The following is a 135862-nucleotide window of genomic DNA, read 5'->3' as shown; positions in this document are numbered from 1 at the left end:
AGGGAGCTGCCTTGGGGACATGGGGACTCAGGGAGCTACCCTAGGGACACACAGAGCTGCTGTGGGGACATGCGTGGGGCTGGCTGGGACCCATGGGGCTGCCGTGGGGACACAGGGAGCTGCTGTGGGGACACAGGGAGCTGCCCTGGGGACACAGGGACCTGCCATGGGGACACAGGGACTTGCTGTGGAAATTCAGGGAACAGCCGCAGGGACACAGGGAGATGCCCTGGGGACACACGGAGTGGCCGTGGGGACACAGGGAGCTGCCATGGGGATGCAGGGAGCTGCCCTGGGGACACGCGGAGCGGCCGTGGGGACGTGTGGGGCAGGCTGGGGTTTGGGCGCAGGGCGCTGGCACGCGGGCAGTGCAGGAGCATCGGGAAGGGGGGATGCGGATCCACAGGGATGCAGGAGCATCGGGAAGGGCGGATGCGGATCCGCGGGGATGCAGGAGCATCGGGAAGGGGGGATTGCAGCCGTGCCGGGGGGGATGCAGATCCGCAGGGATGCAGGAGCATCGGGAAGGGCGATGCGGATCCGCGGGGGCGCGCGGGCGCGTCGGGATGGGCCCCGCGTTGTCACCGCTGTATCCGCCCGCCTCTATTTATTGCAATAAAAGCCGCAGCTCCGCAGCATCCTGCCTGTCGCAGCGGGGGACGGGACGGGACAGGCGGTGACAAATACCCCCTCGGGGGTGACACTCGTCACCCGGAGCCGGAGCTGGCAGCGAAGGAGCCCGCTGCAGCCGGAGCGGGCGCTGCGCTTCCCGCCTGGAATCCCTCTTCCCAGGGGTTGCTTCCCAAGGAGCAGGGGCGGGAGGTTTCACCCTTGGGTGCAGCGTGTGGTGGCACCGGGCGCCCTGTGACACGATGGCCGCGTGGGGCCCGTGCTGCATTGCAGCGTGGTGCGCTGCATGGCGCTGTGCCGCGCTGCAGCGTGCCAGGTGCATGGGGCCGTGCTGCATTGCAGCGTGCAGCGATGCACCGGGCCATGCTGCATTGCACCGTGCCAGGGTGCACCGGGCCATGTCGCATTGCAGCGTGCAGCAATGCACCGGGCCATGCTGCATTGCAGCGTGCAGCAATGCACCGGGCCATGCTGCATTGCACCGTGCCAGAGTGCACCAGGCCATGCCGCATTGCAGCGCGCCGCGATGCACCGCGCTGTGCTGCATTGCACCGTGCCAGGGTGCACCAGGCCATGCCGCATTGCAGCGTGCCGCAATGCACCGGACCAGCTTGCACCATGCCACACTGCACCATGCCAGGTTGCACAGGGCCATGCCACGTTGCACCATGCCAGGTTGCACCGTGCCACATTGCACCGTGCCACATTGCACCGTGACACTTTGCACCGTGACACTTTGCACCGTGACACTTTGCACCGTGCCGTTCCATGCCATATTGCACCATCGTGTGTTGCACCGTGCTGTGTCGCATTGCACTGTGCCGTGTCATGCCGTGTCACATTGCACCGTGACATGTCGTGATGTGACACATTGTGCTGTGGCACATTGCACCATGCCCAATTGCACCATGCTGCGTTGCACCATGCTGTGCCATGCCATATTGCAGCACGCTGCATTGCACCGTGCTGTGCCACATTGCTCTGTGCTGTGCCATACCACATTGCACCATGTTGTGCCATGCCACACTGCACCGTGCCACATTGCACCATGCCATGCCATGTGGCATGATGTCACATTGCACCGTGCCACATTGCACTATGCCACATTGCACGGTGTCACATTGTATGGTGCCACGTTGCACCGTGCCACATTGCACCATGCCATGCCACGTGGCATGATGTCACATTGCACTGTGCCACATTGCACTATGCCACATTGCACGGTGTCACATTGCATGGTGCCACGTTGCACCGTGCCACATTGCACCATGCCATGCCATGTGGCATGATGTCACATTGCACCGTGCCACATTGCACCATGCCGTGCCACATTGCATGGTGCCACGTTGCACTGTGCCACATTGCACTGTGCCACATTGCACGGTGTCACATTGCATGGTGCCACGTTGCACTGTGCCATGCCACATTGCACCGTGCCACATTGCATGGTGTCACGTTGCACCATGCCACTTTGCACCATGCCGTGCCACATTGCATGGTGCCACGTTGCACTGTGCCACATTGCACTGTGCCACATTGCACGGTGTCATATTGCATGGTGCCACGTTGCACTGTGCCACATTGCACCGTGCCACATTGCACCATGCCATGCCGCATTGCACAGTGCCACATTGCATGGCGTCACGTTGCACCATGCCACATTGCACCATGCCGTGTCACATTGCACTGTGCCACATTGCGTGGTGTCACATTGCACCATGCCGTGCCACATTGCATGGTGCCACATTGCACCGTGTCACATTTCACTGTGCCACTTTGCAGCATGCCACGTTGCACAATGCCACATTGCACCATGCCGTGCCGCATTGCATAGTGCCACATTGCACCATACCACATTGCACCATGCCACATTGCACAATGCCACATTGCCCCATGCCATGCCACATTGCATGGTGTCATGTTGCATGGTGTCACGTTGCACCGTGCCACATTGCACCGTGCCACATTGCACCATGCCGTGCCACATTGCACTGTGCCACATTGCACAATGCCATGTTGCACTGTGCCACATTGCATGGTGTCACGTTGCATGGTGTCACGTTGCACCGTGCCGTGCCACACCGCAGGTGCCACATTGCATGGTGCCACATTGCACTGTGTCACATTTCACTGTGCCACATTGCACCATGCCACATTGCACAATGCCACGTTGCACAATGCCACATTGCACAATGCCACATTGCACAATGCCACATTGCACAATGCCGTGCCACACTGCACGGTGTCACGTTGCACGGTGTCACGTTGCACCGTGCCACATTGCATGGTGTCACGTTGCACGGTGTCACGTTGCACCGTGCCGTGCCACACTGCACGCTGCCACCGCCCCAAAGAGCAGCGACACAAGGGCCTGGGCTGGCAGGAGCACCCGCAGCCGGGTCTGTGTCCCCGTCCCCTGTCCCCGTCCCCCCCAGGTTTATTTGTTTTTAATTGTGCGGGCGGAGGGAGGCGGCCGCCGCTGAGCAAACAGCAGCGGGTTAAAGGGCTCCCTGTGACAGATCAAATAAATGCGGCGCTGCAGCCGGGCCCAGAAACAATAAAACCCCGGCAAGATCCGGAGGGGAGAAACATCAGGCTGTGACGGGGGAAATTCAATTACCGGCAGCCCTCAGCCCCGTGCCGGGCTCCTAATTCGATTAGGGGCGGGCGAGCGGCAGCGAGCGCGGGGCCGCCCCGCTCCGCGCTTTGTCCCGGGAACAAAAGCGGCGGCGGAGCCGGAACCGGAGCCGGAGCCGGGACGGCCGCGCGCGGGGCCCGCGGGCCGGAGCGGAGCCCCCGGCCGGGCCGAGGCCTGGGGAAACTCGTGGCACGGGGCAGATCGGGGCTGTGTGCAGCGCTGCTGCGCCCTGTGCTGCCCCATTGCATCCTGTCCTGCCCCATGGAGCCCTGTCCTGCCCCACTGCAGCCTGTCCTGCCCCATGGCACCCTGTGCTGCCCCATGGTACCCTGTCCTGCCCCATTGCAGCCTGTCCTGCCCCATGGAACCCTGTTCTGCCCCACTGCACCTTGTCCTGCCCCATGGAGCCCTGTCCTGCCCCACTGCAGCCTGTCCTGCCCCATTGCATCCTGTCCTGCCCCATGGAAACCTGTCCTGCCCCACTGCAGCCTGTCCTGCCCCATGGAACCCTGTGCTGCCCCATGGTACCCTGTCCTGCCCCACTGCAGCCTGTCCTGCCCCATTGCAGCCTGTCCTGCCCCATGGTCCCCTGTCCTGCCCCATTGCAGCCTGTCCTGCCCCACTGCACCTTGTCCTGCCCCATGGAGCCCTGTCCTGCCCCATTGCAACCTGTCCTGCCCCACTGCACCTTGTCCTGCCCCATTGCAGCCTGTCCTGCCCCATGGAACCCTGTTCTGCCCCACTGCACCTTGTCCTGCCCCATTGCATCCTGTGCTGCCCCATGGTCCCCTGTCCTGCCCCACTGCAGCCTGTCCTGCCCCATGGAACCCTGTTCTGCCCCACTGCAGCCTGTCCTGCCCCATGGAACCCTGTTCTGCCCCATGGAGCCCTGTCCTGCCCCACTGCAGCCTGTCCTGCCCCATGGAACCCTGTCCTGCCCCACTGCACCTTGTCCTGCCCCATGGCACCCTGTCCTTCCCCACTGCACCTTGTCCTGCCCCACTGCAGCCTGTCCTGCCCCATGGAACCCTGTTCTGCCCCACTGCACCTTGTCCTGCCCCATGGAGCCCTGTCCTGCCCCACTGCAGCCTGTCCTGCCCCATTGCATCCTGTCCTGCCCCATGGCACCTTGTCCTGCCCCATGGAGCCTCGTCCTGCCCCACTGTGCCCTGTCCTGCCCCACGGTGCCCTCTGCAGGTCAGTGGGACCCTCCGAAATGTCCCTGCTGCCTCCAGCACCCACTGGCAAGGGGGGCTGCCCACAGGACCAGGCAGAGCCCGTGCCCACAGCCAGGGATCCTGAGCCCAGGGATCATCCCGGCACCCACAGCATCATCCCTGCACCTGGGGCATCATCCGTGTGCCCACAGCCCTGTCCCTGCGCCCGGGACATCGTCCCTGTGCCCGGGGATCATCCCGGCACCCACAGCATCGTCCCTGCACCCACAGCATCATCTCTGTGCCCAAAGCACCATCCTTGTTCCCACAGGATCAATCCTGCACCCAGGGCATCATCCTCGTGCCCAGGAAATCATCCCTGTGTCCAGGGCATCAGCCCGTGCCCGGAGCATCGTCCCTGTGTCCACAGCATCGTCCCCGTGTCCACAGCATCATCCCTTACCCAGAGCGTTGTCACCACTCCTAGGGCATCAGCCACCAACCAGGGCATCATCCTTGTGCCCAGGGCATCATCCTTGTGCGCAAGGGATCATCTTTGTGCTGAGGAAACCATCCCTGTGCCCACAGCATCATCCCGGTGCCCACAGCATCATCCCTCACCAAGAGCATCGTCCTTGTGCCCAGGGCATCGTCCCTGCCCCAGGGGCACCATTCCCGCACCCGGAGCATCATCCCTGCCCCAAGGGCACCATTTCTGCACCCCGGGCATCACATCGTGCCCAGGGGATCATCCTTGTGCCCAGGAAACCATCCCTGTGCCCACAGCATCATCCCTGTGCCCAGAGCATCATCCCTGTGTCCAGAGCATCATCCCTCACCAAGAGCATCATCCTTGTGCCCAGGGCATCGTCCTTGTGCCCAGGGCATCGTCCCTGCCCCAGGGGCACCATTCCTGCACCCAGAGCATCGTCCCTGCCCCTAGGGCACCATTCCCGCACCCCGGGCATCACCTCGTGCCCAGGGTCCCTGCCCCACAGCCCAGACACCCCCCGGCCCGGTGCCCCCCTCCATCCACCCCCTTTGTCCTTAGCTCTCCCTGCCGCCTTCCTCCCTCCCTCCTCACCCTCCTCGCCCCCTCCCCGGCCTGCCCTGGCTCCGGGCAGCAGGCGCAGCCGCTCCTTGCCTGGCAGATTGCGGCCTAATTAGTTTAGAGGGAAAACTTAATCGAATTAACTTTTTTCACAACTCCAGCAGCCTGACAGTTGGGGCTCGCTCTCCCCAGCAGCCCCCAGCGCCGTGATCTAATTAACTTGTTTAGCAACCTGCCGAGCAGCTGCGGGTGGGGGGGGGGGTGCCCCTCACCGCAGCCTCGGGCCGCCCCGAGCCCCCCGCGGGGGGCACCGGGCGCTGGGATGAGCCCTGCGGTGAAAGCGCCCGCGTTGGGGACGCGGGGTCCCTGCGGTGACACTGGGGACCCGCGTGGCCCGATGGGTCCCGCTCCTTCCCGTTCCAAAGAGCTGCAGTGTCGGGGGGGAGCCTGGGATATGGGGGGGACACAACGGGAAGGGGGTGGGATGGAGAGGGAAAGGGGACAGGGATAACGGGGATGGAGAGGGAAGGGGGACAGGGATAACGGGGATGCAGAGGGAAGGGGGACAGGGATAACGGGGATGCAGAGGGAAGGGGGACAGGGATAACGGGGATGGAGAGGGAAGGGGGACAGGGATAACGGGGATGGAGAGCGAAGGGGGACAGGGATAACGGGGATGGAGAGGGAAGGGGGACAGGGATAACGGGGATGCAGAGGGAAGGAGGACAGGGATAACGGGGATGGAGAGGGAAGGGGGACAGGGATAACGGGGATGCAGAGGGAAGGGGGAGCGGGATAACGGGGATGGAAAGGGAAGGGGGACAGGGATAACGGGGATGGAGAGGGAAGGGGGACAGGAATAACGGGGATGGAGAGGGAAGGGGGACAGAAATAACGGGGATGGAGAGGGAAGGGGGACAGGAATAACGGGGATGCAGAGGGAAGGGGGACAGGGATAACGGGGATGGAGAGGGAAGGGGGATAGGGATAACGGGGATGGAGAGGGAAGGGGGACAGGGATAACGGGGATGGAGAGGGAAGGGGGATAGGAATAACGGGGATGCAGAGGGAAGGGGGACAGGGATAACGGGGATGGAGACGGCACGATGAGTGGAAAAGGGATGCAGGGGAGATGGAGATGGGGAAAAGCACCGGGATGATTCAGGTGGAGATGGGGACAGGGACGGGGTGAGGCTGGAGACGGGGAGGACGGGAATGGGGATGTGGAAGAGGCTGGAGAAGGGATGGGAACGGAGGAGGAGAGGGCGACGGGGACAGGGACGGGGCCCCCCGCGCCGATCCCGATCCCGATCCCCATCCCGATCCCGATCCCGGCGCCTCCCGTGTCCCCGCGGCCGTCGGGGCTCGGTGGGCGCCCACGAAGGGTTAAGGGCGGGGGGCGGCGGCGGGAAGGGGGGGGTGGGTTTGGGCTCCGCCCGCTCCGGCTGCGCCCGCGGTCCCCGGGCGATATTGTCATGCAAAAGCCCCCGGCGCCCCGCGCCATTGTCCGCCCGGCGCCCCGCTATATTAACGGCGCGGAGCGGCCCGGGCGGCGGCGCATGGCGAAGCGGCCGGGGCCGCGGCCGAGCTAGCGGGGCCGGGGCCGGGCCGGGCCGGGCCGGGCCGGGCTAGCCCCGCCAGGCGCCGCTCCATGTTCGCCATGGACTACTCCTACCTCAACTCGTACGACTCGTGCGTGGCCGCCATGGAGGCGTCCGCCTACGACTTCAGCTCCTGCAGCCAGGCCAACACGTTCCAGTACAGCCCCATGCGCGGCGGCTTCGGCGCCGGGGCCGCCTGTCCCCCGCTGGCCACCGCCAACTGCGCCCTGGGCGCCCTGCGCGACCACCAGCCCTCGCCCTACTCGGCAGGTAACGGCACGCGCGGGCCGCGATGCCCCACGGAGCCGCCGCTGGCACCGGAGCGGCCGCTGGCACCGGAGCGGCCGCTGCCCCCCGACGCCGGTGCCCCCGAAACGGCCGCTGGCCCCGGAGTCACCGCTGGCCACGGAGCCGCCGCTGGCCACGGAGCCGCCGCTGGCCCCGGAGCTGTCGCTGGCCCCGGAGTCGCCGCTGGCACCGGAGTCACCGCTGGCCCCGGAGCCGCCGCTGCCTCCGGAGCCGCCGCTGCCCCCCGACGCCGGTGGCCCCGGAGCCGTCGCTGGCACCGGAGTCGCCGCTGCCCCCGGAGTCACCGCTGGCCCCGGAGCCGTCGCTGGCCCCGGAGCTGTCGCTGGCACCGGAGCCATCGCTGGCCCCGGAGCCGTCGCTGGCCCCGGAGCCGTCGCTGGCCACGGAGCCGCCGCTGGCCCCGGAGCGGCCGCTGGCACCGGAGCGGCCGCTGCCCCCAAACGCCGCTGCCCCCCGACGCCGGTGCCCCCGGAGCCGCCGCGGTCCCCGGAGCCGTCGCTGGCACCGGAGCCGCCGGTGGCCCCGGAGCCGTCGCTGCCCGGAGCCGTCGCTGGCACCGGAGTCGCCGGTGGCCCCGGAGCCGCCGCTGGCCCCGGAGCCGTCGCTGGCACCGGAGTCGCCGGTGGCCCCGGAGCGGCCGCTGGCCCCGGAGTCACCGCTGGCCCCGGAGCCGCCGCTGGCCCCGGAGCCGCCGCTTCCCGGCCCGCGCCGCAGCCCCAGTCGCTTCCGACGGGGCGGCCCCGGCAGCGGCTCCGGGCGCGGCGGCTCCGGGCTCGGCGGCTCCGGGGGCTCCGGGGGCAGCGGGAGCTCCCGTCGGAGCGGGGCGGGCGCCGCCGCCGCCGCAGCCCCCGTCCCGGCCCCGCTTTCGTTGGCGCCGCGGGCCGGGCGCGCCCGCAACGAAGGGGCCGCGAAGCTGCCGCCGCCACCCGCCCCGGTAACGGCCCCGGCAGCGGCCCCGGTGCCGCGAGCGGCTCCCGCCCGCCCCGATCCCGCCGCCCGTCCCGGCCGCCTCCAGAGCCGCGTCCCGTCGCGGGCGGCGGCGGCAACGAACGGGCGCGAACGGGAATGCGGGGAGGCAGCGACCGGCGCCGGGGAGCCCTATCCGGGATATCCCTGCTCAGCCCGCCCGGTCCATCCCGCCCGGTCCATCCCTGCTCATCCCGCCCGGTCCATCCCGCCCGGTCCATCCCTGCTCATCCCGCCCGGTCCATCCCTGCTCATCCCGCCCGGTCCATCCCGCCCGGTCCATCCCTGCTCATCCCGCCCGGTCCATCCCTCCCGGTCCATCCCTGCTCATCCCGCCCGGTCCATCCCTGCTCATCCCGCCCGGTCCATCCCGCCCGGTCCATCCCTGCTCATCCCGCCCGGTCCATCCCTGCTCATCCCGCCCGGTCCATCCCGCCCGGTCCATCCCTGCTCATCCCGTCAGGGACATCCCTGCCCGTCCCGACCAGTGAATCCCTGCCCGGGTCCTCCCTGCTCATCCCGTCTGGTTCATCCCTCCCGGTCCATCCCTGTCCGTTCCGTCCAGTGAATCCCTGCCCAGTGCATCCCTGCTGGGGGATTCCCTGCTCATTCTGTCCGGTTCCATCCAACCCGGTTCATCCCTGCTCAGCCCGCCCGGGATATCCCTGCTCAACCTGCCCAGTTAGTTAATTCCTGCCTGGTGAATCCCTGCCCAGTTCCTTCCTGCCCGGTTCATCCCTGCTCAGCCCGCCCGGGACATCCCTGCTCATCCTGCCTGATGCAGCCCTGCCCGGTTCATCCCTGCTCATTCCTCCCGGTTCATCCCTGCCTGTCCCACCCGGTGCATCCCTGCTCATCCCGCCCGGTGCTTTCTGTCCTGTGCATCCCTGCTCATCCATGTCCGTTGTGTTCTGCCCAGGACATCCCTGCTCATCCCACCCAGTGCATCCCTGCCCAATGCACTCTGCCTGATTCATCCCAAGCACTGCATCCCTGTTGGATCTGCCCGGTGCATCCCCACCCGGTGCACGCTTCCCAGTGCATCCCTGCTCATCCCACCCCGTGCATCCTTGCTGGGAGCATCCCTGCCCGGAGCATCCCACCCGATGCATCCCCGTCCAGTACATCCCTGCTCATCCCGCCCCACGTATCCCTGTTGGATCTGCCCGGAGCATCCCACACGATGCATCCCTGTCTAGCGCATCCCTGCTCATCCCGCCCCGTGCATCCCTGCCCGGTGCATCCCCAGCCGGTGCAGTCTGCCCAGTGCATCCCTGCTCATCCCACCCGGTGCATCCCTGCCCGGAGCATCCCACCCGATGCATCCCTGTCTAGCGCATCCCTGCTCATCCCACCCTGTGCATCCCTGCCCGGAGCATCCCTGTCCAGTGCATCCCTGCTCATCCCGCCCCGTGCATCCCTGCCCGGAGCATCCCACCCGATGCATCCCCATCCAGTGCATTCCTGCTCATCCCACCCCGTGCATCCCTGCCCGGAGCATCCCACCGGATGCATCCCTGTCTAGCGCATCCCTGCCCATCCCACCCCATGCATCCCTGCCCGGTGCATCCCCAGCCGGTGCAGTCTGCTCGGTGCATCCCTGCTCATCCCGCCCCGTGCATCCCTTCCCGGATCATCCCACCCGATGCATCCCCGTCCCGTGCATCCCTGCTCATCCCGCCCCATGGATCCCTGTAGGATCTGCCCGATGCATCCCCGTCCAGTGCATCCCTGCTCATCCCGCCCCATGTATCCCTGTAGGATCTGCCCGATGCATCCCTGTCCAGTGCATCCCTGCTCATCCCGCCCCATGGATCCCTGTAGGATCCCCCCGGTGCGCTCTGCCCGGTCCCTAGTGCGTCCCTGCAGCCCGGTCTGCGCCGCCGGTCCCGCTCACACCCCCGTCTCCTTCCCCAGTGCCCTACAAATTCTTCTCGGACCCGTCGGGCATCAACGAGAAGCGGAAGCAGCGGCGGATCCGCACCACGTTCACGAGCTCCCAGCTCAAGGAGCTGGAGCGGGTCTTCGCCGAGACCCACTACCCCGACATCTACACGCGCGAGGAGCTGGCCCTCAAAATCGACCTCACCGAAGCCCGCGTGCAGGTGAGCGGGGATGCTCTGCTGCTTTGCTCCCCACGGAATGGGGATGTTTTGGGTGGAGGGATGGGGATCCTGTGCCCAAAACTGTCCCCATGTCCCCCCTTCCCGGCAGGTTAATCCGCGTCCCCCACCCCTCCGTGCCGGGGGGGGCTCCAATGTGGGGTGTCCCCTGCATGCTGATCCAAAGGTTCCGCTGGCTCCGGGCAGCCGGAGCCGGGATATGGGGAGGGAGGAGAGCGGGTCCCTGAGAGGACGGGGCGATTCCAAAGGGAAAGGGAGCCAGGGGAGCACGATGGGGTGCTGATCCGGGGAGCGAGGGGTGCACGGGGCTGAGTCGGGGTGCCCAGGGCCATGCCAGGATGGTGAGGATGTGCTTGGGGTTGTGCCGCGGTGCATGGCTCCAAGTTGGGGTGCACGGGGATATGCGGGGTGCACAGGGCTCTGTCCGGGTGCACGGGGATGTGCGGGGTGCATGGGGATGTGTCGGGGTGCACGGGGATGTGCTGGGGTGCATGAGGTTGTGTTGGGGTGCATGGGGATGTCCTGGGGTGCACAGGGATGTCCTTGAGTACATGGGAATGGGCTGAGGTGCATGGGGATGTGTCGGGGTGCACGAGGATGTCCTGGGGTGCATGGGGATGTGCTGGGGTGCACGGGGAATGTGTTGGGGTACACGGGGATGTTCTGGGGTGTGTGGGGATGTGTCGGGTGCATGGGACTGTGTTGGGGGTGCAAAGGGATGTACGGGGTGCACGGGGATGTGCTGGGGTGCACGGGGCTGTGTCGGGGTGCAAGGAGACGTGCCAGGGTGCATGGGGATGTGTCAGGGTGCATGGGGATGTGTCAGGGTGCACAGGGCTGTACTGGGGTGCAGGGGTCTTTCTGGGGTGCAGGGGACTGTGCAAGGGCTGTGTCACGATGCACGGGGCTGTGCCAGAGTGCATGGATCCATTCAGGGGTGCACAGGCTGTGTTGGGGTGCACGGGACTATGCCAGGATGCACGGGTCCGTGCTGGGGTGCACGGGGCTCTACTGGGGTGCATGGAGCTCTCCCGGGGTGCACGGAGCTCTGCCGGGGTGCACGGGGCTCTACTGGGGTGCACGGGGCTCTACTGGGGTGCATGGAGCTCTCCCGGCGTGCACGGGTCCGTTCTGGGGGGCACGGGGCTCTACTGGGGTGCACGGGGCTCTACTGGGGTGCATGGAGCTCTCCCGGGGTGCACGGGTCCGTTCTGGGGGGCACGGGGCTCTACTGGGGTGCATGGAGCTCTCCCGGGGTGCACGGGTCCGTTCTGGGGTGCACGGGGCTCTACTGGGGTGCATGGAGCTCTCCCGGGGTGCACGGGTCCGTTCTGGGGGGCACGGGGCTCTACTGGGGTGCATGGAGCTCTACTGGGGTGCACGGGGCTCTGCCGGGGTGCACGGGTCCGTTCTGGGGTGCACGGGGCTCTACTGGGGTGCACGGGGCTCTACTGGGGTGCATGGAGCTCTCCCGGGGTGCACGGGTCCGTTCTGGGGGGCACGGGGCTCTACTGGGGTGCATGGAGCTCTCCCGGGGTGCACGGGTCCGTTCTGGGGGGCACGGGGCTCTACTGGGGTGCATGGAGCTCTCCCGGGGTGCACGGGTCCGTTCTGGGGTGCACGGGGCTCTACTGGGGTGCATGGAGCTCTCCCGGGGTGCACGGGTCCGTTCTGGGGGACACGGGGCTCTGCCGGGGTGCATGGAGCAATGCCGGGGTGCACAGGTCTGTGCTGGGGTGCATGGAGCAATGCCGGGGTGCACGGGTCCATGCTGGGGTGCACGGGTCCATGCTGGGGTGCATGGGTCTGTGCTGGGGTGCACGGGGCTCTGCTGGGGTGCACGGGTCCGTGCCGGGCTGCACGGGCTGCACCTGGGTTCGGAGCAGCAGCTGCAGCCCGGGAATGGTCTGGGAGCAGCGCAGGGCACCGGGAAGCGCTGGGTGCAGGAGCAGCCCCCGGGGCGGGATGTTCCACGTCGGGCGCTCCCCGCACCGGAGCTGCCTGCGGTTCTCCGGCGGCTCCCGGCTGGATCCCAGCCCGGTGCCGGGACCCCGAGCGCGGGGCTGACCCGCTTCCCCCCGCCGCAGGTCTGGTTCCAGAACCGGCGCGCCAAGTTCCGCAAGCAGGAGCGCGCGGCCAACGCCAAGGGCACCGGCACCGGCACCGGCGGCACCGGCAAGAAGGCAGAGCCGCGCTCCTCGTCGGAGGACGACGAGTCCAAGGAGTCGAATTGCAGCGCGACGCCGGACAGCACGGCCTCGCTGCCGCCCGCCGGTGGCCTCGGCAGCCCCGGCGGCAGCCTGAGCCCCAGCCCGGGCGCGGGGCCGCCGCTGCCGCCCGGTCACCCCGCGCCGCCGCTCAAGGCGCCCGCCTGGCCCGGCGCGAGCAGCAGCGGCTCCGCCAACCCCGCCGAGCTGCTCAAGGCCTGGCAGCCGGCGGAGCCCGTGGCCGGGCCCTTCTCGGGCGTCCTGTCCTCCTTCCACCGCAAGCCCAACGGCCTCAAGGGCAACCTCTTCTGATGCGGCGGCGCCGGCCGCGCGTCCCCGCGGCTCCCCCGGGAGCTGGCACCGGTGCCGGACACTGCAGCGAGCGCCGGTGCTGCCCCGAGCGCGGGCGCTGCACCCAGTGCGGGCGCTGCACCCGTTGCGCTGGGTGCAGGCGTTGTGCCAAGCTGGGAAGTGCGTTGGTCCCGGGAAGTGCGCTAATCCTGGACGTGATGCTGAGTGTGGGCATGGCACTGAGAGCAAGCATTGCATCGATCCTGGGCTTTGCGCCAAACCCGGGCATTGCATCGATCCCGGGCATTGCATCTATCCCGGGCATTGCATCGATTCCAGGCATTGCACCAAACCTGGGCATTGCGTCGATCCCGGGCTTTGCGCCAAACCTGGGCATTGCACCAAACCTGGGCACTCCATTGATCACAGGCATTGCACCAAACTCGGGCACTGCATCGATCCCGGGCATTGCGTCGATCCTCGGCATTGCATCGATCCCGCGCATTGCATCGATTCCGGGCATTGCACCAAACCTGGGCTTTGCACCAAACCTGGGCATTGCACCAAACCCGGGCATTGCATCGATCCCGGGCATTGCGTCGATCCTGGGCGTTGCACCAAACCTGGGCATTGCATCGATCCCGGGCATTGCATCGATTCCAGGCATTGCAACAAACCCGGCCATTGCACCAAACCTGGGCATTGCATCGATCCCGGGCATTGCATTGATTCCAAGCATTGCGTCGATCCTGGGCATTGCACCAATCCTGGGCATTGCACCAACTGCGGGCATTGCACCAACTGCGGGCACTGCATCAATCCTGGGCATTAAACTGAGTTCAGGCGTTGCACCGATCCCAGGTTTTGCACCAATCCTGGGTATTGCATCGATCCCAGCATTGAACTGAGTGCAGGCGTTGCACCGATCCCGGGCTTTGCACCAATCCCGGGTTTTGCATCGATCCCGGGCATCGCACCGATCCCAGCATTGAACCGAGTTTAGGCATTGCACCGATCCCGGGCATTGCACCGATCCCGGGCATTGCACCGATCCTGGGCATTGCACCAAGTGCAGGCATTGCACCAATCCCGGGTATTGCATCGATCCCGGGCATTGCATCGATCCTGGGCATCGCACCGATCCCAGCATTGAACCGAGTTTAGGCATTGCACCGATCCCGGGCATTGCACCAATCCTTGGCATTGCAGTGATTCCAGGCATTGCACCGATTCCAGGCATTGCACCGATCCCGGGCATTGCACCAATCCTTGGCACTGCAGCGATCCCGGGCATTGCACCGATCCCGGGCATTGCACCGATCCCGGGCACTGCACCGAGCAGACATTGTCCCCGTCCCCGGCGTTGAACGGATCCCGCTCCCTGCACCGAGTGCCGCCGCTCCGGTGCATCCCGGCGGATCCCCATGGATGGCAGCAGCCCCGGTTCCCTCGGGATGCAGGCGGCAGGACGGGACGCGGTGACACAGGGACACCCCGGACACGGCGCGGGGCCGTGCGTGCGGGGGCCCAGGCGTCCGGGCCGTGTGTGTGTGCGTGTGTTCGTGTAGCTCCCCGCGCCCCGGAGGAGCCGGGATTCTTCTTCTTTTCTTTTGTTTTTCCCTTTTTTTGGTTTCGTTTTTAACCGTTCTGTAATTTATTGAACCCGTTTGCAAATGATACTAATCCAAATAAACCTTAATTTATTGAAGGAGCCGCTGGGGGGGCTGCGGGGGGGTCGGGATCCCGCTCCAGGGCGCAGCCCGGGGCCGGCTCCGACGGCAGCGGCTGGAAGCGCCGGGAAGCAGCGGGGCCGGGATGGACCCGCGTGGGTGCAATGGACACGGGGGGACACGATGGAGCCAGGGGGGACGCAAAGGAGCCGGGGGGGGGACACGATGGACCGGGGGGGACACGATGGAGCCATGGGGGGACACGATGGAGCTGGGGGGACACGATGGAGCTGGGGGGGACACGATGGAGCTGGGGGGGACACGATGGAGCAGGGGGGACACGATGGAGCGAGGGGGACACGATGGAGCCGGGGGGGGACACGATGGAGCTGGGGGGACACGATGGAGTGGGGGGGACACAATGGAGCAGGGGGGACACGATGGAGTGGGGGGGACACAATGGAGCCAGGGGGGGACACGATGGAGCCAGGGGGGACACGATGGAGCGGGGGGGACACGATGGAGCGAGGGGGACACGATGGAGCCGGGGGGGGACACGATGGAGCTGGGGGGACACGATGGAGTGGGGGGGACACAATGGAGCAGGGGGGACACGATGGAGTGGGGGGGACACGATGGACCCAGGGGACACGATGGACCCAGGGGGACACGATGGAGCTGGGGGACACGATGGACCCAGGGGAACACAATGGAGCCAGGGGGACACGATGGAGCCAGGGGGACACAATGGAGCCAGGGGGACACGATGGAGCCAGGGGACACGATGGAGCTGGGGGCACTGACTGGGGGTGTGATGGACCCCAGGGAACCGGGATCACAGCCCCACGATGGACCGGGGGGCACGAGGGAGGGTGGGGGGTTCTGATGGGCCATGGGGTGCAAGGGACCACGACGGGGGTGATGGAGCACGGGGGGGTGACAAACTGCAGGGGGTGGCAATGGGGCACGGAGGGGCAATGGACCATGAGGACGTGATGGAGAGCGCGGAGGTGACGGTCTGTGGGGAAGATGAAGGCCCACGGGGAAGATGAAGGCCCACGGGGGAGATGATGGCCCATGAGGGACATGAGGGGCCATGAGGGAGATGTTGACCCACGGTGAAGACGATGGCCCATGGAGGAGCTGATGGTTCACTGGAGAGATGAGGGCCCACGCGGAACATGATGACACGAGGGATATGGTGACCCATGGTGGAGATGATGGGCCATGGGGGAGATGAAGGCCCACGAGGGAGATGATGGCCCATGGGAGAGAGGATGGCCCAGGTGGAACATGGTGGCCCATGAAGGACATGAGGGCCCATGGGGAAGATGTTGACCCATGGTGAAGACGATGGCCCATAGAGGAGATGATGGTCCATGGGAGAGATGAGGGCCCATGTGGAACATGATGACACGAGGGACATGACAGTCTGGCTCATGAGGGACATGATGGCCCATGGTGAAGATGAGGACCCACATGGAACATGATGGTGAAGCTGATGGCCTATGGTGGGGATGAAGGCCCATGCGGAACATGATGGCTCATGAGGGAGATGGGGGCCCATGAGGGACATGATGATAGAAGGAACATGATGGCCCACAAGGGACATGACGGCCCATGATGAAGCTGATGGCCCTTGGGGTGATGAAGGCCCATGTAGGACATGTTGACCCATGAGGGAGATGGGGACCCATGGTGAAGCTGATGGCCCTCGGGGTGATGAAGGCCCATGTGGGACATGTTGACCCATGAGGGAGATGGGGACCCATGGTGAAGCTGATGGCCCTCGGGGTGATGAAGGCCCATGTGGGACATGTTGACCCATGAGGGACACGACGGTCCATGGTGAAGCTGATGGCCCTTGGGGTGATGAAGGCCCATGTGGGACATGTTGACCCATGGGGGAGATGGGGGCCCATGGTGAAGCTGATGGCCCTCGGGGTGATGAAGGCCCATGGGGAACATGTTGACCCATGAGGGACACGACGGCCCATGGGGAACATGTTGACCCATGAGGGACACGACGGCCCATGGTGAAGCTGATGGCCCTTGGGGTGATGAAGGCCATGAGGAACATGTTGACCCATGGGGAGATGGGGCCCACGGGGAACACGGGGACCCGTCGCGGCTCCGGCCGCAGCCACAGGCTCCACTCGAGCTGCTCTCCAAGCAAACGGGACCTTTTATTGCTTCAGGACGGGTCGGGGTGGAACAGGTGGCCGGTGGGGAAGGCTCCTCATCCCGGCGCTCCCGCGGGACGGAGCGCGCGGGGGCTCCGGACAATTCAATTAAACGTTACAAAAAAAAACCAGCTCCTGATTCAAGAAACAGAGACGGAAACGGAGACGCGGAGCGGGCGCCGCGAGCGGGATGGAACCGTCGCATCCTCCACGGAGCGGCGTCCGGAGCGAGCGGGACCGGCCGGGAGGGCGGGATAAGGCACAGGGACCCCCCGGGGGACATGGTGGGGGGGTTGAGGTCTGGCTGGGCACGGGGGGCACTTGGGGGGCAGCCCCATAGGGAGCCCGGGCTGGGCCGGGGGGTCAAGGCACTGCTGGTGCTTTGGGGGCGCCGGGGGGACCCGTCCCCGTCCCGCGCGCGGCACCGAGGCCCGGGATCCGCAGGGAGCCTCCTCATCCTCATCATCCTCATCATCCTCCTCCTCATCCTCCTCCTCATCCTTCTCCTTCTCCTCCTCTTCCTCCCTGGCGCCGAAGGGCAGCGACAGCCCCGGGGGGCACCCGGGGGGCGCTCGGAGACCCCCCTCCGGACGGCGGCCGCCCCGGCCCGGAGCGAAGCGCAGCGGGACGAAGGCTCTTCCCTTCTCTCAATAAATAAGAAATAACTTAACAAGGGGGAGGCCCTGGGGCCACCCCGTGAAATTATCTGACCAGGTCCCCGCTGTCCCCTCCCAGGCTCCGCGCGGTCCCCGGTCCCCCGGTGACAGCATCGGTGACAGCGGGGGGACCGGGGCGCCGGGAGCTACTTGCTGAGCCGCAGGCTCTCGAGCAGGACGCGCTGGTGGCCGGGGTCGCGCACGCCGGCCTCCTCCAGGTCCTCCTCCGTGATGTCGCTGCGGGGCCGGCAGCGCCGTCGGCACCGCGCCGGGAAGGGATCGGGAAGGGCCCGGGAAGGGCCCGGGGGGCCGGGAAAGGGTCTGGGTGTCCGGGAAGGGCCCGGGGGAGCGGGAAGGGTCCAGGGGGGCAGGAAAGGGTCCAGGGGAGCGGGAAGGGTCTAGGTGTCCGGGAAGGGTCCAGGCGTCCGGGAAGGGTCCAGGGGGCCAGGAAGGGTCCGGGTGTCTGGGAAGGGCCCAGGTGTCCGGGAAGGGCCTAGGTGTCCGGGAAGGGCCCAGGCGTCCGGGAAGGGTCCGGGGGGCCAGGAAGGGTCCGGGCGTCCGGGAAGGGTCCAGGGGCCAGGAAGGGTCCGGGTGTCTGGGAAGGGCCCAGGCGTCCGGGAAGGGCCTGGGCGTCCGGGAGGGGCCCAGGCGTCCGGGAAGGGTCCGGGGGGGTCCGGGAAGGATCCGGGTGTCTGGGAAGAGCCTGGGCATCCAGGAAGGGCCCAGGCGTCCGGGAAAGGTCCAGGTGTCCAGGAAGGGCCCCGGCGTCCGGGAAGGGTCCAGGGGGCCGGGAAGGGTCCGGGCGTCCGGGAAGGGTCCAGGGGGCCAGGAAGGGTCCAAGGGGCCAGGAAGGGTCCGGGTGTCTGGGAAGGACCCAGGCGTCCGGGAAGGGCCCAGGCGTCCGGGAAGGGCCCCGGCGTCCGGGCGCGCCTCACCTGAGGAACTCCAGGTCGTCCCAGCCGTTGTGCAGCAGCCCCTGCTCGTACCGCTCCAGCCCCAGCGCCCGCAGCCACTCGCCCACGCCGGAGTCGCCGGCGCCGCGGCCGGCCTGGCCCAGCGCCTGCGGGACCCGGCGTCACCGGTGTCACCGGTCACGGTCCCCGCGAGGTCCCCCCCCCGCCGTGTCCCCGCAATGTCACCTCCTCGGCCAGGTCCTCCTGGATGCTCTCGCGGATGGGGTGCGCGGGGAAGGCGAGCGGGCGCAGGCAGCGCGGCGGCGGCGCGGGCGGCCGGCTGCGCCCGCCGTACTCCGCCTCGCTCAGCGTCTTGGCCATCTGCAGCACCGAGCACGAGCGGTCGTCCAGCAGCGCCCCGGACGCCGGGGCCCCCGCGGGCGCCTCCGGCGCGAAGCCGGCGGCGGCGGCGGGAGGCGGCGGAGGCCGCGGATGCGGCTTGGGAGCCTCCGCGAAGGCCGCCCGCGGCTTGGCCTCCGCCGCCACCTCCTTGGGGCTCTCGGGCGGCTCGCGCGGCAGCGGCGGCGGGGGGAAGTCGGGGGGCGGCAGCTCCGGGGCGGCCGCGTCGTCGTCCGAGGAGGCGGCGGCGGCGTCGGCGCGGGGCGGCGCGGGCCGCGGGCGCTCGGGCGCCAGCAGCTGGTGCGGGACGCCCTCGAGGACGTAGTACGCGGGGTTGTTGAAGCTGTTCTTGGCCGGGCCGCCCGGAGCCTCCGGAGACGCCTCCGCCTTGGGGCTGCGGGCGGAGAGCGGCGTCGCGGGAGGCCCGGGCACGGCGGCCTCCCCGTGCGCGGCCTCTTGTGCCATGCGCGGCCTCCTGCACCATGCACGGCCCCTCCTGGGCCATGCACGGCCCTTCCTGCACCATGTACAGCCCCTCCTGCACCGTGAACGGCCTCCTGCACCGTGTACGGCCTCCTGCACCTTGCACAGCCCCTCCTGCACCATGCACGGCCTCCTGCACCATGTACAGCCCCTCCTGCACCATGCATGGCCTCCTGCACCACGCACAACCTCCTGCACCGTGCACAGCCCCTCCTGCGCCGTGCACGGCCTCTTGCACCATGCATGGCCTCCTGCACCGTGCATGGCCTCCTGCACCGTGCATGGCCTCTTGAACCGTGTCTGGTCTCCTGCACTGTGCACGGCCCCTCCTGCACCATGTACGGCCTCCTGCGCCATGCACGGCCTCCTGCACCATGCACGGCCTCCTGCACCGTGTATGGCCTCCTGCACCGTGCACAGCCCCTTCTGCACCGTGCACGGCCCCTCCTGTACCATGTATGGCCTCCTGCACCGTGAACGGCCTCCTGCACCGTGCACAGCCTCCTGCACCATGCACGCCCCCTCCTGCACCATGCACGGCCCCTCCTGCACTGTGCAAGGCCTCCTTCACTGTGCAGGGCGTTCTGCCCCGTGCACGGCCTCCTCCCCCTGCACGGCGTCCTGCCCTGTGCACAGCCTCCTGTGCAATGCACGGCCTCCTACAACATGCATAGCCTCCCTGCTGTGCACAGCCTCCCTGCCGTGCACGGCCTCCCCTCCATGCACAGCCTCCTGCCCCATGCAGGCCATCCTGTGCCATGCACAGCCTCCTGCAACACGCACGACCTCCCCCCATGCACGGCCTCCCCCTGTGCTCAGCCTCCCCGCTGTGCACAGCCTCCCCTCCATGCACAGCCTCCTGCCCCATGCAGGGCGTCCTGTGCAATGCACGGCCTCCTGCAACATGCATGGCCTCCCCCCGTGCACGGCCTCCCACCGTGCCCAGCCTCCCTGCCGTGCACGACCTCCCCTTCATGAACGGCCTCCTCCCCACGCACAGCCTCCCTCTGTGGACAGCCTCCCCTCCATGCACAGCCTCCTGCCCCATGCAGGGCATCCTGTGCCTTGCACGGCCCCCCTGCAACACGCACGGCCTCCCCACCGTGCGCGGCCTCCTGCCCCATGCAGGGCGTCCTGTGCCATGCACGGCCTCCTGCAATATGCACAACCTCCCCCCGTGCACGGCCTCCCGCCGTGCACAGCCTCCTGCCCCATGCAGGGCATCCTGTGCCATGCACAGCCTCCTGCAACATGCACAGCCTCCCCTCCACGCCCGGCCTCCTGCAACATGCACAGCCTCCCCTCCATGCATGGCCTCTCCTCCATGCATGGCCTCCCCTCCATGCCCGGCCTCCTGCAACATGCACAGCCTCCCCTCCATACATGGCCTCCCCTCCATACATGGCCTCCCCTCCATGCATGGCCTCCTGCAACATGCACAGCCTCCCCTCCATGCCCGGCCTCCTGCAACATGCATGGCCTCTCCTCCATGCATGGCCTCCCCTCCATGCATGGCCTCTCCTCCATGCCCGGCCTCCTGCAACATGCACAGCCTCCCCTTCATGCATGGCCTCTCCTCCATGCCCGGCCTCCCCTCCATGCCCGGCCTCCTGCAACATGCACAGCCTCCCCTCCATGCACGGCCTCCCCTCCATGCATGGCCTCTCCTCCATGCATGGCCTCCCTTCCATGCACGGTCTCCCCTCCATGCCCGGCCTCCCTTCCATGCATGGCCTCCCCTCCATCCACAGCCTCTCCTCCATGCCCGGTCTCCTGCAACATGCACGGCCTCCCCTCCATGCACGGCCTCCCCTCCATGCATGGCCTCTCCTCCATGCACGGCCTCCCCTCCATGCCCAGCCTCCCCTCCATGCCCAGCCTCCCCCCATCCACAGCCTCCCCTCCATGTCCGGCCTCCCCTCCATGCCCGGCCTCCTCCCCGCGCGCGCCACCTCGCCGTGCCAGCCCTCCCCGTCCCGTCCCGCCGCGCTCACCGGCCCTGGGCGCCCTCGTCCTTGCCGGTGCCGCGGTGCGGGGCGGCCGGGCGGCCTCGCTCGGCCTCATCCAAGACCTTGGCCGGTGCCTCCGTTGCAGATTTCCTCCCCGTGGACCTGGAGGAGCAGCGGGATCCAGGGCGGATCCGCACCCCGTCCCCTCGGGACGCATCCCGGCGCCCCCGCGCCGGCCCCTCCGTACTTGGCGAGCTCGGGGTGTCCTCGCGCGCCCGCCGGCACCTTCCCCTTCCCGGCGCCGCTCTCGTCCTGGTCCACGCTGATCCACTCTGCATTGGGGACACGGGGCTGAGCGCGGAGCCGCGGCGGCGCCCGGTCCGGCACCGCTCCGGACTCACCGTAGAGGCGCTCGCGGGTGCCCAGGCGCTCGGCGGGCACGCGCACCCGCATGCAGCCGCGGATGTTGCCCGTCTCCTCGCCGCGGTGCGACAGGTAGGTGAGGAACTGCTGCGCCGTGCTGCCGATCATGGACTTGAGCGCGATGACGCACTCGCCTGAGGGCAGCGGCATCAGCGACGGGGACGACGGGCGCCCGCCGGCACCGCGGGGGTCCCGGGGGGCTCAGGGGGTCTCTGGGGAGCTCAGGGGCCCCTGAGGGGCTCAGGGGTCCCCTGGGAGGCTCATGGGGTCTGTGGGGGGTTCACAGGGTCTCTGGGGGGCTCCAGGGTCCCTGTGGGGCTCACAGGGTCCCCGGCGGGATCATGGGGTCTCTGGGGGACTCAGGGGACCCTGGGGGGCTCACGAGGTCTGTGGGGGGTTCACAGGGTCTCTGGGGGGCTCTGGGGTCCCCAGGGGGCTCAGGGGTCCCCAGGAGGCTCAGGGGTCCCCAGGGGGCTCATGGGGTCTGTGGGGGGCTCGCGGGGTCTCTGGGGTATTCCGGGGTCCCTGGGGGGCTCATGGGGCCCCCAGGGGGATCATGGGGTCTCTGGGAGGCTCAGGGAGTCTCTGCGGAGCTTGGGGGTCCCCCGAGGGGATCATGGGGGTCCCTGAGGGGCTCAAGGGTCCCCTGGGAGGCTCATGGGGTATTTGGGGGGCTCAGAGGGTCTCTGGGGGGCTCTGGGGTACCCAGGGGCTCGGGGGAACTCGGGGGAGCTCAGGGTTACCTGGGGGCTTGGGGGCGTCTCTGGGGAGCTGAGGGGTCCCTGAGGGGCTCATGGGGTCTCTGAGGGGCTCAGGGGTCCCTGGGGGGCTCATGGGGTCACCGGAGGGATCATGGTGTCTCTGGGGGGCTCACAGGGTCTCTGCGGAGCTCGGGGGTCCCTGGGGGGCTCAGGAGTCCCTAAAGGGGTTCACAGGGTCCCTGGGGGGCTCATGGGGTCGCCGGAGGGATCATGGTGTCTCTGGGGGGCTCACAGGGTCTCTGGGGAGCTCGGGGGTCCCTGGGGGGCTCACAGAGTATCTGTGGAGTTCAGGGATCCCTGGCGGGGCTCAGGTGTCTCTGGGGGGCTCACGGGATCTCTAAGGAGCTTGGAGGTCCCCAGGGGGCTCACGGATCCCCGGGGCACTCAGGGGGTCTCTGGGGAGCTCAAGGGTCCTTGGGGGGCTCATGGGGTCTCTGGGGAGCTCGGAGGTCCCCAGGGGGCTCAGGGGTCCCCAGGGACCTCACAGGGTCCCTCGGGAGCTCGGGACATCTCTGGGGAGCTCAGGGGTCCCTGGGGGGCTCACGGGGTCCCCAAGGGGATCACAGGGTCCCTGGGGGTCTCACAGGGTCCCCAATGGGCTCACAGGGTCCCCCGGGGGCTGGCGGCAGCCCCGCGCTCACCGTACGACTCGTAGCCGTCCAGCGACTTGACGGTGAGCAGCTTGGGGGTCTGTGGGGGGCTCGGGGCGGGTCCCTGGGGGACTCATGGGGTCTGTGGGAGGCTCATGGGGTCCCTGCGGGGCTCAGGGTGTCCTTGGGGCACTCAGGGGTCTCTGGAGGTCTCACAGAGTCCCCAACAGGCTCACAGGGTCCCCCGGGGGCTGGCGGCAGCCCCGCGCTCACTGTACGACTCGTAGCCATCCAGCGACTTGACTGTGAGCAGCTCGGGGGGCTATGGGGGGCTCAGGGGTCCGTGGGGGGCTCACAGGGTCCCTGTGGGTCTCCGGGTGTCCCTGGGGGACTCAGGGGTCCCCAGGGGGCTCACAGGGTCTGTGGGGAGCTCGGGGGTCTGTGGGGGGCTCAGGGATCCCTGGGGGGCTCACGGGGTCTCTGGGGAGCTTGGGGGTCCCCAAGGGGCTCCGGAGTCCCCGAGGGGCTCATGGGGTCCCTGCAGGTCTCAGGGTGTCCCTGGGGGACTCAGGGGTCTCTGAGGGACTCAGGGGTCTCCAGGGGGGCTCATGGGGTCCCTGCAGGTCTCAGGGGTCCCCAAGGGGCTCACAGTGTCCCCGAGGGGCTCACGGGGTCCCTGTGGGTCTCACAGGGTCCCCAACGGGCTCACGGGGTCCCCGGGGGCTGGCGGCAGCCCCGCGCTCACCGTATGACTCGTAGCCGTCCAGCGACTTGACGGTGAGCAGCTTGGGAGTCTGTGGGGGGCTCGGGGGTCCCTGGGGGACTCATGGGGTCCCTAGGGGACTCAGGGGTCTCTAGGGGGGCTCACAGGGTCCCTGGGGGGCTCATGGAGTCTCTGGGGAGCTTGGGGGCCCGTGGGGGGCTCAGGGATCCCTGGGGGGCTCAGGGGGTCTCTGAGGAGCTCGGGAGTCTCCGAGGGCCTCACGGGGTCCCTGGAGGTCTCAGGGGTCCCCAAGGGGCTCACGGGGTCCCTGCGGGTCTCAGGGGTCCCTGAGGGTCTCATGGGGTCCCCAAGGGGCTCACGGGGTCCCTGGGGGGCTCATGGGGTCCCTGCAGGGCTCTGAGGTCCCTGAGGGGCTCACGGGGTCCCTGCAGGTCTCACAGGGTCCCCAGGGGACTCAGGGGTCTCTGGGGGACTCAGGGATCTCTGGGGGGTCTCATGGGGTCCCCGGGGGCTCAGGGGTCCCTGAGGGGCTCAGGGTGTCCCTGGGGGACTCAGGGGTCTCTGGGGGGCTCACGGGGTCTCTGGGGAGCTCGCGAGACTCCAAGGGGCTCACGGGGTCCCCGGGGGGCTCAGGGGGTCTCTGGGGAGCTCAGAGGTCCCCGAGGGGCTCGCGGGGTCCCTGCAGGTCTCAGGGGTCCCTAAGGGGCTCACAGGGTCCCCGAGGGGCTCACGGGGTCCCTGTGGGTCTCAGGGTGTCTCTGGGGGGCTCACGGGGCCTCTGCGGAGCTTGGGGGTCCCCGAGGGGCTCACGGGGTCCCTGTGGGTCTCAGGGTGTCCCTGCAGGTCTCAGGGGTCCCCAAGGCGCTCACAGGGTCCCCAAGCGGCTCACGGGGTCCCTGTGGGTCTCAGGGGTCCCTGAGGGTCTCATGGGGTCCCCAAGGGGCTCCGGGGTCCCCGAGGGGCTCACAGGGTTCCCTGTGGGTCTCAGGGTGTCCCTGGGGGACTCAGGGGTCTCTGGGGGTCTCAGGGTGTCCCTGTGGGGCTCACGGGGTCCCCAAGGGGCTCCGGGGTCCCCAAGGGGCTCACAGGGTTCCCTGTGGGTCTCAGGGTGTCCCTGGGGGACTCAGGGGTTTCTGTGGGTCTCAGGGTGTCCCTGGGGGGCTCACAGGGTCCCCAGGGGCTCGCGGCAGCCCCGCGCTCACCGTACGACTCGTATCCATCCAGCGACTTGACCGTGAGCAGCAGGTGCTGGTCCTGCAGGTACTCGATGTCGGACAGGATGGGCCGCAGCTGCGGGCGAGGGCGGCGGGCGCTGGCGGGCGGCCCCGGGAGCCCCGGGACCCCCGCGCGGCGCCGCGCGCCGGCGCTCACCGTGGGCAGCTGCCGCGACGACCACTGCACCTTGAGGAAGTTGATGTTGTCGCTGCTCTGGCTGTCGTTCTCGGAGCTCTTCTTGAACTCTGCAACGGCCGCGGTCAGGCACAAGGACCCCCCGAGACCCCCGGGGACCCTGCGGGTCACCCCGGGGACCCCCAAGACCCCAGAGATCTCGTGAACCCCCCGGGGACCCTCCGAGTCACCCCAGGGACCCCCAAGACCCCAGAGATCTCGTGAGCTCCCCAGGGACCCTCCGAGTCACCCCAGGGACCCCCAAGGACCATGAGACCCCAGAGATTCCATGAGCCCCCTGGGTCCCTCCGAGTCACCCTGGGGACCCCCGAGATCCCAGAGATCTCGTGAGCCCCCTGGGGACCCTCCAAGTCACCCTGGGGACCCCCGAGACCCCAGAGATTCCATGAGCCCCCTGGGGACCCTCTGAGTCACCCCGGGGACCCCCAAGGAGCCCTGAGCCCCGTGGGGACCCCCCGAGTCACCCTGGGGACCCCCAAGACCCCAGAGAACCCGTGAACCCCCCGGGGACCCTCCGAGTCACCCTGGGGACCCCCAAGACCCCAGAGACCCCGTGAACCCCCCGGGGACCCTCCGAGTCACCCTGGGGACCCCTGAGACCCCAGAGACCCTGTGAGCCGCCAGGGACCCTTTGAATCACCCCAAGGACCCCTGAGCTGCCCCAGTGACCCTCGAGCCCCCCAAGCACCCAGGAACCCTCCAAGTCACCCTGGGTACCCCCGAGGGCTCCCAAACTCCCCAGAGACCCCGTGAGCCCCCCAAGGACCCAGGGACCCTCCAAGTCACCCTTGGGCCCCCCAAGGACTTCTGAGTCCCCAGAGATCCTGTGAGTCCCTCGAGCCCCCAGGGACCCTCCAAGCCACCCAAGGGACCCCCAAGCCACCCAAGGGACCCCTGAGCTGCCCCAGGGACCCTCCAAGCTGTCCTGGGGACCTCCAAGCCCCCCAAAGAGCTTCCAAGTCATCCCGGGGGCCCCTGAGTTGCCCGAGGAACCCCCAAGTCCCCCAGGGACATCCAAGACCCCTTGAACCCTCCAAGCTGCCCTGGGGACCCCCAAGTCCCCCAAGGACCCCTGGGGACCCCCAAATCCCCCAGGGACCCCCAATATGTCCCAGGGACCCTCCAAGCTGTCCTGGGGACCCCCAAGTCTCCCAAGGACCCCTGAGCTGCCCCAGGGACCCGCTGAGTCCCCCAGGGACCCCCAATATGTCCCAGGGACCCTCCAAGCTGCTCTGGGGAGCCCCAAGTCTCCCAAGGACTCCTGAGCCATCCTGGGGACCCCCAAGCCACCCCAGGGACCCTCCGAGGTGCCCCAGGGCCCCCGAGATCCGCCCCGGCGCCCCCCGATCCGCGCGGCGCCCACCTTCCAGGCACGCGGAGTAGAACTCGATGAAGAACTTGGTGCGGCTGGCGGTCTTGACGATGGCCTCGACGCTCTCGAACTCGATGTACGCCTGGTCCGAGGACTTGGAGAGCCCTGCGGGGCGGCGGGAGCCGTGGGGTCCCGCGGAGCGGCGGGACGCGGCGCTCCCGGCGGCCCCGGCGCGGAGCCGGAGCCGGAGCCGGAGCCGGAGCCGGCACCTTTCTTGGAGACGAACTGGGACGTCACCCCGACCTCGAAGGAGGCGAACACGGGCGAGTGGTCGCTGCTGGTGATGTCGTCCGTGCAGCCTGCCGAGGCGGGGACGGGGCTTGGAGGGCGCCCGGCGCCTCCCATCCCATCCCATCCTGGCACCCCTGTCCCATCCCGTCACCTTGTCCCATCCCGTCATCTCCCATCCCGTCCCATCACCTCCTGTCCCATCCCGTTCCATCCCGGCACCCCTGTCCCATCCTGTCCCGTTCCATCTCATCATCTCCCATCCCATCCCATCACCCCTGTCCCATCCCATTCTGCTCTGTCCCGTCCCCCCTGTTCCGTCCCATCCCGTCCCATCACCCCCGTCCCATCCCGTCACCTCCCACCCTATTTCATCACCCCATCCCATCACATCCTGCTCCATCCCGTCACCCTTGTCCCATCCCGTCCCGTCCCGTCCCATTCCGTCCTGTCACCTCCGTCCCATCCCATCCCCCTCCATCCTGTCCCGTCCCCCCTGTCCCATGCCATCCTGCTCCATCCCGTCACCCCCATCCCGTCCCATCCCCCATGTCCCATCCCATCCCCCGTCCCATCCCATCCCGCTCCATCCCATCACCCCTGTCCCGTCCCATCCCATCTCGTCACCTCCTATCCCATCCCGTCACCCTTGTCCTGTCCCATCCCATCCCCCCTGTCCCCATCCCATCCCGCTCTGTCCCGTCACCCCTGTCCCGTCCCGTCCCATCCCGTCACCTCTCATTGCATCTCATCACCCCTGTCCTGTCACCCCCCGTCCTATCCCGTCACCTCCCATACCATCCCATCATCCCTGTCCCGTCCCATCCGACCCATCCTGCTCCATCCCGTCATTCCTGTCCCATCCCATCCCGCCCATCTCATCACCTCCTATCCCGTCCCATCACCCCTGTCCCGTCCCATCCTGTCCGGTCCTGTCCCATCCCATCCTGCTCCATCCCATCACCCCTCGTTCCATCTCGTCACCTCCTATCCTGTCCCGTCACCCCTGTCTGGTCCCATCTCGTCCCGTCCCCCCTGTCCCATCCCATCCTGCTCTGTCCCGTCACCCCTCGTCCCATCTCGTCACCTCCCATCCCGTCCCATCCCGCTCTGTCCCATCCACCTCCCCGTCCCATCTCGTCCCATCCCATCCCATCCTGTCCCCCCTGTCCCATGCCATCCTGCTCTGTCCCATCACCCCTCGTCCCAGCTCATCACCTCCCATCCTGTCCTGTCACCCCTGTCTCATCACCCTCCGTCCCATCCCGTCACATTCCATCCCATCCCATCACCCCTGTCCCATCCCATCCCGCTCCATCCCGTCACCCCCCCATCCCATCCCATCCCCGCTGTCCCATCCTGCTCCATTCCATCCCCGCTGTCCCATCCCATCCCGCTCCATCCCATCACTCCCGTCCCATCCCATCCCGCTCCATCCTGTCCCTCTGTCCAATCCCATCCCGCTCCATCCCGTCCCCCTGTCCTATCCCATCCTGTCCCATCCCATCCCGCTCCATCCCGTCACCCCCCATCCCATCCCATCCCCGCTGTCCCATCCTGCTCCATCCTGTCCCATCCCATCCCGCTCCATCCCGTCCCGCTCCGCGCGCCCAGCCTCACCATACGAGTTGCAGTTGACGTGTGTCTCCGGGTAGGACTTCCACAGGATGCGGTCGCACCAGGACGGCACGTTGGTGCGAACCTACCGGAGTGGGGACACAACGGAGGGCTCGGGGACCGGCTCGGGGACCCCCGCGTGCCCCCACGTGCCACCACCTACCCCCGTGGGCTTCTGCTTGTGCCACACGTAGGTGTCGCGGGAGCCGCGCTCGTAGCGGTACGTGGGCGGGAAGGTGATCTCCTCCTCGCCTACGGACGCACCCGGAGCGCGTCAGGACGGCGCCGCGGCCGCGCGTCCCCGCCGCGCCGCGCGGCCCTCACCGAAGCGCAGGAACACCTTGTGCTTCTCCTTCTCCAGGTTGAGCTGGTCCACCTTGAGCAGCGGCTCGAACTCCTTGCGGCTGATGAAGTTGAGGATCTCCTGCGGGGCGCGGGCGCTGGCACGCGGTGGGGACACGCGGGTGGGTCCCCGTCCCTGCCCGCCCGTCCCCGGCACCTGGATGTCCATGTCGAGGCGGTAGTTGAGGTCCCCGAACCAGAAGAGGTGGGTGAAGCGCAGGGAGATGTCGAAGGAGCTCAGCTGCTTGTCGCCCAGCGAGAGCAGCCGCAGGATGTCCAGGTAGTTCTGGTTCCTCCTGCGCATGGGGGACGGAGATGTGGGAATCCCAGAATCATGGAATGCTCAAGGTTGGCAGGGACCTCTAGGGATCATCCAGTCCAACCCCTGCACACGCAGGGTCACCTAGAGCACGTGGCACAGGGCTGTGTCCAAGCAGGTTTTGAAGATCTCCAGAGAAGGAGACTCCACAACCTCTCTGGGCAGCCTGTTCCAGTGCTCTGGCACCCTCACTGGGAAGGAATTTTTCCTTAAGTTCCTGTGGAACTTTTGGTGTTTCAGTTTGTGGCCATTTCCTCTAGTTCTGTCGGTGGCCACCACTGAAAAGAGGCCGCCCCATCCTCCTCACTGCCTCCCTTGAGGTACTTCTAGACACTGCTCAGGTCCCCTCTCAGCCTTCTCTTCTCCAGCTGAACAGGCCCAGCTCCCTCAGCCTCTCCTCACAGGGCAGATGTTCCAGGCCCCTGATCATCCTTGTGGCCCTGCGCTGGACTCTCTCCAGCAGCTCCACATCCCTCTTGTCCTGTGGAGCCCAGAACTGGACACAATCCTCCAGATGTGGACACAATACTCCAGATGTGGCCTCACCAGAGCTGAGTAGAGGGGCAGGATCCCCTCGACCTGCTGGAGATGCTCTTCTCAATGCACCCCAGGATCCCATTGGCCTTGGCCACGGGGACACCCTGCTGCCTCATGGTCACCTTGTCACCCACCAGGTCCCTCTAGAGTACCCAGGATCCCATTGGCCTTCTTGGTCAACTCATGGCCACCTTGTTGTCCCCCATGACACCCAGGTCCCTCTAGAGCACCCATTGCGCTCACCTGGCCGTCTTCTCATTGCCCGACGTGAGGTGGCAGTTGACGAAGCCGAAGGAGGTGCCGTTGAACATGAAGGAGACGCCCACGGCGCCCTTGTTCCCTGCGCGGGCGCGGGACGGCGCCGGTTGAGCCCGCGGCGCCGCGCGCTCCGCGTCCGTCCCGCTTTGCCCGCGCCGCCTACCCAACGTGTTGGCGATGCCCGTCTTGACGCTGGACGTGCTCACGTGGCTGATGCGGTTCTCGTGCTCCGGCTTCACCAGCACGGCCACTTTGATGTTCCACAGCGACTGCATGGCCACCTGGGCGGCACCGCGGGCGCCCTGAGCGTCCCCGCGTCACCGGGGCCGCCGCGGGCGCTCGCGGCGCCGCCGAACCCCTACCGGGCGGTAGTCGGTGTCGGTGCCGTCCTTGAGCGCGGCGCGCAGGAAGTCCACCCACTCCTTGTCGCCCATGGAGTTCTCCTGCGTGCCGAACACGTAGATGTCGTGCGGGATGGTGACCGTCATCTCGTCCAGCGTCTTGCCCAGCCCCTTGGAGGCCACCCACGAGGCGACGCTCTTGGGGGGCGGCACGCCGCCTGCCGTGGGGCGCGCCGTGAGCGCGGTGAGCGCGGGGACCCGCGCGGCGCCGGGGGACCCGAATGGTGCTGGGGGGACCCACATGGCACCGGGGGACCCGCATGGCACCCGGGGGACCCGAATGGTGCTGGGGGACCCGAATTGCACCAGGGGGACCCACGTGGCACCGGGGGACCCGAATGGTGCCGGGGGACCCACATGGCACCGGCGGGACCCACATGGCACCCGGGGGGACCCGCGCGGTGCCGGGGGACCCGAATGGTGCCGGGGGACCCACATGGCACCGGGGGGACCCGAATGGTGCTGGGGGACCCGAATTGCACCAGGGGACCCACGTGGCACCGGGGGACCCGAATGGTGCCGGGGGACCCACATGGCACCGGGGGGACCCGCATGGCACCGGGGGGACCCGCGCGGCGCCGGGGGACCCAAATGGTGCTGGGGGGACCCACATGGCACCGGGGGGACCCGCATGGCACCGGGGGGACCCGCGCGGCGCCGGGGGACCCAAATGGTGCTGGGGGGACCCACATGGCACCGGGGGGACCCGCATGGCACCCGGGGGGACCCGCACGGTGCCGGGGGACCCGAATGGTGCCGGGGGACCCACATGGCACCAGGAGGACCCGCATGGCACCCGGGGGGACCCGCGCGGTGCCGGGGGACCCGAATGGTGCCGGGGGGACCCACATGGCACCGGGGGACCCGCATGGCACCCAGGGGACCCGAATGGTGCTGGGGGACCCGAATTGCACCAGGGGGACCCGCATGGCACCAGGGGGACCCACGCGGCACCGGGGGACCCGAATGGTGCCGGGGGACCCGCATGGCACCGGGGGGACCCGCATGGCACCCGGGGGGACCCGCGCGGTGCTGGGGGACCCGAATGGTGCCGGGGGACCCACATGGCGCCGGGGGGACCCGAATGGTGCCGGGGGGACCCGAATTGCACCAGGGGACCCACGTGGCACCGGGGGACCCGAATGGTGCCGGGGGACCCTCATGGCACCGGGGGGACCCGCATGGCACCAGGGGGACCCGCGCGGTGCCGGGGGACCCGAATGGTGCCGGGGGGACCCACATGGCGCCGGGGGACCCGAATGGTGCCGGGGGGACCCGAATTGCACCAGGGGGACCCGCATGGCACCAGGGGGACCCACGTGGCACCAGGGGGACCCGAATGGTGCTGGGGGACCCGAATTGCACCAGGGGGACCCGCATGGCACCAGGGGGACCCACGTGGCACCAGGGGGACCCGAATGGTGCCGGGGGACCCGCATGGCACCGGGGGGACCCGCATGGCACCCGGGGGGACCCACGCGGCACCAGGGGACCCGAATGGTGCCGGGGGACCCACATGGCACCGGGGGACCCGCATGGCACCCGGAGGACCCGAATGGTGCCAGGGGGACCCACGTGGCACTGGGGGGACCCAAATGGTGCCGGGGGGACCCGAATTGCACCAGGGGACCCACGTGGCACCGGGGGACCCGAATGGTGCCGGGGGACCCGCATGGCACTGGGGGGACCCGCATGGCACCCGGGGGACCCGAATGGTGCCGGGGGACCCGAATGGTGCCGGGGGGACCCACATGGCACCAGGGGGGACCCGCGCGGTGCCGGGGGACCCGAATGGTGCCGGGGGGACCCACATGGCACTGGGGGACCCGAGTGGCACCGGGGGGACCCGCGCGGCGCCGGCTCCCGCTCACCCATGTTCCAGGTGCCGATGAACACGGAGATCATGTCGGGCTCGTCCTGCCGCGAGTGCCGGTTCTTCATGAGCTGCAGCAGCTGGCAGAACGCCTCGCGCTTCTGCGGGACCGGGAGCACCGGGATGTGCGGAGCGACCGGGAACACCGGGAACACCGGGAGCACCGGGATGTGCGGAGCGACCGCGACCGGGAGCACCGGGATGTGCGGAGCGACCGGGAACACCGGGATGTGCAGAGCGACCGGGAGCACCGGGATGTGCGGGAGCACCGCGACCGGGAGCACCGGGATGTGCGGAGCGACCGGGAACACCGGGATGTGCGGAGCAACCGCGAACGGGAACACCGGGATGTGTGGAACCACCGCGACCGGGAGCACCGGGATGTGTGGAACCACCGCGACCAGGAGCACCGGGATGTGTGGAGCGACCGGGAACACCGGGATGTGTGGAGCGACCGCGACCGGGAACACTGGGATGTGCGGAGCGACCGGCAACACCGGGATGTGTGGAACCACCGTGACCGGGAACACCAGGATGTGTGGAACCGCCACGGTGCGACCGGGAACACCGGGATGTGTGGAGCGACCGGGAGCACTGGGATGTGTAGAGTGACCGGGAACACCGGGATGTGTGCAACCACCACGGCGCAACCGGGAACACCGGGATATGCGGAGCACCGCGACCGGGAACACCGGGATGTGCAGAGCGACCGGGAGCACCGGGATGTGTGGAGCGACCGGGAACACCAGGATGTGTGGAGCGACCGGGAACACCGGGATGTGCGGGAGCACCGCGACCGGGAGCACCGGGATGTGCGGAGCCACCACGGAGCAACCGGGAACACCGGGATGTGCAGAACCGCCGCAACTGGCAACACCGGGATGTGGGGAACCACCGCGACCGGGAACACCGGGATGTGCGGAACCATCGCAACCGGCAGCACCGGGATATGTGGAATCACCGCATCCCGCAGCACCGGGACGTGGATCCGCCGCATCCCACGGGACCGGGACACGGATCCGCCGCATCCCACGGGCCCGGGACGCGTCGCCGCGGCCGCTCACCCGCGCGCTGGCGAACACGAAGTCCTTGCGCTGCGTCTTGTCCTTCTCCTTCTCGAACACGATGCCCAGTTTGTTCGGCACCCGCTGGGACTTGATCAGCTGCCGGACTGGGAAGAGGGAGCGGGAAAAGCGGAGCGGGGAAAAATGGAGCGGGGAAAAACAGAACGGGGAAAAACGGAGCAGGAAAAAGTGGAGCGAGGAAAAGTGGAGTGGGGAAAACGGAGGGGGAAAAGTGGAGCAGGGGAAAAGTGGAGCAGGGAAAAGTGGAGTGGGGAAGAGTGGAGGAGGGAAAATCAGAGCGGGGAAAATTGGAGCGGGAAAAGCAGAGTGGGGAAGAGCGGAGCAGGGAGAAGCGGAGCGGGAAAAGCGGAGCGGGGAAAAGTGGAATGAGGAAAAGCGGAACGAGGAAAAGCAGAGCCGCGCTGAGCTCCGGCACAGCCTGATCCCCGTGCGCTGGGGAGACCCCAAACTGCGGGATTTCCCCCCGATCCCGGGATTCCCCCCGATCCCGGGATTCCCCCTGCTCCCGGGATTCCCCCCGATCCCGGGATTTCCCCCGATCCTGGGATTTCCCCCCAATCCCGAGATCCCCCCCGCTCCCGGGATTCCCCCCGCTCCCAGGATTCCCCCCAATTCCCGGGATTCCCCCCACTCACTGCGCTCGTGCGGGAAGGTGCTCCAGTCCTCCGCAGGGAGCCCCCGCTCCCGGGATTCCCCCCGATCCCAGGATTCCCCCCAATTCCCAGGATTCCCCCCAATTCCCGGGATTCCCCCCGCTCACTGCGCTCGTGCGGGAAGGTGCTCCAGTCCTCCGCGGGGAGCCCCCGCTCCCGGGATTCCCCCCAATTCCCGGGATTCCCCCCAATTCCCGGGATTCCCCCCGCTCACTGCGCTCGTGCGGGAAGGTGCTCCAGTCCTCCTGCGCGTCGCGCTGCCTCCGCAGCACCACGAGGCGCCCGCGCTCCACGTCCACGCTCAGCGAGTGCTTCTGCGACTTGCCGATCTTGGTGAGGTCGCCCAGCGTCACGTCCAGCTTCACCTGCCGGACGGAGCGCCGGGATCACCGCACGGAGCCGGGAATGTCGCCGGCGTTCCCGAGGGAATGGTCGGAATCACCGGACGGAGCCGGGAATGGCGCCGGCGTTCCCGAGGGAGCTCACCTCGAAGGTCTGCACCGGGATGCTCCGGGCCTTGCGCGCCGCGGGCTGCGCCGGGGCGGCCGGCGCCGGGGAGCTCAGGTCCTGCAGGGCCTTCAGGGCCTGGCGGGAGCGGCGGGAGGGTGAGCGGGAACGCCGGGAATGCCGGGGGCGCCGGGAGCACCGGGAGCGCTGGGGGCACCAGGAGCACCAGGAACGCCGGGAATGCCGGGGGCACCGGGAGCGCCGGGGGCACCAGGAACGCCAGGAGCGCCAGGAGCACCGGGGGCGCCGGGAGCACCAGGAACGCCGGGAGTGCAGGAAGCACCGGGAGCACCAGGAGCACCGGGGGCGCCGGGAACGCCAGGGGCACCAGGAGCACCGGGAGCACAGGGAACACTGGGAACGCCGGGAGTGCAGGGAATGCCGGGGGCACCAGGAGCGCCGGGAGCACAGGGAACACTGGGAACACCGGGAGTGCAGGGAGCACCGGGAGCACCGGGAACGCCGGGGGCACCAGGAACGCCGGGAGCACCAGGAGCACCGGGAGCGCCAGGGGCACCAGGAGCGCCGGGAGCACAGGGAACACCGGGAGCGCCGGGAATGCTGGGGGCACCGGGAGCGCCGGGAGCACAGGGAACACCGGGAGCGCCGGGAACACCGGGAGCACAGGGAGCGCCGGGGGCACTGGGAGCACCGGGAGTGCGGGGAGCACCGGGAACGTCCGGAGCACCAGGAGCACCGGGGGTACCGGGAACACCAGGAGTGCCGGGAGCACCGGGAGCATCAGGAGCGGGGCGGCAGCATGAGGATGAGCGGGAACGTTGGGGGTGCCGGGAGCACCGGGAGTGTCCGGAGCACTGGGAGCAACAGGGCCACTGGGAACACCAGGAGTGCCGGGAGCGTCCGGAGCGCCGGGAGCACCGGGAACGCCGGGAGCACCAGGGGCACCGAGGGCACCAGGAGCGCAGCGGCAGCGTGAGGATGAGCGGGAGCGCCGGGAGCACCGGGAGCGTCGCGAGTGCTGGGAGCGCCGGGAGCATCGGGAGGACCGGGAGCACCAGGAGCGCCGGGGGCACCGGGAACGCCGGGAGCGGGGCGGCAGCGTGAGGGTGAGCGGGAATGCCGGGAGCGCCGGGGGCACCGGGAGCGCCGGTAGCACCCAGAGTGTTGGGAGCACCGGGAGCACCGCAAGTGCCAGGAGCACCACAAGTGCCGAGAGCACCGGGAGCACAGGGAGCGCTGCAAGCACTGGGAGCATTGGGAGCACCGGGAGCACCGGGTGCACTGGGAGTGCCAGGAGCGCTGGGAGCACCGGGAGCGCCAGGAGCACCGGGAGCACCAGGAGCACTGGGAGTGCTGGGAGCACCGCGAGCACCGGGAGCACCAGGAGCACCGGGAGCGCTGGGAGCGCTGCAAGCACTGGGAGCACCGGGAGTGTTGGGAGCACTGGGAGCACTGGGAGCACCGGGTGCACTGGGAGCACCAGGAGCGCCGGGAGCACCGCGGCCCCTCGGCTCCCTCCCGCTGCCCCTCATCCCGGAATTCCAGCCCCACGGCAGCGCAGATTCCATCCGGCCCCATCCGCCTCCCTCCGGCGCCGCGTTGGGAATCCCGCGTTGGGAATCCCGCGTTGGGAATCCCGCGTTGGGAATCCCGTGTTGGGAATCCCGCGTCGGGAATCCCGGCCGCCCCTCACCTTCTTCTCGATGCCGGCGAGGAAATCCCTGAGCACGGCCAGCTTGAGCACCAGGCTCTCCAGCTCCTGCTCCGCTCCGGGCGCCGGCTGCGTCGGCGGTGCCGTTAGCGCCGGACGCGCCGGACGCGCCGCGTCCCGCCGCCCGCGCGCCCCCCTCACCTGCGCCAGCGCCTTGGCCGCCGCGGGCGACCCCGGCTGCTCGAACACCTTGGCCAGGAGCTCCAGCCCGGCCAGGACCTTGTCCACCTCGCTGCGGGGGACAGAGCGGGCGGCGCTGGCATCGTCACCATCGCGGTGCCGCCGCGCGCGCCCCGGGCGCCGCCGCTACCTGTGCAGCCGCTTGCAGGAGGCCACGAGGGTCCGGTGGAGATGGGGGAGGCTCCCGGCGCCGGCGCGAACGGCCTCCAGGTCCAGCGCGTAGCTGCTCTTGAGGTACTCGTGGGCGACGGCGCCGAGGCCGTTGGGGCTGCGGGGAGGGAGGGGATCAGCCCCGCGGAACGGGCACACGTGGGTCCTGCCCCTGGGGAGGCCACATCTGGAGTATTGTGTCCACATCTGGAGGATTGTGTCCACATCTGGAGTATTGTGTCCAGTTCTGGGCTCCACAGGACAAGAGGGATGTGGAGCTGCTGGAGAGAGTCCAGCGCAGGGCCACAAGGATGATCAGGGGCCTGGAACATCTGCCCTATGAGGAGAGGCTGAGGGAGCTGGGCCTGTTCAGCTGGAGAAGAGAAGGCTGAGAGGGGACCTGAGCAGTGTCTAGAAGTACCTCAAGGGAGGCAGTGAGGAGGATGGGGCGGCCTCTTTTCACTGGTGGCCACTGACAGAACTAGAGGAAACGGCCGGAAACTGAAACACCAAAAGTTCCACAGGAACTTAAGGAAAAATTTCTTCCCAGTGAGGGTGCCAGAGCCCTGGAACAGGCTGCCCAGAGAGGTTGTGGAGTCTCCTTCTCTGGAGATCTTCAAACCCACTTGGACGCAGCCCTGTGCCACGTGCTCTAGGTGACCCTGCGTGTGCAGGGGTTGGACTGGATGATCCCTAGAGGTCCCTTCCAACCTTCAGCATTCCATCATTCCACGATTCCATGGGGGCCGCTCACCTCTCGGCTGCTCCCTCCGGTCCCATCGCCGTGGGGCTGAGCGCGGCGGACCCCGCGCGCGGCGGCAGCGGCGGCTTCTCGTCCTCCCCATCTGCAAACGCGGAGCCGGGGATGCACCGAGGACACCGCGTGGAGAGGGGACCCGCGTCCCCGAGCGCTCCCGCTCCTCGTACCCGAGCAATCCCGCTCCTCGGCGCCCTCCTTCTCCTTGTCCCGCTCCACCGGGAAGAGCAGGGTGCAGACGAGGCCCTGGTTGGGCTGCAGGTAGAGCGCCACGAGCTCGCCCAGCGTGCGGAAGCGCCGCGCCGGGACGCCCTGCGAGGTCTGCGGGGGCCGCGTCAGCGTCGGCTCCGTCCGCCGGCGCCGCGCGGAGCGGCTCCCGCTGCTCCACAAACACCCGAGCGCGACAGCGGCACCGGCGGCTCCGGATGCGGCCGCGAGCGGGAGCCTCCTGGTGCCGCAAACGGCCCTCGGTGCCGGCGCCGACTGCGCGTTATGGGCCGGAGCGGGCGCCGGTGCCGCTCCACGGGGACAGCACCGCGGTTGATCCGTGTGCGGTGCCCGGCGCTGCTCCCGGATCCGTGTGCTGGTGCCCGGTGCGGTGCCGTGGGCACCAGCTCCGTGCGCAGCCCGTGCGGAGGGGTGCGCGTCCCAGTACGGAGGTGTGTGCATCCCGGTGTGCATCCCGGTATGGAGGTGTGTGCATTCCCATGCGCATCCTGGTACGGAGGTGTGTGCATCCCGGTGCACATTCCGGTATGGAGGTGTGTGCATCCCCATGTGCATCCCGGTATGGAGATGTGTGCATTCCCGTGTGCATTCCGGTATGGAGGTGTGTGCATCCCGGTGCACATCCCGGTATGGAGGTGTGTGCATTCCTGTGTGCATTCCGGTATGGAGGTGTGTGCATCCCGGTGCACATTCCGGTATGGAGGTGTGTGCATCCCCATGTGCATCCCGGTACGGAGGTGTGTGCATTCCGGTGTGTATCCCGGTACGGAGGTGTGTGCATTCCGGTGGGTATCCCGGTATGGAGGTGGGTGCATTCCGGTGTGTATCCTGGTACGGAGGTGTGTGCATTCCCATGCGCATCCTGGTATGGAGGTGTGTGCATCCCGATGCGCATCCCGGTATGGAGGTGTGTGCATCCCGGTGCACATTCCGGTACGGAGGTGTGTGCATTCCCATGTGCATCCCGGTACGGAGGTGCGTGCACCCCGGTGTGCATCCCGGTACGTAGATGTGTGCATCCCGGTGCGCATTCCGGTATGGAGGTGTGTGCATCCCGATGCGCATCCCGGTACGGAGGTGCGTGCATTCCCGTGTGCATCCCGGTATGGAGGTGTATGCATCCCAATGCGCATTCCGGTATGGAGGTGTGTGCATCCCGGTATGGAGGTGTGTGCATCCCGGTGTGCATCCCGGTACGTAGGTGTATGCATCCTGGTGCGCATTCCGGTATGGAGGTGCGTGCACCCCGCGCGGAGCTGCGCGCATCCCGTACACATCCCTGTGCGCATCCCGGTGCAGAGATCCACACGCTCTGCGCTCATCCCAGCGCAGGGACCCCCGTGCTCCGTGCTCATCCCGGCGCAGCCCCCCGCATTCCCGCTCATCCCGGTGCAGCCCCCCGCATTCCCGCTCCTCCCGGGGTCCCTACCTGCACGGCCAGGCACTCGTCCTCATCCGGCAGGATGCGGTAGGTGTGCACGTGCTTCTGGAACCTGCGCGGAGAGAGCGGCCGCGCCGTGAGCGCCGTGAGCGCCACCGGAGCCGCAGCCGGAGCCGCGGCCGGAGCCGGCGCCAGGCCAGGAAGCGCTTTGTTTTCCCATGGAAGCTCACGGGAAGCGGGGACGCGCTCCGGGCGCAGGGGTGAGCGGCGGCGATGAGCGACGGCGGCGCCGGTGCCAGCGCCGCGCGGGAGCCCCGGGGCCACCGCGAAGCCACCGCGGTCCCCGGGGGCGCCCTGTGGGACCCCCCTTTGGGATTCTCCATTGGGACCCTCTCCTTGGGGTTCCCTGTGGGACCCCCCTTTGGGATTCTCCATAGGGACCCCCTCCTTGGGGTTCCCTGTGGGATCCCCCTTTGGGATTCTCCCTAGGGACCCTCTCCTTGGCGTTCCCTATGGGATCCCCCTTTGGGATTCTCCCTAGGGACCCTCTCCTTGGCGTTCCCTATGGGATCCCCCTTTGGGATTCTCCATAGGGACCCCCTCATTGGGGTTCCCTGTGGGACCCCCCTTTGGGATTCTCCATAGGGACCCTCTCCTTGGGGTTCCCTATGGGACCCCCCTTTGGGATTCTCCATAGGGACCCCCTCCTTGGGGTTCCCTGTGGGATCCCCCTTTGGGATTCTCCATAGGGACCCCCTCCTTGGGGTTCCCTGTGGGATCCCCCTTTGGGATTCTCCATAGGGACCCCCTCGTTGGGGTTCCCTATGGGACCCCCCTTTGGGATTCTCCATAGGGACCCCCTCATTGGGGTTCCCTATGGGATCCCCCTTTGGGATTCTCCATAGGGACCCCCTCATTGGGGTTCCCTATGGGATCCCCCTTTGGGATTCTCCATAGGGACCCCCTCATTGGGGTTCCCTGTGGGATCCCCCTTTGGGATTCTCCATAGGGACCCCCCCATTGGGGTTCCCTGTGGGATCCCCCTTTGGGATTCTCCATAGGGACCCCCCCATTGGGGTTCCCTGTGGGACCTCCCAATGTGGGGCTCTGGGGGAACCCCGGCATGGGGAGACCCTATGGGAAACCCCACAGGGACCCCCCAAGCAGGGGGTCGTGGGGGGCTATAGGGCACTGCAAGGGGCTTCCATAGGGGCCCCCGATGCGAGGGGGGTCCCTTCCATAGGGAAGGGGAGGGACATGGGGGTCCATAGGGAAACCGCAGCTTGGGGGGGTCACTGGGGGTCCCCATGGGGAACCCCGAACCGCAGTTGGGGGGGGTCTGCAATGAGGGACCCCCCAACCGAGAGGCACTGGGGGGTCCCTATGGGAAAGCCCCAAACACGGAGAGGGGGATTTAACGGGGGGAGCCCTATGGGGAACCCCAGTTGGGGGGGGACATATAGGGAACCGCATTGGGGGGGCTCCATATAGGGAACCCCGTTGGGGGTCCCTATGGGGAACCCCAATTCGGGGGTCTCTGTGGGGAACTCAGCGGCCGGGGGTCCCTCTGGGAACCCATCATGGAACCGCAACAGGGGGGTCTCTATGGGGAACCCCAATTGGGGGGTCCCTGGGGGAACCCCAATGTGGGGCTCCCTATGGGGAACCCCAGCATGGAGGGGTCCCTATGGGGAACCCCAATTCGGGGGTCCCTATGCAGAACGCCAACGGGGGGGTCCCTGGGGAACCCCAATGTGGGGCTCCCTATGGGGAACCCCAGCATGGAGGGGTCCCTATGGGGAACCCCAATTCGGGGGTCCCTATGCAGAACCCCAACGGGGGGGTCCCTGGGGAACCCCAATGTGGGGCTCCCTATGGGGAACCCATCATGGAACCACAATTGGGGGGTCTCTATAGGGAACCCCAACGGGGGGGTCCCTATGGGGAACCCCAATTGGGGGGTCCCTATGGAGCATCCCAACACGGGGGTCCCTATGGGGAACCCATCACGGAACCACAACTGGGGGGTCTCTATGGGGAACCCCAACTGGGGGGTCCCTATGCAGAACCCCAATTGAGGGGCCCTGTGGGGACCCCAACTGGGGGGTCCCTATGGAGCATCCCAACAGGGGGGTCCCTATGGGGAACCCATCACGGAACCACAATTGGGGGGTCCCTATGGAGAACCCCAATCGGGGGGTCCCTCTGGGAAGCCCTCGGGGGTCCCCATGGGTTCCCGGTCGGGGTTTCCGTGCAGGGAATCCCCCTTCCCCCATTCCCGTCCCGATCCCACCCCCTCCCGGCGGCTGCTCCTTTGGTGACTAATCCCGGAGCACAAAGAGCCCCTTGTCCGGAGCCGGAGCCGGGAACGGAGCCGGAGCCGGGAACGCCGCGGGCACCGGGGCCGCCCGGGGTCACCGAGGGGGACGGGAACGACGGGGGGACACGGGGCCTTCCCGGGGTCACCGAGGGGGACGGGAATGACGGGGGGGGGGGACACGGGGCCTTCCCGGGGTCACCGAGGGGGACGGGAATGACAGGGGGGGGGACACGGGGCCTTCCCGGCACCCCGCGCCAAGGGGGACGCGCTCGGGATGGGGACGGGGACCCCTGCACCCCGGGGAGGCCACGGACACCACGAGGGACGGAGGGATGGACGGACACCACGAGATGGACGGACACCATGAGATGGATGGACACCATGAGATGGATGGAGGGACGGACACCACGAGATGGACAGACACCCACAGCCATACGGACGCCCACCACGAGATGGATGGACACCATGAGATGGACGGACACCCATACGGACGCCCACCACGAGATGGTTGGAGACCACAAGATGGACGGACATCACAAGATGGATGGAGGTATGGACACCACGAGATGGACGGACACCACGAGATGGAGGGAGGGATGGACACCACGAGATGGACGGACACCCACAGCCATACGGACGCCCACCACGAGATGGACGGACACCATGAGATGGACGGACACCCATACAGACGCCCACCACGAGATGGTTGGAGACCACAAGATGGACGGACATCACAAGATGGATGGAGGTATGGAGACCACGAGATGGACGGACACCACGAGATGGAGGGAGGGACGGACACCACAGGGTGGACAGACACCACAAGATGGATGGACACCACAAGATGGACGGACACCCACAGCCATACGGACGCCCACCACGAGATGAATGTAGAGCATGAGGGACGGAGGGACGGACACCACGAGATAGATGGACACCACAACATGGATGGAGGGATGGACACCACGAGATGGACGCCCACCACGAGATGGACGGACACCATGAGATGGACGGAGGGATGGACACCACAGGGTGGACAGACACCACAAGATGGATGGACACCACAAGATGGACGGACACCCACAGCCATATGGACGCCCACCACGAGATGAATGGAGACCACGAGGGACAGAGGGATGGACACCATGAGATGGACGGACACCATGAGATGGATGGACACCAATGACCATATGGACGCCCACCACAAGACGGACAGACACCACGAGACGGATGGACACTGTCAGCAAGATGGATGCCCACCATGAAGGTCACCCATCATGAGAGGCAGATGGGCACCACGACATGGATGGACACCACGAGATGGATGGACACCAAAACATGGATGGAGGGACGGACACCACGAGATGGATGGACACCCACAGCCACATGGACGCCCACAGCAAGAAGGTCACCCATCTGGAGGGACAGATGCCCACCATGAGATGGACAGACACCACAGGAGACGGATGGACACCGTGAGACAGATGCCCACAACAAGATGGACGCCCATGAGAAGGTCACCAACCACGAGAGACAGACGGACACCAGGAGATGGACGGACACCACGAGATGAATGGACACGAGATGGATGGACACGAGAGACAGATGGACACTAGGAGATGGATGGACACCATGAGAAGGTCACCCACCACAAGAGACAGACACCAGGAGATGGATGGACACCATAAGATGGACGGACACCATGAGATGGATGGACACCAGGAGAGACAGATGCACATGAGATGGACGTCCACCACAAGTTGGCCACCACCATGGACAACAGACACCCGCCAACAGGCGCTGCCCACCGCGACATGGACACCCCCATGACGATGGACGTCCAACCCACGCAACAGCCGCCCCCACGGGTGACGGACACCGTGACAGGCGGACGCCCAGCCCAGGGGACAGGCGCCCAGCGCGGACGGGGACCCGTCACCCGCGAGCGCCTGTGGTGGGAGCCGGACACGCAGCGAGCGCCGCATCCGACCCATGGCCACCGCGGCCGGTGGCACCGGAGGAGCCGGAGGAGCCGGAGGAACCCGGAGGAACCTGGAGGAACCCGGAGGAGCCAGAGGAACCCAGAGGAGCCGGAGGAACCCGGAGGAACCTGGAGGAACCCGGAGGAGCCCGAGGAACCGGAGGAACCCGGAGGAGCTGGAGGAACCCGGAGGAACCGGAGGAACCCGGAGGAACCGGAGGAGCCCGAGGAACCCGGAGGAACCTGGAGGAACCCGGAGGAGCCAGAGGAACCCAGAGGAGCCGGAGGAACCCGGAGGAGCCGGAGGAACCCGGAGGAACCCGGAGGAGCCAGAGGAACCCAGAGGAACCAGAGGAACCGGAGGAACCCGGAGGAACCCGGAGGAGCCAGAGGAACCCAGAGGAACCGGAGGAACCCGGAGGAGCCCGGAGGAGCCAGAGGAACCCGGAGGAACCCGGAGGAACCCGGAGGAGCTGGAGGAACCCAGAGGAACCCGGAGGAACCCGGAGGAACCGGAGGAACCCAGAGGAGCCGGAGGAACCCGGAGGAGCCGGAGGAACCCAGAGGAACCCGGAGGAGCCGGAGGAACCCGGAGGAGCCGGAGGAACCCAGAGGAACCCAGAGGAGCCGGAGGAACCCGGAGGAGCCGGAGGAACCCAGAGGAACCCGGAGGAGCTGGAGGAACCCGGAGGAGCCCGGAGGAACCCGGAGGAACCTGGAGGAACCCGGAGGAACCCGGAGGAGCCAGAGGAACCCGGAGAAACCCGGGGGAACCTGGCGGAACCTGGTGGAACCCAGAGGAACCCGGAGGAGCCGGAGGAACCCGGAGGAACCTGGAGGAACCCGGAGGAGCCGGAGGAACCCGGAGGAGCCGGAGGAACCTGGAGGAACCCAGAGGAACCCGGAGGAACCTGGAGGAACCCGGAGGAGCCGGAGGAACCCGGAGGAACCCGGAGGAACCCGGAGGAGCCGGAGGAACCTGGAGGAACCCAGAGGAACCCGGAGGAACCCAGAGGAACCCGGAGGAACCTGGCGGAACCCGGAGGAACCCAGAGGAGCCGGAGGAACCTGGAGGAACCCGGAGGAGCCGGAGGAACCTGGAGGAACCCAGAGGAACCCAGAGGAGCTGGAGGAACCTGGAGGAATCCGGAGGAACCCGGAGGAACCCAGAGGAACCCGGAGGAACCTGGAGGAACCCAGAGGAACCCAGAGGAGCTGGAGGAACCTGGAGGAACCCGGAGGAACCCGGAGGAACCCAGAGGAACCCGGAGGAACCTGGCGGAACCCGGAGGAACCCAGAGGAGCCGGAGGAACCCGGAGGAGCCCGAGGAACCCGGAGGACCCAGAGGAACCCGGAGGAGCCGGAGGAACCCGGAGGAACCCGGAGGAGCCAGAGGAACCCAGAGGAACCCGGAGGAACCTGGAGGAACCCGGAGGAACCCACAGGAGCCGGAGGAACCTGGAGGAGCCGGTGGCCGCGGTGCCCGTGGGCTCCGTGTGCCGGGGTGCCGAGCCGGGCCCGCGACCACATCAAGGGCTGCGCGCGTGCCGGGAGCGTGCGGGAACGTGTGGGAACGTGTGGGAACGTGTGGGAACGTGTGGGAGCGCCGGGAGCGTGCGAGGAGCGCCAGGAGCGGGCGGGAATGTGCGAGGAGCACCAGGAACGTGTGGGAGTGCCAGGAGCGTGCAAGGAGCGCTGGGGGCGTGCAGGAATGTGCAAGGAGCATGCAGGAGTGTGCAAGGAGAGCCAGGAGCGTGTGGGAGCGTGCAAGGAGTGCCGGGAGTGTGCGGGAATGCGTAAGGAGCATGCAGGAGTGTGCAAGGAGCGCCAGGAGCGTGTGGGAGCGTGCAAGGAGTGCCAGGAGTGTGCAAGGAGCATGTGGGAGCGTGCAATGAGCACTGGGGTCATGCGAGGAGCGTGCAAGGAGCGCCAGGAGCGTGCAGGAACATGCGAGGAGCCTGCGAGAGTGCTGCAAGCATGTGAGGAGCGCGCAGGAGCGTGCAAGGAGTGTGCAACGAGTGTGCAGAAGTACCAGGAGCCTGTAGGAGTGTGCAAGGAGCACTGGGAGCGTGCAGGAGTGTGCAAGGAGCGTGCAGGAGTACCAGCAGCGTGCAGGAGTGTGCAAGGAGCGCTGGGAGCGTGCAGGAGTGTGCAAGGAGCACCAGGAGCATGTGGCAGTGCCAGGAATGGGCAAGGAGTGTGCAAGGAGCATGGAAGGAGCACTGGGAGCATTTGGGAGCGTGCAATGAGCGCTGGGAGCGTGCAAGGAGCACCAGGAGCATGCAAGTGTGCAGGAGTGTGCAAAGAGTGCTGGGAGTGTGTAAGGAGCGTGCAAGGAGCACTGGGAGCATGCAGGTGTGCTGGGAGCATTCAAGGTGTGTGCAAAGAGCATGTGGCAGTGTGCAAGGAGCACTGGGAGCGTGCAAGGAACACCAGGAGCATGTGGCAGTGCCAGGAACGGGCAAGGAGTGTGCAAGGAGCGTGCAAGGAGCACCAGGAGTGTGCAGGAGTGTGCAACGAGCGCCAAGAGTGTGCAGTGAGCAGCGGGAGCGTGCAAGGAGCGTGCAGAAGCGTTCAAGGAGGGCTGGGAGCGTGCAAAGAGCGCTGGGAGTGTGCAAGGAGCGTGCAAGGAGCAGCAGAAGCGTGCAGGAGTGTGCAAGGAGTGTTGGGAGCATGCAAGAAGTGTGCAAGGAGCACTAGAAACGTGCGGGAGTGTGCAAGGAGCACCGGGAGTGTGCAGGAGTGCTGGGAGCGTGCAAGGAGTGTGCAAGGAGCATGAAAGGAGTGTGCAGGGCCATGCAACGAGCACTGGGAGTGTGCAAGGAGCACCAGGAGGGTGTGAGAGCGTGCAAGGAGCACTAGGAACGCATGGGAGCGTGCAAGGAGCATGCAAGGAGCACCGGGAGTGTGCAAGGAGCGTGCAAGGAGCACTAGGAATGTGTGGGAGCGTGCAAGGAGCACCAGGAGTGTGCAGGAGTGCTGGGAGCGTGCAAGGAGTGTGCAAGGAGCACCAGGAAGGTGTGGGAATGTGTGGGAGCGTGCAAGGAGCACCGGGAGTGTGCAAGGAGCACCAGGAGCGTGCAAGGAGCACTAGGAACGTGTGGGAGCGTGCAAGGAGCACCGGGAGTGTGCAAGGAGTGTGCAAGGAGCACTAGGAATGCATGGGAGCGTGTGGGAGCGTGCAAGGGGTGTGCAAGGGGCGTGCAAGGAGTGTGCAAGGAGCGTGCAAGGGGCGTGCAAGGAGTGTGCAAGGGGTGTGCAAGGAGTGTGCAAGGAGCGTGCAAGGGGCGTGCAAGGGGTGTGCAAGGGGTGTGCAAGGAGCGTGCAAGGGGCGTGCAAGGAGCGTGCAAGGGGCGTGCAAGGGGTGTGCAAGGGGTGTGCAAGGGGCGTGCAGGAACGGGACATCCCCAACGGGGTCCCCAGCCCGGCCACGCGCGGGGGGCGGCGCACGGGACCCCCCCCCGAGCCGGGGTGGCCGTAGGGACACGACTGTCCCCAACGTCCCCCCCCGTGTCCCCCCGGGGGGACTCAGAGCCCCCTCCGTGTCCCCCTCCCGGTCACCGAGACCCCCCCTGTCCCGGTACACGGTGACCCCCCCCCCGGTACACGGTGACCCCCCCCCGGTACACGGTGACCCCCCCCCCGATACACGGTGACCCCCCGCCCCGTGCCCGTCCCCTCCCCCCGGTGTCACTTGTCCCCCGGTGCCGGGTCCCGGTCCCCCCCCCCCCGCTCCGTTGTCCCGCCCCGCGCTGCCCCCTCCCCCGTTACCCCCCCCCGTTGCTCCCCCCGCACTCCCGGTCCCCCCCCCTCCCGTTCCCGCTGTCCCCTCCGGTCCCGCCGCCGGGTCCCGTTGTCCCCCCCGTCCTTGTCCCTCGTTCTCGTTGCTGCCCCCCCCGCCGCCGGGTCCCGTTGTCCCGTTGTCCCCCGTTGTCCCCCCCGGTCCCGCCGCCGGGTCCCGTTGTCCCCTCGGGTCCCCCCGTTGTCCCCTCGGGTCCCCGCCCCCTCCCCCCCCCGTTGCTCCTCCCCGTCGCCGGGTCCCGCCGTTGTCCCCCCCCCCCCCCCCGGGTCCTCCCCCTTCCGTTCCCCCCCCCCTCCCGTCCCGCCGTTGTCCCCTCCGGTCCCGCCGCCCCGCGCGGTCGCCGCTGTCCCCGATCCCGGTCCCGCTCCCGATCCCGGTCCCGATCCCGATCCCGATCCCGCTCCCGCTCCCGCTCCCGATCCCCGATCCCGGTCCCGCTCCCCGGTCCCGCTCCCCCGCTCCCGGTCCGGTCCCGGTCCGGTCCGCTCCGGTCCCGCCGCACTCACAGCACGCAGAGCGCGTAGGCTCCGGCCACGCTCTCGCTGTCCCGGACCAGGAAGGCGCCGTCGCGGCCCGCCCGGGCCAGCAGCTCCTCGGCGCCGGCCCGGCTCAGCTCGCGGTGGTACCAGGGCGGCGCCGCGGGGCCCGCCATGCTCGGGCCGGGCCGGGCCGGGCTGGGCCGGGCCGGGCTGGGCGGGCCGGGGGCCGGGCCCGCCGGGGGCGGCGCCGGGGGCAGGACCCGGACGGGGCGGCCGCGGCGGAACCGGCACCGGGGGACGGGGGGGGGCGGCCAGGGACGGCCGGGGGCCCGGACCGGTTCGGCCCGGTTTGGCCCGGTTCGGCCCGGTACAATCCACCCCAATATAGCCTCGTTCGGCCCAGTACAATCCACCGCAATAAAGCCCGATTCGGCCCGGTTTGACCCAGTTCGGACCAGTACAATCCACCCCAATACAGCCCGGTTTGGCCCGGTTCGGCCCGGTTCGGCCCGGTTCGGCCCGGTACAATCCACCCCAATATAGCCTCGTTCGGCCCAGTACAATCCACCGCAATAAAGCCCGATTCGGCCCGGTTTGACCCAGTTCGGACCAGTACAATCCACCCCAATATAGCCCGGTTTGTCCCGGTTCGGCCCGGTTCGGCCCGGTTCGGCCCGGTGCAATCCACCCCAATATAGCCTCGTTCGGCCCAGTACAATCCACCCCAATAAAGCCCGATTCGGCCCAGTTTGACCCAGTTCGGACCAGTACAATCCACCCCAATATAGCCCGGTTTGACCCAGTTCGGACCAGTACAATCCACCCCAATACAGCCCGGTTTGGCCCGGTTTGGCCCGATTCAGCCCGGTACAATCCACCCCAATATAGCCCAGTTCAGCCCAGTTTGGCCCGATTCGGCCCGGCACAGCCCGTTTTGGCCCAGTACAATCCACTCCGATATAGCCCAGTTCGGCCTGGCACAGTCCAGTTCGGCCCAGTACAATCCACCCCAAAATAGCCCGGTTCGCCCTGGCACAGCCCGGTTCGGTCTGGTACAATCCACCCCAATTTAGCTCGGTTCGACCCAGTACAATCCACCCCAGTATAGCCTAGTTCAGCCCAGGTCAGCCCAGTACAGCCTCGTTCAGCCCAGTACAATCCACCCCAATAAAGTCCGATTTGGCCCAGTTTGACCCAGTTCGGACCAGTACAATCCACCCCAATAGAGCCCAGTTTGACCCAGTACAATCCACCCCAATATAGCCCGGTTCGGCCCGGCACAGCCCGGTTCAGTCCGGTACAATCCACCCCAATATAGCCCAGTTTGGCTCGGTTCGGCCCAGTACAGCCTGGTTCGGCCCAGTATAACCCACCCCAATATAGCCTGGTTTGGTTCTGTTTGACCCAGTTCGGCCCAGTACAATCCACCCCAATGGAGCCCAGTTTGGCCTGGGACAGCCCGGTTCGGCCCGGTATAATCCACCCCAATATAGCCCGGTTCAGCCCAGTTCAGCCCAGTACAGACCAGTTCAGCCCGGTACACTCCAGCCTGGTTCAGCGGGGTTCAGCCCAGCACAGCCCAATTTGGCCCAGTACAGCCCGGTTCAGCCTGATACAACTCGGCCCAGTTCAGCAGGGTTCAGCCTAGCACAGCCCGGTTCAGCCCGGAAGAATCTGGTCCAATACAGCCCGGTTCGGCCCAGTACAACTCAGCCTCATTCAGCAGGGTTGAGCCCAGCACAGCCCAGTTTGGCCTGGTACAGCTCAGCACGGCTCAGTACAGCCTGGTTCGGCCAGATACAGCCTGGCGCACTTCAGCTGGGTTCAGCCCGGCACAGCCTGGTTTGGCCTGGCACAACCCAGCCCCGTGCAGCCTGATTCAACCCAGTACAGCCTGGTTTGGCCCAGTAAAACACAGCACGGCCCGGTATGGCCCTGTTTGGCCTGCTACAGCCCAGCCCTGTGCAGCCTGATTTGGCCCGGTACAGCCCAGCCTCGTACACCCTGTTTGGTCCAGCGCAGCCTGGTTCAGCCTGGTACAGCCTGGTTCGACCTGGCACAGCCCGGTTTGGCCCAGTACAACGCGGCCACTTGGGTCAAGCTGGTGCAGCTCTGTTTGGCCCAACACAGCCCAGTTTGGCCCAGCACGGTTCAGCCAGGTAAGGCCCAGTTTGGTTCAGCTCAGCACAGTCCGGCCTGGTTCGGCCTGGCACAGCCCAGCTTGGTTCTGTGCAGCTCGGTTCAGCCTGGCCCAGTTCGGCCCAGCATGGCCAATCTCGGGACAGTCCAGCTCAGTTTGGTCCAGCACAGCCCGGCCCGGTTCAGCCCAGTATATCCTGTCTCAATTTGGCCTGGTTCGGCCCGGAACGGCCCAGTTGCACTTGTCCTTGTGGATCCTCCCGAGGTTCCTCCCTGTCCAACTCTCCGTCCCATCCGGGTCCCTCCGATGGCCCCGGGGCCACCAGGGCCACCAGGGCCACCGGCTCCTCCTCCCGCTCCGGTGTCCCCGGTCCCTGTCCCGGGTCATGGAGGGATAAACGGACCGGGACCCGGTCCAGCTCCCCGTCCGCGCGGGCTGCAGCCGGCAGCGGGGCTCAGCCTGGTTCAGCCCAGTTCAGCCTGGTTCAGCCCGGTTCAGCCCCATTCAGCCCGGTTCAGCCCGGATCAGCCTGGTTCAGCCCAGTTCAGCCTGGTTCAGCCCGGTTCAGCCTGGTTCAGCCCAGTTCTGCCCAGCTCAGCCCAGAGCAGCCCAATCAGCCCGGTTCGGCCCAGTTCAGCCCAGTTGATCCCAGCTCAGCCCGGTTCAGCCCGGTTGATCCCAGTGCAGCCCGGCTCAGCCCGGTTCTGCCCAGATCACCCCAGCTCAACCCCGTTCTGCCCAGCTGACCCCAGCACAGCCCAGATCAGCCCGGTTCAGCCTGGTTCAGCCTGATTCAGCCCAGTTCAGCCCAGCTCAGCCCGGTTCAGCCCCATTCAGCCCAGCTGATCCCACATCAGTGCGGCTCACCCCATCTCAGCCCAGTTCAGCCCAACTGATCCCAGCACAGCCCAGATCAGCCCAGTTCAGCCTGGTTCAGCCCAGTTCAGCCCAGTTCAGCCTAGCTGATCCCAGCTCAGCGCAGTTCAGCCCAGCTCAGCCCGGTTCAGCCCCATTCAGCCCAGCTGATCCCACATCAGTGCGGCTCACCCCGTCTCAGCCCATTCTGCCCCAGTGCAGCCCAGTTCAGCCCGGTTCGGTCCAACTCAGCCCAGTTCGTAGCAGCTCAGTCAAGGGCACCCCAGTTTATCCCAGCTCAGCCTGGTTCAGTCTAGTTCGGCTTGCTTCAGCCCGGCTCAGCCCACTTGATCCCAGGTCTCCAGTCGAGCCCACATAAGCCCAGTTCATCCCAGTCCAACCCAGTTCATCCCAGGTCATCCCAGTTCAGCCCGCTTCCGCCTAGCACAGCCTGGCCTGGTTCAGCCCAGTTTGGTTCAGCCCAGCACAGCCCGGTTCAGCCCGGCTCAGCTCAGCTCGCTCCAGCCCAGTAGGTCCAGCATGGCCTGGCTTGGCTCGGACCAGCTCAGGTTGGACTGGTTCAGCCTGGTCCAGTTTAACCCGACCGTAGATGAGCAAAGAAGGACTCAGCCTGGCCAAGCTCAGCCCAGGTCAGCCTGGTTTGGGCCAGTCCAGCCTAGTTCAGCCTAGCTCAGCCCAGGTCCGTTCAGTTTAGCCTGGTTCATCGCAGCTCAGCCCACTTGATCCCAGTTCAGCCTGCTTCAGCCTACCTCAGCCCAGCTCTGCCTGGTTCAGCCTAGTCCAGCCCAAATCAGCCCAGTTCGGCCCGGTTGAGCCCAGCTTAGCCCATTTTGGCTCAGTTCAGCCCAGCCCAACCCAGTTCAGCCCAGGTCATCCCAGTTGAGCCCAGTCCAGCCTGGCTCAGCCCAGTTCAGGATGGTCCAACCCAGCTCAGCCCAGTTCTGCCCAGTTCACTCCAGCTCAGCCCAGCTTAGTCCAGGTCATCCCAGCTGAGTCCAGCTCAGCCCAGTTGATCCCCATTGAACCCAGTTGAGCCCAGTTGATCCCCGTTGAGCCCAGTTGAGCCCCATTGAACCCAGTTCAGCCCAGTTGAGTCCAGCTCAGCCCAGTTGAGCCCAGTTGATCCCCACTAAACCCAGTTGAGCCCAGTTGATCCCAGTTGAGCCCAGCTCAGCCCAGTTGAGCCCAGTTGATCCCCACTGAACCCAGTTGAACCCAGTTCAGCCCAGTTGAGCCCAGCTCAGCCCAGTTGAGCCCAGCTGATCCCCATTGAACCCAGTTCAGCCCCATGTCCCCATGTCCCCAAGGTCCCAAGGTCCCCACGTTCCCAATGTCCCCATGTCCCCAATGTCCCCACATCCTCCTCAATGCCCCCAAGGTCCCCATGTTCCCAAGTCTCCAAGGTCCCCATGTCCCCAGGGTCCCCAATGTCCCCATGTCCCCAGTGTCCCTATGTCCCCAAGTCCCCAAGGTCCCCATATCCCCAAGGTCCCCATGTCCCCAAGTCTCCAAGGTCCGCCCGTCCCCAAGGTCCCCATGTCCCCAAGGTCCCCACATCCTCATCAATGTCCCCAAGGTCCCCATGTCCTCAATGTCCCCACATCCTCCTCAACGTCCCCATGTCCCCAAGGTCCCCACATCCTCCTCAATGTCCCCAAGGTCTCCAAGACCCCACATTCCCAATGTCCCCATGTCCTCAATGTCCCCACGTCCTGCTCAATGTCCCCATGTCCCCAAGGTCCCCAGGTCCTCCTCAACGTCCCCCCGTCCCCGGTGTCCCCTGTCCCCAAGGCCGAGGGCGCTCATCCCGTCCGGCGCTCCGGGCGCTGCCGCCTTTATTCCCGCCGGATCCGGGCGCTCATCCCGGCGCCGCATCCCGGGGGGCTCCAGATGTGCATCCCGGTGCCGCATCCAGATGTGCATCCCATGGCACAGCTGGACGTGCATCCCGGTGACACATCCGGACGTGCATCCCGGGGGGGCTCCAGCTGTGCATCCCAGTGCCGCATCCAGATGTGCATCCCGGCGACACACCCAGCTGCACCCCGGTGCCACATCCAGATGTGCATCCAGACGTGCATCCCAGGGGCACATCCAGCTGTGCATCTGGGTGCCACATCTGGATGTGCATCCTGGTGCCACATCCAGATGTGCATCCCGGTGCCACAGCTGGATGTGTGTCCTGGTGACACATCCAGATGTGCCCCTGGGCGCACATCCAGCTGTGCATCCTGGTGCCACGTCCAGATGTGAACCTGGTGCCACATCCAGCTGTGCGTCCTGGTGACAAATCCAGATGTGAATCCAGTGCCACATCCAGCTGTGCATCTCAGTGCCACATCCAGATGCGCATCCCGGTGACACATCCAGATGTGCACCCCCCATCCAGATGTGCATCCCGGTGCCATATCCAGCTGTGCATCCCGGTGCCACATCCAGATGTGCATCCCCCATCCAGATGTGCATCCTGGTGCCCCATCCAGATGTGCATCCCGGTGCCACATCCAGATGTGCACCCCCCATCCAGATGTGCACCCCCCATCCAGATGTGCATCCCCCATCCAGCTGTGCACCCCGGTGCCCCATCCAGCTGTGCCTCCCCCATCCAGCTGTGCCTCCCCCATCCAGCTGCGCACCCCGGTTCCCCCCTCACCTTCCTCCTCCTCCATCCGCGTCCCGGTCGCTCAGGGCCGCAGCGGCGCCACCAGAACCACCAGAACCGGCACCAGCACCAGAACCGGCACCGCCGGCGCCGCCGGCGCCGCGTCCCCCCGCGCGTAGCGCTCGGCCACGGCCGCGTTGGGGTTGGGCAGCGCCGGGTCCCACCAGAGCCGCACGCAGCGCCCGCTGCGGCGCCGCAGCCCCGAGTAGCGGTACGAGCCCGACCAGACCCGCTCGCACAGCGCCGGCGCCGACCCGAACACGGCCTCGAAGCGGCGGCACCGCGCGCCGCGCGGGCACGCGTTGCTGCCTGCGGTGACGTCGTCAATGGTGGTACCGGTACCGGTGGTCCCGGTGGTCCCGGTGGTCCCGGTGGTACCGGTGGTCCCGGCGGTACCGGTGCCGGTCCCGGTGTCCTCACCCGAGGTCCAGTTCCAGCCCCGGTGCCAGTTGTCCTTGCAGGTGAGCGCGTCCCTGCAGTCCTCCCACCACTGCTCGCAGTCCTCCTTGCACAGCGGCACGTGCAGGATGCGCTCGCGGCGCCAGCTCGTGTCGCTCTGCGGTGTGGGGGGGTCAGCGCCACGGGCTGCCCCACAGCCTGCCCCATAGCTGCCCCATAGCCTGACCCATAGACTGACCCATGGCTGACCCATAGACTGACCCATAGACTGACCCATAGCGTGACCCATGGCTGACCCATAGCGTGACCCATAGCGTGACCCATAGACTGACCCATGGCTGACCCATAGACTGACCCATAGACTGACCCATAGGGTGACCCATAGCGTGACCCATAGACTGACCCATAGACTGACCCATGGCTGACCCATAGACTGACCCATAGACTGACCCATAGCGTGACCCATAGCGTAACCCATAGACTGACCCACAGCCTGCCCCATAGCGTGACCCATAGCTGCCCCATAGCGTGACCCATAGCCTGACCCATAGACTGACCCATAGACTGACCCATAGCTGCCCCACAGACTGCCCCATAGCTGTGCCCTGCCCCACAGCCTGCCCCATAGCCTGACCCATAGACTGACCCACAGCCTGCCCCATAGCGTGACCCATGGCTGACCCATAGCATGACCCATAGACTGACCCATAGACTGCCCCACACCTGCCCCACAGACTGCCCCACACCTCCGCGCCACACCCTGCCCCACAGACCGCCCCACACCTGTCCCACACCCACACCCTGCCCCACAGCCTGCCCCACACTTCCACCCCACAGCTGCGCCCATAGCCTGCCCCACAGCCTGCCCCATAGCCTGCCCCCAATACTACCCCACAGCTGCCCCACACCTGCCTCACACCCACACCCTGCCCCACAGCCTGCCCCACACTTCCACCCCACAGCTGCGCCCATAGCCTGCCCCATAGCCTGACCCACACCTGCCCCACACCCAGCCCCACAGCCTGCCCCACACCCCGCTCCACCCCCTGCCCCCTCGCAGTGGGGCAGCCCTGCCCCACGGCACCTGGTCGATCCAGGGCCCCAGGTTGGGGTCGCACTCGTACAGACAGGTGTCCTGCACGAAGTGGCGCCGGCACTTGGGGGGCAGGACCCCGCAGTGGTTCCAGTTGAAGTTGTACAGGTAGGAGCGGTCCTCGTGCGCCGCCTCGCTCGTGTTGGCCGTGCAGCACGCGTTGTCCCTCCACAGCGCGCACTGCGGGCGGAGCGGGGGGCTGAGCCATGGGGTGGCTCCATGGGGCAGAGCCCTGGGGCAGCACCATGGGGCTCAGCCACGGAGTGGCTCCGTGGAGCTCAGCTGTGGGGCAGCACCATGGGGAGGTGCTGTGGGGCTGAGCCGTGGGGCTGAGCCGTGGGGCAGAGCCATGGAGTTCAGCTGTGGGTCAACGCCATGGGGCAGTGCTGTGGGGTGGCTCCACGGGGCAGCGCCATAGGGCAGTGCTATGGGGCAGCGCTATGGGGCAGCGCTATGGGGCAGCGCCATGGGGCAGCGCCATGGGGCAGCGCTATGGGGCAGCACTATGGGGCAGCGCTATGGGGCTCAGCCATGGGGCAGTGCTATGGGGCTCAGCCATGGGGCAGCGCTATGGGGCAGCGCTATGGGGCAGTGCCATGGGGCAGCGCTATGGGGCAGCACTATGGGGCAGTGCTATGGGGCAGCACCATGAGGCAGTGCTATGGGGCTCAGCCGTGGGGCAGCGCTATGGGGCAGCGCTATGGGGCAGCCCCACGGCGCGGCGGCTCCTACCTGCCCGTAGAGCAGCCCCTCGGGGCCCGGCTCCTGCTTGTGGTGCTTGGCGTCCAGGCAGACGTTGAGCAGCGACTCGGCCGCCCGGGGCGCGGGGGCCACCGGGGCCACCGGGGACAGCGACAGCGACAGCAGCGACAACGACAGCGACGGTGACAACAACAGCAGCGACGGTGACACCGGCGACAGCAGCGACAGGAGCGACAGCAGCGCCTGCCCCGCCATGGCCCCGTGGGGCTGGGGGGTCCCCGCGCGGTTGTGTCCGGTTGTGTCCGGGTGTCCCCGTCCGGGTGTTGCCGTTCGGGTGTCCCCGTCCGGGTGTCGCCGTCCCCGGGTGTCCCCGCTCGGTTGTTGCGGGCGCTGCCCGACTCAAAGGTCGCCCCGGGGAACGGGGGGGGGGACACGTGGGGACACGTGTGGGGCGGGGACGGCCCTGGGGCGGGGGGGGGATCTATGGGGCGGGGGGGTCTATGGGGCGGGGGGGGATCTATGGGGAAGGGGGGAATCTATGGGGCGGGGGGGTCTATGGGGCGGGGGGTCCTATGGGGCAGGGGGGATCTATGGGGCGGGGGGGTCTATGGGGCGGGGGGATCTATGGGGCAGGGGGATCTATGGGGCAGGAGGGATCTATGGGGCGGGGGGGGATCTATGGGGCGGGGGGATCTATGGGGCGGGGGGATCCATGGGGCAGGGGGGATCCATGGGGCAGGGGGGATCTATGGGGCGGGGGGGGATCTATGGGGCGGGGGGATCTATGGGGCGGGGGGATCCATGGGGCAGGGGGGATCCATGGGGCAGGGGGGATCTATGGGGCGGGGGGGGATCTATGGGGCGGGGGGATCTATGGGGCAGGGGGGATCTATGGGGCAGGGGGATCTATGGGGCGGGGGGGGATCTATGGGGCAGGGGGGATCTATGGGGCAGGGGGATCTATGGGGCAGGGGGATCTATGGGGCAGGGGGGGGATCTGTGGGGCTGGGGGATCTATGGGGCTGGGGGGTCTATGGGGCTGGGGGAGATCTATGGGGCGGGGGGATCTATGGGGCAGGAGGGATCTATGGGGCGGGGGGATCTATGGGGCGGGGGGGGATCTATGGGGCGGGGGATCCGTGGGGCAGGGGGGTCTATGGGGCAGGGGGTCCTATGGGGTACGGGGGATCTATGGGGCAGGGGGATCTATGGGGCGGGGGGATCTATGGGGCGGGGGGGGATCTATGGGGCGGGGGGACCCGCGGGGGGGGCGGGGCCAGTCCCGGCCTCGCGCGCGCACGGGGGGGCGGGGACACGCGTGACCCCGCCCCCCGCCACTCAGCCCGCGGCCCCGCCCCTTCCACGTCACCGCGACGGGCGTGGCCTCCTCCGCGCAGCGCGGGCCCCGCCCCCTTCCGTTCCGCCCCGTGACGGGTCCGCGCGGAGGCGGCTCCGCGTTCCCGAGTTCCGGGGGCGTCAGCGCGGGGCGGGGCGCGGCGCTTCCGGTCCGTGTGGGGGCGGTACGCGGCGTTTCCGGTCCGTGTGGGGGCCGTGCGCGGCGTTTCCGGTCCGCGCGCGGGGCGGTACGCGGCATTTCCGGTCCGTGTGGGGGCGGTACGCGGCGTTTCCGGTCCGTGCGGAGGCGGCTCCGCGTTCCCGAGTTCCGGGTCCGTGCGCGCAGGGTCGTGCGCGGCGTTTCCGGTCCGTGCGCGCAGGGCGGTACGCGGCATTTCCGGTCCGCGCTCAGGGCGGTGCGCGGCATTTCCGGCCCGTGCTCAGGGCGGGGCGGTACGCGGCGTTTCCGGTCCGTGCGCGCGCAGGGCGGTACGCGGCATTTCCGGTCCGTGCGCGCAGGGCGGTACGCGGCATTTCCGGTCCGCGCTCAGGGCGGTGCGCAGCATTTCCGGTCCGCGCTCAGGGCGGGGCGGTACGCGGCGTTTCCGGTCCGTGCGGAGGCGGCTCCGCGCTCGGGGGTTCCGGGTTCCGCGGCCCCGCGGCGCTCCGTTCCGCTCCGTGCCCGGTTCCCGGTTCCGGTGCCCCGTTCCCGGTCCCGGTTCCCGGTCCCGGTTCCGGTTCCGGCCCGGCGCCGCCATGTGCACGCTGTTCCCGTCGCTGCTCCCCCGCGTCACGGAGCCGCTCTGGTTCGGCGCCGAGCGGCCCTGCGGCGGCGAGAGCGACCTGCAGCAGCGCGAGCAGCAGCACCGCGCGTGGGTGCGTGGGGGGAGCGGGAACGGGAACGGGACGGGAACGGGAACGGGGGGACGGGAACGGGGGAACGGGGAGGGAACGGGGGGACGGGAACGGGAACGGGAACGGGGCGGGACGGGAACGGGGGGAACGGGGAGGAACAGGAACGGGGGGGAACGGGAACGGGGGGGAACGGGAACAGGGGGAACGGGAACAGGGGGGGACGGGAACGGGGGGGACCAGGGGGGACGGGGGGGACCGGGAACGGGGGGGGACCGGGAACGGGGGGACATGGGGAGACACCGGGGGGGATGGGGGACACGGGAACAGGGGGACAGGGGTGACACAGGGACACGGGGGACATGGGGGACCGGGGGATGAGGGTACAGGGGGACACGGGCCCAGGGACACAGGGGGACACCGGGGGGGGATGGGGGACACGGGACAGGGGTGACACAGGAACACGGGGGGACACGGGGATGGGGACAAGGGGGACACGGGGCCAGGGGACACAAGGGGGACACGGGGTGGGGGGACGAGGGGACACGGGGGACACGGGACAGGGGGATGGGGGGACAGGGGGACGGGGGGACAGAGGTGACACGGGGACAGGGACATGGGACGGGGGGACAGGGGACAGGAGCACAGGGGGGATACGGGGACACGGGGGACATGGGGGACAGGGGAACGGAGGGGACGGGGGTCACGGGACGGGGGACAAGGGGGCAGGGACACGGGGACATGGGGGGTCACGGGTGGGGGGACCACGGGGACGGGGGGACCATGGGGACATGGGGACAGGGGGTGCAGGGGGGTTACGGGGGGACAGAGCTTGGGGACCTTGGGGATCCTGGGGATGGGGGCCATAGGGGGTCATGGGGACAGAGTCTCTGGAGGGTCCCAGGGAGGGGACCTTGGGGACCTTGGGGACAGGGTCTGTTGGGGGTGGGGGGGGGCGCCCCGGGACAGGGACAAGGACACGGGGATGGGGACAAGGGGGGGGGTCCGGGAATGGGGGTGACAGGAGGGGACGGGGACAACGGGAGGGACCTGGGACTGGGATGACGGGGGAGTCCTGGGAACGAGGCCGGGATCAAGGCCGGGATGAGGTGGGAATGAGGCCGGGAACGAGGCTGGGAACGAGGCGGGAATGAGGCTGGGATGAGACCGGGATCGAGGCTGGGAAGGAGGCCGGGATGAGGCCGGGAACAAGGCCGGAATGAGGTGGGAAGGAGGCCGGGATGAGACTGGGATGAGGCGGGATCGAGGCCGGGATGAGGCGGGAAGGAGGCTGGGATCGAGGCCGGGATGAGGCCGGGATGAGGCGGGAAGGAGGTCGGGATGAGACCGGGATCGAGGCCGGGATGAGGTGGGAAGGAGGCCGGGATCGAGGCTGGGAAGGAGGCCGGGATGAGACCGGGATCGAGGCTGGGATCGAGGCGGGAAGGAGGCCGGGATAAGGCCGGGATGAGGTGGGAAGGAGGCCGGGATGAGGCGGGATCGAGGCCGGGATGAGGCGGGAAGGAGGCCGGGATGAGGCGGGAAGGAGGCCGGGATGAGGCCGGGATCGAGGCGGGAAGGAGGCCGGGATGAGGCGGGATGAGACCGGGAACAAGGCCGGGATGAGGCCGGGATGAGGTGGGAAGGAGGCCGGGATCGAGGCGGAAAGGAGGCCGGGATGAGGCTGGGATCGAGGCCGGGATGAGGCGGGATCAAGGCCGGGATGAGGCCGGTCCGAGCCGCCGGCCGCAGCTGCAGAGCATCGCGGAGAGGGACAACAACCTGGTGCCCATCGGGAAACCTGCGTCCGAGGTGGGAATGGGGACGGGAACGGGAACGGGGATGGGGATGGGGATGGGAACGGGAATGGGGACGGGAACGGGAATGGGGATGGGAATGGGGATGGGGACGGGAACAGGAATGGGGACGGGAACGGGAATGGGGAGGGGAAAGGAGGGGGGACAAAGACGGAAATGGGGATAGGAATGGGGACGGGAGCGGGGATGGGAATGGGAACAGGAACGGGAATGGGAATGGGAACAGGAATAGGGATGGGAACAGGAGCGAGGATGGGAATGGGAATGGAGATGGGAGTGGGGACAGGAGTGCGGATGGGAATGGGGATGGGAATGGGGACAGGGACAGGAGTGAGGATGGGGACGGAGACGGGAAGGGGGACGGGAGCAGGGACAGGAGTGCAGATGGGGACGGGAATGGGGATGGGGATGGGAATGGGGACAGGAGTGGGGACGGGAGCGGGGCCAGGAACGGGAATGGGGATAGGGATGGGAGCGGGGCTGGGAACGGGCACAGGAGCAGGAACGGGGCTGGGATCGGGACCGGGATCGGGATTGGGAACGGGATTGGGATCGGGACTGGGATCAGGACCGGGATCGGGACCGGGATTGGGAATGGGGATGGGGATGGGAATGGGGACAGGAGCGGGGACGGGAGCAGGGCCAGGAACGGGAATGGGGATAGGGATGGGAGCGGGGCTGGGAACGGGCACAGGAGCAGGAACGGGACTGGGATCGGGGCCGGGATCGGGATTGGGACCGGGATCGGGACCGGGATTGGGAATGGGGATGGGGACAGGAGTGGGGACGGGAGTGGGGCCAGGAACAGGAATGGGGATAGGGATGGGAGCGGGGCCGGGAATGGGCCCAGGAGCCGGAACGGGGCTGGGATCGGGAACGGGATCGGGACCGGGATGGGGATGGGGTCCATTGGGCAGCACTACGACGAGGAGGAGGAGGAGGACGACGAGGACGACGAGGACAGCGAGGAGGACTCGGAGGACGACGAGGACATGCAGGACATGGACGAGATGAACGACTACAACGAGTCCCCGGATGACGGCGACGCCAACGAGGTGCCACGCGGGAATGCCGTTCCCACCGGGAATGGTGCTCCATCCCAACGGGAACGGTACCCCATCCCACCGGGAACGGTACCCCATCCCACCGGGAACGGTACTCCATCCCACTGGGAACGGTACTCCATCCCGCTGGGAACGGTGCTCCCATCCCGCCGGGAACGGCGCTCCATCCCACCGGGAATGGTGTTCCCATCCCGCCGGGAACGGCGCTCCATCCCACCGGGAACGGTGCTCCCATCCCACCGGGAACGGTGCTCCCATCCCACCGGGAACGGCGCTCCATCCCACCGGGAACGGCGCTCCATCCCACCGGGAACGGCGCTCCATCCTGTTGGGAATGGTGTTCCCATTCCATTGGGAACGGCGCTCCATCCCGCCAGGAACGGCGCTCCCATCCTGTTGGGAATGGTGTTCCCATTCCATTGGGAATGGCGCTCCATCCCACCGGGAATAGGCGTGCGGAGCCACAGGACAGCGTTCCCATCCCGCCAGGAATGGGTGTGTGGAGCGCGGGATGGTTCCATCCTGCCAGGAACGGCACTCCATCCCACTGGGAATGGGTGTGTGGAGCACGGGATGGCGCTCCCATCCCGCCGGGAATGGCCACATGGAGCTGTGGGATGGCATTCCCATCCTGCTGGGAACGGTGCTCCATCCCGCTGGGAATGATGCTCCCATCCCGTTGGGAATGGCTATGCGGAGCACAGGACGGTGTTCCCATCCGGCCAGGAACGGCGTTCCCATCCCACCGGGAATGGGCATGTGGAGCGTGGGACGGCATTCCCATCCCACTGGGAATGGGGATACAGGCACGCGGAGCCGCCTTGCAGGATAACAGACCCCAATCCCAGTGGGATGACGCTCCCATTCCCGGTGGGAACACCCGCATGGAGCCAGCCCTGTGGGATGATGCTCCCGTTCCCCATGGGAACAGCCATGCGGAGCCGCCCCGCGGGAAACACTTCCCATTCCCATCGGGACAACGCTCCCCATTCCCAGCGGGAGCGGCCACATGGAGCCACCTCCATGGGATGACACTTCCATCCCGGTGGGAATGGCCGTGCGGAGCCGCCCCACGGGATGACGCTCCCGTTCCCAGCGGGATGATGCTCCCATTCCCAATGGGATGACTCTCCCATTCCCAGCGGGATGACGCTCCCGTTCCCAATGGGATGACGCTCCCATCCCAGCGGGAATGGCCGTGCGGAGCCATCCCATGCGACAACACTCCCATTCCCATCGGGATGACACTCCCATTCCCAATGGGACAATGCTCCCGTTCCCATGGGACGACGCTCCCATTCCCAATGGGATGACGCTCCCGTTCCCAGCAGGAATGACCATGTGGAGTCATCCCATGGGATAACACTCCCATTCCCAATGGGATGACGCTCTTGTTCCCAATGGGACGATGCTCCCGTTCCCAGCGGGATGGGGCTCCTGTTCCCGGCGGGACGATGCTCCTGTTCCCGGTGGGAATGACCATGTGGAGCCATCCCATGGGACAAGACTCCCATTCCCAATGGGACGACGCTCCCATTCCCATCGGGATGCTCCCGTTCCCGGCGGGAATGGCCATATGGAGCCATCCCATGGGACGACGCTCCCGTTCCCAGCAGGAATGACCATGTGGAGTCATCCCATGGGATAACACTCCCATTCCCAATGGGACAAGACTCCCATTCCCAATGGGACGATGCTCCCGTTCCCGGCAGGAATGGCCACGTGGAGCCATCCCATGCGATAACACTCCCATTCCCATTGGGATGACACTCCCATTCCCAATGGGACGATGCTCCTGTTCCCAGCGGGAATGGCCATGCGGAGTCATCCCATGCGACAACACTCCCAATCCCATCGGGATGACACTCCCATTCCCAATGGGACGATGCTCCTGTTCCCGGCAGGAATGGCCATGCGGAGCCATCCCATGGGATAACACTCCCATTCCCATCGGGATGACACTCCCATTCCCAATGGGACAACACTCCCATTCCCATCGGGATGACACTCCCATTCCCAATGGGACGACGCTCCCATTCCCATCGGGATGCTCCCATTCCCGGCGGGAATGGCCATATGGAGCCATCCCATGGGACGACGCTCCCATTCCCAATGGGACAACACTCCCATTCCCAATGGGACGACGCTCCCGTTCCCAGCAGGAATGACCATGTGGAGTCATCCCATGGGATGACATTCCCATTCCCAATGGGACAAGACTCCCATTCCCAATGGGACGACGCTCCCGTTCCCGGCGGGAGCGGCCGCCCGGGTCCCCCCGTGTCCCTTCCCTGGTCCCCGCGGGTGACGCTCGGGACAGCGGCCGAGCCGGGGTGGCCCCGTCCCCATCCCGGTGCCATCCCCATCCCGCCGGGAAGCAGCTCCCGGAGCCGCCGCCGCTTCCCGCTTCCCGCAGGTGGACATGGAAGGGGCGGAGCAGGACCAGGACCAGTGGATGATCTGAGGCCACCGGCGCCCTGGGGACACGAGGGGACACGAGGGGACACGAGGGGACGCGGCACGGAGCGGCCGGCGGCACCGGGACGGCGCTGCGGGAATGGGGATGGAATGGCGTTCCGGGAATGGGGATGGGGCTGCGGGAATGGGGACGGAATGGCGTTCCGGGAATGGGGACAGGGCTGCGGGAATGGGGACGGAATGGCGCTGCGGGAATGGGGATGGCGCTGCGGGAATGGGGACGGAATGGCACGGTGGGAATTGGGATGGCGCTGTGGGAATGGGGACGGAATGGCACTGCGGGAATGGGGACGGAATGGCGTTCCGGGAATTGGGATGGCGCTGCGGGAATGGGGACGGAATGGCGCTATGGGAATGGGGATGGCGCTCCGGGCACTGGGATGACCCTCCGGGCACTGGGATGATGCTCCTGGCATCGGGATGCCGCTCCGGACACGAGGCCGCCGCTCCGGCCTCCGTTCCGCCGCAGCCTTCAATAAAGGCCCTTTCCCGCAGCCTCCGCTCGCCCCTTCATCCCGCAGCCTCCAGGGAACCTCTGTATCCCGCAGCCTCCAATAGCCCCTTTATCCCGGAGCCTCTACGAGGCCCTTTATCCCTCGGCCTCCATCGAACCCCTCGCCCTGCAGCCTCCACCGCAGCCTCCACCAGCCTCTTTCCTGCAGCCTCCAATAACCTCCTTTCCCGCAGCCTCCGATGAGCTCCTTTGTCCTGCGGCCTCCAATAATCCCGTTATCCCAGAGCCTCCACTAGTGCCTTTAGCCCTCGGCCTCCAATGAACCCCTTCGGCCTGCAGCCTCCAATAACGCCCTTTCCCGCAGCCTCCAATAGCCCCTTTATCCCTTGACCTCCATTGAACCCCTTTATCCCGCGGCCTCCACTTGCCCTTTTGTTCCTTGGCCTCCAATGAAGCCATTCATCCCGCAGCCTCCAATAACCTCCTTTCCCGCAGCCTCCAATATCCCCCCTCCAATAGCCCCTTTATCCCGCAGCCTCCACCGAAGCCATTCCTCCCACAGCCTCCACTAGCCCCTTTATCCCGCAGCCTCCAATAAAGCCCTTTCCCGCAGCCTCCATTGAACCTCTTTATCCCTCGGCCTCCAATGAAGCCGATCCTCCCGCAGCCTCCAATAGCCCCTTTATCCCTTGGCCTCCAATAGCCCCCTCATCCCGCAGCCTCCACTAGTCCCTTTATCCTGCAGCCTCCAATAACACCCTCATCCCGCAGCCTCCAATAAAACTCTTTCCCACAGCCCCCTTCGCCCCACAGCCTCCAGGACCCCCTTTCCCACAGCCTCCGCTGGCTGTTTTATCCCTTGACCTCCATTGAACCTCTTTATCCCGCAGCCTCCACTCGCCCCTTTATTCCTTGGCCTCCAATGAAGCCCTTTGCCCCGCAGCCTCCATTAACCCTCTTATCCGTTGACCTCCATTGAACCTCTTTATCCCGCAGCCTCCAAAAACCCCTTTATTCCTTGGTCTCCAATAGCCCCTTTATCCCTTGACCTCCATTGAACCTCTTTATCCCACAGCCTCCACTCGCCCCTTTATCCCTTGGTCTCCAATAGCCCCTTTATTGGGGGGATATTGGGGCCTTCACTGGAGCCAATAGTCCCTTGGCCTCCAGTGAAGCGCTTGGCCCTGCAGCCTCCACTCGCCCCTTTATCCCTTGGTCTCCATTGAACCTCTTTATCCCACAGCCTCCAATAGCCCCTTTATCCCTTGACCTCCATTGAACCTCTTTATCCCGCAGCCTCCAATAGCCCCTTTATCCCTTGACCTCCATTGAAGGTCCTTATCCCTCGGTCTCCAATGAAGCCCTTCTCCCCGCAGCCTCCAATAACCCCTTTATCCCTTGACCTCCATTGAACCTCTTTATCCCACAGCCTCCAATAACCCCTTTATCCCTTGACCTCCATTGAACCTCTTTATCCCTCGGTCTCCAATAGCCCCTTTATTCCCGGGCCTCCCCCAACGTCCTCCTCCCCGGCCTCCGACGGGCCGACCCCTGACGGGGGTGACGGGGACCGGGTCACCGCGGTGCCGTGGGTCTGTCCCCATGTCCCTGTCCCCACATCCCCGTCCTCCCGTATGTCCCTGTCTCCATGTCCCTGTCCCCCTGCACTCACCGTGTCCCCCCGTGTCCCCCCATATCCCCACGCTCCCCATGTCCCCCGTCCCCATCCCCCTGTGTCCCCCCGTGTCCCCCCACGCTCCCCGTGTCCCCCTGTGTCCCCCCATGTCCCCACGCTCCCCATGTCCCCCCATCCCCCCATGTCCCCACGCTCACCGTGTCCCTGTCCCCCGTGTCCCCATGTCCCTGTGTCCCCGTGTCCCCCCATGTCCCCTCGTGTCCCCCCATGTCCCCATGTCCCCCCATGTCCCTGTGTCCCCATGTCCTGGGACACCCAGCAGGGCGGTGGCGGCCACCACGCACTGGGGCTCCCCATGTCCCCCTGTGTCCCCATGTCCCCATGTCCTGGGACACCCAGCAGGGCGGTGGCGGCCGCGCTCGGGCTCCCCATGTCCCCACGTCCCCCCATGTCCCCGTGTCCCCATGTCCCCATGTCCCGAGCAGGGCCCGGGGCAGAGCTGGGGGACAGGGTGTCACCGAGTGTCCCCAAGTGTCCCCACCGCGGTGCCCGCGGGCACCAGCTGGGGGACACCGTGTCCCTGAGTGTCCTCGAGTGCCACCGAGTGTCACTGAGTGTCCCCAAGTGTCACCGAGTGTCCCCGAGTGTCCCCACCGCGGTGCCCACGGGCACCAACTGGGGGACACCGAGTGTCCTCAAGTGCCACCGAGTGTCACTGAGTGTCCCCGAGTGTCACCGAGTGTCACCGAGTGTCCCCACCGCAGCGCCCAAGCGCACCAGCTGGGGGACACCGTGTCCCCGAGTGTCAACGAGTGTCCCCGAGTGGTCCCCAAGTGTCACTGAGTGTCACCGAGTGTCCCCAAGTGTCCCCGAGTGTCACCGAGTGTCCCCACTGCGGCGCCCAAGTGCACCAGCGGGGGGACACCGTGTCCCCGAGTGTCAACAAGTGTCCCCGAGTGGTCCCCAAGTGTCACTGAGTGTCACCGAGTGTCCCCAAGTGTCCCCGAGTGTCACCGAGTGTCCCCGAGTGTCCCCACTGCGGCGCCCAAGTGCACCAGCCGGGGGACACTGTGTCCCCGAGTGTCACCAAGTGTCACCAAGTGTCCCCACCACAACGCCCGCAGGCACCAGCCGCTGCACGATGGGACCTGGGGGGACAGGGTGTCACCGAGTGTCCCCGAGTGTCCCTGAGTGTCCCCAAGTGTCCTCAAGTGTCCCCGAGTGTCACTGAGTGTCCCCAAGTGTCCCCGAGTGTCCCCAGGTGTCACCGAGTGTCACTACCGCGGCGCCCGCGGGCACCAGCCGCTGCACGATGGGACCTGGGGGGACAGGGTGTCACCGAGTGTCCCCGAGTGTCACCGAGTGTCCCCTCCATGTCCCCGAGTGTCCCCAAGTGTCCCCAAGTGTCCCCACCATGACGCCCGCGGGCACCAGCCGCTGCATGATGGGACCTGGGGGGACAGGGTGTCCCCAAGTGTCCCCGAGTGTCCCCGAGTGTCCCCACCGCGGCGGGGGCGGGAGCCGGAGCCGGGAATGGGGGAGCCGGGATGGGATGTGGGAGCCGGGAGCGAGCGGGACACGGGAGCGGCGCCTTCCCAAAGGAGGGAAAGGAGGGAATTCCGCCCCATTCCTGCTCCATAGGGACAGGGAGTCGGTGGGAGCAGGAGCCGGGAAATCGGGATAACGGGGGCTGCGTCCGGGAGCAATCGGAGCGGCGCCGCCGGGATGCGCCCCGGGAATCTCCCGGCGTTCCAGTGACGTTTCAGGGCTTCCCGGGGCCTTCTGGGACACCCGGCTCTTGGCAGCGGGATTTTTCCGGGTCCCTGGGGGCGTCCCCCAACGCCGGGAACACCGGGAATCCTGGGAACACCGGGAATCCTGGGAACACCGGGAATCCTGGGAATTCCGGGAGCGCCGGGAATTCCGGGAGCAGAGGCGCTGTGCCTGCTGGGGGGGGGGGGGGGGCGCCTGGGCACCGCCCCCTGCCCGAGGGCTCCCACGCGGCCCCGCCCACGAAGAACACGCCCCCTCCCACGCGGGACACGCCCACGCGGCCACGCCCACGCGAGACACGCCCACACGGGACTGGGCCGCACCCACGCAGAATACGCCCCTCCCACGCGAGACACGCCCACGCGGCCCCGCCCACGCGGGACTAGCCCACGCGGGACTGGGCCACACCCACGCGGGACACGGCTCCTCCCACAGGGCCCCTCCCACGCGAGACACGCCCACGCGGCCCCGCCCACGAGAGACACGCCCACACGGGACTGGGCCGCACCCACGCAGAATACGCCCCTCCCACGCGAGACACGCCCACGCGGGACTAGCCCACGCGGGACATGGCCCCTCCCACAGGGCCCGTCCCACGCGAGACACGGCCACACGGCACCGCCCACGCGGGGAACCCCCACGCGGGACACGCCCACTCGTGACGCGCTCCCCCCCCCCCACCATTGGCTCCGCGGAGCCGCGCGCGGGCCCCGCCCCTCCACGCGCGACCGCGGCGCCCACGTGACGCGCCCCACGTGACGCGCCCCACGCGCGGGCCCCGCGCGCGGTCACGTGGCGGCCGCAGGCGGGGCAGGGGGGAGGGCGGGGCTCGCCCCGCCCCCACGTGACGCCGCGCGCGCGCCCTGATTGGCCGCCGCCCACGTGACAGCGGCGCCTTCCGCGGGGGGGAGGGGGACGCGCCCTCTTCGCGCTCCCATTGGCCCGCGCGCTCACGTGACGCGCGGGAGGCGGGGGGGGAGAGCGGGGAGTCACGAGGGCGGAAGCGGCGCGCGCGCGGCGGGGGGGGGGGTGGGCGGGGCGGGCGGCGTCACGTGGGCGGCGCGGGGGGGCCCCTCGCGGACACCGTAGCGGCCCCTCCCGGACGCCGTAGCGGCCCCTCCCGGGCGCGTTCGCGGCCCTTCCCGGACGCCGTAGCGGCCCCTCGCGGACGCCGTAGCGGCCCGGCCGCCGCCATGGGCTGCTGCTACAGCAGCGAGGCCGAGAGCGCCGAGCAGGTGGGGGCGGGGCGGGGGCGGGGCCTGCGGGGGGGCGGGGGGGGAGGGGACCGGAGCGGGGGGGGGAGGGGAGGGGGGGCGCGGTGGCTGCGGGGGGGGGGGGGGAGGGGGGCGGTTATTGGGGCGCTGTCACGTGGGTGTCGCTGCAGGGAGGGGTCGCTTGGAGGGGTGACACTGCGGGTGGCACTGGGGGTGGCACTAGAGATGTCGGGGTGTCACTAGGGGTGTTTGGGGGTGTCACTGGAGGTGTCATGGGGGTGTTGGGGTGTCACTGGGGGTGTCAGGGGTGTTGGGGTGTCAGGGGGGTGTCACAGCCATGTCAGGGTGTCACTGGGGGTGTCAGGGGGTGTCAGGGGTTGTCCCTAGGGGTGTCACTAGGGGTGTCTGGGGGTGTCACTGGAGGATTCACGGGGGTGTTGGGGTGTCACGGGGGTCTCGGGGTGTCACTAGGGGTGTCACTGGGGGTGTTGGGGTGTCGGGGGGTGTCACAGCAGTGTCAGGGTGTCACTGGGGGTGTCACTAGGGGTGTTGGGGTGTCACTAGGGGTGTCACAGGGGGTGCCCGAGGGTGTCAGGGGTTGTCACTGGGGTGTCACTAGAGGTGTTGGTGTCACTAGGGGTGTAGGGGTGTCACTGGGGGTGTCAGGGGGTGTCACTAGGGCTGTCACTAGGGGTGTCGGGCTGTCACTGGGGGTGTCACTGGGGGTGTCACTGGGGGTGTCACTAGGGGTGCCCGGGGGTGTCAGGGGTTGTCACTAGGGGTGTCACTAGAGGTGTTGGGGTGTCACTAGGGGTGTCACTGCGGGTGTCACAGGGGCTGTCACTAGGGCTGTCACTAGGGGTGCCTGAGGGTGTCAGGGGTTGTCACTGGGGTGTCACTAGGGGTGTCAGGGGGTGTCACTAGGGTGTCACTGGGGGTGTTGGTGTCACAGGGGGTGTCACTGGGGGTGTCCGGGGGTGTTGGGGTCTCACTGGGGGTGTCACTAGGGGTGCCCAGGGGTGTCAGGGGGTGTCACTGGGGGTGTCGCTAGGGGTGTCACTGGAGGTGTCATGGGGGTGTTGGGGTGTCAGGGGGGTGTCACAGCAGTGTCAGGGTGTCACAGGGGGTGTTACTGGGGGTGTTGGGGGTGTCACTGCGGGTGTCACTGCGGGTGTCACTGGGGGTGTCACTAGGGGTGTCAGGGGGTGTCACTAGGGTGTCACTAGGGGTGTTGGGGTGTCACTAGGGGTGTCACTGGGGGTGTCACGGGGGTGTTGGGGTCTCGCTGGGGGTGTCAGGGGGTGTCACTGGAGGTGTCATGGGGGTGTTGCGGTGTCAGGGGGGTGTCACAGCAGTGTCAGGGTGTCACAGGGGCTGTCACTGGGGGTGTTGGGGGTGTCACTGCGGGTGTCACAGGGGCTGTCACTAGGGCTGTCACTAGGGGTGCCCGAGGGTGTCAGGGGTTGTCACTAGGGTGTCACTAGAGATGTCGGGGTGTCACTGGGGGTGTCACTAGAGGTGTCAGGGGTGTCACTAGGGGTGTCACTAGAGATGTCAGGGTGTCACTGGGGGTGTCACTGGGGGTGTCAGGGGGTGTCACTAGGGTGTCACTAGGGGTGTTGGTGTCACAGGGGGTGTCACAGGGGGTGTCCGGGGGTGTCAGGGGTGTCACTGGGGGTGTCACTAGGGGTGTTGGTGTCACTAGGGGTGTTGGTGTCACAGGGGGTGTTGGTATCACTAGGGGTGTTGGTGTCACTGGGGGGTGTCACGGAGGTCTCGGGGTGTCACAGGGGGTGTCACTGGGGGTGTCAGGGGGTGTCACTGGAGGTGTCATGGGGGTGTTGGGGTGTCAGGGGGGTGTCACAGGGGGTGTCACTAGGGCTGTCACTAGGGGTGTTGGGGGTGTCACTGGGGGTGTCAGCGGTGTCACTGGGGGTGTCAAGGGTGTCACTGGGGGTGTTGGTGCCACAGGGGGTGTCACCCCCGCGCGGATGCAGGTGGCAGCGGGGGGAGGGGCTGTCCCTGCAGGGGCCCCGGGGGCTGTTGGGAATTTCGGGAAGGGGCTGCGGGAGGGGGAGGGGCGGGAGAGAGCAGGAAGCACCGGGAAAAGCGGGAAAGCCGAAAAGCGGGAAAACCAGAAAGCGGGATAGCCAAAAAATGGGATAGCTGAAAAGTAGGAAAGCCAAAAAGTGGGAAAGCTGAAAAGTAGGAAAGCTGCAACATGGGGAAGCAGACAAGTTGGATAGCTGAAAAATAGGATAACTGGAAAATGGGACAGCTGGAAAATGGGGAAGGCCAAACATGGGGAAGCTGAAAATGGGAAGGGATGGGATGGGGAAGGGTCGGGATGGAGAAGGGTCGGGATGGGGAAGCGTCAGGACAGGAACTGTTGGGATGGGGAAGGATTGGGATAGGGAAGGTCGGGATAGGGAAGGGTCGGGACAGGGAAGGGTCGGGATGGGGAAGGGTCGGGATGGGGAAGGTCGGGATAGGGAAGGGCAGGTTGGGAAGAGTCGGGATGGATCGGGATGGGGAAGCGTTGGGATGGGAAGGGGAAGGCCGGGAAGGCCGGACTGGAGCCGCGGGCAGCGGCGGCTCCGTCCCCATTCCCATCCCTGTCCCTATCCCGGTCCCCATCTCCGTCCCCCTCCCTGTCCCGTTCCCATTCCCGTTCCCGTTCCCGTCCCCCTCCCGTTCCCGTTCCCATTCCCGTTCCCGTTCCCGTCCCGTTCCTGTCCCGTTCCCATCCCATTCCCATCCGGTTCTTGTCCCGTTCCCATCCTGTTCCCGTCCCGTTCCCATTCCCGTTCCCATCCCATTCCCATCCCATTCCCATTCCCGTTCCCGTCCCATTCCCATCCTGTCCCGTTCCCGTCCCATTCCTGTTCCCATTCCCGTTCCCGTCCCGTTCCCATCCCGTCCCGTTCCCGTCCCATTCCCGTTCCCATTCCCATCCCCATTTCCATTCCCATTCCCGTTCCCGTCCCGTCCCATCCCCATTCCCATCCCATTCCCGTTCCCGTCCCATTCCCATTCCCGTTCCCATTCCTGTTCCCGTCCCGTCCCCGTCCCATCCCCATTCCCATCCCATTCCCATTCCCGTTCCCATTCCCGTCCCATTCCCGTCCCCGTCCCATCCCCATTCCCGTCCCGTTCCCGTTCCCGTTCCCATTCCCATCCCATTCCCATTCCCATTCCCGTCCTGTTCCCGTCCCCGTCCCATCCCCATTCCCGTCCCGTTCCCATTCCCATTCCCATTCCCGTCCCGTTCCCATCCCGTCCCATTCCCATCCCATTCCCATTCCATCCCCGTTCCCATCCCGTTCCCGTCCCGGCAGGAGGAGGAGACGAAGCGGCTGCTGGAGCCGGCCGGCAGCCCGGGCGGGAAGGCGACCGGAGCGGAGCCGAGCGGGAGCAGCGCCCCGGCCGCGCGCACGGACGAGCAGGCGCTGCTGTCCTCCATCCTGGCCAAGACCGCCATGTGAGAAACGGGAATACCGGGAATACCGCCGGGAATGCTGCTGGGAGTGGGGAATGCTGCCGGGAGCAGGGAATGCCGCTGGGAGCAGGGAATGCTGCCGGGAGCGGGGAATGCTGCTGGGAGTGGGGAATGCTGCTGGGAGCGGGGAATGCTGCTGGGAGTGGGGAATGCTGCCGGGAACAGGGAATGCTGCCAGGAGCAGGGAATGCCGCCGGGAGCAGCGCCCCGGCCGCGCGCACGGACAAGCAGGCGCTGCTGTCCTCCATCCTGGCCAAGACCGCCATGTGAGAATCGGGAATACCGGGAATACCGCCGGGAATGCCGCCGGGAATGCTGCTGGGGGACGGGAATGCCGCCGGGAACAGGGAATGCTGCCGGGAGCAGGGAATGCCGCCGGGAACAGGGAATGCCGCCGGGAGCAGCGCCCCGGTCGCGCGCACGGACGAGCAGGCGCTGCTGTCCTCCATCCTGGCCAAAACCGCCATGTGAGAATCGGGAATACCGCCGGGAATGCCGCTGGGAATGCTGCTGGGAGTGGGGAATGCTGCTGGGAGTGGGGAATGCTGCTGGGAACAGGGAATGCCGCCGGGAGCAGCACCCCGGCTGCGCGCACAGACGAGCAGGCCCTGCTGTCCTCCATCCTGGCCAAGACCGCCATGTGAGCGGAGAAGCGGGAATGCCGGGAATACCGCTGGGAATGCCGCCAGGAGCGGGGAATGCTGCCGGGAGCGGGGAATGCCGCTGGGAGCAGCGCCGGGAGCTGGGAATGCTGCTGGGAGCAGGGAATGCTGCCGGGAGTGGGGAATGCCGCCAGGAGCTGGGAATGCTGCCAGGAGCTGGGAATGCTGCTGGGAGCACCGCCGGGAGCAGGGAATGCCGCCCGGAGCGGGGAATGCTGCCGGGAGCGGGGAATGCTGCCGGGAGCAGGGAATGCTGCCGGGAGCTGGGAATGCCACTGGGAGCAGCGCTGGGAGCAGGGAATGCCGCCGGGAGCTGGGAATGCCGCCGGGAATGCCGCCGGGAGTGGGGAATGCTGCTGGGAGCAGGGAATGCCGCTGGGAGCAGCGCCGGGAGCCGGGAATGCTGCTGGGAGCGGGGAATGCCACCGGGAACAGCGCCTGGAGTGGGGAATGCTGCTGGGAGCAGTGCCGGGAGCAGGGAATGCTGCCAGGAGCAGGGAATGCTGCCGGGAGCTGGGAATGCCACCGGGAGCTGGGAATGCTGCTGGGAGCGGCGCCGGGAACAGGGAATGCCGCTGGGAGCAGCGCCGGGAGCAGGGAATGCTGCCGGGAGCGGAGAATGCCGCCGGGAGCAGGGAATGCTGCCGGGAGCAGGGAATGCCGCCAGGAACAGCACCAGGAGCGCCGGGAGTGGGGAATGCTGCCAGGAGTGGGGAATGCCACCGGGAGCAGCACCGGGAGCAGGGAATACCGCTGGGAGCGGCACTGGGAGCAGGGAGCGCAGCCTGGAGCGCCGGGAGCAGGGAATGCTGCCGGGAGCAGCGTCAGGAGCAGGGAGCACCACCGGGAGCAGCGCTGGGAACGCCGGGAGCAGCATCAGGAGTGCTGGGATCGGGGAGCTGCGGCCGGGAGCGCCGGGAGACACATTGGGAATGTCGTGAGCGCTGGGATTGGGGAGCTGCGGCTGGGAACACCAGGAGCACCAGGTCCGGGAGCGCTGGGTCCGGGAGCGCTGGGAATAGGGATTCGGGTCCAGGAGAGTCCGATCCAGGGAGCCGGATCCAGGGAGTCTTGTCTGGGAGCGCCGGATCCGGGGGCTCCGTGTCCAGGACGTGCTGGATCCAGGAGCGCCGGCTCCGGGATTGGCCGGAGCTCCGTGTCCGGGATGTGCTGGATCCGGGATGGGACAGGGCCCCGTGTTGGGATGCGCTGGATCCGGGAGCGCCGGGTCTGGGATGCGCCGGATTCGGAATCCTGTGTCCGGGACACGCTGGATCCGGGTGTGCCGGGTCCGGGATGCGCCGGGGCCCTGTGTTGGGATGCACCAGGTCCGGGATGCGCCGGGGCTCCATGTCCGGGATGCATCGGGGCCCCGTGTTGGGATACACCGGGTCCGGGATGCGCCGGGTCCGGGATGCTCCGGGGCTCCGTGTTGGGATGTGCTGGATCCGGATGTGCTGGGTCTGGGATGCTCCGGGTCCCTGTGTCCGGACCCGCTGGATCCAGATGTGCTGGGTCTGGGATGTGCTGGGGCTCCGTGTTGGGATGTGCTGGATCCGGGATGCGCCGGGTCCGGGATGCTCCGGGGCCCTGTGTCTGGACATGCCGGATCTGGGTGCGCTGGGTCCGGGATGCACCGGGTCCAGGATGCGCTGGGGCTCCGTGTTGGGATGTGCTGGGTCCGGGATGCACCGGGTCCGGGATGCTCCGGCGCTCCGTGTATGGGATGCTCCGGGTCCGGGATGCTCCGGGGCCCTGTGTCTGGACATGCCGGATCCGGGTGCGCTGGGTCCGGGATGCTCCGAGTCCCTGTGTCCGGACCCGCTGGATCCGGATGCGCCGGGTCTGGGATGCACCGGGTCCCCGTGTCTGGCCCCACCGTATCCTGGATGCGCCAGGTCCGGGATGCTCCGGGGCCCCGTGTCCGGACATGCCGGATCCGGATGCTCCGGGTCCGGGATGCTCCGGCGCTCCGGCTCCGTTCCCGGCGCCGTTCCCGGTGCCCGTCGTGACTCCGCTCCGTCCCGCAGCAACATCATCGACGTGTCGGCCGCCGACTCGCAGGGCATGGAGCAGCACGAGTACATGGACCGCGCGCGGCAGTACAGGTGAGCACAGCATTCCCGCGGCGTTCCCGGCGTTCCCGCGGCATTCCCGGCGTTCCCGGCGGCATTCCCGGCGACATTCCCGGATTTCCGCAGCACGCGCCTGGCCATGCTGGGCTCGTCCCTCGCGCACTGGAAGAAGCTGCCGCCGCTGCCGTCGCTGACCAACCAGCCCCACCAGGTGCTGGCCAGCGAGCCCGTGGCGCGCGGGGACCTGCTGCAGGTGGGTGCGGGGACACGGGTGGCACCGGGGACACGGGGTGGCACCAGGGACATGGGGCAGCGCTGGGGACACGGGTGGCACTGGGGACACGGGGTGGCACCGGGGACACCAACACTGGGGACACCAACACTGGGGACACGGGGCAGCGCTGGGGACACAGGGTGGCACCGGGGACACGGGGTGGCACCAGGGACACCAACACTGGGGACACCAACACTGGGGACACGGGATGGTGCTGGGGACACGGGGTGGCGCTGGGGACATGGGGCAGCGCTGGGGACACCAACGCTGGGGACACCAACACTGGGGACACGGGATGGTGCTGGGGACACCAACACTGGGGACACGAGGTGGCACTGGGGACACCAACACTGGGGACACGGGGTGGCGCTGGGGACACAGGTGGCACCGGGGACATGGGGCAGCGCTGGGGACACCAACACTGGGGACACGGGGTGACACTGGGGACACGGGGTGGCACCAGGGACATGGAGCAGCGCTGGGGACACGGGTGGCACTGGGGACACGGGGTGGCACCGGGGACACCAACACTGGGGACACGGGGTGGCACCGGGGACATGGGGCAGCGCTGGGGACACCAACGCTGGGGACACCAAGACTGGGGACACCAACACTGGGGACACGGGATGGTGCTGGGGACACCAACACTGGGGACACGGGGTGGCACCGGGGACACCAATACTGGGGACACGGGGTGGCGCTGGGGACACGGGGTGGCACTGGGGACACCAACACTGGGGACACGGGATGGTGCTGGGGACACCAACACTGGGGACACAGGGTGGCTCTGGGGACATGGGGTGGCACTGGGGACACGGGGCAGTGCTGGGGACACCAAGGCACTGGGGACACTGGGTGGTGCTGGGGACACCGGGTGGCACTGGGGACACCAACACTGGGGACACGGGGTGGCACCGGGGACATGGGGCAGCGCTGGGGACACCAACGCTGGGGACACCAACACTGGGGACACAGGGTGGCACTGGGGACACGGGGCAGTGCTGGGGACACCAACACTGGGGACACAGGGTGGCGCTGGGGACAGCCAGGGTGGCACCGGGGACACGGGGTGGCCTTGGGGACACGGGGTGGTGCTGGGGACACGGGGTGGCCTTGGGGACAGCCAGGGTGGCACCAGGGACACGGGGTGGCACCAGGGACACAGGGTGGTGCTGGGGACATGGGGTGGTGCTGGGGACACCAACACTGGGGACACAGGACAGCACTGGGGACACAGGGTGGCACCGGGGACACAGGGTGGTGCTGGGGACACGGGGTGGCCTTGGGGACACGGAGTGGTGCTGGGGACACCAACACTGGGGACATGGGGTGGCGCTGGGGACACCAAGGCACTGGGGAGGTGGTGCTGGGGACACCGGGTGGCACCGGGGACACCAACACTGGGGACACGGGCAGCCCTGGGGACACGGGGTGGCCCTGGGGACATGGGGTGGCACTGGGGACAGCCAGGGTGGCACCGGGGACACGGGGTGGCCCTGGGGACACGGGGTGGTGCTGGGGACACCAACACTGGGGACACAGGACGGCGCTGGGGACACCAACGCGCTGGGGACAGCCAGGGTGGCACCAGGGACACGGGGTGGCCTTGGGGACAGCGGGCAGCGCTGGGGACACCAACAATGGGGACACGGGGTGGCACTGGGGACATGGGGTGGCCTTGGGGACACAGGGTGGTACTGGGGACATCCAGGGTGGCCTTGGGGACACGGGGTGGCACTGGGGACACCAAGGCGCTGGGGACACGGGGCACCACTGGGGACACCGGGTGGTGCTGGGGACAGCCAGGGTGGCACTGGGGACACTGGGGTGGTCCTGGGGACACCAGGCGGCACTGGGGACACGGGGTGGCCTTGGGGACACGGGGTGGTACTGGGGACATCCAGGGCGGCGCTGGGGACACGGGGCGGCGCTGGGGACATGCAGTGGCCTTGGGTACACAGGGGCAGCACTGGGGACATGGGGCAGCGCTGGGGACACGGGGTGGCACTGGGGACACCAACACTGGGGACACAGGGTGGCGCTGGGGACATGGGGTGGCACTGGGGACAGCCAGGGTGGCACTGGGGACACGGGGTGGCCCTGGGGACACGGGGTGGTGCTGGGGACACCAACACTGGGGATACAGGACGGCGCTGGGGACACCAACGCGCTGGGGACAGCCAGGGTGGCACCGGGGACACGGGGTGGCCTTGGGAACACTAGGGTGGCACTGGGGACACGGGGCAGCACTGGGTACAGCCAGGGTGGCCTTGGGGACACCAGATGGTGCTGGGGACACGGGGTGGTGCTGGGAACATGGGGTGGTGCTGGGGACACCAACACTGGGGACACTGGGGTGGCGCTGGGGACACCGGGCAGCACTGGGGACACGGGGTGGTGCTGGGGACACCAAGGCACTGGGGACACCGGGTGGTGCTGGGGACACCAACACTGGGGACAGCAACGTGGCCTTGGGGACAGCCGGGGTGGCACCGGGGACACCAACACTGGGGACATGGGGTGGCACTGGGGACACGGGGTGGCACTGGGGACAGCCAGGGTGGCACCAGGGACACGGGGTGGTGCTGGGGACACGGGGCAGCCTTGGGGACACAGGGTGGCCTTGGGGACACAGGCTGGTGCTGGGGACACCAAGGCGCTGGGGACACGGGGCAGCCTTGGGGACATGGGGCGGCGCTGGGGACTCTGGGGTGGCACTAGGGACACCAAGGTGGCACTGGGGGGACGGGGCAGCACTGGAGACAGGGAGTGGCCTTGGGGACACGGGGCAGCCTTGGGGACACCAAGGTGGCACTGCGGACACAGGGTGGTGCTGGGGACACCAAGGTGGCGCTGGGGACACAGGGTGGCCTTGGGGACCTTGAGGGGGTACTGGGGACACCCCACATGGCCCTGGGGACATGGGACAGTCCTGGAGACACTGGGGTGGCCTTGGGGACACGGAGCAGCACTGGGGACATGGGGTGGCCTTGGGGACACAGGGCGGTGCTGGGGACACTGCACAGTGCTGGGAGCCCTGAGGTGGCGCTGGGGACACCCCCAGGGGCCCTGCATGGCCTTGGGGACATCCAGGGTGGCCCTGGGGACACGGGGCGGTGCTGGGGACCCCAAGGTGGCACTGAGGACAGGGGGTGGCCTTGGGGACACAGGGCAGCGCTGGGGACACTGGGGTGGCCTTGGGGACATGGGGTGGTGCTGGGGACACCGGGGTGTCCCCGGGGACACCAAGGCAGTGCTGGGGACATGGGACAGCACCCTGCATGGCCTTGGGGACACCAAGACGGCGCTGGGGACATCCAGGGTGTCCCTGGGGACACGGGGCGGTGCTGGGGACACTGGGGTGGCCTTGGGGACACGGGGTGGCCTTGGGGACATGGGGTGGCCTTGGGGACACAGGGCGGTGCTGGGGACACTGGGGTGGCCTTGGGGACATGGGGTGGCACTGGGGACACTGAGGTGGCACTGGGGACACCCCCAGGGGCCCTGCATGGCCTTGGGGACATCCAGGGTGGCCTTGGGGACATGGGGCAGCGCTGGGGACACCGAGGCGGCACTGGGGACATCCAGGGTGTCCCTGGGGACACGGGGCGGCACTGGGGACAGCCAGGGTGGCACTGGGGACACGGGGTGGCACTGGGGACACGGGGTGGCCTTGGGGACACGGGGCAGCGCTGGGGACACCGGGTGGCGCTGGGAACACCGGGTGACGCTGGGGACACTGGGGTGGCACTGGGGACACCGGGCAGCGCTGGTGACACGGGGTGGCCTTGGGGACACAGGGTGGTGCTGGGAACACTGGGGTGGCCTTGGGGACACAGGGCAGCACTGGGGACACGGGGCGGTGCTGGGGACCCTGCGGTGGCGCTGGGGACACACCAGGGGCTTTGCACGGCCTTGGGGACATCCAGGGTGGCCCTGGGGACACAGGGTGGCACCGGGGACACCCCGCGTGGCCTTGGGGACACCGAGGTGGCGCTGGGGACACCGGGTGGCACCGGGGACACCCCGCATGGCCTTGGGGACACGGGGCGGCGCTGGGGACATCCAGGCTGTCCCCGGGGACACAGGGTGGCACCGGGGACACCCCGCGTGGCCCTGGGGACACCGAGGCGGCGCTGGGGACATCCAGGCTGTCCCCGGCGCAGGTGGCGCGCGTGGCCGCGTACGCGCGCAGCGCCCTGTCCCAGATCCGCGTGGACGCCAAGGAGGAGCTCGTGGTGCAGTTCGGCATTCCCTGAGCCCGGAACGCAGCCGGAGCCGGATCCGGAGCCGATCCGGAGCAGATCCGGAGCGGATCCGGAGCAGATCCGGAGCGGAGCCGGGAAGCGGAGCCGGGAAGCGGAGCCGGATCCGGGCCCGGCCGCTCCGGCGCTCGGAGCCTCCCCGGGGACGTTGGCGGCGCCGGCCCCGTCCTTCCCGCTCCATAAACGCGTTCAGCCGGCGCCGGCTCCTCTCGTGCGCCGGGACGCGGCCCTCGGATCGGGAATTGCGGCCGGATCCCGCGGGGGAGCTCGGGGCGCTCCCCGTGGAGCCGCGTTCCGGATGGGGAAGGAGGCGCCGCGGGATGCGGAGGCCGCTGGGATGGGGCTCCCCAAGCGGCTTCCCGAGGCCTCCGCTTCTCCCGCGGCTTTTCCGCACGGAGCCGCATCCCGATCCCGGTGCCGCGGGAAGCGCGGCCGGTGCGGAGCGTCCCGGTGCCGCATCCCGATCCCGCCTGCGCCGGCCCCATTCCCGGTGCTGCATCCTGATCCCACGTGCGCTGGCCCCGTTCCCGGTGCTGCATCCCGATCCCGCCTGCGCCGGCCCCATTCCCGGCGCTGCAGGAGGAGCGCGGCTCGTGCAGAGCATTCCAGGGCCGCATCCCGATCCCACCTGTGCTCATCCCGTTCCCAGGGCCGCATCCCGATCCCACGTGTCCCCATCCCGTTCCCAGGGCCACATCCCGATCCCGCGTGTCCCCATCCCGCCTGCGCTCTCCCCGTTCCCTCTCCTGGCTCTGGTGCTCTCCCCATTCCCATTCCCGGCTCCTGCGCTCTCCCCATTCCCGTTCCCTCACCCCATTCCCGCTCCCGGCTCTCGCACGCTCCTGTTCCCATTCCCAGCTCCTTTGCTGTGTCCCGTTCCCCTTTATTCCATTCACCGCACAGCTCCGCTCTCCCCATTCCCATTCCCATCTCCTTCGCCGTGTCCCAGCCCCCTTTATTCCGGGTGCCGCACGGCTCCGCTCTCCCTGCTCCCATTCCCATTCCCATCTCCTTCGCTGTATCCCGGCCGGTCCCTGTTTATTCTGTGCACCCGGCTCCGCTCTCCCCATTCCCATTCCCGGCTCCTTCCCGGTTTATTCCGTGCGTTTCCCGTCTCCTTCCCGGTTTATTCCCTGCGTTTCCCGGCTCCGTCCCCGCTCCGGCGCTGCCGCGCGGCCGCGCTCCGCTCTCCCCATTCCCATTCCCGGCTCCTTCCCGGTTTATTCCGTGCGTTTCCCGGCTCCGTTCCGCTCTCCCCATTCCCATTCCCGGCTCCTTCCCGGTTTATTCCGCGCGTTTCCCGGCTCCGGTCCCGCTCCGGCGCTGCCGTGCGGCTCCGCTCTCCCCATTCCCATTCCCGGCTCCTTCCCGGTTTATTCCGTGCGTTTCCCGGCTCCGTTCCGCTCTCCCCATTCCCATTCCCGTCTCCTTCCCGGTTCATTCCGTGCGTTTCCCGGCTCCGTCCCCGCTCCGGCGCTGCCGCGCGGCCGCGCTCCGCTCTCCCCATTCCCATTCCCGGCTCCTTCCCGGTTTATTCCGCGTGTTTCCCGGCTCCGTTCCCGCTCCGGCGCTGCCGCGCGGCCGCGCTCCGCTCTCCCCATTCCCATTCCCGGCTCCTTCCCGGTTCATTCCGGGTGTTTCCCGGCTCCGTTCCGCTCTCCCCATTCCCATTCCCGGCTCCTTCCCGGTTTATTCCGTGCGTTTCCCGGCTCCGTTCCGCTCTCCCCATTCCCATTCCCGGCTCCTTCCCGGTTTATTCCGTGCGTTTCCCGGCTCCGTTCCGCTCTCCCCATTCCCATTCCCGGCTCCTTCCCGGTTTATTCCGCGCGTTTCCCGGCTCCGTTCCGCTCTCCCCATTCCCGGCTCCTTCCCGGTTTATTCCCTGCGTTTCCCGGCTCCGTTCCCGCTCCGGCGCTCCCGCGCGGCCGCGCTCCGCTCCTGCCGGGTGACGCCGCTGAAGTCCAGGGAGCGGAGCTGGGGCAGCGCGGCCAGGACGTAGCCCCTGCGGAACCGTGAGCCGGAGCCGCCGGAGCCGCCGGAGCGGCTGGAACGGCCGGAGCAGCCAGGGGAGGGAGCGGGAGGGAGCGGGAGCGCCGGGAACGCGCGGGGCCAGCAGGAGCCAATGGGAGCGAGTGGGAGCCAGTGGGAGTGAGTGGGAGCCAGTGGGAGTGAGTGGGAGCGAGTGGGAGCCAGTGGGAGTGAGTGGGAGCGATTGGGAGCGAGTGGGAGGGAGTGGGAGGGAGTGGGAGTGAGTGGGAGCGAGTGGGAGGGAGTGGGAGTGAGTGGGAGCCAGTGGGAGCGAGTGGGAGCCAGTGGGAGCGAGTGGGAGTGAGTGGGAGTGAGTGGGAGCGAGTGGGAGTGAGTGGGAGTGAGTGGGAGCCAGTGGGAGCGAGTGGGAGCGAGTGGGAGTGAGTGGGAGTGAGTGGGAGTGAGTGGGAGCCAGTGGGAGGGAGTGGGAGCGAGTGGGAGCGAGTGGGAGTGAGTGGGAGCCAGTGGGAGCGAGTGGGAGTGAGTGGGAGCGAGTGGGAGTGAGTGGGAGTGAGTGGGAGTGAGTGGGAGCCAGTGGGAGGGAGTGGGAGTGAGTGGGAGTGAGTGGGAGGGAGTGGGAGTGAGTGGGAGCCAGTGGGAGCCAGTGGGAGTGAGTGGGAGCGAGTGGGAGCCAGTGGGAGTGAGTGGGAGCGAGTGGGAGCCAGTGGGAGTGAGTGGGAGCGATTGGGAGTGAGTGGGAGCGAGTGGGAGCCAGTGGGAGTGAGTGGGAGCGATTGGGAGCGAGTGGGAGGGAGTGGGAGGGAGTGGGAGTGAGTGGGAGGGAGTGGGAGTGAGTGGGAGCCAGTGGGAGCGAGTGGGAGCCAGTGGGAGCGAGTGGGAGTGAGTGGGAGTGAGTGGGAGCGAGTGGGAGTGAGTGGGAGTGAGTGGGAGCCAGTGGGAGCGAGTGGGAGCGAGTGGGAGTGAGTGGGAGTGAGTGGGAGTGAGTGGGAGCCAGTGGGAGGGAGTGGGAGCGAGTGGGAGCGAGTGGGAGTGAGTGGGAGCCAGTGGGAGCGAGTGGGAGTGAGTGGGAGCGAGTGGGAGTGAGTGGGAGTGAGTGGGAGCCAGTGGGAGGGAGTGGGAGTGAGTGGGAGCGAGTGGGAGTGAGTGGGAGTGAGTGGGAGCCAGTGGGAGGGAGTGGGAGTGAGTGGGAGTGAGTGGGAGTGAGTGGGAGCCAGTGGGAGCCAGTGGGAGCGAGTGGAAGCGAGTGGGAGTGAGTGGGAGTGAGTGGGAGCCAGTGGGAGTGAGTGGGAGCCAGTGGGAGCGAGTGGGAGCCAGTGGGAGCGAGTGGGAGTGAGTGGGAGTGAGTGGGAGTGAGTGGGAGCCAGTGGGAGCGAGTGGGAGTGAGTGGGAGTGAGTGGGAGTGAGTGGGAGCCAGTGGGAGCCAGTGGGAGCGAGTGGGAGCGAGTGGGAGTGAGTGGGAGCCAGTGGGAGCCAGTGGGAGCCAGTGGGAGCGAGTGGGAGCCAGTGGGAGTGAGTGGGAGTGAGTGGGAGTGAGTGGGAGTGAGTGGGAGCCAGTGGGAGGGAGTGGGAGTGAGTGGGAGCGATTGGGAGCGAGTGGGAGCCAGTGGGAGCGAGTGGGAGTGAGTGGGAGTGAGTGGGAGCGAGTGGGAGCCAGTGGGAGCGAGTGGGAGTGAGTGGGAGTGAGTGGGAGCGAGTGGGAATGAGTGGGAGTGGGAGTGAGTGGGAGCCAGTGGGAGCGAGTGGGAGTGGGAGTGAGTGGGAGCCAGTGGGAGGGAGTGGGAGCGAGTGGGAGTGAGTGGGAGTGAGTGGGAGCCAGTGGGAGGGAGTGGGAGTGAGTGGGAGCGAGTGGGAGCGAGTGGGAGTGAGTGGGAGTGAGTGGGAGCCAGTGGGAGGGAGTGGGAGTGAGTGGGAGTGAGTGGGAGTGAGTGGGAGCCAGTGGGAGCCAGTGGGAGCGGGTGGAAGTGAGTGGGAGGGAGTGGGAGTGAGTGGGAGCCAGTGGGAGGGAGTGGGAGCCAGTGGGAGGGAGTGGGAGTGAGTGGGAGTGAGTGGGAGCGAGTGGGAGCCAGTGGGAGCGGGTGGAAGTGAGTGGGAGGGAGTGGGAGTGAGTGGGAGCCAGTGGGAGGGAGTGGGAGCCAGTGGGAGGGAGTGGGAGTGAGTGGGAGTGAGTGGGAGCGAGTGGGAGTGAGTGGGAGCCAGTGGGAGTGAGTGGGAGCCAGTGGGAGCCAGTGGGAGCGAGTGGGAGCGAGTGGGAGTGAGTGGGAGCCAGTGGGAGCCAGTGGGAGCCAGTGGGAGCGAGTGGGAGCCAGTGGGAGTGAGTGGGAGTGAGTGGGAGTGAGTGGGAGCCAGTGGGAGGGAGTGGGAGTGAGTGGGAGTGAGTGGGAGCGAGTGGGAGCGAGTGGGAGCCAGTGGGAGCGAGTGGGAGTGAGTGGGAGTGAGTAGGAGCGAGTGGGAGCCAGTGGGAGCGAGTGGGAGTGAGTGGGAGTGGGAGTGAGTGGGAGCCAGTGGGAGCGAGTGGGAGTGGGAGTGAGTGGGAGCCAGTGGGAGGGAGTGGGAGCGAGTGGGAGTGAGTGGGAATGAGTGGGAGTGGGAGTGAGTGGGAGCCAGTGGGAGCGAGTGGGAATGAGTGGGAGTGGGAGTGAGTGGGAGCCAGTGGGAGCGAGTGGGAGTGGGAGTGAGTGGGAGCCAGTGGGAGGGAGTGGGAGCGAGTGGGAGTGAGTGGGAGTGAGTGGGAGCCAGTGGGAGGGAGTGGGAGTGAGTGGGAGCGAGTGGGAGTGAGTGGGAGTGAGTGGGAGTGAGTGGGAGCCAGTGGGAGGGAGTGGGAGTGAGTGGGAGTGAGTGGGAGGGAGTGGGAGTGAGTGGGAGCCAGTGGGAGTGAGTGGGAGTGAGTGGGAGCCAGTGGGAGCGAGTGGGAGCGAGTGGGAGTGAGTGGGAGCCAGTGGGAGTGAGTGGGAGTGAGTGGGAGCCAGTGGGAGCCAGTGGGAGCGGGTGGAAGTGAGTGGGAGGGAGTGGGAGTGAGTGGGAGCCAGTGGGAGGGAGTGGGAGTGAGTGGGAGTGAGTGGGAGCCAGTGGGAGGGAGTGGGAGTGAGTGGGAGCGAGTGGGAGTGAGTGGGAGTGAGTGGGAGCCAGTGGGAGCCAGTGGGAGCCAGTGGGAGTGAGTGGGAGTGAGTGGGAGTGAGTGGGAGCCAGTGGGAGTGAGTGGGAGTGAGTGGGAGCGAGTGGGAGTGAGTGGGAGCCAGTGGGAGCCAGTGGGAGCCAGTGGGAGCGAGTGGGAGTGAGTGGGAGTGAGTGGGAGCCAGTGGGAGCCAGTGGGAGTGAGTGGGAGCGAGTGGGAGTGAGTGGGAGTGAGTGGGAGCCAGTGGGAGCGAGTGGGAGCGGGTGGGAGTGAGTGGGAGGGAGTGGGAGTGAGTGGGAGCGAGTGGGAGTGAGTGGGAGCCAGTGGGAGTGAGTGGGAGTGAGTGGGAGCCAGTGGGAGCCAGTGGGAGCGAGTGGGAGCGAGTGGGAGCGAGTGGGAGTGAGTGGGAGCGAGTGGGAGCGAGTGGGAGCGAGTGGGAGCCAGTGGGAGTGAGTGGGAGGGAGTGGGAGTGAGTGGGAGTGAGTGGGAGCGAGTGGGAATGAGTGGGAGTGGGAGTGAGTGGGAGCCAGTGGGAGTGAGTGGGAGGGAGTGGGAGTGAGTGGGAGTGAGTGGGAGCGAGTGGGAATGAGTGGGAGTGGGAGTGAGTGGGAGCCAGTGGGAGCGAGTGGGAATGAGTGGGAGTGGGAGTGAGTGGGAGCCAGTGGGAGCGAGTGGGAGTGGGAGTGAGTGGGAGCCAGTGGGAGGGAGTGGGAGCGAGTGGGAGTGAGTGGGAGCGAGTGGGAGTGAGTGGGAGTGAGTGGGAATGAGTGGGAGTGAGTGGGAGCGAGTGGGAGTGAGTGGGAGTGAGTGGGAGCGAGTGGGAGTGAGTGGGAGCGAGTGGGAGCCAGTGGGAGTGAGTGGGAGTGGGAGTGAGTGGGAGCGAGTGGGAGTGAGTGGGAGTGAGTGGGAGCGAGTGGGAGTGAGTGGGAGCCAGTGGGAGTGAGTGGGAGTGGGAGTGAGTGGGAGCCAGTGGGAGTGAGTGGGAGGGAGTGGGAGTGAGTGGGAGCGAGTGGGAGTGAGTGGGAATGAGTGGGAGTGAGTGGGAGTGAGTGGGAGCGAGTGGGAGCGAGTGGGAGTGAGTGGGAGTGAGTGGGAGCGAGTGGGAGCCAGTGGGAGTGAGTGGGAGTGGGAGTGAGTGGGAGCCAGTGGGAGCGAGTGGGAGGGAGTGGGAGTGAGTGGGAGCGAGTGGGAGTGAGTGGGAGTGAGTGGGAGTGAGTGGGAGCGAGTGGGAGTGAGTGGGAGCCAGTGGGAGTGAGTGGGAGTGGGAGTGAGTGGGAGCCAGTGGGAGTGAGTGGGAGTGAGTGGGAATGAGTGGGAGCGAGTGGGAGCCAGTGGGAGCGAGTGGGAGTGAGTGGGAGTGAGTGGGAGTGAGTGGGAGCCAGTGGGAGCGAGTGGGAGTGGGAGTGAGTGGGAGCCAGTGGGAGGGAGTGGGAGCGAGTGGGAGTGAGTGGGAGGGAGTGGGAGCCAGTGGGAGGGAGTGGGAGTGAGTGGGAGCGAGTGGGAGTGAGTGGGAGTGAGTGGGAGTGAGTGGGAGCCAGTGGGAGGGAGTGGGAGTGAGTGGGAGTGAGTGGGAGGGAGTGGGAGTGAGTGGGAGCCAGTGGGAGTGAGTGGGAGCCAGTGGGAGGGAGTGGGAGTGAGTGGGAGTGAGTGGGAGCGAGTGGGAGTGAGTGGGAGCCAGTGGGAGCCAGTGGGAGCCAGTGGGAGTGAGTGGGAGTGAGTGGGAGTGAGTGGGAGCCAGTGGGAGTGAGTGGGAGCGAGTGGGAGTGAGTGGGAGTGAGTGGGAGCCAGTGGGAGCCAGTGGGAGCGAGTGGGAGTGAGTGGGAGTGAGTGGGAGTGAGTGGGAGTGAGTGGGAGCCAGTGGGAGTGAGTGGGAGTGAGTGGGAGCGAGTGGGAGTGAGTGGGAGTGAGTGGGAGCCAGTGGGAGCGAGTGGGAGCGGGTGGGAGTGAGTGGGAGTGAGTGGGAGTGAGTGGGAGCCAGTGGGAGCGAGTGGGAGCGAGTGGGAGTGAGTGGGAGCGAGTGGGAGCGAGTGGGAGTGAGTGGGAGTGAGTGGGAGCGAGTGGGAGTGAGTGGGAGCCAGTGGGAGTGAGTGGGAGTGGGAGTGAGTGGGAGCCAGTGGGAGTGAGTGGGAGGGAGTGGGAGTGAGTGGGAGTGAGTGGGAGCGAGTGGGAATGAGTGGGAGTGGGAGTGAGTGGGAGCCAGTGGGAGCGAGTGGGAGTGGGAGTGAGTGGGAGCCAGTGGGAGGGAGTGGGAGCGAGTGGGAGTGAGTGGGAGCGAGTGGGAGCCAGTGGGACTGAGTGGGAATGAGTGGGAGTGAGTGGGAGCGAGTGGGAGTGAGTGGGAGCGAGTGGGAGCCAGTGGGAGTGAGTGGGAGTGGGAGTGAGTGGGAGTGAGTGGGAGGGAGTGGGAGTGAGTGGGAGCGAGTGGGAGTGAGTGGGAATGAGTGGGAGTGAGTGGGAGCGAGTGGGAGCGAGTGGGAGTGAGTGGGAGTGAGTGGGAGCGAGTGGGAGCCAGTGGGAGTGAGTGGGAGTGGGAGTGAGTGGGAGCCAGTGGGAGCGAGTGGGAGGGAGTGGGAGTGAGTGGGAGCGAGTGGGAGTGAGTGGGAGTGAGTGGGAGTGAGTGGGAGTGAGTGGGAGCCAGTGGGAGTGAGTGGGAGTGAGTGGGAGCCAGTGGGAGCGAGTGGGAGGGAGTGGGAGCGGGTGGGAGTGAGTGGGAGGGAGTGGGAGTGAGTGGGAGCGAGTGGGAGTGAGTGGGAGCCAGTGGGAGTGAGTGGGAGCCAGTGGGAGCCAGTGGGAGCGAGTGGGAGCGAGTGGGAGCGAGTGGGAGCGAGTGGGAGCCAGTGGGAGTGAGTGGGAGGGAGTGGGAGTGAGTGGGAGTGAGTGGGAGCGAGTGGGAATGAGTGGGAGTGGGAGTGAGTGGGAGCCAGTGGGAGCGAGTGGGAATGAGTGGGAGTGGGAGTGAGTGGGAGCCAGTGGGAGCGAGTGGGAGTGGGAGTGAGTGGGAGCCAGTGGGAGGGAGTGGGAGCGAGTGGGAGTGAGTGGGAGTGAGTGGGAATGAGTGGGAGTGAGTGGGAGCGAGTGGGAGTGAGTGGGAGCGAGTGGGAGCCAGTGGGAGTGAGTGGGAGTGGGAGTGAGTGGGAGTGAGTGGGAGCCAGTGGGAGTGAGTGGGAGTGGGAGTGAGTGGGAGTGAGTGGGAGTGAGTGGGAGCGAGTGGGAGTGAGTGGGAGCCAGTGGGAGTGAGTGGGAGTGGGAGTGAGTGGGAGCCAGTGGGAGTGAGTGGGAGGGAGTGGGAGTGAGTGGGAGCGAGTGGGAGTGAGTGGGAATGAGTGGGAGTGAGTGGGAGCGAGTGGGAGCGAGTGGGAGTGAGTGGGAGTGAGTGGGAGCGAGTGGGAGCCAGTGGGAGTGAGTGGGAGTGGGAGTGAGTGGGAGCCAGTGGGAGCGAGTGGGAGGGAGTGGGAGTGAGTGGGAGCGAGTGGGAGTGAGTGGGAGTGAGTGGGAGTGAGTGGGAGCGAGTGGGAGTGAGTGGGAGCCAGTGGGAGTGAGTGGGAGTGGGAGTGAGTGGGAGCCAGTGGGAGTGAGTGGGAGCGAGTGGGAGTGAGTGGGAATGAGTGGGAGCGAGTGGGAGCCAGTGGGAGCGAGTGGGAGGGAGTGGGAGTGGGAGTGAGTGGGAGCCAGTGGGAGCGAGTGGGAGTGGGAGTGAGTGGGAGCCAGTGGGAGGGAGTGGGAGCGAGTGGGAGTGAGTGGGAGTGAGTGGGAGCCAGTGGGAGGGAGTGGGAGTGAGTGGGAGCGAGTGGGAGTGAGTGGGAGTGAGTGGGAGTGAGTGGGAGCCAGTGGGAGGGAGTGGGAGTGAGTGGGAGTGAGTGGGAGGGAGTGGGAGTGAGTGGGAGCCAGTGGGAGCCAGTGGGAGCGGGTGGAAGTGAGTGGGAGGGAGTGGGAGTGAGTGGGAGCCAGTGGGAGGGAGTGGGAGTGAGTGGGAGTGAGTGGGAGCCAGTGGGAGGGAGTGGGAGTGAGTGGGAGTGAGTGGGAGCGAGTGGGAGTGAGTGGGAGCCAGTGGGAGCCAGTGGGAGTGAGTGGGAGTGAGTGGGAGCCAGTGGGAGCGAGTGGGAGTGAGTGGGAGTGAGTGGGAGCCAGTGGGAGTGAGTGGGAGTGAGTGGGAGCGAGTGGGAGTGAGTGGGAGTGAGTGGGAGCCAGTGGGAGCGAGTGGGAGCGGGTGGGAGTGAGTGGGAGTGAGTGGGAGTGAGTGGGAGCCAGTGGGAGCGAGTGGGAGTGAGTGGGAGTGAGTGGGAGCGAGTGGGAGCGAGTGGGAGTGAGTGGGAGCCAGTGGGAGTGAGTGGGAGCGAGTGGGAGCGAGTGGGAGTGAGTGGGAGCCAGTGGGAGTGAGTGGGAGTGGGAGTGAGTGGGAGCCAGTGGGAGTGAGTGGGAGGGAGTGGGAGTGAGTGGGAGCGAGTGGGAATGAGTGGGAGTGGGAGTGAGTGGGAGCCAGTGGGAGGGAGTGGGAGCGAGTGGGAGTGAGTGGGAGCGAGTGGGAGTGAGTGGGAGTGAGTGGGAATGAGTGGGAGTGAGTGGGAGCGAGTGGGAGTGAGTGGGAGCGAGTGGGAGCCAGTGGGAGTGAGTGGGAGTGGGAGTGAGTGGGAGTGAGTGGGAGTGAGTGGGAGGGAGTGGGAGTGAGTGGGAGCGAGTGGGAGTGAGTGGGAATGAGTGGGAGTGAGTGGGAGCCAGTGGGAGCGAGTGGGAGTGAGTGGGAGCCAGTGGGAGGGAGTGGGAGTGAGTGGGAGCGAGTGGGAGTGAGTGGGAGTGAGTGGGAGTGAGTGGGAGCCAGTGGGAGCCAGTGGGAGCGAGTGGGAGCGAGTGGGAGCGAGTGGGAGTGAGTGGGAGCCAGTGGGAGTGAGTGGGAGTGGGAGTGAGTGGGAGCCAGTGGGAGTGAGTGGGAGGGAGTGGGAGTGAGTGGGAGTGAGTGGGAGCGAGTGGGAGCCAGTGGGAGTGAGTGGGAGTGGGAGTGAGTGGGAGCCAGTGGGAGTGAGTGGGAGCGAGTGGGAGCGAGTGGGAGTGAGTGGGAGCGAGTGGGAGTGAGTGGGAGCCAGTGGGAGTGAGTGGGAGGGAGTGGGAGTGAGTGGGAGTGAGTGGGAGCGAGTGGGAATGAGTGGGAGTGGGAGTGAGTGGGAGCCAGTGGGAGCGAGTGGGAGTGGGAGTGAGTGGGAGCCAGTGGGAGGGAGTGGGAGTGAGTGGGAGCGAGTGGGAGTGAGTGGGAGTGAGTGGGAATGAGTGGGAGTGAGTGGGAGCGAGTGGGAGTGAGTGGGAGCGAGTGGGAGCCAGTGGGAGTGAGTGGGAGTGGGAGTGAGTGGGAGGGAGTGGGAGTGAGTGGGAGCGAGTGGGAGTGAGTGGGAATGAGTGGGAGTGAGTGGGAGCGAGTGGGAGCGAGTGGGAGTGAGTGGGAGCGAGTGGGAGCCAGTGGGAGTGAGTGGGAGTGGGAGTGAGTGGGAGCCAGTGGGAGTGAGTGGGAGTGGGAGTGAGTGGGAGCCAGTGGGAGTGAGTGGGAGCGAGTGGGAGTGAGTGGGAATGAGTGGGAGCGAGTGGGAGCCAGTGGGAGCGAGTGGGAGGGAGTGGGAGTGAGTGGGAGCGAGTGGGAGTGAGTGGGAATGAGTGGGAGTGAGTGGGAGCCAGTGGGAGCGAGTGGGAGTGAGTGGGAGCGAGTGGGAGTGAGTGGGAGCCAGTGGGAGGGAGTGGGAGTGAGTGGGAGCGAGTGGGAGTGAGTGGGAGCCAGTGGGAGCCAGTGGGAGCCAGTGGGAGCCAGTGGGAGTGAGTGGGAGCCAGTGGGAGTGAGTGGGAGTGAGTGGGAGTGAGTGGGAGTGAGTGGGAGCCAGTGGGAGCCAGTGGGAGCCAGTGGGAGCGAGTGGGAGTGAGTGGGAGCCAGTGGGAGTGAGTGGGAGTGAGTGGGAGCCAGTGGGAGTGAGTGGGAGTGAGTGGGAGTGAGTGGGAGTGAGTGGGAGCCAGTGGGAGGGAGTGGGAGCGAGTGGGAGTGAGTGGGAGTGAGTGGGAGTGAGTGGGAGCCAGTGGGAGTGAGTGGGAGGGAGTGGGAGTGAGTGGGAGCGAGTGGGAGTGAGTGGGAGTGAGTGGGAGTGAGTGGGAGCCAGTGGGAGCCAGTGGGAGTGAGTGGGAGCGAGTGGGAGCGAGTGGGAGTGAGTGGGAGCCAGTGGGAGTGAGTGGGAGTGGGAGTGAGTGGGAGCCAGTGGGAGTGAGTGGGAGGGAGTGGGAGTGAGTGGGAGTGAGTGGGAGCGAGTGGGAGCCAGTGGGAGTGAGTGGGAGTGGGAGTGAGTGGGAGCCAGTGGGAGTGAGTGGGAGCGTGTGGGAGCGAGTGGGAGTGAGTGGGAGTGAGTGGGAGCGAGTGGGAGTGAGTGGGAGCCAGTGGGAGTGAGTGGGAGGGAGTGGGAGTGAGTGGGAGTGAGTGGGAGCGAGTGGGAATGAGTGGGAGTGGGAGTGAGTGGGAGCCAGTGGGAGCGAGTGGGAGTGAGTGGGAGCGAGTGGGAGTGAGTGGGAGTGAGTGGGAATGAGTGGGAGTGAGTGGGAGCGAGTGGGAGTGAGTGGGAGCGAGTGGGAGCCAGTGGGAGTGAGTGGGAGTGGGAGTGAGTGGGAGCGAGTGGGAGTGAGTGGGAATGAGTGGGAGTGAGTGGGAGCCAGTGGGAGCCAGTGGGAGCGAGTGGGAGTGAGTGGGAGTGAGTGGGAGCCAGTGGGAGCGAGTGGGAGTGAGTGGGAGCGAGTGGGAGTGAGTGGGAGTGAGTGGGAGCCAGTGGGAGCGAGTGGGAGTGAGTGGGAGTGAGTGGGAGCGAGTGGGAGGGAGTGGGAGCGAGTGGGAGTGAGTGGGAGTGAGTGGGAGCCAGTGGGAGCCAGTGGGAGTGAGTGGGAGTGAGTGGGAGCCAGTGGGAGTGAGTGGGAGTGAGTGGGAGCCAATGGGAGCGCGTGGAGCGAGCGGGAGCGCATGGGAGCGAGTGGGAGTGGGCGGGAATGCACAGAGTGAGGGGAGCGAGTGGGAGCGCATGGATCAAGTGGGAGCCGGAGTGCACGGATTGGGCGGGAACGGGAGCACAGGGATCGGGCAGGAGCGGGAGTGCACGGATTGAGTGGGATGGGGCACACATGGATCGGGCGGGATCAGGGCACATGGATCAGCCAGGATCGGGCGCACATGGATCGGCTGGGATCGGGTGCACATGGATCGGATGGGATTGGGCACACATGGATTGGCTGGGACACAGCGCACATGGATCAGGTGGGATGGGGCACATGGATCGGGTGGGATCGGGCATACATGGATCGAGCAGGACAGGGCGCACATGGATCAGGTGGGATTGGGGGACATGGATCGGGGAGGATTGGGTGCACATGGATTGGGCAGGATTGGGCGGGATGGGGCACACATGGATGGGGTGGGACGGGGCACACATGGATCAGGTGGGATGGGGCACATGGATCGGGTGGGATCAGGCATACATGGATCGAGCAGGACAGGGTGCACATGGATCAGATGGGATTGGTGCACATGTATCCGGCAGGATGGGGCGCGCGTGGATCGGGCAGGAGCAGGAGCACAGGGATCGGCCAGGAGTGGGAGCGAGGGGCCACGGCGCGTGCGGATCAGGCGGGATCAGGGCACATGGATGGGGCAGGATGGGGTGCACGTGGATCGGGCAGGAGCGCAGGGATCTGGCGGGATTGGGATCGGGAGCGCAGGGATCGGGCAGGATCAGGAGTGCAGGGATCCAGCGGGATTGGAAGCGTGGGGATCCGGCAGGGTCAGGATCGGGAGCGTAGGGATCGGGCAGGATTGGGATCGGGAGCACAGGGATCGGGTGGGATCGGGATCGGGAGCGCAGGGATCGGGCAGGATTGGGAGTGCAGGGATCCGGTGGGATCGGGAGCGCAGGGATCAGGTGGGATTGGGATCAGAAGCGCAGGGATCTGGCGGGATCGGAAGCGCAGGGATTGGGCGGGATCAGGAGCGCAGGGCCGCAGCACACGTGGATCGGGCGGGATCAGGGCACATGGATGGGGCAGGACGGGGTGCGTGTAGATTGGGCAGGAGCAGGAGCGCAGGGATCCGGCGGGATCGGGACCAGGGCACACGGATCCGTCGGGATGGGGCCGGGGCCGGCACCTGTATCCCGCGCGCTCCTCCACGGGGTTCCCGTGCAGCGTGAGGCGCCGCAGCCGCGGCAGCGCCGCCAGCTTGTCCACCTCGGCCAGGCTGCCGATGCTGTTCCCGTGCAGGTCCAGGCGCTGCAGGCTGCGCAGGCCGGCCAGCGCCTGCGGGACGGGAGGCGGGATGCGGGACGGGATGCGGGACGGGATGCGGGATGGGATACGGGATGAGGGATGGGATGCAGGACGGGATGCGGGACGGGATACGGGAGCGCCCACGCGAGACATCCCTGCACCGTTACACAGGGCTCCTGTCCCGTCTCTTCCCGTCCCACCCCATCCCAAACCTCCCATTCCAACCCATCCCAACACAAGCACCCATCCCACAGCAAGCCTCCTATCCCATCCCATCCCAATGCTGCCATCCCATCCCATCTCATCCCATCCCATCCCAATACTACCATCCATGCCATTCCAACACTCCCATCCCATCCCACCCCATCCCAACACAACCATCTCATCCCATCTCATCCCATCCCAATGCTACCATCCCAACCCAACACAACCATCCATCCCATCCCATCCCATCCCACCTCATCCCATCCGAATGCTACCATCTCACCCCATCCCATCCCACCCCATCGCATCCCACCCTATCCCAACACTCCCATCCCATCCCATTCCATCCCACCCCAACACCACCATCCCATCTCACCTCATCCCATTCCAATGCTATCATCCCATCCCAACACAATCCTCCCATTCCATCCCAACCCAACCATCTATGCCATCCCATCCCAACCCTCCCATCCCAACACAACCATCCCATCCCACCGCTACCATCCCATCCCATCACAATTCTCCCATCCCATCCCAACCCAACACAACCATCTGAGCCGATCCCACACAACCATCCCATCCCATCTCATCCCATCTCATCCCATCCCAACGCTACCATCCCACTCCATCACGCCCCAACACAACCATCCCATCCCAACACAACCATCCCATCCCATCACAACCATCCCATCCCACCCCATCCCAACACAACCATCCCGTCCCATCCCAGCACAATTCTCCCATCCCACCCCATCCCAACACAACCATCCCATCCCATGTCATCCCATCCCAATGCTACCATCCCACTCCATCGCACCCCAACACAACCATCCCATCCCATCCCAACACAATTCTCCCATCCCATCCCAACCCAACACAACCATCTGACCCCATCCCAACACAACCATCCCATCCCAACGCTACCATCCCACTCCATCATGCCCCAACACAACCATCCCATCCCATCCCAGCACAATTCTCCCAACCCATCCCATCCCATCCCATCCCATCCCATCCCATCCCAACACAACCATCCCATCCCATCCCAGCACAATTCTCCCATCCCATCCCATCCCATCCCATCCCATCCCACCCCATCCCAACACAACCATCCCATCCCACCCCATCCCATCCCATCCCATCCCACCCCATCCCAACACAACCATCCCATCCCATCCCAACACAACCATCCCATCCCATCCCACCCCATCCCAACACAACCATCCCATCCCACCCCATCCCATCCCATCCCATCCCATCCCATCCCATCCCAACACAACCATCCCATCCCACCCCATCCCAACACAACCATCCCATCCCATCCCATCCCATCCCATCCCAACACAACCATCCCTGTCCCCTGCGCACGGGGTCGATGCTGGGCAGGCGGTTGAAGGACAGGTCGAGCCAGCAGAGGCGCTCGGGGAACTCGAGCAGGCGCTCGAGCGCGGGCGGCAGCGCGGCCAGGCTGCGCAGCGCGTTGTTGTTGAGGCGCAGCGCCGCGCCGACGAGACGGCCGCGCGGGGAGCGCGTGACGGGGCCGGCACGGGGATCCTGGGACAGGAGATCTGCGGGAATACAGCATGGATCCCATGGAATGATCCCGTGGAATGATCCCCATGGAACATCCCCATTGAATGATCCCATGGAACGGCCGCGCGGGGAGCGCGTGACGGGGCCGGCGCGGGGATCCTGCGACAGGAGATCTGCGGGAATAGAGCATGGATCCCATGGAATGATCCCGTGGAATGATCCCATGGAACATCCCCATTGAATGATCCCATGGAATGATCCCATGGAACATCGCCATTGAATGATCCCATGGAATGATCCCGTGGAACATCCCCCTTGAACGATCCCATGGAATGATCCCATGGAACATCCCCATTGAACGATCCCATGGAATGATCCCCATGGAACATCCCCATTGAACGATCCCATGGAATGATCCCGTGGGACATCCCCATTGAATGATCCCATGGAATGATCCCGTGGAACATCCCCATTGAATGATCCCGTGGAACATCGCCATTGAATGATCCCATGGAACATCCCCATTGAATGATCCCATGGAATGATCCCATGGAACATCGCCATTGAATGATCCCGTGGAACATCGCCATTGAATGATCCCATGGAACATCCCCATTGAATGATCCCATGGAATGATCCCATGGAACATCCCCATTGAATGATCCCATGGAATGGCCCCGCGGGGAGTGCGGGCAACAGGGCTGGCATGTGGATCCTGCGACAGGAGATCTGCAAGGGATGGGGAGTATGGAATGATCCCATGGAACATCCCTATGGAATGATCCCCATGGAACATCCCCTTTGAATGATCCCATGGAATGATCCCATGGGACATCCCCATTGAACGATCCCATGGAATGATCCTGTGGGACATCCCCATTGAACGATCCCATGGAATGATCCCGTGGGACATCCCCATTGAACGATCCCATGGAACGATCCCATGGAATGATCCCATGGAACGATCCCATGGAACGATCCCATGGAATGATCCCATGGGATGATCCCACGGCCCATCCCCACGGAACATCCCCCGTCCTGCCCCATCCCACCCCATCCCACCCCACCCCATCCCGCCCCGTCCCGTCCCGTCCCGCTCTCACCGCGCACGGAGGCGGCTCCGCGGAAGGAGAAGTCCAGGGGGGCTCCCGGGGGCTGCCAGGGCTCCCAGCGCCGGTAGAGGGCGACGGGGCCCGGCCCGGAGCCAGCGCGGCCACGGGGACGGGGACGGGGCGGCTGCGCCATGGGGGACACGGGGGACACGGGGGACACGGGGGGACCCTGCGCACACGGGGGGACACCCTGACCCACGGGTGTCCCCGTGACCCGTGGAGATCCCCCTGACCCACGGGTGTCCCCTTGACCCACACACGTCACCACATGTCCCCCTGACCCACAGGTGTCACCACGTGTCCTCCTGACCCACAGGTGTCACCATGTGACCTCCTGCCCCATGAGTGTCCTCCTGACCCACGGGTGTCCCCCTGACCCACACGTGTCCCCTTGACCCACACGTGTCCCCTTGACCCACGGGTGTCACCACGTGTCCTCCTGCCCCACAGAGATCCCCTTGACCCACACGTGTCCTCCTGACCCACGGGTGTCACCACGTGTCCTCCTGACCCACGGGTGTCCCCTTGACCCACACGTGTCCCCTTGACCCATAGGTGTCACCACGTGTCCTCCTGCCCCACAGAGATCCCCTTGACCCACACATGTTCTCCTGTCCCCACACGCGTCACCATATGTCCTCCTGCCCCATGAGTGTCCTCCTGACCCACTCGTGTCACCACGCGTCCTCCTGACCCATGCGTGTCCCCCTGACCCACGGGTGTCCCCTTGACCCACAGATGTCATCCTGCCCCACGCGAGGCCCTGGCACACAGGGCCACCCTGCGCACACGGGGTGTCACGCGTGTCCTCCTGCCCCACGGAGATCCCCTTGACCCACACGTGTCCTCCTGACCCACGGGTGTCACCATGTGACCTCCTGACCCACGGGTGTCCCCTTGACCCACAGGTGTCTCCACGTGTCCTCCTGCCCCATGGAGATCCCCTTGACCCACACATGTTCTCCTGTCCCCACACGCGTCACCACGTGTCCTCCTGCCCCATGAGTGTCCTCCTGACCCACTCGTGTCACCACATGTCCCCCTGACCCACAGGTGTCACCATGTGACCTCCTGACCCACCCGTGTCCCCTTGACCCACACGTGTCACCACATGTCCCCCTGACCCACAGGTGTCGCCATGTGACCTCCTGCCCCATGAGTGTCCTCCTGACCCACGGGTGTCCCCCTGACCCACTCGTGTCACCACGTGTCCTCCTGCCCCACGGAGATCCCCTTGACCCACACATGTTCTCCTGTCCCCACACGTGTCACCACGTGTCCTCCTGCCCCATGAATGTCCTCCTGACCCACACACGTCACCACATGTCCCCCTGACCCACGGGTGTCCCCTTGACCCACACGTGTCCCCTTGACCCACAGGTGTCACCACGTGTCCTCCTGCCCCACGGAGATCCCCTTGACCCACGGGTGTCCTCCTGCCCCACGGGTGTCGTTCTGCCCCACAAGTGTCCCAATGACCCACGGGTGTCCCCTGCCCCACGGGTGTCACCACGTGTCCCCCTGTCCCCACTCGTGTCCCCCTGTCCCCACTCGTGTCCCCGTCCCCTCCGCGCTCCCGCTCACCCCGCCCCGCGCGCCGCGTCGCCACGGCAACCAGCGCCCCGCCCCTCCGCGCGCAGGGGCCGCCGGGAGCGCGCGGGGGCGGCTCAGCCAATGGGGAGAGGGCGGGGGCGGTTCCAGCCAATGGGCGGTGCGCGGGTCCGGCTCAGCCAATGAGGAGCGCGCGGGGGAGGTTCCAGCCAATGAGAAGCGCGCGGGGGCGGCTCCGGCCAATGGGCAGCGCGCGGGGGCGGTTCCAGCCAATGGGCGGTGCGCGGGGTCAGCGCAGCCAATGGGCAGTGCGCGGGTCCGGCTCAGCCAATGGGGAGCGCGCGGGTCCGGCTCAGCCAATGGGCGGTGCGCGGGGGCGGCTCCAGCCAATGGGCGGCGCGCGGGGCCGGCGCAGCCGTTTGAACCGGGTCCGCGCGCGGCGGCTCCGGGGAATACGGTAGGAGGGGGGGGAGGGGCTGGGGGCGCCGCGACCCCCCCCGGGAGGGGACAGAGACCCCGGGGGGGGGGGGGGGCGGCACCACGTGACCACCCCCCCCCCCCGCAATGGAGCCGCGGCGGGGGGGGGCGGGAATGGACCGGGAATGGACCGGGAATGGACCGGGAATGGGCCGGGAATGGACCGGGAATGGACCGGGAATGAACCGGGATGTCCTGGGAATGGACCGGGAATGGGCCGGGATGCGCCAGGATGTCCCGAGATTCGCCAGGGGGACGTCCCAGGGAGACGTCCCGGGATGCGCTTGGATGTCCTGGGATGGGCCGGGATGCACCGGGATTCTTTGGAATGCACCGGGATGTGCTGGGATGCACTGGGATGTGCCGGGATGCTCTGGAAGGCACCGGGATGCTCCGGGATGCTCCGCAGCCTGGAAGGGCCCTTGGGAAGCGGCCGGGAGGCCGGGAATGCCGCTCCAGGGGCTGCTCTTCCCGCATGGCCCCCGGGCCCACAGGGAGCGGCCGGGAATGCCGAGCCGGGAATGCCGAGCCGGGAATGCCGAGCCGGGAATGCCGAGCGGCGGCGGGAACCGCAGGGAAACGGGAGGGAATGGGAGGGAACGGGAGCGGGAGCGGAGCCGGGAGCAGCCCCGGGATGTGGATGCGGATGGGGCCGGAGCCGGGAGCGCGCGCGGAGCTGCCTGGAAAACTGCGACCAGGCCGGGCTCTTCTCCGCAATTCCCATGGATAGGGACAGGGAATGGCCTGGAATGGCGCCGGGGAGGCTCAGGGTTGTGAAGCCTCGGAAGAGGCGGCGGAGCTCCGGGAACACAGGGATGGGGCATCCCGGGATGCGGATCGGGATGCGGCGGCTCCGAGGTCGTTTCCCAGCCTGGGCATTCCGTGATTCCCGCATGGATCCGTCCCCGGGAGCTCCGCACGGCCCTGCGGATCCCGGGAGCTCCGGAGCGGGATCCCGGGAGCTCCCTGCGGCTCCGGCTGCGGCGCTCCCGGCCTTTCCCGGCATTCCCGGGCATTCCCGTCGGGACGGCTCCTTTAACGCGGCCGTGACGTGCGGTGGCCTCCGGCCAGGAAGGGGCCGGCGCCCGCGCTGCTCCCGCCGGGAATGCCCAGGGCCCCGGGACGGCGCCGCGCGCGGTAGGAGCCCGCGCGGATCCCCCGGGAACGGGAACGGAGCCGGAGGAGCGGGAAAAGCGGGAGGAAGGGGGGGCAGCGCCGGGGGGATCCCGCGCTCCGTTCCGGGGGGATCCCCGTTCCAAGAGGATCCCGGTTCTGGGGGGGGATCCCGGTTCCGAGGGGATCCCGGTTCCGGGGGGAATCCCGGTTCCGGGGGGGATCCCGGTTCCGAGGGGATCCCGGTTCCGGGAGCAGATCCCGGTTCCGGGAGCAGATCCCGGTTCCGCGGGATCGGGCCGCGCTCGCCCACATCCGGGTCCCGCGCGCGGCTCTTGTCCGTCCCGGTTGTTGTCGGGATCCGGAAGGGGCCCCCCCGGCTGCTCCGTGCGCTTGCGTAACGCCGGAGCGGCCTCCCCTTCCCGGCCTCCATCCCGGCCTCCCCTTCCCAACCTCCCCTTCCCGGCCTCCCCTTCCCGACCTCCCCTTCCCGGCCTCCCCTTCCCGGCCTCCCCTTCCCGGCCTCCCCTTCCCAACTCCCCCTTCCCAACTCCCCCTTCCCAACCTCCCCTTCCCAACCTCCCCTTCCCAACTCCCCTTCCCAACTCCCCCTTCCCAACCTCCCCTTCCCAACTCCCCTTCCCAACTCCCCTTCCCAACTCCCCCTTCCCAACTCCCCCTTCCCAACCTCCCCTTCCCAACTCCCCTTCCCAACTCCCCCTTCCCAACTCCCCCTTCCCAACCTCCCCTTCCCAACTCCCCCTTCCCAACTCCCCCTTCCCAACTCCCCTTCCCAACTCCCCCTTCCCAACTCCCCCTTCCCAACTCCCCCTTCCCAACTCCCCCTTCCCAACTCCCCCTTCCCAACTCCCCTTCCCAACTCCCCCTTCCCAACTCCCCCTTCCCAACTCCCCCTTCCCAACTCCCCCTTCCCAACCTCCCCTTCCCAACTCCCCCTTCCCAACTCCCCCTTCCCAACTCCCCCTTCCCAACTCCCCCTTCCCAACTCCCCCTTCCCAACTCCCCCTTCCCAACCTCCCCTTCCCAACTCCCCCTTCCCAACTCCCCCTTCCCAACTCCCCTTCCCAACTCCCCTTCCCAACTCCCCTTCCCAACTCCCCTTCCCAACTCCCCCTTCCCAACTCCCCCTTCCCAACCTCCCCTTCCCAACTCCCCCTTCCCAACTCCCCCTTCCCAACCTCCCCTTCCCAACTCCCCCTTCCCAACTCCCCTTCCCAACTCCCCTTCCCAACTCCCCCTTCCCAACTCCCCCTTCCCAACTCCCCCTTCCCAACTCCCCCTTCCCAACTCCCCTTCCCAACTCCCCCTTCCCAACTCCCCCTTCCCAACTCCCCTTCCCAACTCCCCTTCCCAACCTCCCCTTCCCAACCTCCCCTTCCCGGCCTCCTTCCCAACCCCCTTTCCCGGCCTCTTTCCCAGCCTCCCCTTCCCGGCCTCCCCGTGGCCTCCCCGGCCGCCGCCTCCTCCCTCCCCGGGGTTGTCCGGAAGGAGGGAACAACGGGATATCCCGGAGCCGCCCGGGTCGGGATCCAGGCGGAGGGAACCCCGGACACCCCCCCGGGAACGCTCGCGCGGGGCTGGGCGATCCCGGGGCTTTCCCTGGATTTGTTCCCGGGCGGGAAGCGCCGCCGGGAAGCGCCAGGCGCTCCGTGGATCCCCGCGCCGCGTTCCTGGGGGAATGGGGGTCACGCGGCCGCAACCGCGGCGCTTCCCAGCGCATTCCCGGCGGGAAGGGCCCGCAGGGACGCGCTCGCTCCCGGGATGCGCTCGCTCCTGACACACTCCCGGGATGCGCTCCCGGGATGCGCTCGCTCCCAGCACATGGAACACGCTCCCGGGATGCGCTCATTCCCGGCACACGGGACGTGTTCCCGGGATGCGCTCCCGGGATGCGCTCGCTCCCGGCACATGGAATGCGCTCTTTTCCAGGATGCGCTCCCGGGACGCCCTCGCTCCTGGCACACGGGATGCGCTTTTTCCCGGGATGTAATCCCGGGACACGCTCCCCTCCAGCATATGGGACACGCTCCCTCCTGGAATGTGCTCCCTTCCAGGATGCGCTCCCGGGATGCGCTCGCTCCCGGCACACGGGATGCTCTCGCTCCCAGGATGCGCTTACGGGATGCACTTGCTTCCAGCATATGGGATGCGCTCATTCCCGGGATGCACTTGTTCCCAGCACACAGGATGCGCTCATTCCCGGGATGCGCTTACGGGATGCACTTGCTTCCAGCATATGGGATGCGCTCATTCCCGGGATGCGCTCCCGGGATGCACTCGCTTCCAGCACACGGGATGCGCTCGCTCCTGGGATGCTCTTGTTCCCGGGATGCGCTTGGGGGACGTGATCGTTCCCAGCACCTGGAATGCGCTCATTCCCGGGATGTGCTCGCGAGACACGCTTGCTCCCAGCACACGGGATGCGCTCGCTCCCGGATGAGCTCATGGGATGCACTCGTTCCCAGCACCAGGGATGCGCCCATTCCCAGGATGCGCTCATTCCCAGGATGTGCTCACCGGACGCACCTGCTCCCGGCACATGGGATGCGCTCGTTCCTGGATGCGCTCCTGGGATGCGCTCGTTCCCGGATGCGCCTGGTCCCAGATGTGCCCGGTCCCGGGATGCGCTCGTTCCCGGATGCGCTCATTCCCGGATGTGTTCCTGGGACGTGCTCACTCCTGGGATGCGCTCGCTCCCAGTTGCGCTCACTCCCAGCACCCAGGATGCGCTTATTCCCAGGATGTGCTCCCGGGAAGCACTCGCTCCCGGGATGCGCTTGTTCCCGGACATGCTCGCTCCCGGGATGCGCTCATTCCAGGATGCGCTCCCGGGATGTGTTCGTTTCCGGATGCGCTCCTGGGAAGCGCTTGCTCCCGGAATGTGCTTGTTCCTGGACGCGCGCATTCCCGGACGCACTCGCTCCCGGGATGTGCACATTCCCAGGATGCGCTCCCGGGATGCGCTCGTTCCCAGATGTGCTCGTTCCCAGATGTGTTCCCGGGACGTGCTGCCTCCTGGGATGCGCTTGCTCCCGGATGCACTTCCAAGATGCGCTCACTCCCAGCACCTGGGATGTGCTTATTCCCAGGATGTGCTCCCGGGACGCGCTCGCTCCCGGGATGCGCTCGTTCCCGGCCGCGCTCCGGCCGCTCCCGGCGCTCCCGCTCACTCCGTCCCGCCGCTCTCCGCAGGTGACGGGGCCGTCGCCGTCGCCGCTTCCGCGATGCCGCTGCAGGACGCGAGGGCTGCGGCGCTGCTGGCCTGGGTACGGGAACGGGAACGGGAACGGGAACGGGAACGGGAACGGCCGGGATGGGAGCGCGGCCGGGCGGGAAGCAGCTCAGGATGGGGAACAACTCGGGATGGGGAGCAGATCCGGTTGGGAAGCAGCTCGGGATGGGGAACAACTCGGGATGGGGAGCAGCTCAGGATGGGAGCGTGTCCGGGTGGGAAGCAGGTTGGGATGGGGAGCAGATCCAGTTGGGAAGCAGCCCGGGATGGGAAGCAACCCAGAATGGGAGCAGCTTGGGATGGGGAGCAGCTTGGAATGGGAAGCAGATCCAGCTGGGAAGCAGCTTGGGGCAGGAAGCAGCCAGGGATGGGGAGCAGCTCGGGATGGGAAGCAGCTCGGGGTGGGAAGCAGATCCAGCTGGGAAGCACCTCGGGATGGGGAGCAGCCTGGGTTTGGGGAGCAGCTCCGGTTGGGAAGCAGCCCGGGTTTGGGAAGCAGCTCAGGATGGGAAGCAGCCTGGGATGGGAAGCTGCTCCGGTGGGGAAGCAGCCGGGAATTGGGGTCCAGCCTGGGTTTGGGGAGCAGCTCCGGTTGGGAAGCAGCTCAGGATGGGATGCAGCCTGGGGTAGGAAGCCGCTCCGGTTGGGAAACCGCTCCATGGGGAAGGTGCTCTGGTTGGGAAGCCGCTCCGTGGGGAAGCCGCTCCATGGGGAAGCGGCTCCGGTCGGGAAGGGGCCGGGCAGCGGTTGGGATGCGGGGCCGGCGCCGGGAATGCCGCGGTCCTCACGGCTCCCGCGCAGGTCGGCAGCGCCGGCGGCCGCACGGAGCCCCCGGCCGCGCTGGAGCAGCTCCGGGACTGCGGAGCCTTCATCGGGATCATCAACCAGCTGTGAGCGAGCGCCGGGATCCGGCCGCATCCCGGCCTCCCCGCGGAGCCGGGCACGTCCCGGCCTGCCATTCCCATCCCCGTCCCCATCCCCATCCCCATCCCCATCCCCATCCCCATCCCCATCCCCATCCCTATCCCTATCCCCATCCCCATCCCCATCCCCCATCCCCATCCCCATCCCATCCCCATCCCCATCCCCATCCCCATCCCCATCCCCATCCCATCCCATCCCCATCCCTATCCCCATCCCATCCCCATCCCCATTCCCATCCCCATTCCCATCCCTATCCCCATCCCCATCCCCATCCCATCCCATCCCCATCCCCATCCCTATCCCCATCCCTATCCCCATCCCCATCCCCATCCCCATCCCCATCCCCATCCCCATCCCATCCCATCCCCATCCCATCCCATCCCCATCCCATCCCCATCCCCATCCCCATCCCCATCCCTATCCCTATCCCGGAAACGGGAGCCCGCACGTGGGATACATTTAATCGGCCCCGGTTAATCCATGGGGCCATGGTGGAGCGTCCCGGGGGCGGGGGGTGTCCCACGAGGAACCGGCCGGGAATTCCCGGGAGGATGAGGGAATCCCGGACGCGAGGTGCTGTCCCCGGGGCCCATCCCTGCTGGAGGGCTTGGAAGTGACCGGAGGGTCCCGGAGCAGCGTGGCAGGGCCGGCCGCAGCCCGCGCTCCGCTCGGCATTCCGGGTGTGCTCCGTGTGCTCCGGGTGCTCCGTGTGCTCCGGGTGCGCTCCGGGTGTGCTCCATGCGCTCCGGGTGCACGCCATGCGCTCCGGGTGTGCTCCATGTGTTCCGGGTGCTCCATGCGCTCCGGGTGCGCTTCATGCACTCCGGATGCGCTTTGTGTGCTCCGGGTGCACGCCATGCGCTCCGGGTGCGCTCCATGTGCTCCATGTGCTCCGGGTGCTCCAGGTGCACTCCATGCGCTCCGGGTGCGCTCCATGTGCTCCATGTGCTCCGGGTGCTCCAGGTGCACTCCATGCGCTCCGGGTGCGCTCCATGTGCTCCGGATGCTCCGGGGGCGCTCCATGCACTCTGAGTGCACTCCATGCGCTCCGGATGCGTTCCATGTGCTCCATGTGCTCCGTGTGCTCCGGGTGCACACCATGTGCTCCGGGTGCGCTCCATGTGCTCCATGTGCTCCGGGTGCGCTCCATGCACTCTGGGTGCGCTCCATGTGCTCCGGGCGCTCCGTGCGCTCCATGCGCTCCGGGTGCTCCATGCGCTCCGGGTGCTCCATGTGCTCCGGCTGCTCCATGCGCTCCGGGTGCTCCATGCACTCCGGATGCTCCATGTGCTCCATGTGCTCCGGGCGCTCCGTGCGCTCCAGGCGCTCCATGCGCTCCATGTGCTCTGGGTGCTCCGGGTGCTCCATGTGCTCCGGCTGCTCCATGCGCTCCGGGTGCTCCGTGCGCTCCGGATGCTCCATGTGCTCCGTGTGCTCCGTGCGCTCCGTGCGCTCCGGGCTCTCCGTGCACTCCCGGTGCTCCGTGCGAGCTCCGCTCTCTCCCAGGCACAGGACACCGGAGGGCGACTCGGCGCTGGAGCGGCCGCTCCCGGAGCGGGTCGGATTCGTGTGCGACTTCCTGCAGAGTAAGCGGGAGCGCGGAGCGGGAAGCGGCTCCACATTCCCGGTGGGAGCGGAGCGGGAAGCAGCTCCCCCGGGAAGCGGCTCCGCGTCCCGGTGCCAGCGGCCGCTCCGTGTCCCCGCAGGGCGCGGGAAGCAGCGCCCGGCCCCGGAGCCGCCGGTGTCGGAGCAGAAGCTGCTGCAGGGCGACGAGCTGGAGCTGGCCAAGGTGGCGTGGGGACACGGGGACACGTGGGGACGGGGGGGGCACATGGGGACGGCGGGGACGCGTGGGGACGGCGGGGACACGTGGGGACGGCAGGATGCGCGGGGATGGCGGGATGCACACGGGAACGCCAGGATGTGCATGGGGATGGCGGGATGAGCACGGCCGCAGCGGGATGCGCACGGGACGGCGGGACAGCAGGACACGGACAGGGATGGCAGGATGCATCCCGGTGGGATGTGTGCGGCCACGGCGGGACGTGCAGGGACCCCGGGACACGTGTGGGGACCCCAGGGCACACAGGGACCCCAGGACACACTTGGGGACAGCAGGACGGGCACGGGGACCCCGGGATGCGCAGGGACCCCAGGACACGTGGGGACCCCAGGGCACATGGGGACCCCAGGACATGCGGGGACCCTGGGACACGTGGGGACCCTGGGACACGTGGGGACCCCTGGATGCGTGGGGACCCTGGGACACGTGGGGACCCCAGGGCACACTGGGACCCTAGGACGTGCGGGGACAGCCGGACGCGCATGGGGACCCCAGGGTGTACAGGGACCACGGGACACGCGTGGGGACCCCGGGACGTGCGTGGGGACCCCGGGACACATGGGGACCCCAGGGCACATGGGGACCCTGGGACACGCACGGGGACCCCAGGGCACGCGTGGGGACCCCGGGACACGTGTGGGGACCCCGGACACACGGGGCCATGCGGCCGCGCTCCCGTCCCCGCAGGTGGCCGCCCTGCTGCTCTATCACACGTCCCTGGGCAGCCGCAGCCCGGCCGACTGCAGCCAGCTGGAGTATCCGGTGCAGGTACCGCGGGGCGGGAGCGGGGCTGGCGCGGCTCCGGGATCCTGGGAATGCCGGGGGGGAGCGGGGCTGGCGCGGCTCCGGGATCCTGGGAATGCCGGGGGGGGCGGGAGCGGGGCTGGCGCGGCTCCGGGATCCTGGGAATGACGGGGGGGTGGGAACGGGGCTGGGAGCGGCTCCGGGATCATTGGGAATGACGGGGGGGTGGGAACAGCGCTGCAGGTGCGGGGGCCTTCCCGGGGCTCCGGGATCATTGGGAATGCCGGGGGGGTCGGGAGCGGCGCTCCGGGCGCCAGGGCCTTTCCCGGTGCTCTGGGATCCTTGGGAATGACAGGGGGGGTGGGAGCGGCGCTGTGGGCACCAGGGCCTGCCCGGTGCTCTGGGATCCTTGGGAATGATCGGGGGGCGGGAGCGGCGCTCCGGGCACGGGGCCTTCCCAGTGCTCCGGGATCTTTGGGAATGATGGGGGGGATCGGGAGCGGCACTCCATGCGCAGGGCCTTCCCGGCGCTCCGGGATCCTTGGGAATGACGGGGAGGTCGGGAGCGGTGCTCCGTGCTTAGGGGCCTTTCCCGGTGCTTCGGGTTTCCTGGGAATGCTGGGGAGGTCGGGAGTGGCACTCCGTGCCCTGGGGCCTTCCCGGTGCTCCGGAATCCTGGGAATGACAGGGAGGTCAGGAGCAGCGCTCTGTGCGTGGGCGCTGGGGCCTTTCCCGGTGCTCCGGAATCCTGGGAATGACAGGGAGGTCAGGAGCAGCGCTCTGTGCGTGGGCGCTGGGGCCTTTCCCGGTGCTCCGGGATCCTTGGGAATGCTGGGAGCGGTGCTGTGTGCGTGGGGGCCTTCCGTGCGCTTCATGTTCCCGGGAACACCGGGGAGGTTGGGAGAGGCGCTCCGTGTGCTGGGGCCTTCCCGGTGCTCCGGGATCCCTGGGAATGCCGGGGAGGTCGGGAGTGGCGCTCCGTGTGCTCCGGGTTCCCAGGAACGCCAGGGAGGTCGGGAGCGGCGCTCCGTGTGCCGGGGCCTTTCCCGTGCGCTCTGGGCTCCCGGGAATGCTGGGGGGGTCCGGAGCGGCGCTCCATGCGCTCCGGGTTCCCGGGAACGCCGGCGGGTCCGGAGCGGCGCTCCGTGCGCTATCCCTTCCCCGCTCCCGGGAACGCCGGCGGGTCCGGAGCGGCGCTCCGTGCGCTCTGGGATCCCGGGAATGCCGGCAGGTTCCGGAGCGGCGCTCCGTGCGCTATCCCTTCCCCGCTCCCGGGAACGCCGGCGGGTCCGGAGCGGCGCTCCGTGCGCTCCGGGCTCCCGGGAACGCCGGCGGGTCCGGAGCGGCGCTCCGTGCGCTATCCCTTCCCCGCTCCCAGGAACGCCGGCGGGTTCCGGAGCGGCGCTCCATGCGCTATCCCTTCCCCGCTCCCGCAGGTGGAGCTGGCCGCGATCCTGCGCTTCCTCCTGGAGCACGAGGAGAGCCTGGGCCGGGAGCTGGAGACCTTCCTGCAGGACACGGGTGAGCGGGGACCCCGTGGGGACCCCGTGGGGTTGGGGACATCCCGGTGCCCAGGGCCGGTCCCATCCGACCGCGCGGAGCTCCCGGCCGTTCCGCTCCGCCGAGGGGCCTCGTTATCCCATTCCCATCCTGGAGGCCGGAGCCGGCCTCCGTGTGCATCCCGGGGCCTCCTGCGAGGAGGATCCCCCCATTCCCACCGGAATGCACAGGCTGCCCGGAGAGGCTGTGGAGTCTCCTGCTCTGGAGATCCCCAACCCGCCGGGATGCGCCCGGGTGCCCCGTGTGTCCCTGCTGGAGCATCCCGGGATGCTCCGCGGTGACGGTGACGTTTTCCCGGCAGCGCCCGGCTCGGAGCAGCGGTCGCCGCCGCCGCGGCGGGACGTGCGCTTCCTGGAGCTGCAGAAGATCGCGTCCTCCTCATCCTCATCCTCCTCCTCCTCCTCCGTGCACAGGTACCGCGGGCCTCCCCTCGGAGCCTCCGCTCCGTCCATTTGGAGGCTCCAAGCGCCGGGGCGCACGGAACGGGCTCGCGTTCCCGCCGGGATCCGGCAGCGAATTCCCAGCAAAGCGGGAGCTCCGATGCCGGGAACGGAGCCGGGTCGGGAGCCGGGGGCCTCCGTGGGGTCCGGGCGCCGAATCCGCCGCTTCCCGCAGCCTCCCGCCCGCGTCGCCCGTGGGGGACGTGATGCGGACGCCGCAATTCCAGCTGCGGCGCCTGCGGAAGCAGCTGGCCGCGGAGCGGGAGAACCGGGACGAGCTGGAGCTGGAGCTGGCGGAGAACCGCAGGCTGCTCACGGAGAAGGGTGAGGAGCCGGCGGGAATGCCGGGAATGCCGAGGGGTGGGAATGCCGGGAATGCCGAGCGCGGAGCATCCCGGCGCGGCCGCGGGGCTCCCGCATCCGCTCGGCGTTCCCGGAGCCGGCAGCGCGTGGGGCTCCTGGGGTCCGGCACTGCGACGGTGACGGGATCGTCCCCACGGTGGTGGCACCTTGTCCCCGTGACGGTGACATCCCGTCCCCGTGATGGTGGCACCTTGTCCCCGCGGTGGTGACACCCCATCCCCATGACGCTGACGGGCTCGTCCCCGTGATGGTGACGGGATCGTCCCCGCAGCGGTGGCACCTTGTCCCTGTGACGGTGACACCTTGTCCCCATGATGGTGGCACCTGGTCCCCATGACGGTGACACCCCGTCCCCTTGATGGCGATGGGATCGTCCCCGTGGCGGTGGCACCTTGTCCCTGTGACGGTGGCATCCTGTCCCTGTGGTGGTGACACCTTGTCCCTATGATGGTGACACCTTGTCCCCATGACGGTGACACCCCATCCCCATGATGGTGACACCTCGTCCCTGTGACGGTGACACCCCGTCCCCGTGGCGGTGACACCCTGTCCCCATGACACTGACGGGCTTGTCCCCATGATGGTGACGGGATCGTCCCCATGATGGTGGCACCTCATCCCTGCGGTGGTGGCACCTTGTCCCCATCACGCTGACGGGCTTGTCCCCGTGATGGTGACGGGATCATCCCCGCGGTGGTGGCACCTTGTCCCCGTGACGGTGGCACCCTGTCCCCGCGGCGCTGATGCCCCGTCCCCATGATGGTGACGGGATCGTCCCCGCGGTGGTGACACCTCGTCCCCATGATGGTGACACCCCGTCCCTGTGGCGATGGCACCTCGTCCCCATGACGCTGACGGGCTTGTCCCCGTGATGGTGACGGGATCGTCCCTGCGGTGGTGGCACCTTGTCCCTGTGACGGTGACACCCCGTCCCCACGGTGGTGGCACCTTGTCCCCGTGGAGGTGGCACCCTGTCCCCGCGGCGCTGATGCCCCATCCCCATGATGGTGATGGGCTCGTCCCTATGACGGTGACACCCCATCCCCGTGACGGTGGCACCCCGTCCCCATGATGGTGATGGGATCGTCCCTATGACGGTGACACCCCGTCCCCGTGACGGTGGCACCTCGTCCTCATGACAGTGGCACCTCGTCCCTGTGGTGGTGACACCCCGTCCCCATGACAGTGCCGCCCTATCCCCATGATGGTGACGGGATTGTCCCCGTGATGGTGGCACCTTGTCCCCATGATGGTGACGGGATCGTCCCCGCGGTGGTGACACCCCGTCCCCATGATGGTGACACCCCATCCCCATGATGGTGACACCCCGTCCCTGTGATGGTGACACCCTGTCCCCATGACGCTGACGGGCTTGTCCCCGCGATGGTGACGGGATCGTCCCCGCGGTGGTGGCACCTTGTCCCCGTGACGGTGACACCCTGTCCCCGCGGCGCTGATGCCCCGTCCCCATGATGGTGACGGGATCGTCCCTGTGACGGTGACACCCCGTCCCCGTGGCGGTGACGCCCCGTCCCCGTGATGGTGACACCCTGTCCCCGTGATGGTGACACCTTGTCCCCATGATGGTGACGGGATCGTCCCCATGACGGTGGCACCTTGTCCCCATGACGGTGACACCCCGTCCCTGCGGCGCTGACGCCCCGTCCCCATGATGGTGACGGGATTGTCCCCGTGATGGTGACGGGATCGTCCCCGTGATGGTGACGGGATCATCCCCGCGGTGGTGGCACCTTGTCCCTGTGACGGTGACACCCTGTCCCCACGGTGGTGGCACCTTGTCCCCATGGAGGTGGCACCCTGTCCCCGCGGCGCTGATGCCCCGTCCCCATGATGGTGACAGGCTCGTCCCCGTGATGGTGGCACCTTGTCCCTGTGACGGTGACGCCCCATCCCTGTGATGGTGACACCCTGTCCTCATGATGGTGACGGGATCGTCCCCGTGGTGGTGGCACCTTGTCCCTGTGACGGGGACACCCCGTCCCCATGACAGTGACACCCTGTCCCCGTGATGGTGACGGGATCGTCCCTATGATGGTGACACCCCGTCCCTGCGGCGCTGACGCCCCGTCCCCATGATGGTGACGGGATTGTCCCTGTGATGGTGGCACCTTGTCCCCATGATGGTGACGGGACCGTCCCTATGATGGTGACACCCCGTCCCCGTGGCGCTGCCGCCCCGTCCCCATGATGGTGACGGGATTGTCCCTGTGATGGTGGCACCTTGTCCCCATGACGGTGACACCTCGTCCCCATGACGCTGACGCCCCGTCCCCGCGGCGCTGCCGCCCCGTCCCCCCGCAGACGCGCAGCTCTCGCTGCTGCAGCAGCGCGTCGAGCGCCTGGCGCTGCTGCACGAGCGGCAGGACAAGCCGGAGCCGCAGGAGCTGCAGGAGCTGCGCGACAAGAACGACAGGTCGGTGCCTCCGCGGAGGCCGGGGACGGAGCCGCCTCCGCTGCACCCGCCTCCCCTTCCGCATCCCGGACCCTTCCATCCCTGGAAACGGCGGCTCCTCCCGCGCGGAGAGGCCGCTCCGGTGCCGAAATCCCGGGGGTTTCCGTGGGGCCTCCGCGGCCTCAGCGCCGGCCTCCCCTCGCGCAGCCTCCTGGCGCGGCTGCACGAGGCCCTGCGGCAGAGCCAGGAGCTCAAGACGGAGAAGGGCCAGATGGAGCGCAGGATCGGGCAGCTCTCCGAGGAGAACGGGGACCTCTCCTTCAAGGTGCCCGCGCGGCCGGGGGGCCCCGGGGCGGCGCCGGCCTCGCCGCTGCCGTCCCCACCGGAGCCTCCCGGGCTTCGCTTTGGCTCCCTGGTTAACGGGACGGGATGGGGGTCCCCCCTTGCGCTGCCCCGTGCCGTGGTCCAGAGTGGAGGGATGTGGTGGCACCGCGCGGCCACCCTGCATCAGGGAGGCCCTACGGTGGCACCGGCCTCCACAGTGGAGACCCCACCGCTGCCTTCCCCCCCTATCCCGCTCCCTGGAGCCTCCCGGGTTTCCCTTTGGCTCCCTGGTTAACGGGATGGGACGGGGGTCCCCCCTTGCGCTGCCCCGTGCCGTGGGCCAGAGCGGAGGGACGCGGTGGCACCGCGCGGTGGCCCTGCACCAGGGAGGCCCCATGACGGCACCGGCCTCCACAGTGGAGGCCCCGCTGCCTTCCCCCCCTATCCCGCTCCCTGGAGCCTCCCAGGCTTCGCTTTGGCTCCCTGGTTAACGGGATGGGACGAGGATGCCCCCTCGCTGCCCCGTGCCGTGGGCCAGGGCGGAGGGACGCGGTGGCACCGCGCGGTGGCCCCGCGCCAGAGAGGCCCCACGGCGGCACCGGCCTCCATGGTGGAGGCCCCACTGCTGCCATCCCCTCCCTGGAGCCTCCCGGGCTTCGCTTTGGCTCCCTGGTTAATGGGATGGGATGGGGTCCCCCCTTGCGCTGCCCTGTGCCGTGGGCCGGGGAGGAGGGACGTGGTGGCACCGCGTGGAGGCCCCATGACGGCACCAGCCTCCACAGTGGAGGCCCTGCTGCCTTCCCCCCTATCCCGCTCCCTGGAGCCTCCCGGGTTTCCCTTTGGCTCCCTGGTTAATGGGATGGGGTCCCCCCCTCGCTGCCCCGTGCCGAGGGCCAGGGCGGAGGGACGCGGTGACACCGTGTGGTCACCCTGCGTCAGGGAGGCCCCACGGCGGCACCGGCCTCCGCAGTGGAGGCCCCACCGCTGCCTTGCCCCCTATCCCACTCCCTGGAGCCTCCCGGGTTTCCCTTTGGCTCCCTGGTTAACGGGATGGGATGGGACGGGACGGGACGGGACGGGGTCCCCCCTCGCGGTGGCGGTGGCGCCGTGCCGGGCGGGATGCGGCGCTGAGCGGCCCCTCCGCAGCTGCGGGAGATCGGCAGCCACCTGGTGCAGCTGCAGGAGGCCCTCAACGAGCTCTCCGAGGAGCACAACGCGGCGCTGGCGCAGGCGCAGGGCAAGCAGGCGCAGCTGGAGGGCGAGCTGCGCGCCGCGCTGCACGACAAGGTGGGGGCGCGGGGACGCGGGGACATGGGACGGGGACATGGGGGACGGGGACATGTGGGACAAGGTGGGCAGCGTGGGGACACGTGGGACGGGGACATGGGGGACGGGACACGTGGGATGGGGACATGCGGGACAAGGTGGGGGCGCGGGGACGCGGGGACGCGGGATTGGGACATGGGGGACAAGGTGGGGGCGCGGGGACGTGGGGACACGTGGGACGGGGACATGGGGGACGGGGACATGCGGGACAAGGTGGGAGCGCGGGGACACGGGGACACGGGACGGGGACATGGGGGACAAGGTGGGGGCGCGGGGACGCGGGGACACGCGGGACGGGGACATGGGGGACGGGGACATGCGGGACAAGGTGGGTGGTGCGGGGACATGGGGACACGCGGGACAGGGACATGGGACGGGGACATGCGGGACAAGGTGGGGGCGCGGGGACGCGGGGACATGGGACAGGGACATGGGGGACGGGGACATGCGGGACAAGGTGGGGGCGCGGGGACACGGGGACACGGGACAGGGACATGGGGGATGGGGACATGTGGGACAAGGTGGGTGGTGCGGGGACACAGGGACACATGGGACGGGGACATGGGGGATGGGGACATGCGGGGCAAGGTGGGGGCGTGGGGACACGGGGACACGCGGGACGGGGACATGGGACGGGGACATGCGGGACGGGGACATGCAGGACAGGGTGAGCGGGATGGGGAAATGCGGGACGGGGACATGTGGGACAGGGAGAGTGGGACGGGGAGCTGCAGGACAAGGTGAACAGGATGGGGACATGTGGGACAAGCTGAGCGGCATGGGGAAATGCAGGATACAGGACAAGGCGAGCGGGGCAGGGAAATGCAGGACAAGGTGAACGGGACAGGGAGCTGCGGGCAGGACGAGCGGGATGGGGACATGCGGGATGGGGACATGCGGGATGGGGACATGTGGGACAGGGACATGTGGGACAGGACGAGCGGGATGGGGAAATGCGGGACAAGGTGAGCGGGACAGGGTGAGCAGGATGGGGAAACATGTGGGACGGGGACATGTGGGACAGGACGAGTGGGACGGGGACATGCGGGATGGGGACATGTGGGATGGGGACATGTGGGACGGGGACATGTGGGACAGGACGAGCGGGATGGGGACACACGGGACAGGATGAGCAGGATGGGGAAATGCGGGACAAGGTGAGCGGGACAGGGAAAAGCGGGACAGGGCGAGCGGGACAGGGACATGGGGGACAGGGCGAGAGGGACAGGGAAATGCGGGATGCAGGACAAGGTGAGCAGGACGGGGACATGCGGGACAGGGTGAGTGGGATGGGGACATGCAGGGCAGGGACATGCAGGACGGGGCGAGCGGAACGGGGACATGTGGGACAAGGTGAGCGGGACGGGGACATGCAGGATGGGGCGAGCGGGACAGAGCGAGCGGGACAGGGACATGCGGGATGGGGACATGTGGGACAAGGTGAGCAGCATGGGGACATTCAGGACATGGACATGCGGGACAGGGCAAGCGGGATGGGGAAATGCAGGACAAGGTGAGCGGGACAGGGAAAAGCGGGATACAGGACAAGGCGAGCAAGGCAGGGAAATGCAGGACAAGGTGAGCGGGATGGGGACATGTGGGACAAGGTGAACGGGACAGGGACATGTGGGATGGGGACATGCAGGACAGGACGAGCGGGACGGGGCCGCCCGCGGATCCTTCCCTGCGGAGCGGGCAGGGATCCCCCCGTGTTTGCGCTCGGCTTTTCCCGACGTTCCCGCCGTCTCCGCCGCAGAAATGCTCCGAGGAGAAGCTGGAGATCCTGCAGGGAAAGGTGTCCCTGCTGGAGGAGCAGCTGGCCGAGCAGCGGGACAAGGCGCAGGAGAAGGGAGAGGTCCTGGGGGACGCACTCCAGGTACGGGACATCCCGGGAGCGCCGCTGGGAACGCCGGGAGAGCCGAGCGGGGCCGGGGGGGCTGGGAATTCCGCCCCGTCCGATGGGACACGGAGGGGACGGCCGGGACCGCGGGGATCCCGCGTGCTCCGGGTGTCCCGGCCGCTTCCCGGAGCGGCCGCGTTCGGCCGGGGGCACCTGCCCGGCTAGGACACAGGCGGGAGCAACCGGGAATGTGGTGGGAGCAACCAGGAATGTGGCGGGAGCGATCGGGAATGTGGTGGGAGTGATTGGGAATGTGGTGGGAGTGATTGGGAATGTGGCGGGAGAGATTGGGAATGTGGTGGGAGGCCATTGGGAATGTGGTGGGAGCGACTGGGAATGTGGCGGGAGTGATCGGGAACATGATGAGAGGCAATTGGGAATGTGGTGGGAGCGATCGGGAATGTGGCGGGAGATATTGGGAATGTGGCAAGAGAGATTGGGAATGTGGTGGGAGTAATTGGGAATGTGGTGGGAGCGATCGGGAATGTGGTGGGAGAGATTGGGAATGTGGTGGGAGTGATTGGGAATGTGGCGGGAGCAATCGGGAATGTGGTGGGAGCGATCAGGAATGTGGTGGGAGTGATTGGGAATGTGGCGGGAGTGATTGGGAATGTGGCGGGAGCGATTGGGAATGTGGCAGGAGAGATTGGGAATGTGGCGGGAGTGGTTGGGAATGTGGTGGGAGTGATTGGGAATGTGGCGGGAGAGATTGGGTATGTGGTGGGAGCGATCGGGAATGTGGTGGGAGGTGATTGGGAACATGATGGGAGGCGATTGGGAATGTGGTGGGAGGCGATTGGGAATGTATCGGGAGCAACCGGGAATGTGGTGGGAGTGATCAGGAATGTGCGGGAGCAATTGGGAGTGTGGCAGGAGCAATCGGGAATGTGGCTGGAGCGATCGGGAATGTGGTGGGAGCAATCAGGAACATCATGGGAGGCGATTGGGAATGTGGCGGGAGCAATTGGGAATGTGGCAGGAGCAATTGGGAATGTGGCGGGAAGCAATTGGAAATGTGGTGGGAGCGATCAGGAATGTGCAGGAGTGATTGGGAATGTGGCGGGGGCGACCGGGAATGTGGCGGGAGCAATCGGGAATGTGGTAGGAGTGATCAGGAACATGATGGGAGGCGATTGGGAATGTGGCGGGAGGTGATCAGGAACATGATGGGAGGCAGGAGCAATCGGGAATGTGGTGGAAGCGATTGGGAATGTGGTGGGAGGTGATCGGGAATGTGGCAGGAGCGATTGGGAATGTGGCGGGAGCAACCGGGAATGTGTGGGAGCAATCGGGAATGTGGTGGGAGCGATTGGGAATGTGGCCGGAGTGATCGGGAATGTGGTGGGAGTGACTGGGAATGTGGTGGGAGCGATTGGGAATGTGGTGGGAGGCGATTGGGAATGTGGTGGGAGCGATTGGGAATGTGGTGGGAGCAACTGGGAATGTGGTGGGAGCGATTGGGAACATGGCGGGAGCAATCAGGAACATGATGGGAGGCAATTGGCAATGTTGGAGCAACTGGGAATGTGGCAGGAGGCAGCTGGGAATGTGGCGGGAGCGATCGGGAATGTGGCAGGAGCGATTGGGAACATGATGGGAGGCGATTGGGAACATGGCGGGAGGTGATCAGGAACGTGGCAGGAATGATCGGGAATGTGGTGGGAGTGATTGGGAACATGATGGGAGGCGATTGGGAATGTGGGAGCAACTGGGAATGTGGCGGGAGCGATCGGGAACATGATGGGAGGCGATTGGGAACATGGCAGGAGGTGATCAGGAACGTGGCAGGAATGATCGGGAATGTGGCGGGAGTGATTGGGAACATGATGGGAGGCGATTGGGAATGTGGGAGCAACTGGGAATGTGGCGGGAGCGATCGGGAACATGATGGGAGGCGATTGGGAATGTGGGAGCAACTGGGAATGTGGTGGGAGCGATTGGGATCATGATGGGAGGCAATCGGGAATGTGGCAGGAGCGATTGGGAATGTGGCGGGAGGCAATCGGGAACATGATGGGAGGCAATCGGGAATGTGGCGGGAGCAATCGGGAACGTGGCGGGAGGCGATCGGGAACGCGCAGGTGGATCTGGCCGCTCTCCAGCGCCATCCGCTCCTGCTCGGCCTCCGCGCGGCTCCCGTGGGGATCCCGGGAATGCAGGAATTGCGCACGGAGCCGCGCGGCGCGGGAGGGCGGTGGATCCCGCGCCCCGGAGCGGCCAAACCGGGATCCGGTGACGCTCCGGGGGCTCCTTCCCATTCCCGCCCCGTTCCCGGCAGCTGGAGGAGCTGAAGCAGGAGGCGTCGGGGCTGTCGGCGAAGGTGCAGGAGCTGCAGGAGGCGCAGGGGCTGCGCGAGGCCGAGCTGCAGCGGGAGCTGCGCGCGCAGGAGGCGGCGGCGGCGGCGCGGCTGGACGCGCTGCGGCTGCAGCGGGAGCGGGAGGCGGCGGCGCTGCAGCGGCGCGCCGACGAGGAGCGGGCGCGCGCCGACGCGCTGCAGCGGGAGCTGGGGCTGCGCGCGGAGCAGCTCGGCGGGAGCCTGCAGCGCGGGGAGGAGGCGCTGCGGGAGCGGGACGCGGCGCTGCGGGAGAGGGATGTGGCACTGCAGGAGAGGGATGCGGCGCTGCGGGAGAGGGATGCAGCAATGCAGGAGAGGGATGCGGCAATGCGGGAGCGGGATACAGTGCGCGAGGAGGCGCTGCGGGAACGGGACGCGGCAATGCGGGAGCGGGATGCGGCAATGCAGGAGAGGGATGCGGCAATGCGGGAGCAGGATGCGGCGCTCCGGGAGCGGGATGCGGCGCTGCTGGAACGGGATGCGGCAATGCAGGAGAGGGATGCGGCAGTGCGGGAGCGGGACGCGGCGCTGCAGGAGAGGGATGCGGCAATGCGGGAGCGGGATGCAGCAATGCGGGAACAGGATGCAGCGCGCGAGGAGAGGGATGCAGCACTGCGGGAGCGGGATGCGGCGCTGCAGGAACGGGATGCAGCAATGCGGGAACAGGATGCAGTGCGCAAGGAGGCAATGCAGGAGCGGGACGCGGCGCTGCAGGAGCGGGATGCGGCAATGCGGGAACGGGATACAGTGCGCGAGGAGGCGCTGCAGGAACGGGATGCAGCAATGCGGGAACAGGATGCAGCGCGCGAGGAGGCAATGCGGGAGCGGGACGCGGCGCTGCAGGAGCGGGATGCGGCAATGCGGGAACGGGATGCAGTGCTGCAGGAGAGGGATGCAGCGCTGCAGGAACGGGATGCAGCGCGCGAGGAGGCGCTGCAGGAGCGGGACGCAGCAATGCGGGAACGGGATGCAGCGCGGCAGGAACGGGATGCAGTGCTGCAGGAGAGGGATGCGGCACTGCAGGAACGGGATGCAGCGCTGCGGGAGCGCGAGGATGCACTGCAGGAGCAGGATGCATCGCGACGGGAACGGGATGCAGCGTGCGAGGAGGTGCTGCGGGAGCGGGACGCGGCGCTGCAGGAGCGGGATGCAGCGCTGCGGGAGCGCGAGGATGCACTGCGGGAACGGGATGCAGCGCTGCAGGAGCGGGATGCGGCGCGCACGGAGGCGCTGCGGGAACGGGATGTGGCACGGCAGGAGCGGGATACAACACTGCAGGAGCGGGATGCGGCATGCAAGGAGGCGCTGCGGGAGTGGGATGCGGCGCTGCAGGAGAAGGATGCGGCGCTGCAGGAGCGGGAGGCAGCGCTGCGGGAGCGGGATTCAGCATGCAAGGAGGCGCTGCGGGAGCGGGATGCGGCGCTGCAGGAGCGCAAGGATGCGGTGCAGGAGCGGGATGCAGCGCTGCAGGAGCGGGATGCAGCACTGCGGGAACGGGACGCGGCGCGGCAGGAACGGGACGCAGCGCTGCGGGAGCGTGACGCTGCAGCGCAGGAGCGGGCTGCAGCGCTGCAGGAACACACCGCGGCGCAGCAGCAGCTGCAGCAGCAGCGGGCCGAGCTGGCGCGCCGCGTGCAGGAGCTGCAGGGCAGCGCGGCGGCGCAGGAGGCCGCGGCGGCGGCGCGGCTGCGCGAGCTGGAGGGGCGGCTGCGCGAGAGCCAGCAGGGCCGCGAGCGGGCGGCGCGGGACGGCGCGCGGCTGCAGGGGCGGCTGCTGCAGCTCGAGGAGTCGCTGCGCAACACGGAGGGCATCCTGGAGGACGAGCAGCGCCGCGCGGCCGACAGCCTCGAGGGCAGCCTGGCCCGCGTGGCGCAGCTGGAGGCCGAGGCGCTGCGGCTGGCGCAGCAGCGCGAGCGGGCGCTGCAGGAGAGCGGCCGCGAGCGGGAGCGCAGGCAGGCGCTGGAGCTGCAGCTGCGGCAACGCGGGGAGGAAGGGGAGCGCGCGGGGCCGCGGGAGCAGCCGCGGGAGCAGCCGCAGGAGATGCAGAGGCTGCAGGAGATGCAGAGGCCGCAGGAGCAACTGCAGGAGCTGCAGAGGCCGCAGGAGCAGCAGAGGCCACAGGAGCAAATGCAGGAGCTGCAGAGGCCACAGGAGCTGCAGAGGCCACAGGAGCAAGTGCAGGAGCTGCAGAGGCCACAGGAGCAACTGCAGGAGCTGCAGAGGCCACAGGAGCAGCAGAGGCCGCAGGAGATGCAGAGGCCGCAGGAGCTGCAGCCCCATGCAGAGCTCTGCACCCTGCCGGAGAGGCCGGCGGCCTCCGCGCGCGCAGCCGAGGGGATCCGCATGGATGCAATCCCGCGGGATGCAGAGGAGCCAATGCTGCAAGGGGATGCGCCGCGAGCCTCCCCGGAGGCTGCCGGGAGCCGGGACGAGCGCACGGAGAGCACGGAGGCTTCCCAACGGGAACGCGGCTCCACCCGGGAGAATCCGGAGGAGGCCGGGCCGCTCCGCGCGCAGCTGGAGCGGAGCCGCCGGGAGCAGCGGGAGGCGGCGGCGGCGCTGGAGGCCGCGCGCGGGGAGGCCGCGGAGCTGCAGCGGCTGCTGGAGGCGGCGCGGGCGGCGCGGGAGCTGCAGGCGGCCGCGGCCGAGGGGCTGCGCGCGGAGCTGGCGCAGCGCGCGCAGGAGCTGCAGCGCACGGGCGGCCTCGTGGGCAGCCTGGAGCACGAGGTGCAGCTCCTGCAGCGGCAGCTGGCCGAGAAGGAGGGCGAGAGCAAGGAGCTCAAGCGGCTGGTGCTGGCCGAGGCCGAGAAGAGCAAGAAGCTGGAGGAGCGGCTGCGGCTGCTGCAGGCCGAGATGGCGACGGCGGCGGCGCGCGCGGCCGAGCGCTGCTCGCTCATGCAGGTGGAGGTGCAGCGCTGCCAGGACGAGCTGGACAAGCAGCGCGGCGCCGCCGAGGCGCTGCGGCGCGAGCGGCACGCGCAGGGCGAGCGCGAGGACGAGCTGCGGCGCGAGCTGCGGGGCTGCCGGGACGCGCAGGCGCAGCAGGAGCAGCGGCTGTGCGCGCTGCAGCAGGAGCTGGGCAAGGCGCAGGCGCTGGCGGCGGAGCTGGCGCCGCTGCAGCGGCGCTGCCAGCAGCTGCAGCAGGAGCGCGCGGCGCTGGAGGGGCGGCACCGCGGCGAGCTGGAGCGGCTGCAGCTGCAGGCGGCCGAGCGGGAGCGCGCGCTGCAGCGGCTGCAGCGGGAGGACGCCGAGCGCGGCGCCGCGCTGCAGCGCGCCCGCGCGCAGGCCGACGAGGCCGCCCGCGAGCTGCGGGCCCTGAGCTGCAGCCACGAGCGGAGCGAGGCCGAGGCGCTGCGGGAGCGGCAGCAGCTGCGGGCGCAGGTAGGGATGCGGGGGACGGAGCGCTGCGGGGCCTGCGGGAATCGGCTGCAGGGCCCCGCGGGGTGGGAATCCTGCTGGAGCGGCCACCGGGGGTTGCAGCATGCCCGGGGGTTGCAGCGAGTGCAGGGTTGCAGCGCGCACGGGGATTCCAGCGTGCGTGGGGTTTGCAGCATGCACAGGGGTTGCAGCTCACTTGCAGGGGTTGCAGCGTGCCCGGGGGTTGCAGCGTGCCAGGGGGTTGCAGCGCACGCAGGGGTTGCAGCGCACGCAGGGGTTGCAGCATGTGGGGGTTGCAGCGCACGCAGGGGTTGCAGCGTGCCAGGGGGTTGCAGCGCGCGCAGGGGTTGCAGCGCACGCAGGGGTTGCATCATGCCAGGGGGTTGCAGCGCACGCAGGGGTTGCAGCATGCCAGGGGGTTGCAGCGCACGCAGGGGTTGCAGCGCACGCAGGGGTTGCAGTGTGCCAGGGGGTTGCAGCGCACGCAGGGGTTGCAGCACGCGGGGGTTGCAGCGTTCCAGGGGGTTGCAGTGCACGCAGGGGTTGCAGTGCACGCGGGGGTTGCAGCACACGCAGGGGTTGCAGCGCACGCGGGGGTTGCAGCGCACGCAGCGGTTGCCGCTCACTCGCCGCAGGTGGAGCAGCTGGAGTCGCTGCGGAGGGCGCAGGCCGAGCAGGTACCGCAGCCCCGCGCGGCGCCGCCGCAACGGGGGGTCCCCGCGGCGCCGCGCGGGCCGTGACCGTCGCTCCCGCAGCTGCAGGAGCTGTGCGCGGCGCTGGCGCAGCAGCAGGAGGACGCGCGGGCGCAGCGGCAGCGCGGCGAGGTGGGCGCACGACGGGCGACGCTGCGTGGGCACAGGGGGGCCACCGTGGGCACCCCCGAACCGGCCCTGTCCCCCCTTGGGTGCAGGAGCTGCAGGAGCTGCAGGCGGAGGCCGCGCGCGGGCGCATGGAGCTGGCCGGGAAGCTGGAGCGGCTGGAGCGGGACAACGCGGCGCTGCGGGACGCGGCGCGGCGCGCGCAGGACGCCGAGCGCGGCCTCGAGGAGCGCGTCCGCGGCCTGGAGGCGCAGGTGGGGGCGCATGGCGCTGCAGCAGTGCATGCGTGGGTGCGTGCATGCGCCGCGCGGCGCTCACGGCCGCCCCCATGCGCAGGTGGAGGCGGCCGAGCGGCGGCTGCGCGAGCGCGACGGGGACCAGGGGAGGCAGCGGGTGACACCAGGTGACCTGAGCACGGACAGCCTGGAGCTGAGCACGGACGAGGGGCCGCCCGAGCCCGGCAGGTACCGCGCGCTGCGACGAGCTGCAACGCGCTGCAACGTGCTGCAACGCGCTGCAACACACTGCAATGCGCTGCGACGCGCTGCAATGCGCTGCAATGCATTGCAACGCGCTGCAACACACTGCAATGCGCTGCAACGTGCTGCAACGTGCTGCAACACGCTGCAATGCGCTGCGACGCGCTGCGACACGCTGCAACGCACTGCAATGCGCTGCAATGCATTGCAGCGCGCTGCAACACACTGCAACGCGCTGCAATGCGCTGCAATGCACCGCAATGCATTGCAATGCGTTGCAATGCACCGTGACGTGCTGCAATGTGCCACAATGTGCCGCAATGCGCTGCAACATGTTGCAATGTGCCGCAACGCAGTGCTATGTGCCGCAACACACTGCAACGCACTGCAACACGCTGCAATGCGCTGCAATGTGCTGCAATGCATTGCAAAGCGCTGCAATGCACCGCAATGCATTGCAACGCATTGCAATGCACCGCGACGTGCTGCAATGTGCCGCAATGTGCCGCAATGCGCTGCAACATGTTGCAATGTGCCGCGACGCAGTGCTATGTGCCGCAACACGCTGCAACGCGCCGCGACGTGCTGCAATGTGCCATGATGCGCTGCAACGCGCTGCAACTCGCTGCGACATGTTGCAACGCGCTGCAAGGTGCTGCAATGCGCCGCAATGCACTGCAATGCATTGCAACACGTTGCTATGCGATGCAATGTGCCGCAACGTGCTGCAAGGTGATGCCATGCGCCGCAATGCGCCGCGACGCGCTGCAATGCACTGCAATGCACCATGACACGCTGCAGTGTGCCACGATGAGCCGCAACGTGCTGCAATGCGCTGCAATGTGCCGCAACATGTTGCAATGCGCTGCACCGCAGTGCAATGCGCCACAACATGCTGCGATGAGCCGCAACGCGCTGCCATGTGCTGCAATGCACTGCAAGGCACCGTGATGTGCTGCAATGCACTGCAAGGCACCGTGATGTGCTGCAATGCGCTGCAATGTGCCACAATGTGCTGCAATGTGCTGCAACGTGCTGCAACACGTTGCAATGCACCGCAATGCATTGCAACGCATTGCAACGCACCGTGACGTGCTGCAATGTGCCGCAATGTGCCGCAATGCGCCGCAACATGTTGCAATGTGCCGCGACGCAGTGCTATGTGCCGCAACACGCTGCAATGCGCTGCGACGTGCTGCAATGTGCCATGATGCGCTGCAACGCGCTGCAACATGTTGCAACGTGCTGCAACGCGCTGCAAGGTGCTGCAATGCGCCGCAATGCACTGCAATGCATTGCAACACGTTGCTATGCGATGCAATGTGCCGCAACGCGCTACAAGGTGATGCAATGCGCCGCAATGCGCCGCGGCGCGCTGCGATGCACTGCAATGCACCATGACACGCTGCAGTGTGCCACGATGAGCCGCAACGTGCTGCAATGCGCTGCAATGTGCCGCAACATGTTGCAATGCGCTGCACCACGGTGCAATGCGCCACAACATGCTGCGATGAGCCGCAACGCGCTGCCATGTGCTGCAATGCACTGCAATGCACCGTGATGTGCTGCAATGCGCTGCAATGTGCCACAATGTGCTGCAATGTGCTGCAACGTGCTGCAACACGTTGCAATGCACCGCAATGCATTGCAACGCATTGCAACGCACCGTGACGTGCTGCAATGTGCCGCAATGTGCCGCAATGCGCCGCAACATGTTGCAATGTGCCGCGACGCAGTGCTATGTGCCGCAACACGCTGCAATGCGCTGCGACGTGCTGCAATGTGCCATGATGCGCTGCAACGCGCTGCAACATGTTGCAACGTGCTGCAACGCGCTGCAAGGTGCTGCAATGCGCCGCAATGCACTGCAATGCATTGCAACACGTTGCTATGCGATGCAATGTGCCGCAACGCGCTACAAGGTGATGCCATGCGCCGCAATGCGCCGCGGCGCGCTGCGATGCACTGCAATGCACCATGACACGCTGCAGTGTGCCACGATGAGCCGCAACGTGCTGCAATGCGCTGCAATGTGCCACAACATGTTGCAATGCGCTGCACCGTGGTGCAATGCGCCACAACATGCTGCAATGCGCTGCAATGCGCCACAATGTGCTGCAATGTGCTGCAACGCGCTGCAAGGTGCTGCAATGCGCCGCAACGGTCTGCAATGCGTTGCAATGCGCTGCAGCATGCTGCAATGCGCCGCAATGCGCTGCAATGCGCTGCGATGCACCGCAATGGGCCGCAACATGCTGCAATGCGTCGCAAAGCACTGCAATGTGCCACGACATGCCGCAACGTGCTGCAATGCGCTGCAATGTACCGCAATGTACCGCAATGTGCCGCGACGTGCTGCAATGTGCCGCGACGTGCTGCAATGCACAGCAACGCGCCACAATGCGCTGCAACGTGCTGCGACGTGCCGCGACGTGCCGCGACGTGCTGCAACATGGTGCAACGCACTGCAATGCGCTGCGACGTGCTGCAATGCACAGCAACGCGCCGCAAGGCGCTGCGACGTGCTGCAAGACGCCGCAACGCGCCCCAAACCCGCCGTGTCCCCGCAGGAGGCCGCGCCGGCGCTCGCGCTCGGCCGCGTCGGCGCAGCCGGGCGCCGCGGAGTCCCCGGCGTCGCGGCGCCTCCCGCGCAGCGCCGAGTCCCTGCAGTCCCTGCAGTCCCTGCAGTCCCTCGAGTCCCTCCACTCGACGCCCGCAGCCGGCGGCGACCCCTGGCCGGGCTGGGGCTGCCGCACGCGCTCGGCGCGCCGCCGCACCACGCAGATCATCGACATCACCATGACCAAGGCGAGCGGCGCCCCCGCGTCCCCCATGTCCCCCATGGGCCATCCTGACCCCCGCGTCCCTCCCGTCGCGCAGACGACGCGGGAGCCGCCGCCGCAGCCGGATGCGTCGCCGTCGCCGGCGCTGCGGGCGCTGCCGGGCTACCGTGCGGCCGCGCGTGGCAACCTGCGGCGCTCGCTGGCCGCCAGCGGCGCCAGCCTCTACCCGGGGACGTGCCAGGACGAGCCGGAGCCGCCGGGGAGCTGGGACCGCATCGCGGAGCTGCAGCAGCGCAACCGCGCGTGCCCGCCGCACCTCAAGAGCTGCTACCCGCTGGAGAGCAGGGTGAGAGCCGCATGCAGCACCGCAGCGCTGCATCGGCATCGTGGTGCTGCATCGGCATCACGGCACCGCGTCGGCACCGCGGCGCTGCATCTGCATCGCTGCAGCCACTCAGCATCGCTGCCTCCTCCTCCGCAGCCCGCTACGGCGCTCGGCACCATCACGGACGAGGAGCTCAAGACGGGCGACCCGGAGGAGACGCTGCGGCGCGCGAGCATGCAGCCCCTGCAGCGCATGCAGCCGGCGCGGAGCACGCAGCCGAGCATGCAGCCGGCGCAGCACACGCAGCCCATGCAGCCCATGCAGCCCATGCAGCCGGCCGCGCGCCGCAGCGCGCTCGTTGCCGCCGGCCCCGGCGTGGCCACGCGGCTGCAGCGCAAGCGCCTCTCGGACGAGTCGCACCAGGGCCCCGGGACGCCCGAGGTAGCGCCGCGCGCGCGTCCCCCCACGTGTCCCCCCGCGTGTCCCCCGCTGCCACCCCCGCGCGTGTCCCCGCGTGTCCCCGCAGGCCAAGAGGCCGCCCAGCTGCTTCCCGCGGCCGCCGACGCCGCGCGAGCGCCGCAGCGCCCGGACGCAGCGCGCCGAGACGCCCGGCAAGACGGTGAGCGCAGCGGAGACCCCCGCGTCGCCGACGTGTCCCCCGCGTCCCCCGCGTCACCACCGTGTCACCACCGTGTCCCCCGCGTCACCGACGTGTCCCCTGTGTCCCCCGCATCCCCCCATCACCACCATGTCACCACCGTGTCCCCCGTGTCCCCCGCGTCACCGCCGTGTCCCCTGTGTCCCCCCCATCACCGCCGTGTCCCCACGTCCCCCCGTCACCGCCGTGTCCCCCCACATCCCCCCACGTCACCACCGTGTCCCCCGCGTCCCCCCGTCACCACCGTGTCCCCCGTGTCCCCCCCGTCACCGCCGTGTCCCCCCACATCCCCCCACGTCACCGCCGTGTCCCCCGCGTCCCCCCGTCACCGCCGTGTCCCCCGTGTCCCCCCCGTCCCCCCGTCACCGCCGTGTCACCACCGTGTCCCCCCGTCACCACCGTGTCCCCGCATCCCCCCCATGTCACTGCCGTGTCCTCCATGTCCCCCGCGTCTCCCCATGTAACCACGTCCCCCACGTCCCCCCCATGTCCCCCCCGTGTCCCCCACGTCCCTCCGTGTCCCCACGGTGTCCCCCGCGTCCCCCCATGTCACCGCTGTGTCCCCCACGTCCCCACGGTGTCCCCCACGTCCCCGCGGTGTCCCCCGCTTCCCCCCCATGTCACCGCCGTGTCCCCCATGTCCCCCCTCGCGTCCCCCCCTGCGTCCCCCCACGTCCCCACCGTGTCCCCGCGTCCCCCCCATGTCACTGCCGTGTCCTCCATGTCCCCCGCGTCTCCCCATGTAACCACGTCCCCCACGTCCCTCCGTGTCCCCACGGTGTCCCCTGCGCCCCCCCATGTCACCGCTGTGTCCCCCACGTCCCCACGGTGTCCCCCACGTCCCCGCGGTGTCCCCCGCTTCCCCCCCACGTCCCCCCCATGTCCCCCCCGTGTCCCCCACGTCCCCCCCACGTCCCCCCCATGTCACCGCCGTGTTCCCCGCCGTGTCCCCCACGTCCCCACGGTGTCCCCCGTGTCCCCCCATGTCACCGCTGTGTCCCCCACGTCCCCCCCACGTCCCCGCTGTGTCCCCCACGTCCCCCCATGTCACCGCCGTGTCCCCCATGTCCCCCCCACGTCCCCCCCACATCCCCGCTGTGTCCCCCACGTCCCCACGGTGTCCCCCGCGTCCCCCCATGTCACCGCTGTGTCCCCCGCGTCCCCCCCACGTCCCCCCCGTGTCCCCCATGTCACCGCGTTGTCCCCCGCGTCCCCCCCACGTCACCGCGTTGTCCCCGTGTCCCCGCAGGCCGCGCGCCGCCAGTCCCTGGCCTTCAGCATCCTCAACACGCCCAAGCGCCTGGGCAGCAGCCTCCTGCGCCGCGCGGCCACCGGCAGCCCCCGCGCCGCCACGCGCCGCTCGCCACGCGCCACCGCCACCAGGGACAGGGACACGGGCAAGGACAAGGACAAGGGCAAGGGCAAGGGCAAGGGCAAGGTGGGTGTCCCGGGTCCCTCGGGGACAAGGTGGGTGTCCTGGGTGGCACCAGGTCCCTCAGGGACAGGGTGGGTGTCCCTGGTCCCCCAGGGACAGGGTGGGCGTCCAGGGTGGCACCAGGGACAGGGTGGGTGTCCCGGGTGCCACCAAGTTCCCCAAGGACAAAGTGGGTGTCCCAGGTGGCACCGGGTCCTCCAGGGGCAGGGTGGGTGTCCCAGGTGGCACCAGGTCCCTTAGGGACAGGGTGGGTGCCCCGGGTGGCACCAGGGACAGGGTGGGTGTCCTGGGTGGCACCGGGTCCCTCAGGGACAAGGTGGGTGTCCAGGTGGCACCAGGTCCATCAGGGACAGGGTGGGTGTCCTGGGTGCCCCAGGGACAAGGTGGGCGTCCAGGGTGGCACCAGGGACAGGGTGGGTGTCCCGGGTGGCATCGGGTCCCTTAGGGACAAGGTGGGTGTCCTGGGTGCCATCAGGGATAGGGTGGGTCTCCCGGGTGGCACCGGGTCCTCCAGGAACAGGGTGGGTGTCCCGGGTGCCACCAGGTCCCTCAGGTACAAGGTGGGTGTCCTGGGTCCCTCGGGGACAGGGCGGGTGTCCCGGGTGTCATCGGGTCCCTCAGGGACAGGGTGGGTGTCCTGGGTGGCACCGGGTCCCCCAGGGGCAGGGTGGGTGTCCCGAGTGGCACCAAATTCCCCAAGGACAAGGTGGGTGTCCCGGGTGGCACTGGTCCCTCAGGGACAGGGTGAGTGTCCCAGGTGGCACGAGATCCCCCGGGGACAAAGTGGGTGTCCCGGGTGGCACCGGGTCCGCCAGTGGCAGGGTGGGTGTCCCAGGTGGCATTGAGTCCCTCAGGGACAAGGTGGGTGTCCCAGGTTCCCCAGGGATAGGGTGGGTGTCCCGGGTGCCACCAGGTCCCTCAGGGACAGGGTGGGTGTCCTGGGTCCCTCGGGGACAAGGTGGGTGTCCCAGGTGGCACCGGGTCCCCCAGGGACAAGGTGGGTGTCCTGGGTGCCATCAGGTCCCCCAAGGACAAGGTGCGTGTCCCAGGTGGCACCACGTCCCTCAGGGACAGAGTAGGTGTCCTGGGTGGCACCAGGTCCCTTAGGGACAGTGTGGGTGTCCCAGGTGTCATTGGGTCCCTCAAGGACAAGGTGGGTGCCCCAGGTGGCACCAGGGACAGGGTGGGTGTCCTGGGTGGCACTAGGTCCCTTAGGGACAGCGTGGGTGTCCCGGGTGTCATTGGGTCCCTCAGGGACAGGGTGGGTATCCCAGGTGTTATTGGGTCCCTTAGGGACAAGGTAGGTGTCCCAGGTGGCACCGGGTCCCCCAGGGGCAGGGTGGGTGTCCCGAGTGGCACCAAGTTCCCCAAGGACAAGGTGGGTGTCCCAGGTGCCATCGGGTCCCCCAGGGAATGTGGGTGTCCCGGGTGCCACCAGGTCCTTTAGGGACAGGGTGGGTGTCCTGGGTGTCACCAGGTCCCTCAGGGACAAGGTGGGTGTCCTGGGTGCCATCAGGGACAGGGTGGGTGTCCTGGGTGTCATTGGGTCCCTCAGGGACAGCGTGGGTGTCCTGGGTGGCACCAGGTTCCCCAAGGACAAGGTGGGTGTTCCAGGTGGCACCAGGTCCCCAAGGACAGGGCGGGTGTCCCGGGTGGCACCAGGTCCCTTAGGGACAGCGTGGGTGTCCCGGGTGTCACTGGGTCCCCCATAGACAAGGTAGGTGTCCCAGGTGGCACCAAGTTCCCCAAGGACAAGGTGGGTGTCCCAGATGCCACCAGGTCCTTTAGGGACAGGGTGGGTGTCCTGGGTGGCACCAGGTCCCTCAGGGACAGGGTGGGTGTCCCAGGTGCCACCAGGTCCCCTGGGGAAGGTGGGTGTCCCTGGTGGCATTGGATCCTTCAGGGACAAGGTGGGTGTCCCGGGTGGCACCGGGTCCCCCGGGGACAGGGTGGGTGTCCCAGGTGTCACTGGGTCCCCCACGGACAAGGTGGGTGTCCCGGGTGGCACCGGGGACAGGGTGGGTGTCCCAGGTGCCACCAGGTGCCCTGGGGAAGGTGGGTGTCCCAGGTGGCACCGGGTCCGCCAGGGGCAGGGTGGGTGTCACGGGTGGCATTGGGTCCCTTAGGGACAGGGTAGGTGTCCTGGGTGCCACCAGGTCCCCCAGGGAAGGTGGGTGTCCTGGGTGCCACCAGGGACAGGGTGGGTGTCCCGAGTGGCACCAAGTTCCCCAAGGACAAAGTGGGTGTCCCGGGTTCCCCAAGGACAAAGTGGGTGTCCTGGGTGCCACCAGGTCCCACAGGGACAGGGTGGGTATCACAGGTGTCACCGGGTCCCTCAGGGACAGGGTGGGTGTCCCGGGTGCCACCAGGTCCCCTGGGGAAGGTGGGTGTCCCGGGTGGCATTGGGTCCCTCAGGGACAAGGTGGGTGTCGCGGGTGGCACCGGGGACAGGGTGGGTGTCCCAGGTGCCACCTGGTCCCCGCACTCTCCCCGTGTCCCCATGTCCCCGCTCCCCGCGCTGTCCCCGTGTCCCCGCTCACGGTGCTGTCCCCATGTTCCCACTCTCTCCCCGTGTCCCTGTGTCCCCGCTCCCTGCGCTGTTCCCATGTCCCCACCGTGTCCCCACGCTCTCCCCATGTCCCCATGTCCCCACGCTCTCCCTGTGTCCCCGCACTGTCCCCATGTCCCCGCACTGTCCCCATGTCCCCATGTCCCCGCTCTGTCCCCGTTCGCGGCACTGTCCCCTGTCCCCGTGTCCCCACACTGTCCCCATGTCCCCGCGCTGTCCCCGCTCACAGTGCTGTCCCCATGTCCCCACGTCCCCACACTGTCCCCATGTCCCCACACTGTCCCCGCGCTGTCCCCATGTCCTCCTGCTGTCCCCGCTCACAGCACTGTCCCCATGTCCCCACACTGTCCCCATGTCCCCACGCTGCCCCCGTGTCCCCACGCTGTCCCCATGTCCCCATGTCCCCGCGCTGTCCCCACTCATGGCACTGTCCCCATGTCCCCACACTGTCCCCATGTCCCTGCACTGTCCCCATGTCCCCGTGTCCCCACGCTGTCCCCTGTCCCCATGTCCCCGCGCTGTCCCCATGTCCCCACACTGTCCCGTGTCCCCACGCTGTCCCCATGTCCCCATGTCCCCGCGCTGTCCCCGCTCATGGCGCTGTCCCCATGTCCCCACGCTGTCCCCTGTCCCCGTGTCCCTGCGCTGTCCCCATGTCCCCGCGCTGTCCCCGCTCACGGTGCTGTCCCGTGTCCCCGCACTGTCCCCATGTCCCCGTGTCCCCACGCTGTCCCTGTGTCCCCACGCTGTCCCCATGTCCCCGCGCTGTCCCCGCTCATGGCACTGTCCCCATGTCCCCACACTGTCCCCATGTCCCCGTGTCCCCACGCTGTCCCCTGTCCCCGCGCTGTCCCCATGTCCCCACGCTGTCCCCACGCTGTCCCCATGTCCCCGCACTGTCCCCACGCTGTCCCCATGTCCCCGCTCACGGCGCTGTCCCCTGTCCCCGCTCCGCAGGCCCCCCGTCGCTCCCTCAAGGACACCCAGGTGTGAGGCGGCCCCGGCCCCACGGCGCCGTGGGGCAGGACGTGACGTGGGGCAGGACGTGGGGCAGGACGTGATGTGGGGCAGGACGGGGGGCAGGACGGGGGGCCCTGCTGCCCGCGGCCCCCCGGCCCCACGGGGCCTTTTAACAGCCTTTCTACGTGTAAATAAACTGGATTTCCCCAAATCGCCGCCTCCTGCGGCCCCGTCCCGCGCCGGGAGAGGGGAAGGGCCGGGATGGGGCCGGGATGGAGCTGGGATGGGGCCAGGATGGCACTGGGATGGAGCTGGGATGGAGCCGGGAGAGGGGAAGGGCCGGGATGGGGCCGGGATGGGGTTGGGATGGGGCCGGGATGGAGCCGGGATGGGGCCGGGATGGGGCCGGGATGGGGTCGGGAGCAGCCAGGATGGAGCCGGGATGGAGCTGGGATGGAGCCAGGAGCAGCCGGGATGGAGCTGGGATGGGGCCGGGATGGAGCCAGGAGCAGCCGGGATGGAGCTGGGATGGGGCCGGGATGGGGCCGGGAGCAGCCGGGATGGGGCCGGGATGGGGTCGGGATGGGGCCAGGATGGGGTCGGGATGGGGTCGGGAGCAGCCGGGATGGGGCCGGGATGGAGCCGGGATGGGGCCGGGATGGGGCCGGGATGGAGCCGGGATGGGGTCAGGAGCAGCCGGGTTTATCCGTCCTGTCCCCCCGCGCGCCCGGGAAGCGGCACCGGCACCGGGCTGGGCACGGCCCCGGCCTGCCCCACAGCGCCCCATGGTGCCCCCCATCCTGCCCCCCCAGCCCCACGTGGCTCCCCCCATCCCCAGCGCCCCCATTTGCCCCCCAAGGCCCCATCTACCCCCACGCCCCCCCCCCCGGTACCCCCTGTTCCCCAGGTCCCCCCTCGTGCCCCCCCCACATCCCCAACACCCCCCACGTCCCCCCTCCCTGTCCCCCCGCCCCATAGCGCCCCTCCTGCCCCATAGCGCCCCTCCCGCCCCATAGTGCCCCCCCTGCCCCATAGCGCCCCCCCCGCCCCATAGCGCCCCTCCCGCCCCATAGCGCCCCCCCCGCCCCATAGCGCCCCCCCGCGGCCGCCCCATAGCGCCGGCCCCGGCCGAGCCGCCCTCGCCGTGACAGCTCGGCCGCCCCGCCCCCCCGTGACGCCGCCCCCGCCCTTCCTCCGTCCCCATTGGCGGGCGCGCCGGCGCCGCGCTCGCCCATTGGCCGCTGCCGCCGCGGCGCGGCCCGCGATTGGCGGAGGCCGGCGGAAGCGGTTGGCCGGTGCCGGGAAGGGGGGGGGGCAGATGGCGGCGGTGCTGGAAGTGGAGGTTGGCGGCGCCCTGGAGCGGGACGCGGAGGAGGTGACGGGGGGCGGGGCCGGGGGACACGGGGGGACACGGGGGGGGTGTTGGGGACATGGGGGGACATGGGGGGGACACGGGGGGACATGGGGGGGACATGGAGGGGACATGGGGGGGACACGGGGGGACATGGAGGGGACACGGGGGGGGTGTTGGGGACATGGGGGGACATAGGGGGACATGGGGGGGACATAGGGGGACCGGGGGGACACGGGACCCGGGGGGAACATGGGGGGGACATGGGGGGGACATGGGGACGTTGGCACCATGTGTGGGGACATGGGGACGTTGGCACCATGCATGGGGACAGGGGGACATTGGCGCTGCGTGTGGGGACATCGGAGCTGGACATGGGGACGTTGGCACCATGCATGGGGGCAGGGGGACATTGGGACTGGGTGTGGGGACATCAGAGCTGGAGAGGGGGACATTGGGGCCATGTGTGGGGACATCGGTGCTGGACATGGGGACATTGGCACCGTGTGTGGGGACAGGGGGACGTTGGCACTGGGCATGGGGACATCGGAGCTGGACACGGGGACATTGGCACCGTGTGTGCGGACAGGGGGACATTGGCACTGGACGTGGGGACGTTGGCACCATGTGTGGGGACAGGGGGACATTGGAACCATGCATGGGGACATGGAGACGTTGGCACCATGTGTAGGGACAGGGGGACATTGGTGCTGGGGACGGGGACAGGGGGACATCGGAGCTGGACAGGGGGACGTTGGAACCGTGCGTGGGGACAGGGGGACATTGGTGCTGGGGACGGGGACAGGGGGACATTGGAGCTGGACATGGGGACATTGGGGCCATGTGTGGGGACATGGGGACGTTGGCACCATGTGTGGGGACAGGGGGACATTGGGACTGGGTGTGGGGACATTGGAGCTGGACATGGGGACATTGGAACCAAGGGGATAGGGGGATATTGGGACTGGGTGTGGGGACATCAGAGCTGGACAAGGGGACATCAACGCCATGCATGGGGACATTGGCACCATGCACAGAGATGGGGGGACATTGGCGCCGTGCGTGGGGACAGGGGGACGTTGGCACCGTGTGTGGGGACATCAGAGCTGGACAGGGGGACATCAACGCCGTGTGTGGGGACATGGGGACGTTGGCGCTGGGTGTGGGGACAGGGGGACATTGGCACCGTGCATGGGGACATGGGGACAGTGGTGCTGGGCACAGGGACACGGGGACGTTGGCACCTGGTGCAGGGATATGGGGACATGGACACCGTGTGTGGGGACACGGGGACATCGGGGCCATGCGTGGGGACAGGGGGACGTTGGCACCGTGACGGGGACACCGGCGCGGGGACGTTGGCACCGCGGGGTCCCTGCGGCCGCTCCAGGGCTGCGGGAAGGGGGCCCTGACGGCCCCGGTGTCCCCATCGCGTCCTCGTCATGTCCCCGTGTCCCCATCGTGTCCCCGTCCCGTCCCCATGTTCCCCGTCACATCCCTGTGTCCCCATCGCGTCCCCATCACATCCCCATGTTCCCTGTCATGCCTGCATGACTGCATGCCATGCGCATGCTGCATGCAGTGCATGCTCTATGTGCTCTGCATTGCATGCGCTGCGCGCTGCACAGCGTCCCAGCTCCCCGGGAGGGCCGGTTCTGGCCCGGCCAGCAGGACATGGGGACACGGGGCCAGCAGGACATGGGGACACGGGGCCAGCTGGACATGGGACATGGGGCCATCAGTGTCCAGCAGGACACGGGGACAGCAGGATGCAGGGACATGGGGACATCGGTGTCCAGGGGGACATGGGGACCTGGAGCTGTCGGTGTCCGGTGGGACACGGGGACACGGAGCTGGCAGTGTCCATGGGGACACGGGGCCATCGGTGTGCAGGGGGACACAGGGACATGGAGCTGGCGGTGTCCTGCAGGACATGGGACACGGCGCCGTTGGTGTCCAGCAGGACACGGGGACACGGAGCTGCCGGTGTCCAGGGGGACACGGAGCTGGCAGTGTCCAGGGGGACACGGAGCTGTCAGGGGATAACCCATGGAGCGGGATAACCCGTGGAGTGGGATACCCCATGGATGGGGATAACCCGTGGAGCGGGATAACCCATGGAGCAGGATAACCCATGGAGTGGGATACCTGGCAGAGCGGGATACTCTGTGGAGGGGGTAGCCCATGGAGGGGAATACCCGGCAGAGCGGGATACCCCGTGGAGCGGGATCCCCCATGGACAGGGATAACTCATGGAGCGGGATCCCCCATGGAGCGGGATCCCCCGTGGAACGGGAAACCCCGTGGAATGGGAAACCCCATGGAGCGGGATACCCGGCGGAGCGGGGCAGCCCCACGGAGCGGGATTCCCCGCGGAAGGGGACACGGAACCGGCGTCGCGGGGCGCCCGCTCAGCGCCGCTCTGCCTTCCCTGCAGGTCGACCTGTCGCACCTGTCCCCCGAGGAGCGATGGAGGTGAGTGCTTGAGCGTTCCGAGTGTTCCGAGCGTTCCGAGTGCCCCGAGCGTTCCGAGTGCCCCGAGCGTTCCAAGAACTCCGAGCGTTTTGAGCGGTCCGAGCACCCCGAGTGCTCCAAGCGCTCCGAATGCTCCAAGCGCTCCGAGTGCTCCAAGTGCCCCGAGCACCCCGAGTGTTCTGAGTGCCCCAAGTGCCCCAAGCGCTCCGAGTGGTCCGAGTGCCCTGAGCGGCCCGAGTGGTCCGCGTGTTCTGAGTGCTCCAAGTGTTCCCAGTGCCTCAAATGCTCTGAGCAGTCCAAGTGCTCCAAGTGCCCTGAGTACCCCGAGCGGACCAAGTGCCCCAAGTGCTCTGAGCGCCCCGAGTGGTCCGAGTGCCCCGAGTGTTCCCAGCGCCCCGAGTGCTCTGAGTGGTCCAAGTGCCCTGAGTGGTCCGAGTGCTCTGAGCTCTCCAAGCGTTCCGAGTGGCCCGAGCGCCTCAAGTGCTCTGAGCGATCCAAGCACTCCGAGTGCTCCAAGTGCCCTGAGTGCCCCGAGTACCCCGAGTGGTCTGAGCACTCCAAGTGCCCCATGCGGTCTGAGTGCCCCAGGTGCTCTGAGCGCCCCGAGTGCTCTGAGCGGTCCAAGTGCCCTGAGCGATCCGAGCGCTCTGAGTGCCCCGAGTGCTCCGAGCGGTGCCGTCACGACGGGCCCCGCTCCTACCACTGCCCCGGGCCCTGTTGGTGCCCCTGGCGGATCCGGCCGTGCACTCGGGCTCCCGCTGCTCTCCTGGCCGGCGCGGGCGCTCCGGAGCGCCGTCCGCGGGCGCTCATCCATAGGGAGCTCCCTCCGCACTGGGAAGCGGCGCGCGGGCTCCGCGGGCCTTTCCCAACCCCGGCAAATCCTCCCGGAGCCCCCAAATCCCCCTGCGTTTTGGGGCGCGATCCCGCGCGGATGCGGGCCGACGCTGAGCGCGCGCTGCCGCTGCAGGGTGGAGCACGCGCGCATGCACGCCAAGCACCGCGGCCACGAGGCCATGCACGCCGAGATGGTGCTCATCCTCATCGCCACGCTGGTCGTCGCGCAGCTGCTGCTGGTGCAGTGGAAGCAGCGGCACCCGCGCTCCTACAACGTGAGTGTCCCGCGTCCGGGTGGCTGGAATGAGCGGGGACCGCGGCGGGACCTCCCCGGCCCTGCCCGAGGTGGCGGATCCATGGAATTCCTGCAGCTCCCCATGGAATTCCTGTAGCTCGCCACGGAATTCCTGTAATTCGCATGAAATTCCTGTAACTCACCGTGGAATTCCTACAATTTACCATTAAATCCCTGTAACTCGCCACGGAATTCCTGCAATTGGCCATGAAATCCCTGTAATTTGCCACAGAATTCCTGCAATTTGCCATGAAATCCCTCTAACTCACCATGAATTCCTGTAATTTGCTTGAAATTCCTGCAATTTGTCCTGAAATCCCTGTAACTCGCAACAGAATTCCTGCAGTTTGCCATTAAATCCCTGTAGCTCGCCATGGAATTCCTGCAATTTACCATGAAATCCCTGTACTTTGCCATGCAATTCCTGCAATTTGCCATTAAATCGCTGTAATTTGCCACAGAATTCCTGCAATTCACCATGAAATCCCTGTAATTTGCCATGGAATTCCTGCAATTCGCCATTAAATCCCTGTAACTCATCACGGAATTCCTATAATTTGCCATTGCATTCCTGCAATTCACCATGAAATCCCTGCAATTTGCTACGGAATTCCTGCAATTCACCATGAATTCCCTGCAATTTGCCACGGAATTCCTGCAATTTGCCATGAAATCCCTGTCATTTGCCACGAAATTCCTGCAATTCACCATGAAATCCCTGTAACTCGCCACGGAATTCCTATAATTTGCCATTGGATTCCTTTGCCATGGAATTCTTGCAATTCACCATGAAATCCGTGTAATTTGCTATGGAATTCCTGCAATTTGCCATTAAATTCCTGCAATTTGCCATGAAATCCCTGTAATTCGCCTGAAATTCCTGCAATTTGTCCTGAAATCCCTGTAATTTGCCTGAAATTCCTGCAATTTGTCCTGAAATTCTTGCAATTCAGCATGAAATGTCTGTAACTCACCATGGAATTCCTGCAATTCACCGTGAAATCCCTGTAATTTGCCACAGAATTCCTGCAATTTACTATTAAATCCCTGTAACTCGCCACGTAATTCCGCAATTTGCATGAAATCCCTGTAGCTCGCCATGGAATTCCTGCAATTTACCATGAAATCCCTGTAATTTGCCATGGAATTCCTGCAATTTGCATGAAATCCCTGTAACTCACCACAGAACTCCTGCAATTCGCCATGGGATCCCTGGAATTCCCCCGGAATTCCCCAGGCCGTTCCTGCTCCCACGTGGCCGCGGGTGTCCCGAGGCAGCTCCGTGCCCCTCACCTCGCTCCAAACTCGTGTTTAATCCCAGGATCTCCCAGGGGACGCGGAGCTTCCCGGCCCGTGACAAGGCCGGTGCGGGCGCCCTTCCTGCCCCTTTTCCCAGCGGGATTTCCTCCGGGCCCTTCTCCAGCCCCAGACCCTGCTGTTTCCCTGGGCTCCGACCCTCTCCTTGGCTCCGGGGTGGCACCATCCGGCTCCTCGGGATTCTCAGCGCTGTGCCAGGCTCCAAGCGCCCCGAGCGGTCTGAGTGCTCCGAGCGTTCTGAGCGGTCCGAGCACCCCGAGTGCTCTGAGCAGTCCGAGTGCTCCAAGTGGTCCGAGGGCTCCAAGCGCTCCAAGTGCCCTGAGTGCTCCGAGTGCCCTGAGCGCTCCGAGCGGTCTGAGTGCTCTGAGCACTCCGAGCAGTCCGAGCACCCCGAGTGCTCCAAGCGCTCCGAGTGCTCTGAGCGGTCCGAGCACCCCGAGTGCTTCAAGCGCTCCAAGTGCCCTGAGCGCTCTGAGTGGTCCGAGTGCCCTGAGCGCTCCGAGCATTCTGAGTGCTCCGAGCGCTCCAAGCGCCGGAGCCGCCGGAGCCGTGGGGTGTCCCGCTGCCGAGGGGTGTCCCGCAGCTGGGGGTGGCCGTCCCTGTCCCCGCAGATGGTGACGCTCTTCCAGATGTGGGTGGTGCCGCTGTACTTCACGGTGAAGCTCTCGTGGTGGCGCTTCCTGGTCATCTGGGTGCTCTTCTCGGCCGTCACGGCCTTCGTCACCTTCCGGGCCACGCGGAAGCCGCTGGTGCAGACGACACCCAGGTCAGTGCAGGCGCCCGGGGAAACTCTGACGCTTTTCAACCCATTTTCCACATGGAACAAAATATTGGGAAACCACCCACGCTACGTTTAACTTTCCAATTCTTGGTGCAC

The 135862-nt window shown here is 67.5% G+C and overlaps 8 protein-coding genes across 11 annotated transcripts; 5 read left to right on the top strand and 3 right to left on the bottom strand.

Moving 5' to 3' along the window:
• Window positions 1-7127: 7127 nt before the first annotated feature.
• On the top strand, window positions 7128-12994 carry PHOX2A (paired like homeobox 2A). Of its 3 annotated transcripts, none has more exons than XM_088534069.1 (3): window positions 7128-7347; window positions 10270-10457; window positions 12563-12994. In XM_088534069.1, exons 1-3 carry the CDS (start codon window positions 7128-7130, stop codon window positions 12992-12994), a joined length of 840 nt encoding a protein of 279 aa, XP_088390195.1. The 3 variants fall into 3 exon arrangements, with proteins under 3 accessions (XP_088390195.1, XP_088390194.1, XP_088390193.1); XM_088534068.1 differs by having other exon boundaries at window positions 7137-7347; window positions 10270-10484; window positions 12557-12994; XM_088534067.1 differs by having other exon boundaries at window positions 7137-7347; window positions 10270-10502; window positions 12512-12994.
• A 4627-nt stretch (window positions 12995-17621) lies between these two features.
• Window positions 17622-47430, bottom strand: INPPL1 (inositol polyphosphate phosphatase like 1). Its single transcript, XM_088534062.1, has 28 exons — window positions 47285-47430; window positions 38723-38786; window positions 37236-37386; window positions 37063-37153; window positions 36289-36426; window positions 36120-36210; window positions 35961-36047; window positions 34286-34384; window positions 34014-34164; window positions 33126-33232; window positions 32060-32162; window positions 30150-30346; window positions 29951-30068; window positions 29773-29869; window positions 28831-28969; window positions 28656-28755; window positions 28495-28583; window positions 28335-28416; window positions 26696-26785; window positions 26478-26591; window positions 25076-25164; window positions 24907-24994; window positions 21608-21763; window positions 21430-21538; window positions 21252-21368; window positions 18622-19168; window positions 18418-18542; window positions 17622-17719 (listed from the first exon to the last, which is right to left on the bottom strand). The coding sequence occupies exons 1-28, from the start codon at window positions 47428-47430 to the stop codon at window positions 17629-17631; spliced, it is 3576 nt and encodes a 1191-aa protein (XP_088390188.1). The 3' UTR covers window positions 17622-17628.
• A 5527-nt stretch (window positions 47431-52957) lies between these two features.
• Window positions 52958-55384, bottom strand: LOC148592706 (folate receptor gamma-like). Its single transcript, XM_088534061.1, has 4 exons — window positions 55160-55384; window positions 54419-54607; window positions 53356-53491; window positions 52958-53244 (listed from the first exon to the last, which is right to left on the bottom strand). The coding sequence occupies exons 1-4, from the start codon at window positions 55382-55384 to the stop codon at window positions 52958-52960; spliced, it is 837 nt and encodes a 278-aa protein (XP_088390187.1).
• A 1836-nt stretch (window positions 55385-57220) lies between these two features.
• Window positions 57221-62663, top strand: ANAPC15 (anaphase promoting complex subunit 15). Of its 2 annotated transcripts, none has more exons than XM_088534071.1 (4): window positions 57221-57340; window positions 59069-59128; window positions 60051-60188; window positions 62614-62663. In XM_088534071.1, exons 1-4 carry the CDS (start codon window positions 57221-57223, stop codon window positions 62659-62661), a joined length of 366 nt encoding a protein of 121 aa, XP_088390197.1. In that variant the 3' UTR covers window positions 62662-62663. The 2 variants fall into 2 exon arrangements, with proteins under 2 accessions (XP_088390197.1, XP_088390196.1); XM_088534070.1 differs by having other exon boundaries at window positions 57221-57342; window positions 59023-59128.
• A 9130-nt stretch (window positions 62664-71793) lies between these two features.
• Window positions 71794-78521, top strand: LAMTOR1 (late endosomal/lysosomal adaptor, MAPK and MTOR activator 1). Its single transcript, XM_088534059.1, has 4 exons — window positions 71794-71891; window positions 73944-74021; window positions 74115-74241; window positions 78429-78521. Exons 1-4 carry the CDS (start codon window positions 71794-71796, stop codon window positions 78519-78521), a joined length of 396 nt encoding a protein of 131 aa, XP_088390185.1.
• A 1881-nt stretch (window positions 78522-80402) lies between these two features.
• On the bottom strand, window positions 80403-100695 carry LOC148592703 (leucine-rich repeat-containing protein 51-like). The gene is made up of 5 exons (XM_088534058.1): window positions 100582-100695; window positions 94734-94785; window positions 93466-93665; window positions 91775-91923; window positions 80403-80529 (listed from the first exon to the last, which is right to left on the bottom strand). Exons 1-5 carry the CDS (start codon window positions 100693-100695, stop codon window positions 80403-80405), a joined length of 642 nt encoding a protein of 213 aa, XP_088390184.1.
• Window positions 100696-101128: 433 nt separating this feature from the next.
• On the top strand, window positions 101129-128746 carry LOC148592702 (nuclear mitotic apparatus protein 1-like). The gene is made up of 24 exons (XM_088534057.1): window positions 101129-101170; window positions 101938-102026; window positions 103567-103646; window positions 103767-103849; window positions 104591-104671; window positions 106084-106168; window positions 106509-106620; window positions 106823-106971; window positions 109333-109444; window positions 109631-109748; window positions 110894-111034; window positions 112830-112949; window positions 115252-117309; window positions 117943-118689; window positions 119322-119363; window positions 119442-119510; window positions 119597-119758; window positions 119841-119968; window positions 122554-123112; window positions 123248-123352; window positions 123425-123532; window positions 123618-123710; window positions 124999-125187; window positions 128711-128746. Exons 1-24 carry the CDS (start codon window positions 101129-101131, stop codon window positions 128744-128746), a joined length of 5508 nt encoding a protein of 1835 aa, XP_088390183.1.
• A 1280-nt stretch (window positions 128747-130026) lies between these two features.
• Window positions 130027-135842, top strand: LOC148592701 (E3 ubiquitin ligase RNF121-like). The gene is made up of 4 exons (XM_088534056.1): window positions 130027-130088; window positions 132502-132539; window positions 133507-133648; window positions 135597-135842. The coding sequence occupies exons 1-4, from the start codon at window positions 130032-130034 to the stop codon at window positions 135840-135842; spliced, it is 483 nt and encodes a 160-aa protein (XP_088390182.1). The 5' UTR covers window positions 130027-130031.
• The last annotated feature ends 20 nt before the right edge of the window (window positions 135843-135862 follow it).

The sequence above is a fragment of the Tinamus guttatus genome, unplaced genomic scaffold, assembly GCF_059628265.1.
Source record: "Tinamus guttatus ecotype Peru unplaced genomic scaffold, ASM5962826v1 Tinamus_guttatus_pri_ptg000533l, whole genome shotgun sequence".
Lineage (NCBI taxonomy): Eukaryota > Metazoa > Chordata > Aves > Tinamiformes > Tinamidae > Tinamus > Tinamus guttatus.
Note: the sequence above shows the minus strand (reverse complement) of the source record. Positions and strands in the feature narration are given on the sequence as shown.

Bases quoted from the DNA above. Each gene is read 5' to 3' on its own strand.
- PHOX2A (XM_088534067.1), top strand. From the start codon at position 7,137: ATGGACTACTCCTACCTCAACTCGTACGACTCGTGCGTGGCCGCCATG. The intron at 7,348-10,269 runs GTAACGGCACGC...CTCCTTCCCCAG, and splicing joins GCCCTCGCCCTACTCGGCAG to TGCCCTACAAATTCTTCTCG. The intron at 10,503-12,511 runs GTTTTGGGTGGA...GCTGGATCCCAG, and splicing joins GCTCCCCACGGAATGGGGAT to CCCGGTGCCGGGACCCCGAG.
- INPPL1 (XM_088534062.1), bottom strand. From the start codon at position 47,430: ATGGCGGGCCCCGCGGCGCCGCCCTGGTACCACCGCGAGCTGAGCCGG. The intron at 33,233-34,013 runs GTGAGCGGGGGG...CCCTCTTCCCAG, and splicing joins CACCTTCCCGCACGAGCGCA to TCCGGCAGCTGATCAAGTCC. The intron at 26,592-26,695 runs GTGCCGGCTCCG...GCCGCCCCGCAG, and splicing joins CCAGTTCGTCTCCAAGAAAG to GGCTCTCCAAGTCCTCGGAC.
- LOC148592706 (XM_088534061.1), bottom strand. From the start codon at position 55,384: ATGGCGGGGCAGGCGCTGCTGTCGCTCCTGTCGCTGCTGTCGCCGGTG. The intron at 54,608-55,159 runs GTAGGAGCCGCC...CTCCGCCCGCAG, and splicing joins AGGGGCTGCTCTACGGGCAG to TGCGCGCTGTGGAGGGACAA. The intron at 53,492-54,418 runs GTGCCGTGGGGC...CCCACACCGCAG, and splicing joins TGGGGCCCTGGATCGACCAG to AGCGACACGAGCTGGCGCCG.
- ANAPC15 (XM_088534070.1), top strand. From the start codon at position 57,221: ATGTGCACGCTGTTCCCGTCGCTGCTCCCCCGCGTCACGGAGCCGCTC. The intron at 59,129-60,050 runs GTGGGAATGGGG...TCCATTGGGCAG, and splicing joins TCGGGAAACCTGCGTCCGAG to CACTACGACGAGGAGGAGGA. The intron at 60,189-62,613 runs GTGCCACGCGGG...CGCTTCCCGCAG, and splicing joins ATGACGGCGACGCCAACGAG to GTGGACATGGAAGGGGCGGA.
- LAMTOR1 (XM_088534059.1), top strand. From the start codon at position 71,794: ATGCTGCTGGGAACAGGGAATGCCGCCGGGAGCAGCACCCCGGCTGCG. The intron at 74,022-74,114 runs GTGAGCACAGCA...GGATTTCCGCAG, and splicing joins GACCGCGCGCGGCAGTACAG to CACGCGCCTGGCCATGCTGG. The intron at 74,242-78,428 runs GTGGGTGCGGGG...TCCCCGGCGCAG, and splicing joins CGCGCGGGGACCTGCTGCAG to GTGGCGCGCGTGGCCGCGTA.
- LOC148592703 (XM_088534058.1), bottom strand. From the start codon at position 100,695: ATGTCCGGGAACAAGCGCATCCCGGGAGCGAGTGCTTCCCGGGAGCAC. The intron at 94,786-100,581 runs GTGAGCACGTCC...GAGCCCTGGCAG, and splicing joins GGAGCGAGCGCATCCCAGGA to CCCCCGGGAGCCCCCCTGGA. The intron at 80,530-91,774 runs GTGCCGGCCCCG...ACGGTTCCGCAG, and splicing joins GAGGAGCGCGCGGGATACAG to GGGCTACGTCCTGGCCGCGC.
- LOC148592702 (XM_088534057.1), top strand. From the start codon at position 101,129: ATGCCGCTGCAGGACGCGAGGGCTGCGGCGCTGCTGGCCTGG. The intron at 117,310-117,942 runs GCGGGGCCGCGG...CGGGAGCTGCAG, and splicing joins GCGGGGAGGAAGGGGAGCGC to GCGGCCGCGGCCGAGGGGCT. The intron at 123,353-123,424 runs GCGCGGAGCACG...CAGCCCATGCAG, and splicing joins CCCTGCAGCGCATGCAGCCG to CCGGCCGCGCGCCGCAGCGC.
- LOC148592701 (XM_088534056.1), top strand. From the start codon at position 130,032: ATGGCGGCGGTGCTGGAAGTGGAGGTTGGCGGCGCCCTGGAGCGGGAC. The intron at 130,089-132,501 runs GTGACGGGGGGC...CCTTCCCTGCAG, and splicing joins TGGAGCGGGACGCGGAGGAG to GTCGACCTGTCGCACCTGTC. The intron at 132,540-133,506 runs GTGAGTGCTTGA...CTGCCGCTGCAG, and splicing joins TCCCCCGAGGAGCGATGGAG to GGTGGAGCACGCGCGCATGC.